The 126,003-nt window shown below is 39.0% G+C and overlaps 2 protein-coding genes, 3 non-coding genes and 2 pseudogenes across 5 annotated transcripts; 2 read left to right on the plus strand and 5 right to left on the minus strand.

Moving 5' to 3' along the window:
• Window positions 1-16,339: 16,339 nt before the first annotated feature.
• Window positions 16,340-38,566, minus strand: Sptssa (serine palmitoyltransferase small subunit A). Its single transcript, XM_076848207.2, has 2 exons — window positions 38,363-38,566; window positions 16,340-18,477 (listed from the first exon to the last, which is right to left on the minus strand). The coding sequence occupies exons 1-2, from the start codon at window positions 38,472-38,474 to the stop codon at window positions 18,374-18,376; spliced, it is 216 nt and encodes a 71-aa protein (XP_076704322.1). The 5' UTR covers window positions 38,475-38,566; the 3' UTR covers window positions 16,340-18,373.
• Window positions 38,567-53,317: 14,751 nt separating this feature from the next.
• Window positions 53,318-53,636, minus strand: LOC143393767 (cAMP-regulated phosphoprotein 19 pseudogene; annotated as a pseudogene).
• Window positions 53,637-74,261: 20,625 nt separating this feature from the next.
• Window positions 74,262-96,920, minus strand: Eapp (E2F associated phosphoprotein). Its single transcript, XM_076848210.2, has 6 exons — window positions 96,773-96,920; window positions 91,296-91,477; window positions 90,110-90,205; window positions 88,131-88,248; window positions 84,627-84,737; window positions 74,262-75,451 (listed from the first exon to the last, which is right to left on the minus strand). Exons 1-6 carry the CDS (start codon window positions 96,844-96,846, stop codon window positions 75,175-75,177), a joined length of 858 nt encoding a protein of 285 aa, XP_076704325.1. The 5' UTR covers window positions 96,847-96,920; the 3' UTR covers window positions 74,262-75,174.
• Window positions 96,921-98,780: 1,860 nt separating this feature from the next.
• On the minus strand, window positions 98,781-100,504 carry LOC143394625 (torsin-1A pseudogene; annotated as a pseudogene).
• Window positions 100,505-104,966: 4,462 nt separating this feature from the next.
• On the plus strand, window positions 104,967-105,130 carry LOC143396050 (U1 spliceosomal RNA). Its single transcript, XR_013090940.2, has one exon. It is a non-coding gene; the product is annotated as a U1 spliceosomal RNA (small nuclear RNA).
• Window positions 105,131-118,452: 13,322 nt separating this feature from the next.
• Window positions 118,453-118,616, minus strand: LOC143396026 (U1 spliceosomal RNA). Its single transcript, XR_013090921.1, has one exon. It is a non-coding gene; the product is annotated as a U1 spliceosomal RNA (small nuclear RNA).
• A 4,776-nt stretch (window positions 118,617-123,392) lies between these two features.
• Window positions 123,393-123,556, plus strand: LOC143396038 (U1 spliceosomal RNA). Its single transcript, XR_013090929.1, has one exon. It is a non-coding gene; the product is annotated as a U1 spliceosomal RNA (small nuclear RNA).
• The last annotated feature ends 2,447 nt before the right edge of the window (window positions 123,557-126,003 follow it).

The following is a 126,003-nucleotide window of genomic DNA, read 5'->3' on the forward strand; positions in this document are numbered from 1 at the left end:
ATAGAAATAAGATGCATTGCAGAGGGTAGGAAGGATAGTTTCATATTATTTACTACATCACTACCCTAAATCTGAGTAGAGAAATGTGGACAGAGATAGCTTCCATGTGGGGAAAGAGAGTAAAGTGAGCACCTGGCTTCACTGTGGATTTAACACTAAGCCCATCCCAGTGAACCCTGGTTCCAGACCAGCCCATGTGGGCCAGACTCAAGACCCTGTGGACCTAGATTCCAGGCCAGTTCCATATCAGGCTGGCCCTCATGACTCTAGGTATTGGACTGGCACCAATCAAGCAAAGGTCCAGGCTTGGTATTTGTGAATTTAGGTTCCAGGACAACTTTGGTAACAGGCCACCTCCAGTTGCTTCAGGCTAGCCCTTGTGGACCCAGAACTCAGGCTCACATAAGCATCAGACGAGCCCCTGCAAAGTAGGCTTTATGCTCAGCCCTACAGAGTCAGGCTCCAAGCCCACCTCCATGGTTGCAATCACCAGCACAGGCTCTGTAAAACCCAGCACCAGATCTATCAGCCCATTGACACAGGCACCTCGCCAGCTTACTCAAGGATTCCAGCAGCAAGTCTACCCACAAACTTCAGTAGCCCAGAATCTCTGACAATCTAACTAGAGCTGCTTCCCTCATGGTGGCTGGGAAGCAGAGCAAGAGAAAAGGTCCAGGGAAAAACTTATCCTTCAAAATTCCCCAGTGACCAACACATTCAATTTAAAAACATGATCATCAATGAAATGATGAGGTTATCATTCTCATGATTCAATCATTATCCAAAAGGATAATTATAATAATGATAACCATTATCATTATCCTCTGAACACAGCTACATTGAGGATCAAGATTTCAACACATGAAACTTTGGAACACAGTCTAAATCCAAAATATATCACCCAATCAGAAGAACAAAATGCAAAAAGAATTTAAAAAAAAAAGTGAAGAAAGCCTAAAGAATTTATAGGACGCCATCAAGTGAGCCACAATATACATTATGGTAAAGTAGAGAAAGAGAAAGCAATAAAAAATCTATTTTAAAAAATAATAACAAATCTTCCCAAATGCAGAGAAAAAAAAATCCAGATTCATGAATCCCAGGGATCCCTGAGTATATTAAGCATAAAGAGATCTTCATCTATGTGTATTTACAATTAAAGTCTCAAAAGTCAAAAACAAAGAAAACTTGGAAAACAACCAGAGAGAAGCAACTAGTCACAGGAAATCTCCATAAGACTATTGGATTTCTTAGGAAAAATCTTGCAGGCCAGAAAAGGTAGGATGATGTATTCAAAGTTCTAAAAGAAAAACACTGCGAACCAAGAATTCTACACCCAGCAAAGTTTCCCTTCATAAATAAAGGAGAAATAGAATTTTCCAGACAAACAAAAGTGGAAGGAGTTCATCACCACTATACCTGACTTTAAAAAATGCCAAAAAAGTTTTTCATAATTGAATTAAAAGGATGCTAACTAACAACACGAAAACATATGAAGTATAAATTTCACTGTTAAGGTAAAAACATAATCAAATTCACCATACTGCACTGGTGATGTGTAAATCACTTTTAACTCTAGTATAAAAGTTAAAAGACAGCCATATGTGGTGATACACACCTATAATCCTATAGACTTGAGAAGCAAAGGCAGGAAGATATCAAGTTCAAGGTTCAGCAATTTAGCAAGAACTTATCTCAAAAAATGAAAAATAAAAAAAGGGCTGGGACGTAGCTCAGTGACAGAACACCCCAGGCTCAATCCCCAGAACCACAAAATAAAAGTTTAAAGACAATAGTATAAAAAATAACTACAATTTGTTATAAAGAACATGCAACTTAAAAAGACATAAATTGTGAAATCTGTTAAGGTAGAGATTTTTATGCAAAGTTAAGTTTTTATCAACTTAAACTACTATAACTCTAAGACGCTTTATGTAAGCATTATGATAACCACAAAGAAAAAATCCTGTGGAACCTGTAGTAGATACACAAAAGAGAAAGAAAAATAAATCAAAGCATACTACTACAAAAAAAAAAAAAGAATACCAATCACAAAGGAAGACAGCAAGAGAAGAAGAAATACCAAATAGTCAGAAAACAATTATTAAAATGGCAATGGTAAGCCCTTACCTATCAATAATTACTTTCAAGGTAGGTGGATTATGTTCTCTAATCAAGATACAGATTGGCTGAATGGATTTTAAAAACAAAATCCATCTATAAACTGACTCAGTTTAGCTTTAAAGACATACACAGGCTTAAAGGAATTGAAAAAGATTCTATGAAAATAATAATCAGGCCGGTGGGTGTAGCTCATTGGTAGAGTGTTTGCCTAGCATGTGTGAGGCCCTGAGTTCAATCCCCAGGGTACTCCTGTGCACACCCACCACACACACACACACACACACACACACACACACACACACAAAGGGGATGGGGGGTGGCTATTCTTACATAAAATAGGCTTTAAGTTAAAATGTAAAAAGAAACTAAGAAGGTCATTATATAATGATAAAAGGGTCAATTCATCAAGAGGACATAATTATAAATATGATACACTCAACACTGTAATACCTAAATATACAAAACAAATATTAACAGAACTGAAGAGAAAAATAGTCAGCAATACTTTAGTAGGGGATTTCAATATTCTACTTTCAACAATGGGCAGATTATCTAAACAGAAAATCTATAGATAAACAGTGGAGTTAAACACTACAGACCAAATGAGCCATATATATATATAAATATATATATACTATATATACTCATAGAACATTCTATCCAACAGCATAAGATCTCACATTCTTCTTGAGGGGACATGGAACATTTTCCAGATGGATTATATATTAGTCCACGAAATAAATCTTAAAAATTTAAGAAGACTGAAATTACATTTCTGGTCTCTCTTTTTACCACAATGGTAAGAAACTAGAAATCAATAGCAGGAAGAAAATTCACAAATGAATGGCAATTAAGTAATACACTCCTGAACAACCAAAGGTCAAAGAAAAAAATCAAAATAAAATAAACATCAAAACAAGTGAACACAGAAACACAACATAGCAAAACTTATGGGACACAGAAAAAGCAGTTCTGAGAGAGGTTTATAGTGATAAATGCTTACGTAAAGAAAAAAGAGAGACTGCAAATAAACAACCTAATTTTACACTTCAAGGAACTATAAAAAGAACAAACTAAGCCCAAAGTCAGCACAAGGAAGGAAATGATAAAGATCAGAACAGAAAAAAATGAAATAGAAACCAGATAGACAATAGAAAAGATCAAGAAAATTCAGGGGGTTTTTTGAATGATAAAATGATAAACTCATAGCTAGAATAATAAAAAAGAAGAAAAATAAAATCAGAAATGAAAAAGGAAGTATCACAAATGATACCACAGAAATATGAAGGATCATAAACAACTATTATAAACAATGAAATGCCAAGAAATTGTTTAAATCTTGCAATATATTTTAGACATCTTTTCAAGTTATTTTCAAGTTATTAGCTTGTTTTTTTAAACACTTATATGGCATTTCATTGCATAGATGTACTATAATTTACTTGCCAATTCCTACTGGTGGGCATTTGGGAAGTTTTCCATTTTTCACTATTAAAGGCAAGGCTGTAACTCATACATTGTGATAGGAGTATAAATTAACACAGTAGAATGAATAAATAAATTGCTGTGCATATTCACAAAATGGAATATGAAACACAGCAATGAAATGAATGAATTATACCTATATATAAAAGCAGGGTTAACTATACAAACATAAGCAATAAAAGAAAGATACAAAAGAATACATAAAGCACTTTCCATTCATATAAATTTTAAAAATAAGAAAATTAAACAATGCTGTTTTATGGATACATGCACAAGTGGTAAAAAATCTAAAGGAAGAACATCATTATCAAAAACTCAAGTCAGGTGCTTGGTGCATGCCTGTAATCCTAGTGACTTAGGAAGCCAAGATAGGAGGATCCTCTTTAGCCCACAAATTTAAGACCAGCATGAGCAATATTCCAAAAGAAAAAAAAGAAAAGAAAAGAAAAAAGTCAAGATGGTGATACCTCCAGAGCCGTGCTGCCCCATATAAATATAATGTGAGTCACAAAAGTAAGCTGTATGTGTAATTTAAAATTAAATTAATTTTAAATTAAAAGTTACTAGTCACATTAAATGAAACAAAAATGAACAGGTGAAATCAATAATCTATTTTATTTAGCCTAATATACTCAAAAATTTCAATGTGTAAGCAATATAAAAATGTATTGCTGAGATGCTTTAAGGTTTTTCACACTACGTCTCCAAAATTCAGTGTGAATTTTACATTTACAGTACATCTTTTTAAAATTTTTTAAAATTTATTTATTTATTAATTTTGGTACAAGGGATTGAACTCAGGGGCACTCGACCACTGAGCCATATCCCTAGCCCTATTTTGTATTTTATTAGAGACAGGGTCTCACTGAGTTGCTTAGCGCCTCTCTAAATTGCTGAGGCTGGCTTTGAACTTGTGATCCTCCTGCCTCCTCCTCCTGAGCCACTGGGATTACAGGTGCGTGCCACCGTGCCCAGACTTTACAGCAAGTCTTAATGCAGACTAACCATACTAGAAGTGCTCAATAGCCACATGTGGCTAGTGGCTACCACACTGAACAGCCCAGTTTTAGCAGATATGAAAATGAGAAAAGAACTTACCTCTAGAAGAGAATCAGAGGGGGGGGGATGAGAGAGTAAGAGGAGGATGACAGGGGACAGAAATGATCAAAATTTGTGGTATACATGTACAAATATGCCACAATGAAACTCATTATTCTTTATAATTAATGCATTAATTTAAAAGAAGAAGTTACCTCTAGAGGAGAGAAATAGAATTATAATTGGGAAAGATAACATGCAGACTTCTGGGAAACTAGCACTGATATCTTTTGGTATGAGTGTTGGTTATATGATGATTTGCTTCCTATTTATTCATTAAACCATACATTTAAATTTTATGAACTTATTTAAATGTGTTTTGTTCACAAAAGAAAAAGTTAAAAATTTACCAAATGTATATTCTCATACATTTGTCATTATAAACTTGTGCAAAGTTTAACTGCTAGGTCAAACATTAAAACAACATAAACATTTAATAGGACCTTATTAACTACCAAGTGCTTGTACTTCTACCAACAACAATGAATGAGAATTCTTTTTTTTTTTTTTTTTGTATAAACACTGGGATTTTTAAAAATTTTTTTATTTTATTTTATTTTACTTTTTTTTCTTTTTTTTTTTTTTTTTTTTTGGTAGCAGGTACTGAACCCAGGGACACTCAACCACTGACCCACATCCCTTATTTTGTATTTTATTTAGAGACAGAGTCTCACTGAGTTGCTTAGCTGAGGCTGGCTTTGAACTCACGATCCTCCTGTCTCAGCCTCACAAGCCACTGGGATTACAGGCCACTGTGCCCAGCCAGTTTTAGATATTTTTGACAGTTATGTATAATAAGATATTTGGAGAGGTAGGTTCATTCAATGACTACTTCAAGAAATTATAAAATATTCCTTCCATTACAAATTCTCCTCTAGCTTTGGAGACATTAATGATCAGGTGAATGGTTGACCCTTCCCATGCCTCTGAAATAGATGGGGCACCTGCATTCTTAGGCTACCATTGCTCTGCGCCACAACTTCACCTCAAAGCTAGATAGTATGTGAATATCCTTCCTTTAAACATGCAAACAAAAAACAACCCTCATCCTGACTGAACAGTTTAGCCTGTGATCCTTCACCTCAGGGCTATCCTCACTGTTAGACTTTGACTTGAGTAGTGGCAGAATGCAAAAATTTCAAAGCCAAAGAGGACCCTGATTCCTCAGAATGCAAATTTTTATAATCCAATCTTTCTCCACAAATGTGTCATAGTCCAGTTTCCTTTTATCAGAAAATTTTCCATGTTTAAAATTTATGTTTGGTGCTACCCTAATTAAACTGTCTTCAGAGATGGATTTTCAGTCACACAAGAAAAAAGGTTGTATTACTCTATCATCACAAAATGTTCCTTTATTTGCCAGATTCTTTCCCTTTCCTTCTCTCCTCTCCTCTTCTTCTTCTCCTTCTTTCCTTCCTTCCTTTTCTTTTATTTCCTAATATTTCTTTGCTTAGTTCTGACCTCTCTTCTTTCTCTTCAGTTTGAACCCATAGCTTGAGTATCCAGAGTCTCCACAACCAAGACGCCCCAGGACCATTAGAAGGTAGATAGCAGAAGAGCAAGGGACCCCAGAGACACATTAAGACCTTAACTGTAGAAAGACTTATCCAGAGCATTAGCAAACAGATCTGCGGAAGTATAACAGCCATGGCGGTGTGGCCCCTCTGTGGCCACGGACCTCAACAAGGACAATAAGGTGACGAAGAGCATGAGCAAGTCAAGGCACAGCTGCAACCACGGGCACCTTACCAAGCACACCACATTCACATAGGACATGACCCTAAGAGTTGTGTGGCTTTGTTCTGTATGAATAGTAAACTGTGGAGCTGGTCAAGTTCTCCAAAGATTAAACAGTTCTGTAAGTTCATCAAGAAAAGTGGGATTCAACAAATGATGCTGGGAAAACTGGAAATCCATATGCAACAAAATGAAATTAAACCCCTATTTCTCACCATGCACAAAACTCAACTCAAAATGGATCAAGGACCTAGGAATAAAACCAGAGATCCTGTGTCTAATAGAAGAAAAAGTAGGCCCTAATCTCCATCGTGTGGGATTAGGTCCAAACATCCTTAATAAGGCTTCTATAGTGTAAGAATTAAAATCAAGAATCAATAAATGGGATGGATTCAAACTAAAAAGTTTCTTCTCAGCAAAAGAAACAATCTGTGAGGTGAATAGAGAGCCTACATCTTGGGAGCAAATCTTTACCCCTCACACATCAGATAGAGCACTAATCTCTAGGGTATATAAAGAACTCAAAAAGCTAAGCACCAAAATAACCCAATCAACAAATGGGCCAAGGACCTGAACAGACACTTCTCAAAAGAGGATATACAATCAATCAACAAATAAATGAAAAAATGTTCATTATCACTAGTAATCAGAGAAATGCAATTCAAAACTACTGTAAGATTTCATCTCACTCCAGTCAGAATGGCAGCTATTACGCATACAATCAACAATAAGTATTGGCAAGGATGTTGCGGGGAAGGTATACTCATACACTGCTGGTGGGACTGCAAATTGGTGCAGCCAATGTGGAAAGTAGTATGGACATTTGTTGGAAAATTGGGAATGGAACCACCATTTTACCCAGCTATCCCTCTCCTCAGTCTTAAAAACAGCATACTACAAGGACACAGCCATATCAATGTTTATAGCAGCACAATTCACAATAAACTGTGGAACCAACTTAGATGCCCTTCAATAGATGAATGGATAAAAAAAAATGTGGCATATATACACAATGGAATATTACTCAGCAATAAAAGAATAAAATCATGGTATTTGCAGGTAAATGGAGGGAGTTAGAGAAGATAGTGCTAAGTGAAGTTAACCAATCTCAAAAATCCAAAAGCCAAATGTTTTATGATATAAGGAGACTGACGATTCATAGTGGGGTAGGGAGGGAGAGCATGGGAAGAATAGACAAACTCTAGATAGGGCAGAAGGGTGGGAGGTAAAGGGAGGAGACAGGGGGTTAGCAAGGATGGTGGAATGTGATGAACATCATTATCAAAGTACATGTATGAAGACACGAATTGGTGTCAACATACTTTGTATACAACCAGAGATGTGAAAAATTGTGTTCTATTTATGTAATATAAATTGTAATGTATTCCAATGTCATATGTAAATTTAAAAATTAATTTAAAAAAAAGTGGGAGCCGGGCGCAATGGTGCACACCTGTAATCCCAGTGACTTGGCAGAAGGCAGGCTAAATCAAGAAGATTGCAAGTTTGAGATCAGCCTCAGTAACTTAGTAAGACCTGTCTCAAAATAAAAAGTAAAAAGGACTGGGGATGTAGCTCAGTGGCAAAGTAAACCTAGGTTCAATCCCCAGTACCAAGAAAGAAAAGAGTGTGATACACATCCATGCCAACAAGAAGAGAGAGGAACTGAGTAATGTCCTAACTGCCAAGGAGGACTAAGTCCCCTTTTTCCTCTGTACATAATAAAACCTTTACAGAAAAAAATAGGGGGAAGGGAGGAAACTGGTACTTTAGAACTACATACCCCTCAGTGTGATTAACTAGTGAGGAATTCCCGGCCTCATAGTAGATCTCCTGATCAGAACATCAAGGATGATCATCCTTGTCAGGAACCACTATTTCCAGACTAATAGCCCTAAGCATAAATATGCAACCCCAACCCACCCAACCATATTTTATTAATATATGAACTTGAAAAATCTCTGTAAGGATCCTTTATCTGTAAAACAGAAATAACACCTACCAAATGAGGCTACTTTCTGCGCGTAAAGCACTTGCATATAATAGTTCTCAACAACCTAGTTATTATAATTTTAATTTGCATTTGTTATTTGTTCTTTTTAGGTATACATGACAGTAGAGTATATTTTGACATATTATAAATACATGGAGTATAACTTATTCTAATTAGGATCCCATTCGTGTGGTTGTACATGATGTGGAGTTACACTGGTTGCATATATTCATATATGAACATAGGAAGTTATATCCAATTCATTCTAGTGTCTTTTCTATTCCCATTCCCCCTCCCTTCCCTCAGTCCCCTTTGTCTAATTCAATGATCTTCTATTCTTCCTTCCTCCTGTTATTGTGAATCTGAATATTAGAGAGAACATTTGGCCTTCAGCTTTTTCAAACGTGGCACTCTCTGGTTACCAGTGAAACTAAATATATATTTAGCTTTCAATAGATTTACTGGATATTTTCTATCTCTTCTTTTGTGACTTATCTGTAGCCCATTTGATAGCATACCCAATCTTGACTTGAAGTCAGTTGTCAGCAAAACCTTTCCTGAACTGATGTGAAGCTATTTTAAATTTTATTTACCCCATTTAGAATGAACATTCATATATTTGAATAAATATATAAACTAAAAACGTATTTGATTAACCGCATGCTGCCCTGAGCCTCACTGGGAATGTTTAGCACGTACCATCAGCACATCAAAAACTGAAATCATTTTCTCTTATGTCAAACCTATTCATCTATTTATATTAATTCTTATTGTTTGGAATCACTAGCCACTCAACTAAGAATCTGGTCAGCAATCATGATTTTAATCTCTCCTATATCCTTGCTCTTAATTTTATCCATTTCTCATTTCCATTGCAACAAACTTAGTTTAAGCCCTTGTGATGGCTAATTTTATGTCAACAAGACTGGGCCACAGGCTGTCCAGATATTGTGTCAAACACTATTCTAGGTGCTTCTGGGTGAAACTAATATTTAAATTGGTAGACTGAGTAAAAGCAGATTGCCCTCTCTAATGTGGTTGGGCCTCACCTGAAATCAACAGAAGTGAACAAAATAGTGACATTCCCCAAATAAGAGAGAATTTCCTACTGATGGCCTTTAAACTTGAATGTAAACATCAGTCCTTCTTGTCTGATGACTTTCAAACTGATACATTGACTTTTCCAAATTCTATAAAGATTTCTAGCCTTTAGACTCGAAATGGGACATTGGCTCTGCAGATTTTAGAATTGCCTTCCTCCAGAGTCATATGAGTTAATTTCACATAGTAAATCTCTTTATGTATATGTGTGTATACATGTACATGCATATATGTGTGTGTGTGTGTATACATATCTCCTTTTGGCTATTTCTCTAAAGGATCTTGACTAATACACCTATCATTCATTGCCTAAATTATTCTAACCGCTTCCTAAACAATTTTCCTAAGAGAGCCTTTATTCCCTCCAATCCATCTTTCACATTGCAACCAGGGAGATCTTTCTAAAATGCAAATCTGAGGCAGGTATGGTGATATACACCTGTAATCCCAACTACTGCAGAGGCTGAAACAGAAAGACTGCAAGTTCAAGGCCAGACTGAACAATTTAGCAAGTCCCTATCTCAAAATATAATTTTTTTTCAAAAGGTTGGAGATGTAACTCAGTGGTAGAGCATACCTGAATGAAATTCCCAGTAATAAAAAAATAAAATAAAATGCAAATCCAGTATCACTCCCTCACTTAAAACTCTTCAAAGAGTCCCTATTACTCTTAGGATGAAGTCTATACTCCTTAATGTAGCCTACAAAATCTTTATAATCTACAACCTACTTGTTACATGATCTCCCCTATCATTGATCCTTTTGCCCCAGTACCTGGATTACTGAATGTTACCATTTACCAATTTGTTTAAGCCCAGAAACCTGGACTCTCCCCTTCCCTTCCTCCTCTTTATCTAATTAGTCATCATATCCTACCCTCAGTACCACCACTTGGTCCCAGTCACAATCTTTTCTCATCTGGACTGCTAAACTAGCCTGAGGCAGAAGCAAAACATGACCCTCATGAATAGCTTGATCAACATGCTCAATTTTGTACTATAAAATGTTTTATGTATAAGAACATCTGATATACTCTTGAAGCCCCTACTGAATTTTTAATAATTGATAATTGTAGAAGTTATAGAATTTCCCACTAAACTAGAGGAAAACACAGGATTGAGGCATTTTTATACACCCAAAGATTTTGAAAACTATCAAAGTAATAAGGCAAAAAAATAATAATGCTTTAAATAAACCTTGGTACTATTTTATTCAAGGTAAATGCAATAAAGAACTGGGAAGAATCTGAGATTTTTATCCTGTTTACAAAGTAACAGCCTACTGACTGTTGCTGGATGCTGGCAAAAGACATAAGAGTCTAGGATCAGAGATAAAAGTTGTTATTGTCTTCAGCAACAGCAGTAACTGGAATAAAATACTAATATTTTCTTTTTGTAGTCCTTCAATCTCTAACTCCCACAGGGTTGCACAAAGAGGACCTAGATGACATCTACGCATACAATGAGTTACATTATAAGAAAGACCCCCACCAAGCTTAGAAAACCTAATTATAATGGGACAGTAAGCATGCCTACACTTTGTTCCAAAAATAGACACTACATCTTCCAAGATTCCAAACACACCTATTCCTTGCCCTGGAAGGAAACACTATCTCTTTCTGCTAATGATGTTCCCTATGCAAACATCCTTAAAGAAACAGTCTGGAACATAGAAAATCAGTGCCCATTGCTCACAAGAAATATGTGGAATATGAGAGGGCTACAGAGAACTGTCTCCCAACACCATGGACAATCTCCCAACAAGATCCACAAAATTGTGTGATTTCTACTACTTTATAGTTTGTACAGTCTTTACTTTTGGAAAAATTTTCCCATGATATGCCACTCCCATCAGCCACTCTAATTAATCTGACCAAATCAATTTGTCTCACACAACATTTAATTAAGGTTACCACCAATAGAACTCTGTATAGCAAGATAAGGCCAAACTGCAAAGTCCTGGACCCAACCAGTTTAACAATCCCACACACCATTGGGGTCTACTTAGAAGGCCAAGTAGCTTTCCCTTTAAAGTTCTATATTGACCTTTTCATTTGGCCTGAGTCATTAATCCAGGCATAGCAAGATATATCAGATACTGCACAGATGTCACCTGAGGAGGAAGTCTAAGGCAATTCTTTCATCCATAACAACCCTGTTTAGTAAGCTGAAGCTGACCTTAATTCCTTCCAAGGCCAAGGTAGTGTAACTTATAACTACAGCTAAATTTTACTACTCTTCCTAATTGGATAACTTCTGTTATAAGAATAACTGCCCCTGAAAGTGTACATAAATCATGCATCCATTATCATTCTGGGAGATCCCTCCAGCAACTAAGAATTGCCTCACTTTGGAAAAAAAAAAAATCTCTAGGGTTATCTGAAGGTCACATGATCCATTTCCTTAAAGATTTGAAGATCTTATGTTTGCTCTTAAGGGTGTTGTCAGGAGAGACAGATTAACTCTTGGCTTCCACCCAGGAAATAAAGTCCTAAGGACACACAAGGTGCCCCTAGAAAGAAAACATTGTTTATAATGCTCAGCCTTCCCAAGTAGGACATACTCATTCAGAGAGCAGAGGTAGACAGCTCCTTCAACGTGGACTCTAGGCAAGCTGATGAGCCTTAGAACCCCTAGTTCAGTTTGAAAAATTGAAATCTAATCCCTGTTTTTGAAGGGATTGCCTCAGGGTTGTCTGTCCAAACTATTCTATTTGTCTTTGCCATCAGGTAGGGGGTACTGATCACCCCATAGAATGACTAAGCAATGGCTATGGGAATGGAGGTGTGGAAGACATCTGGTAGTATTAACCAGTATTTTGCATGGAAGATATGGAAGCTGGGTTATCCATTGCTTTTTCTGATAGAGTCTTGCTAAGGTGAAAAGAAATGACAATCAAGATCATGGATGGAACCATTCAGAAAGAAAGGCAGATTCAGCAGTTTCACCATTTAAGGTATTTGCAACATTTTAGGAGAGTACTCAGGCGTATTCCTTCCTGAAGAAGAATCCAGGTGTCACACTGAAAGACAAAAGATTGTTAGAGATCCTTCCTTCCAACTCCTGGTGTCTCAGGTGTTCTCACCCCAGATGCTGGGTTTGCTTTCCATCCCACGAAACCAGTTTGCCTCATTTCAGTATCTATAAATCACCTTTTCCAAAGCATCTCTGTTCACACTTAGACCTTTAATCCCAGAGTCCAATGTAAAAAGGATAAGCCATTTTTATAAAACTTAGAGATTCATTATGCTACCCACTTTGGCCTGCATGAACAACTCAGCAGTTCACAAAGCAGTGTACTTACCAAGTAGTGACTGGCCTCGTGATATTGGGTCATACAAACCCAACAAGATTCCAAATGGTTGAACCAGAATTTGAGTGTGAAATTCCTAGGTCTCTTTTGACTAGATTTCCAATCCACTGGTCTGAGGATGCCCTTAGTGAATTGAAAAGCATCATACCCAGGAATGGTCAGGAAGAAATCCCAAATTTTAAAATAGCAATAGATCATCCTGATCATTAACCATGAAATGGCTAAGCACAACCACATTCCATAATCAGATGAGGGATCCACAATCAGAAATCTATTTGATTTCAGGAGTGGTAGCACACACATATAATCCCAACAACTCAGGAGGCTGAGGCAGGAGGGTTGCCAAGTTCCAGCCCAGCCTAGAAAATGTAACAAAAACCTACTTCAAAATAAAATATAAAAAGGGCTAGGGATGTAGCTCAGTGGTAGAGTGCCCTAGGTTCAATTCCCAGGGAAAGAAAGAAGGGAAATTTTTATTTTTCAGTTCTAGGGCTGTGGGAAGCCATTCTCACATGTGATTGGGCACCTCCCTGATTGGGTGTGAGGCGTTTTGGCTAAACTGTGTCGGAACTAATCCCCACCTTCTCTAGGTGGGGGAGCCCTTCCGTGTGGGGGTGTGACTGACCATTGACCCTGAGACCAATCACTGACCCTGACCTTGGAATTCTGTCCCCCTGGACCTTCATTGGATGGAATTTTCCCCTGAATTTCTTGTTTCCCAATAAAAGGCCACTCCCTGGCGTGCTCTCTCTCTCCTGCTAGTCCTGAGTAAGCCTCACTGCCCCACCGGGTGGCTGGAGGCAGGAGCCAGAGGGGAGGGCCGTCTCAGACCTGGTCAAAGAAAAAGGTAAATTGAGTTTGTGTGTTTATTTTGATCTCACTAGTTAACTTCTGTGCTACGAACCTCTTGTATGAAGCCAGCGTGCTGGTCGCGCGGCGGAATTGGGCCACTTAAGGACTACAATAATATGACTAGGATCTACTGCAGTCTGGAACAGCAATATTGTAACCTGAAAAAAGGGTCACCTGAAAAAGTGTCAACAGCAGTGATGCACAAGGAATGCAACTGAGAGGTCAAAGGACTGATATATCAGCGAGCACAGTGTAGGGAAATGGAGGTGATGGCTCTCTATGTGACACACACAACCACCGCCATCCTCCTACACACTCCACACACATGGCAACACTTTCACAGGTCTGGTGCACAGGTAGCCTCTGAATCACAAACTAGGTCCTTTGTGCCATACCTACAATGGTGGACAGGTTGCCGTGTCCAGTAGGATGATGGATCTAGGCAGTAATGATGGCTAGTATAGCTTATCAGCAGCTAGTACCAGAGAATTGATCCTTACTATGGGGGGGCACCTACGTGAGTAACAAACAGTTTAATTAATGTATTATGTAATATTCTTATCTCATTTTGGGACCCAAAAGAAGGGCATATTTAACCTACCAGTCTGAAACCAAATCCTAGGCCATTGGCTATAGCCCAGTAGTCAGAAAAATATAACAAACTTTTGCAAAAAGGTATATAGGCCAGGACTGTGAGAACAGTTTCAAGTTTTGCATAGTGAACAGAACAATGCCCACATTTGATTCTGCTGACATAGCTCTAAGGCTGAGCAGTGGCTACAGCTCAGTGGACAACATCAGGGTTGAGCTTCTGAACTAACAGTAAACTAGTCCCAGGCATTTATGGTAAACTTTATGAATTGAAGTCCCCATTGAACCAGCAATTTTGCCTCAGGCAGCTGAATAAGCAACGAAATATCCCCAGCAGAACAGTGGCCACTTTTTCATGTAAAACTGAGAAGTTGCTAGAACCAGATCAGCTACATTCTTGAATATGACATTTCCATTTGACAATGACTTTCTTTGGCCCTTGCTCACCTTGTCTTGAGTCCAGTTGACTCACTTAAAAAATGGGACTATCATGCCAGAGTGACAAAACCTCCATGCATCAGTTTGGAGAAGAGCCCGGAGGCATGCTAATAGATGTTTTTCAAAAGGGGGATATTTCAAAGACATATAAGATGGACAAGGAGTCAAAATCTTCAAAGGGTGCCTCCAGATAAAGGATGCTTCTTTTTTACCAGCAAAATGGTAAAGTCATAGTCAAAAACTTGTAGCTCAAAGGAATTGTTCTAGTTGTTAGAACCCAAAGGTACAAACATTTCTCTATGTACATAGAGAATTATAAGGATCATCTCTGGCACGTACAATCATTCAAAATATAAGCATGTAAAACAAATACCAATTATGCATTCATGTAAAAGCTATAGTACACTAAGGCCTCAAGCAACAAGGTCACACTAATTTCCCTTTGCTACTGCAACTGTTGCTCAAATCCAATCAATTGAATGAAGATGCCCCATCATCCCACAGGGAAAGCTAGTGCCTTGTATAGCTATATCCAATAGAGCCATAAGTTTTAATTTCTTCCCTTAGCAAAAATTCTCCAACACACTTGAGCAGGTATGCATTGGGTCTCATTTGTAACCATCTTTCTCCTTCATGAAGCTCAGGTTAGGGTAGAAGGCAAGAGATATTGGGAGGACAGAGAAAAAGAGCATCTCTTTTTAATGAAACTTAAGTTTCAAGTTCAATTTCCGTTTCAAATTGCCACTCATTCATGGCTTACCTGAATTAGCTTCCAAGGTTTTCAGAACACCCAAGGTCTTTGCTGAATAGTATGGTCCTCCCTGCAGACACTATTTACTTCAACTTTCAGGATTCTTTGGCTGAGCAGCCATAGACACACTTCCCTAAGTCAAAGACAATAGAGCCTATTGTCCCACTGTGATAAGATCCCTTCTACCAGAGCAGCCACCACGGCACCATTTAGGAAGCTTGTTTCCTTCCTTCTCACTACAACAAGCAGACTATTGGGGGATTCTTTTTCTCCTAACCCACCCAATACTTGGATAAAAGCATTTAGCACTGAATCCTAAGAGTAGTCTCCTCTCCAAATCTCATTTGTTATTCTTCCTCTTCCAGATGACCATATCTTTCCATATCCCATCCTCACCACCAAAACCAACAATTGTGGAGGGTCAGAAATTTTACTCTACTCCCAAGCTAACAAGTTAGCCTGACAAGTTTTGTATATGCTGGCAGAAAATGTGAGATTCCAAGGTCAAAGACAAAGGACTTTATTAATCAGAGCAATAGCCAAAGTATTAAAATTTTCTTATTTTTGGTTCCCAAGCCCCAATTCCCAAGGGGCAATATAACCTGCATAAGCAGAAGGTTGCATTACAGGAAAAGAATTCTGAGTACAGGGAACCTAAATCTTTTTAAATGCCCTTTCCTCCAGGAAGAGAAATCCTCTATCTTACAAGGATCTAAGCAAACCTGCCCTTTGCTCTGGAGGGAGACACCATCTGTATCCATCTTCTTCATCTTTATCCTTGAAAAAACACCTGAATTAAGGTAGTCAGTACCTCTTCTTACAAGATATTCAGAAAGACAAGCAGGCCATGAAGAGAATTATCTAATAAATACTTTATTTTAAACAAAGAAAGTGGAAATTATCTCCCCATTTTTTTATTTACCAACCAACAAACTAGCCATTTGAGAATATACTTCCCTGATCACCTTTCAATGGACTTTCTTCTATTTCTGTCGAAACTTTCTCAGGATTTCATGTAAGACTAAACTGATCTTCCACATATCTCACAGGCAAAAAAAAAAAAACTCAATCATCAGCTATGCAACAGAAATTTAATGGATTTCAGCAGAGTGAGGACAAATTAAAAAGTTCTGAGGACCAGGTAGAGAATCCAGTACCCACCTAAACTAATGATGCTTACTTTATCCTGTCTTCGACACACCAAGAGATATTAGGTATCCACTTATCAGTAGTTCCTTTTTTTTTTTTTTTAATAAGTTGTTGATTAACCTTTATTTATTTATTTATTTATATGTGATGCTGAGAATTGAACCCAGTGCCTCACACATGCCAGGCAATTGCTCCCCGACTGAGCTACAACCCTAGCCTTATCAGTAGTTCTTTTGGGGGGACAATAGAGGAATGGCAAATTTGAACATTAATTCAACAAATCCCAAGTTAAATCTTCAAATTCATTATTTGACCTGAAAGAGTATGAATACAGCTCATAAAACTTTAACCAATTTTAACTACTTCAAAACTAAATAGTAACATATAATCCATATTGGTTTATATTATATTATCCAATCTAATTGGGATGATACAGATGAGCTCTTAAAAAAAAAAATTCAAGTGTTGCATATGTTTTGAGGCCTCTGGATTGGAAAGCACTTCAAAATTCTAGCCTTTAAAATCTAGGGCCAACAATACCTGCAGTCTTTAAAATTAGCAAAACGTATGCTATCTTAAAATATATAATCTAACTTATACTCACTTGCTTCTCTGATCCTCCACAGCAATCAACTCAGAAATACAACTACTGGATCAATATTAAACCATGGAAAAAAGACATGCCACTACATTAGCTGATTTTTCTTCTCTTTGAATTTAATGAGCTTACATCAAAAAATTAGGTAGTCATTTTACATTTAAGGAATAAAAATCTTAAAAAAGTGAAAGAATTTTAACCAAATTTACACTTCTTTTTGCTGCTATAGTTTTTAACAATTCATCTCATCACATCTTATTGCAATGTGCAAATGCATTTGCAGCACCCATTACAATCATGAAAACTAAATTCAAGGAAGTACATATACTGTTAATAGTGGCCCTTGGAGGAAACTGATTTACCTTCTATTAAAAACTCTACAGTATATACAAGCATTACATAATAATGCTACTTAACCATCTGTTGTCAAGAATCATCACCAAAGTTTTCTAGAAATAAGTCTACATAATGAATAAATATCTAAAAGGTAAAGTGTTCCTTATTTTAATTTTAACAAGATCTTTTACTTTTCATTGCTAAGAAACACTTGAATAGTTTTAAAGCAAAAGCTGTAAAGAGTCTAGATAGCTAAACTGTACTCCTGAGTTCAAGCTTACAGAAGTCTTTTGTAAGTAGTTCTTCAATAAAATATCCTCCCTCCCACACCCCTGGCCCCAAATCGTGTATTGTTTCTTACAAAACTTTGGTCAAGAGTAAAAATATATCCAGGCAGATGTATATGCCATACAATAGCAAGAACAGTAGAGCCCAACTAATGACTTTGGGTTTTAAAAATAGAAGGCAATTAAAATGTACTCAAAGTTACATTAAGAAAAGCTTTCACAGGATAATATTGAAACAGTCACAAAGGTTAAGAAAATACTGATATCAAAGTACAAATGACTACAATGTTAAAATAGACAAAAACTACTATACAAGAGCCTCTTTTAAAATTAAAAATAAAGAACACAACACATGAGTCAGGATGATTTTCCTGTTCTACTCATGGATCTTAGTCTCTGTATTTATAAGGTTGGTTATGTTGACATCTGGTAGAGTTTCTTATGACATCTGATGAAGTCTCATTCCAACTTCATAGGGTGGATCTTCCCCAAGGAACCTCTAGATCCTGGTTACATCGTGGTCATTGTACAATCTCAAAGTAGTGTAAAATCGCCATGATGTGCTGGGGCATGAAGACGTATCCAGTGTACAGTGCCATCCCCACAACGGAAACCAGCATGGAATCTGAGTTTTAGTTAAGGAAACTTATTATTTTTCTTAGTTTATTTAAAACAAAATCACACAACTTCTTCAATAACCATTTCATGTTGAAATAATCATTCACTTAGTACTTCTCATTTCTATGCCAGCCTCAGCAACTTAGTGAGACCCCACCTGGTAGTAAAGTGTCCTTGGGTTCAATGCCAAGACAGAGGAAGAGAAAAGAAGAAGAGAGAAGAAAGGGAAGGTAAGAAGGAAGAAGAAAGAAGATGACAGATAACATGACTGAAAGTACTGACAATGGAGTTAGAAAAAGCTACAAGTCAATTATATACTTAGCGACATAACAAAGTGATAGCACCAGTTACCATCAATCACTTATTATTATCACTATTAAACACTGTTATTACTATTGCTATTATCTGCAACAGCTTCAAACAAAAAAATCACGTTGGGGGCTGGGGAGATTGCCTGGCACGTGTGAGGTACTGGATTTGATCCTTAGCACCACATAAAAATAAAATAAAATAAAAGCATGCTGTTCATCTACAATCACAAAAAAAAAAAAATTAAAGTCATCTTGGTAACCTATACAATAACCATTATTCATTTTGTTTCTGCTCATTTCGGAAGGAACTAAAAAGTAGCAAGTCAACAAGGGTCCCCTCTCCAGAGCCACACAAAATATTGCTAACAAAAATCATGTAAAATCTGGGCTGGGGTTGTACCTAAAGTGGTAAAGTGCTTGCTTTGCACACATGAGGCCCTGGGTTCGATCCTCAGCATCACATAAAAATAAAGATACTGTGTGTTCATCTACAACTAAAAAAAGTTATAATAAATAAATAAATAAGATTTTGTGTAAAAACAAATCATGTAAAACCTAAGGGCTTTTGACTTTTCAAAGTCAAGAAGGAATGCTAAAAGAAATAACTGCTTCTGAACTATGGCCCTGTTTCATTAATTCACTCATTCATACTCATTTATTCTCTCTCCTTTTTTCCCTCCCTCCCTCCCTCCCTCCCTCATAAGCCTTTCAGTTCTACATACTAGTATTCTATAATAACTTACATTTTTATAAGAAGATAGGGTTTAAATAAACAATGTGCTTACTACTAGCTAATATTTGTATAACAGTTTCATTGACAAATATTCTTCACATAACATTATCGTGCTTAACTCTATGGCTTTCCTATGAAATGTTTATTATGGTTATTACTCACCAGAGGTTGAGAAAACAGAGTGGCTTATCTCAAGGCATGCAGAAAAGTGTGTTTAGAGGTCAAACCAAGATTCAAACACTAAATTCTTCATCTCATTCAGAAAACACGCCAAGTCCATAATCAAAATTTATACTTTAATTTGTCCTAATCCAGTTCTTCATTAACTACTCCTTCTATTTACCACCTTAAAACAAACATACAAAAAATTATACACTTGCTGCTTCCCTATCATTATCACATATTTAGCTGGACAACCATTTGAGTCCTGCCCTTCCAGGCTGTGGACATCGCTCTAAGATTACCAGTGACCTACTGTCAAATCCAGTGGCTTTCTGAATTAACACTAGGCACTTCTCTAGGTCTCTCTTCCCCTCTCTATCACCATTTTTCCTGTGTCACTGGCTCTTTTCTCCTGACTGTCCCTTACGTTATAAGATTGGAGTGAAGTTTGTACCTTTTTTCCATACACTGCACCCTCCTCCTTGAACACAATCATGCTTTTGTTTTTGTTTGGGGGTGGGGCAGGGGTTTGCTCATGGTACCAAGAAATGAACCCCGTGGCCCTCTGCCACTGAACTATATCTCCAGCCCTTTTAATTTTTTGTTTTGAGATAGAATCTCACCAAGGTACCAAGGCTGGCCTCACACTCGAGATCCTCCTATCTCAGCAACCCAAGTAGCTGGATTATAGGCATGCAGTTAATCATGCCTAACCCTATTGCATCTTTGGGGATAAGCCCTAATTGGTCTTTTTATTTTTTTAATTTTTTTTTAGTTATAGATGGACACAATATCTTTCTTTCTTTCTTCTTTCTTTCTCTCTCTCTCTCTCTTTCTTTCTTTCTTTCTTAATTTAATGCAGTACTGAGGATCGAACCCAGTACCTCACATGTGCAAGGCAAGTGCTCTATTCCTGAGCCACAACCCCAGCCCCCTGATTGATCTTAACCAATTAGAATATCCCCTTCTCTTGACAGCAATAGCTTCCTCAAAACTTATTAGCTCAAAGCTTAGGACTTCTGCCAGGAATTCAGGAACCAGCTGCTCTCTCCCCCTCTAGAATATGCAGTTTGCAAATGGAATCCTGGAATCAATGGAATCACCTTTCCTTCATAAGGAAAGAAGACTCAGAACATTAGATTTTTCTTTGTTACATAGAACTGAAAGCATTCTAAATTATAAAAATGGGGCTTCCAGGGTTTTGCCTTGAGCCCTGTACTCCCTTACAACTAAAACCACCACCTTAGTGTTGTTGACCTGATCCCATCTTCCACACAACTGGCAGACATTTCCTACTTAACTTACAGAACATTTCCACCATATGACATTCCACAGGACACCTTAAGTTGAAGACAGCCAAAACTAAACTCATTAACTCCAAAACTACCAGTTCCTATGAGTTCTATTTTTTCAGTTCATATAACTATTTACCTACTCATTTGCTCAGAGGCATCTTTGACTTCTTCTCCCATATTTAAATTGTCTAAGACCTCATTTCTTCTGTAACCCCTATGAGTAACTCTTATATCTTATCTCCCCTCCCCCAATCAATGACAACTGATTGAGACATTTATCATTCCTTACTTAGATCACGTAAAAGTTCCCACCAGGAGTGGTGGTACATGGAGGCTGAGGCAGGAGGATCACAAGTTCAAGGCCAGCATTAGCAACTTAGTGAAGGCCTAGCAACTCAGGGAGACCCTCTCTCAAAGAATAAAAAGGACTGGCGCTTCCAAATCTCAATCCCCAGGACAAAAAAAAAATTCTCCCATTTTTGGCTTCTTGCCCCTCTTTACTAAAGTGAATTTTGCAAAATTCATGAGGCTTCCCATTGCCTAGAGGATGGCACCTAGAATTCTAAAGCAAGCATTCAAGAACCTTTACAATCTAGACCCAGGTATTTATCTTATGTGGAAGTTCACAGCAATAGAAGAGACTGAGGAACTGATCTCAGAAGAAGAGGAGCAAGTAGAGTAGAATAGATCAAGGGGAATAAACTAAGCTGGGATGGGGTCTTACCGTTTCTGCAGGGCACTCAAGAGCATGCACTGTGCTACTAAGTTGGCATGGCCTCAAGTGAGGGGCCTGAACTTTTGGATCCCTTTTCTATGAATGGGGTAAGGAAACTACAGAATGGGGTAAGGAAAATCCACTTAAGCAAGAATGGGGTAACTACAGAATGGGGTAAGGAAAATCCACTTAAGCAAGAAAGCTGACTTAGCAGAAGACAATGCTTGAGAAGAGTCAGCAATAAGACATGAGCAGACAACTTCACAGGAGCTGGGGGATAGGTACATCAGCTGGTAAAGGGGGATCAGGCCAATCACATCTACCATGCTGCTTTTCTTTTTTTTTTCTTTTGGAACCACAGATTGAATCACTGAGTCATCCCCAGTCCTTTTTTTTTTTTTTTTTTTAATTTTGAGATACACATCCTACACATAGCCAAGTTATATGAATCTCAATGCATTTTCTTTTTTGTTTTGGTGCTAGGGAGTGAACCCAGGAGTGCTTTACCACTGAGCTACAACTTTTTTTTTTTTTTAATTTTTATTTTGAGACAAGGTCTTGCTAAGTTTCTTAGGGCTCACTAAGTTGCTAAAGTTGATCTCAAATTTGCAATCCTCCTTCCACAGTGTCCCAAGCCACTAGGATCAAAGGCATGTGCCACCACACCTGGCCTCAGTATATTTTCATACTCCTCTGACTTTGCTTACAATCTAATCATAATGAATAACAGTAGTGGCAACAGCTAGACATTCCATGAATGTCTAACATGTGTTAAGCACTTCATTCAATTCAAGTAACAATGTAAGTAATGAAGCCAGTTCCAAAAAAATCAGTTAGATTCCAAATATCTGTGCTCTTAATAACTAAACTATACTATCTTCCTACTTCTGAAAAGTCCTAATCCTCTTAGGTAAACCCAGTAATTCTTAGAACTCAGCTAACTCCTGTTGTGAGGCCTTCCCAACCACTCAAAATTTTTCCATCCTTACCTCAACCTCCTGGCAGAACTAATTACTTCCTTATGTTTACATAGCTCTTTATTCATGAAAAACAGCACTTATCACCCCTCATGACCTATTTGCAAGTATATTTATCTCACCTAAATTAGCAGTTCTTTGAACACAGAAACATATTATTTTTGTATCTAAAGTAACACATGCTTAATAAATATTTTATGAATAAGAAATTTCTCAAGAAATATTTCTCAAGAATATTTCTCAAGAAATATTCACTGGATCCTATATTCACTATTATAAATTACATGGATTATACATTCTACATAATCCATACATTTTTGGTGGGGATGGGTACTAGGGATTGAACTCAGGGACCCTCGACCACTGAGCCACATCCCCAGCCCTATTTTGTATTTTATTCAGAGACAGGGTCTCAATGAATGGCTTAGTGCCTTGCAGTTGTTGAGGCTGGCTTTGAACTCACAATCCTCCTGCCTCAGTCTTCCAAGCCACTGGGATTATAGGCATGCACCACCATGCCCAGCCCATAATCCATATATTTTTATGGCTGGCAAACTTGATAATGACTACAAAAAATAAAACAAATCAGTGTCTAGGCAATACTGTATTTAAGAATACTTAGGGGGGATAGGGCTGTGGCTCAGTGGCACAGCACTTGCCTAGCATATGTAAGACACTGGGTTCAATCCTTAGCACCACATAAAAAAATAAACAAATAAAATAAAGACATGCTGTCCATCTACAACTACAGAAAAGAAGTTTTTAAAAATATACTTTTAATGGGGCTGGGGATGTGGCTCAAGCGGTAGCGTGCTCGCCTGGCATGCGTGCGGCCCGGGTTCGATCCTCAGCACCACATACAAAGATGTTGTGTCCGCCGAAAACTAAAAAATAAATATTAAAAAATTTAAAAAAAAAATATATATATATACTTTTAAGATTTTTAAAGACTTTTATGTAAGTATTTAAATATATACACTGAGCAAATGAAAATAATATAGTAATAAGCCTCAGGTCATAGGCTCGAATTCAACAGAATGATGGACTGATTACTATAAGACAGACACTTGAATAGTTAAACTACATAACTTTTTTGGCACTACCATTCTTCACTTTAGTTTGGAGAATATATCCACTAAAGAACATGCATAAATTAACTAAATAGAGATTACTCCACTATAACATAAGAATCTGAAATTTAAACTCAATTTTGTGAACACTAAATTATCAGGCTTTTAAATTTTTTATATGCATATAAACATCATTGTTTTTTTCTAAACAAAACAAGAACTTATCAGAACTTGAAAAGATTTTTATCTAAGATACTAGAGTTCAAGATTGTATAGGGCGGGCTGGGGATGTGGCTCAAGTGGTAGCGCGCTCGCCTGGCATGTGTGCGGCCCGGGTTCGATCCTCAGCACCACATACAAACAAAGATGTTGTGTCCGCTGAAAACTAAAAAATAAATATTGAAAAATACTCTCTCTCTTTTAAAAAAAAAGATTGTATATGGCATTATGTTGTGAAGCATGAACATGGAGCAAAAGTTATAAGAAATAAATGGTAAATTGAGGAGAGTGGTTACTTGGTGAGGTGAACAGGGAGAGAGAGAAGCAACTGAAAAGGGAGATACAGGCAACTTCAAATATATAGTAATATATGTTTTTCTTTAGCTAGTTAGTACACATTCATTATATTATGTTTATCAGTTTTTTTGTTTGTTTTGTTGTTGTTGTTTTCCTTTGTTGTGCTGGTTTCCTTAATAAGAACTAAGGAAAAATGAAAAAGTACGAGGTACTAGTCTGAAAACTGTTGTGTGTGAAGTATCCTCTTCCTTTACAAAATTTAGGGTAGATACATTTGGACCTAGTTTATTACTGCAAAATAAACAGAAAATCTTCACTCTTGGGAACAAAACAAAGAACTATCAATTTTGGATAAGGCAAAGAGAAGTTATTGAAAGTCACCTGAATCTGAATCCAAATACCAACTCATATCCTGCTAAAATAAGTAAATAAATAAATAAAACAAAAACTTAACCTAAACCTTTATCCAGAGAAATGAATGCTCATCCTGTGTCCCCTCAAGAGTATTTCTATAAGCTGGATGCAGCAGCACATGTCTATAATCTCACTGACTCTGGAAGTTGAAACAGGAGAATCAAAAGTTTGAGGCCAGCCTCAGGAACTTAGCAAGACCCTAAGCAACTTAGTGAGAACCTGTCCCCAAAAAACAAAGGCTGGGGATATGGCAAAGCACCTGTAGGTTCAATCCAAGTGCCAAAAAAATAAACTTAAAAAAATATAGAGAGAGATAGATAGATAGATAGAGAGAGAGAGAGAGAGAAGCACAGAGAGTTGGTAATGTAGTTCAGTTCAGACATAATTCTCAGTACCCCCCAAAAAAATTTTTATAGTCTGACCCCATTTATCTTGATTATTCCAGAATCATAATAATCTAAGTCTACAAAAAGAAGTTTTCTACAAGTTAAACTCAAAATTATTCTAAAGAATTATCCTAAAACTCTCCTCCATAACTTAAAATACTTAAAATTGACTCAACACATATAGCAACACACACTAGGTGAACAAGTAAACAAGGAAGGGAACAGTGAGGAATTTCTACAAGCCTTAAAAATCACCTTGCAAAAAAATGAAAAAGAAAGCACTTCAGATAAGTAACTTTCTTTTTTTTTTAATATTTTTGTTAGTTGTACATGGACACAATCCCTTTATTTTATTTATTTATTTATATGTGGTGCTGAGAATCGAACTCAGTGCCCCATTCATGCTAGGCAAGCACTCCACCACTGAGCCCCAGCCCCAGCCCAGAGATAAGTAACTTACTACAAATTCAATTTAAGCAATCTTAGTCATGTAGTTGAAACAGCTCCAATACACTGGGTTGAATATTCCCTAGGCTTATGCTTGGCACCATTTAAAGTGGTAGTTTCTATTGACACTCTTAGACAATGGTTTTATTGTGACATTTGTAAGATTGGGGAAAATGTGACCTTCATCTCCTTAGAAGTATTCTTACAGAGATAAAGATACACCATTTATAGTTCACTGGTTATAATTTGCTCCCTGGAACTTAAGTGGATTTCTCAGTCCATCTCATTCTATAACCTCCCTCTCAAAGTTTTAAGTATTCTCAACACTCTGTGAAGTACAAGAAATGAATACCAAGAACAACATGGCACTGGAGGACACCTAGATTTGAATCATGATCTGTTCATCCATGCAAATACCAAAAACTCTGGGTCACCAGTCTCCTATCTAAAAAAAAAAGTAGACATACTTTACCTATCTCTCAGGGTTGGTGTGAAAATTTGGAATTGGATCTATTGACAATGTAACCCTTCCTAAAACTGCTCTCCCAGGGTTTCAGCATTACCATCATGACTCAGACCTCTGCTGGGGAATTGAACAGGGTTACACTGTTACTATTTTGTTATTGGTTTATAATTTAATCGTGGGATGTCAAATTTTCTCAGGGCCTAAATGTCTTTATATAATGAAGTCCCTTCCTTTACAGGCATTTCAGAATCCCACGTGTCTGGAGAAGACATTTGGGTAGCACCTCTCAATCATCCCTAAAGGAATCTTCCTATTCATTCTAGACATTCACAAAGACAAAATGTAAAAATCAAACAGTGTTATATAAGACACACAGTAAAATGTAATACACAAAGAAATAATTTATTTACCAAATTCTGTTCTTTATATAAATTACAGTAGCTACATATAATTTAGTCAGATTTATTTTCAGGAGGGGGCTCTAAGATTCAAGCAATAGAGAATAACAGTACGATCTAGAATATAACAAAAAAAATTCTTAAAAACTAAAAAAAAATGGATTGTTCTAGTGTGGTTATGACCCGTCTCCAGTGCTGAGTTGTAAGTGTTTGAGAGCAAGAGAGAGCCTGTGCTTCCAGCTGTGCTGCATTATTTGATAAAGTAGATGCTTCATAAATCACTTCACAACTAAACAGATAATGTGCCAGGGTATGTGCAGACACTGAAGATAAATGTTTGTTCAAGGGCTGAATGAACAATCAGAGGTTATTTACAACCTGAACATAACATAAATATTTTATGAGGTGACTGGTTATAGAAACAAATAGATGTGAAACCATATAATTGTATGTTGTTTGCCATTTCTTTAAGAGAGATCCCCAACTACTAATAAACTAATAAGTTATCCAGCTGGATAAGAAAAAATAAGGCTTTGTTGTTGTTTTGCCCATAAAAGAGCTGTCCTCAGCTCTTGTCCCAGCAACTTCAAATGAGAAAAAAAAAAAAAAAAAAAAAAATCCTGTAACAAAGAAAGGAAATGCTTTAAAAAGTTAAGCTTAGTACAACAGAAGTAAGATCACAGCAACTAATATTTCCTGTCCCAAACAGTAACTCCAAACTTGATTTTAGTATTTCATAAGATTTTGGAAAATTTAAAGTAGTTTCTCATTGGGAAAAGGATAGGGGCTGTTCCAATGGTAGAAGTTATACTTCTTCACTACTGTAAAAAAAAATTCAGTGCTTTAAGTCTCTGATTGAATTGGTCACCTAGAAAAGCTAAAATGACATTAAAAGTAATTTGGTATTAGTCAACTTCCCTTTGTAAAATCAAATCTAAGAATGCTATTTATCCTTAGAAATACTCAACAATTTTTATAAATATGATTCATCTTAAAGAATCACTTCTTTATTGCAGCAGGGGAGCAGAACTGGGATTGAACTCAAGGGGCACTTTACCACGGAGCTACCTTCGAAGTCCTTTTTATTTTCAAGGTCTGGCTAAGTTGGCCAGGCTAGACTACAATTTGTGATCCTCTAGCTCAGCCTCCTAGGTCTCTGGACTTAGAGGTGTGTACCACCGTACCTCACAAGGAACCAATTTAATGGGGGGGAAAAAGAACAGCAGTTAACAAAGTATTATCAGAGGCAGTTTACTCTAAAGCAAATGATGCCCTAGCTGGGCCAGTGACCCACGCTTGTAATCTCAGCAACTCAGGACAAGGAAGATGGAAAGTCAGGGCCAGTCTGGGAACTTTAGGAAGACCCTGCCCAAAATAAAAATAAAAAGAATTGGGGATGTAGTTTCTCATTAGTAGAGAACTCCTTGGTTCAATTCCCGATACTTCAAAAAACAACAAAAAAGTGAAAGCTATTGCTGGCTACTGAATGAAGCTCCAAACAGGAAATCTTTATTACTATAATTCTTTTCCTTGACTTAAAGAAAAAATGAGATCACCCCCAACAGAAACATTAACAAAGTTATTTTTCTCAAATATATTGCCTATCTCTTGACTTTTCTATTTGCCTTATATTAAAGCAAATGGAATATACTGACCCTGTTACAGTCCTGTGAATGTTAACCAATCTGCTATTCTTAAATCATATTAAAGGATGTCACTTTAGCAAGCCCATTCTCTGGACTTTCTGTAGTGTGTTGACTGTACAAGCCTAAGTAAGGATATTATTTTTAGTAATCACAACTTGATGACAAACTTTAAAAAAAACTATGCAAACAAAAAAAGCATGCTGCTGAAATGAGCAATGATCATGAACTGAAATTTTCATTCTGAATTGAAATCCCGGAAATAGTTTATAGCTCCGATTCCAGTGACACCAAGGTTACAATGGATGTATAATTTTATTGATTATTTCTACCACCTTCATGAAGACTTGAAGTCCCAGTGTCAAGAGGAGAAAAAAATCCCAGTCTGCACTGAAATACAATCTGTTCTGCTGCAGTATCTGATTCTGGAACATCATTAGCTCACTTATAACTGGTATGGTATAGGAACTATACTGTTTCACATGGAATTTTGTATCATCTAGGGAAGCCAGATTAATGGGAAAAGATTTATAACATTCAGCAGGAAACACCTCTCAGCTCAGTTGCTATCCAGGCAGAAGTCTTTTTAATTCTGTTTTAGAAAATTAGAAATTAGCATTTCACCTGGGTCCCTCTCCAGAGAGGTACATACCTCCAGGCCAGCACAGCTCTGTTAATGGCTGGTGGCACTGCCTCCTGTGTAGTCACAGTGGCAGCCCACACTATGCATTACATCAGCATCTACCATCAACATTTCCAATCAACTTGGTCCAATGCATTTTTAATGTCCCCTAGGGCAGCTTTCAGCCACACTGAGCTGCCTGCCTGGGTTATCTATGTTTCCCCCAAGATGCCAATTATTGTTTCTGTTATTGCTTGGTTACCAAGTTGCACAGATTTTCAGTGGTCTACCTCAATATTGTTTTCCCATAAGCCCTATTATTTTGGAATTTTCCAGAAACACATATAACTCATTCATGATGACCAAAATTCTTGTTTCAGTAAAACTTCTACTTCTCATAATGACTGATCATAAATATTATCTTTCTATCATTCTATAACCATGTTTAAGCATTCCTATATGTGAATGTATACACTCTACCAAGTAGATCTTCTGGAACAGAGTTTTAATTATTAAATTTAAGAATTCTGAGTCTGTTCTTTAAAATATATATCAAAAGAATCTGTCTTATCTATCTCCTAAGTGCCATAATGTTACAACACTCAAAGTCTAGAGTCTATAAATATTTTAAAAGATTACATAGGATTTCTAAAGTGAAGTAGTAGAGGTAGAATATGGGTATGTGTTCAGTCCCTACCACCATTAATCACCAGGACCTTCCCTGCCTGTCCTGGTATAGACCTTGCTAAGCATGGTTTTCATTATTTCTCACCTTTGCTGAAAATTACTAAAGAAAAAGTTATAATATTCTACAGAATACAGTTAAGGGATAGTCTAACCTTCTCTCTTGTCCAGCCAAATATAAAAGCACTATGAAATGAGTTAGAGCAGGTGTCTTTAAATTAAAGCTCCAGAGTCATGGAGTTGACAACATGAGATGTTATGGTAGTTTGAGAATCTACTCAGTGCTCCCACTATCCTCTCCTAAAGCAGATCTGAGAACTGCTGTGGCACTGCTAGTTCTCCTACCCAACCCCCCTTATAATTGTACTTTTCCCACTTTATGTCCTGAATCTCACAATGGAACATTTTCCTGGGGTATAAAATAACCTCTGGGACACCACACAGAGGGATAATAACTAACTTGGATTGCACTTTGTTTCATTCAGATAACAAGTTTCTGGCATAGCACCAAGCCTCATCTTTTTAACACCAAGCTTTGTCTACATATCCATCTAGAAATTTGTGAGACATGTGGCATTCATAAATGTATTTTAAAAATGTACATTTTGTTAAAACTTGAAGCCATATTTTTTTTCCTCATACAGGTCATAAAATATATATATATATATTCAGCATGTAACCAATTGGCAAAGCCAGTCCTCGTTGTAAAGTCAAATAGGCAAACACAACCTTAATTTCTATCAGAGAAAGTTCAAGCCAAGATTCACTTGTCAACTTAAACACCCAAGGCAATGCACAGTCGACGCTTTTTTGTTCTTTGAGGAGGTTTTTTTAAAAAAAAAAAAAAAGTCTGAAGACCACTGGGGCTGGAAGATTGAGAACATTAATTTATCATTTACAATTATTCCTGCCTCTGCTTCCCCCACTCAGTTCACAGAAAGCTGCATTTGTTTCTACAAAGGGAAGGTCCAAAGGCACAGGCAGAAAAAAAATGGAAGAAAGAGTAAAGATCTCTGGGGGTGGGGGGTGGGGGAATCTTTTTCTTTTCAAGTTTGAAGGTAATATAAAATGTTCGGATTATTTTAAAGTTATTCTGAAATCACATTTTGATTAAAAGTATCTTGATAAAAGTCTAAAAGTCATTAAGTTTACTAAGAATATTTTTTTCTAGAAGGAACTTTCTATGATACTGAGAATTCAGCCTAATTATCACACACTGATTTTTACTGGAACTCTATTAAAGTCTCAGATAATTCCATATATATGTTTTCTTCAAAATAGGAGTTCATTAAGAGAGAAGTTCTAGCAAAAGTCTCTGGTGAATTGAGGTTTTAATAATTCCCGTTATTGACTAGCTCAAGGGAAGCTTTGATACAGACAGAAACATCATATTGTGACTGAAAAGTGCCCACTAGCCGAATGTGGGGTTGTCTTCATCAGTTTTGTTTGCTGAGTCTATTTACAAATAGCGTATAAACAGAAAATAGGCAGAGATACTAATTTAATTGTAGGAAATTATGCCAATCATTATCAGTACTTCCAATGATAGCACAGCAAAATGTATTCCTCAAACATCTCTTTTTTGGCTTATAAAAACTGATTTCACCAAACCACATACACCAAAACATCTATTAAGTATATATTTTACAGCTGGGTGCAATGGCACAAGCCTGTAATCCCAGTAGCTCGGGAGGCTGAGGCAGGAGGAACATGAATTCAAAGCCAGTCTCAGCAACTTAGCGAGGCCCTAAGCAACCTAATGAGACCCAGTCTCTAAATAAAATATAAAAAGGTTGGGATATGGCTCAGTGGTTAAGTGCTCCTGGGTTCAATTCCTGGAACCAAAAAAATAAAAATTAAAAAAGAAAATATTTTCCATGTATTCACAAAGTGTCTCAGGAGAGATGCACAAAAAAACTGGTATCATTAGCCAACCCGGGGTGGCTCAGACTGAGGCAGAAAAAAGACTGTCACCAGCTACCTCTTCAATCTGCAGTTGGCTGAATCCATGGTTATAGGACCCACAGATACAAAGGGCCAACTGTATTTGTTAAATTGATGAATGGCCCAAACTACTTTTTCAACCTTATTTCCCATCTATTCTGCCTTAAAGAATGCATGCTCCAGCTACGCAGACTGAAGTTCTTGCTATCCCAAAGCACCTCTACAGCCCAGTCTGCACCTTCTTCCCTATCTACAAAACACACACACACACACACACACACACACACACACACACACACCCCTCTCACTGCAAGTTCTCTGTGCACTCCCAGTGCATCATGCTCTTCCTGCCCTGCATCACAAAGCACCTGTTGCCCAGGTCCCTTAGCCAACAACACAGAAGGTCCATCTAAGAACGCATATCTAAGAACATGTATCTTCCTGGAAACATACCACAATCTCTGGACAGTACACCAAAAAATGAAGGGGGAAAAACTGTCTATTGGTTATATTTTTTTCCCACTTAAGATGAAAACAGCTTTGAGTCTCATAGAAAAAGAATTACAATCATCCCTCCCTAAATGTAGGGAACTGGTTCCAATACAAAATGGGACACTATATCCATATAATCTACACAAATTCTCCAGCATACTTTAAATCTTCTCCAGATTAAGTACCTGAATGCATACATTAGTCTTCCACCTCATCAAGACCCAATTCTCAGAAGTTTCTCTTGTCTCCTTCTTGCCAAATCTCTTACAGATTAACTGCACACTAAAGTCAATTAGAAATGCATAAAGTCCTCCCTCCCCAAACACTCCCTAGTCCCAAGTTACAGGTCACACCTGGGAAGGGCAAATGTCCACAAATGGCAACAACAAAACCAGACAAATGCCACTTTAAAACACAGAAAGTTTGATCACTGATTCCTTTTTTGGATTTATGCCGCAATCCGGCTGCAGCAAAATAGTGGGGGGGGGGGGGGGTGGCAGTGACGAACAACTTGTGTACATTGATACAGCAGGAGTGGGAGCCCTTTATTGTAGGACAGGAAGGGTATTTATACATTCCACACAGCTTATCTTAATTAACATAAACTAGATATAGCAGTCAACCAATAAGGAATATCCACACTTAATGGCCCGCTGGCATTACTTCACAAACCTCTCCCTCTGGCAAAATGCCAGGCGCCATCCCGACTTGTTTACAGACTCTAACAGATCTACATATAATGAACAAGAAGTACACAGCCTACCCTCCAGAAGAGGCTACTTTTGAAACACTGAACAACAGAGGTACCCACCTGTCTGGTACCCACATATCTTCCCTTGAAAAATCATATAAAAGATTCTCCCTAAGGACAAGGGGTAATAGGATCATTGGAAGGCAAGAGCCAACTATCTTTCAAAACACTGATTATTGCTGATAAAGTTCTTTCCTTCTCCCTCTTGACTCTATTAGGTGGCACCTAACAGGACCTTGTTCAGTTATATTCATACACACACACACACACACACACACACCTCTTCACCAGGCTCCAGCCACATTATTCTTGCTATTCCTGAAACAGGCCAGACTTGCTCATGCCTTGGGGCATTTGCACTAACTGTGCCCTCTACCTGGAATGCTTCAGCATTCCTCTGAAATTCTCTCCTTGATTAAATATTTCCAAATGTCCCTTCCTAACCATTCTAGCTAAAATTAAAAAACACTCCCTCTTCCTTACTTCCCATCACTTTTTGATCTATTTTTATCCATAATAATTACAACAAACAACTAACAGACTTATTTACCTTTTTAGAAGCAGTAGAAGAAAATACGTTTTATTCACAATTATAGTCCCAGGATTGAGAATAGCATCTAGCAAAGAGAAGGCACATAATACTTGTAGAATACAAAATCCAGCAAACATACCTATTTTATTAATGAAAAACAGAGCAATGCAAATTTTGTTAACAGCTTTGATACATCAAAGAAGTTTTTCTAATCCATAGTAGTTTCTAGGGTTTTTTAAATTTGAATTCTGAGAACCGAATTCTGTTAATCAGCCAAGTTCCAAAGAGACTCTAAAAGTGGTTCAAAATCAGGTCTCTTGGTGATAGAGTATTTGCCTAGCATGCTCAATGTTCTGGGTTCAATCCTCAGGACTGGGGGATAGGGGTGGGGAGGGGATCAGGTCTCTTCCCCACCCCCAGATACTTTTGCAATTACTTTAAAACGACAAACCAATAATATAAATAAATGTTTTTCAGGCAAGTGCAGTGGCTCAGACCTACAATCCCAGTTACTCAGGAGGCTCAGCCAGGAGAACTAAAAGTTCAAGATCAGTCCAGACATTTTAGTGAGACCCTGTTTCAAAATAAAAGTTTAAAAAGGAATGGGGACTGAGGGCTGGGGTTGTGGCTCAGTGGTAGAGTGCTCGTCTAGCATGTGCAAGGCGCTGGGTTCGATCCTCAGCACCACATAAAAATAAATAAATAAAATAAAAGTACTGTGTCCAACTACACCTAAAAATAAGATAAAAAAAAAGAAAAGAATGGGGACTGCAGCTCAGTGGTAGAGCACTTATCTAGTGTATGGTTTAGATATTAGGTGTCCCCAAAAAGTTCATGTGTGAAACAATATAAGGTTTAGAGGTCATATGATTGGGTTATGAGAGCCTTAACATAATCAGTGAATTAATCCCCAGATAGCAATCAACTGAGTGGTAATAGAAGGCAAGGGTGTGGCTGGAGGAGGTGGGTCCCTGGGGGCGTACCTTTAGGGTTTATACTTTGTGATGGTAAAGAGAGCTCTCTCTGCTTCTTGGTGGCCATGTCCAGACTTGCTGTTTCCACCACACCCTTCTGCTATAATGTTCTGCCTACCTCAAGCCCAAAGGAATAGAGCTAGCTATCAATGAAATCAGACCTCTGAAACTGTGATCCCCAAAATAAACATTTCCTCTTTTAAATTTTCTTGTCAAGTCTTTTTAGTAACAGCTCCAAAAAAGCTAACTAATAAAACACCTAGCATGCTTGAGGCCCTGGGTTCAATTCCTAGCACAAAATAAATAACAAATGATTTTCAAGCAAATACTCAACATTGTGATTTTTTTTTTTTTTTTTTTTTTTTTTAATCTTTTGAAGAAACAAGGACTGCCTTTCAGGGGGAATCTAGTTCTCAACAATAAACCAAAAAGAAGCTGACCATGTTTTGCTTAAAATAAATAGAAATACAAAATGTCACAGAAGGGCAGGGGCTGTGTAGCTCAGTGGTGCGCTTGCATTGCATAAATAAGCCCTGAGTTTAATCACCAGCACCACAAAAAGAAAGAAAAGAAAAAACAAGCCATGAAAACAAATAGTAGCAGAGAAATGACAAATAGAACCCAGTAATAAATTACAGATTAATGTGACTTTATTTTTTACAAGGTTAAAATAACATACTTAAGATTGAAATTATATTGACAAGCGATTTTTAATTTGTCCATCTCTCTCTCAACAGGCATGGTTACAATGTTATTCCTTCCATGAGGCTCTACATGGGGGTATGTGGAGGAGGCTTCTATTCTTACCATTTAGAAAAAGTTGTCTTTGTTACAAAACCTGGTCTTTTCCCTTCCCTTCTTTGGCTGCCAGGAAGGAAGGGAGGCTTGAAACATTTAAAAGTTTCAAAGTTAAAAATTTTCCCTCCTGAAAGATCAGTAGCTCTGGAACTGTGGTAGGACTCCTACACTAGTCACTGCTATATGTAAAAGTGGCTGTGTGTTTGTTTGATTGAAGCCAGGAGAGCTTTACCACCAAGCCAAGTTCCCAGATCTTTTCTTTTTTTAATTTTGAAACAAGGTCTAGCTAAGTTGCCTCAGCCAACCTTGAACTTGCCTCAACCTCCCTATTAGAGGCACTGGAATTTTTTTTTATTGATATCTTCTGTCTTAATGCAGGAGTCATGGCCCGCTTCTTCATAAAATAAACTATTGCACATTAAAAAGTTAAAATATTTTTGACAAGCCAAAAGTTTATTAACTTTTCATTTTAAATGTAGTATCAGAAGACGGAAAATAAAAATTTAGGATACAGTCCCTATCATGGAAGGATTTTTAAAATTCACTTACAAATCTTATTGTTTTAAGAACTATTTACAGTGTGTCTGACTTGACACAATAGATACATTTCTAAAAACATATTTTTAGGGCTGGGGGTGCAACACAATAGTAGAGGGCTTGCCTAATATATGTGAGGTCCTAGATTTGAGCCTCAGCTACACAATAAATAAATATTACATTTTGAAGTTGTTGTTTTTTTCTTTTTTTAACATTTAAACTTTTTTAAAAAATATTTTTTTACTTGTAGTTGGACAGAATACCTTTATTTTATTTATTTATTTTTATGTAGTGCTAGGGATCAAACCCAGCACCTCAACGAGCTTGGTGAGTGCTCTACCTCTGAGCTACAACCCCAGCCCCTAAACTTTTTTATCACAATTTTATAAATAAATTCAAACACATTTGATTGGGGTTGACTTTCAAATTATAACAGCTTTTAATTAACTTCTAACTCTTTGATTTAGGAAAAAACAGAGATATAAATCGTTTCTAAACATCCAACCAGATGTTCCATGATGCCTCTAGAAAGTATGCAGAAATAATTATAGTAGACTATCAGTTTTACCTAAAATAGCAACTTCATATTATTAAAGGAGTTATAGAGTTAAAATGTAAACAAATACATATAACTTCTTTAAGAAATTAGTTTCCATTGTCCAGGATTTCTAACTCACAGACCAACCTTCTGAGAGATAGAAGCAAATTTCTCCTACATTAAATTTTAGGTTTACAGTAGTCATGATCATGTTCCATATAATTTTTTGTTTTGTTTTTGGTGCTGGGAATTAAACCCAAGGCCTCACACATGCTAAGCATAGACTCTGTTACTGATCTACACCCCAGTCCCCAAAATAAATTTTTTTAAAGTTATAGAAAATATGTCTTTTTCCAAAACCATGTAACTGGCCCCAAAATAGTTCTTACTAATTATTAGTGAACTTATGTAATTCAAACCACTTCACAGTTACGTCTTCGGATAAGTGGGGAAACAATCCAGCTTTCTCATTCTGTTCCTTCCTCTGAGCTACAATGAGGATTCAATCTCAAATTGCTGTTCCAAGCTACAAAACAATGAAATACCCCACTAAAATAACTCTAGAAGTTGACATGGAATACAATAAATACAACAGCTGACAGTAATTTAAGATTGGCTTATATCAAAGGATTGCATTTCTACACTAAGTTAACTTCAATAATATGATCTTTGAAATAAATGTTTTGAACCTTAGCTTTAAAATCCTAACATTTTACAGTACTAGATGCCAGCTGACTACAGTTCTACTTTTTAAAAAAATTAATCATTTGACCCCATAAATCAATGAGAAGTCAATAACATCAAAGGCAAAAATCTACAGAAGCACTACATGTCCCTTCATAATTTATTTCTGCATCTCCAAAACAGCACAGGTAAGTAATAGGGACACTATTACTACTGGAACATAATCAGAAAAAAACAACACCATTGATACTGTAGCATTTATCTGTATGCCAACAAAAGATTTTACATATAAAATCTATATGAGACTCTATAACTTGGTTCTACATTCTACCTCGAATTTAAAGAATTTTTATTTATCCCAACGTAGCTTAAATTTTAAACTGTAAGATGATTTTAAGTGAGTCAAGTTACCTGCTTCTAATGAGATATTTCAATTAAATGTGCATTTGAATAAACATACACGTTACAAGCATGATCTCATAAGCCCTGACCTACAGATAGAGATCAAACCTAAAGACAGAGATCAAAAACTGCAGCTAGAAATAAATGGTGCTAGAAATCAGAGCAGATTTTATATTCAAAGTCTAAACTCAAAATATGCATCCTGTTTATGAAGTTCCAGGTTTAGAAAGAAATGTCAACAGTAATAAGTAAACAAACTGTCCTGTAAGCAACTAAAATTCTTCAAAAGTGCTGAAACAAAAGACAAATTTGACTACAATAGTATACTATTTCAATACCAAAACATTTTATAGGACTTGGAATTAAATTGCCTCAGCTAATCATTGGAATGAAAGAATGCATTTTGAAAGTTGTTCTGAAGTAAGCTACTCCAACTAAAACACAATGGAAAGGAAAGAGCCTGAATGAAATAAATATGTAACGTAAAATATTTAATTCATACTAGCCCCTGAGTTGGGAAAAAAATCAGATCTCATTATTAGTATTTACTTTGCAAGAATAATATCACCAAGGGCTGTCAGCATTTACAACTGGAGACAAAAACAGCACAGACTTCAGAGAACCTACCTTCACAACCTTGAGTTACTCACTGGGGTTGTGAAAATTAGATGAGGTAAGACACCCAAAGTGCTTAGCACGATTGCTTCGCTTAATAGTCCTTAATAAGAATCTATTTCCTATCCACCAAAACAGTTTCAAACTACAAAATCCTTTTCTAAACAAATTCCTTTTCGGGCACGACTTCTACCTAAGGTGCAGAGAAGTAATGAATACAACACTTTTAAAACTGCCATCTTGAAGACCATAAAGGTACAATAACTTAAAAACTCTTCCCAAAAATCGTATTGGAGTGCCAAAGGCACAAATTCACAACCTGGTTAAAAAGGTGGTAAACTAATTAGAATTGTTAATGGGACCACAGCCAGTTAAATCAGGGACAATTAAAGGTCAAATGCGTCCAAGCTGAGCGCGACCAGCTCCACTTACACGGTTTCTGCCTCCCACAAGAACTGGGGACTGAATCAAGGCAGGCGCGGCCGAAGTAGAGGCGAGGACAGACCGGGTTAGACATCGCCCTCTGGGATTTCCTCCAGAAATAAAGACGATTCTACCTAGAGTCTAATGACTTCATGAGAGACCCCGGATCTCAAGAGTTCTGGCCTTTCCTTAACCGCACGAGCACCGTGCCCGACCTCCAAGCCACCACCACCCCGAGCCCGCGGCGAGGAAACGAGTCCCCAGCGGATCCAGCCTCTCCGCCCCCAACTCCAAGCCCTGGGCCCGGGAGGATGAGGCCCGCGCCCCACCCCGGCACCCGCTCCAGCGGCCCCGGCAGGATACTGAACACAGTCCGCTCCCAGGGCTCCAGCATGTAAAGCGCCGTGACTAGCAGGTACTGGTAGTAGAACCAGGACATCTGCTTCCAGGCCCGTGCCAGCGCCATCCCCGCCATACGCCTCCTGCGATGCAACCACACGTCAGTCTGTCCCGCCGGCTGCTTGCCAGCGTCCTAAAACCCAGGCCTCCAGGCCCGCCCGCTCGCCACCCGGAGCCCATTGGCCTGTCCGGCCCTGCGCGTCACCCATGGCACGCCCAGCCCTGCGCGCGCCCGAGCAGTCGCTGCGAGCCCCGCCCGGCTGGCGCCCATTGGCCAGGTTGCTATCTTCCCTCCCTCACCCACCAGTCTCCCCCCAGACCGCGCCCCCGCGAGCCGAAAAACGGTCTACGCGACCGCACCCGGTACACGCAACGCGCCGCGCTACGCCCCGCGTCCCGCCCCTCCTAGGCCTGGGCCTGCCCTGGCCTTGAATCCGGCTGCGGGAACTAGCGGAGCCCAGCCCTGTGGTGGTCGGTCCCTATAGACCCTCCCAGAAGCGCTTATGAGAGGAAAGAATTTGTGGAATACTTTTTATGCCTCAGACTTCTTTCTGGACAGCAGGATTACAGGGCTGAAGGGAATGCATTCAGTTCCTTACCTTGTGCAATTTACAATCTAGTTCTAGCAAAGAAAACAGGCATTCACAGGAATGCAAGCAAAGCAGTGATCTGTGCAAAGGAGGAGAATAAGGAGATCAGAGAGAGAATAAGAGATCAATGTCAAGGAGGTCTGGAAAGGCGTCTCTCTAGAAGAGATGCATAGATCACCTCCTCCTACTTCCTCCACCCATGCACCGGCATGAAGACACACTCACGTAGGCCAACATACCCATATACTGCTTAACCTAAAAACAATCATAAAAATTTTTCTGACCACCTCTTTAGTGACTATTGGGACGGACAGTGTATGTAGGTCAAGATCAAGAAAAGTACGCTGATCTAGTGGGTTCTGCAATTGATAGGCAGTTTGAGATCAGTACATGTGTAGTAATATCTCCTAGAGATACACTCTTAAATGTCCTGATTTTCTTACTGGCAAATGGACTGGGAACGTTCCATTCTCCATCAGGAATGCCATGCACTGTTAGCATGCAAACTGACACAATAAATGGACTGCTGTTTAAACGTTGAGAGTTTCTAGGTTCAATGGCCAACTGCTTAAACTTTAAAACTTTCATGATTGATAACGCTTTATTCACTTAGAAATATCAGGTGCTGTTTATGAACTAAATGTTAGGAATAACAAGGCAGATAGACTGAGATCTGCCTTCATTAAGTACCCAGTCTACTAGGGAAGAGAGACAAATTAACCAGCTACAGTAAAGGGTTTTTTGTTGTCTGAATAGCCTAGAGAACATCAGACTGGGATTGTAAAAGATTTCTGGGAAATAGTGCTTGAACTGAGCATTGAAGGTAAGTAGAAGAATGAATGAGGTGAGAGAGAAAAGGGTGCCATATTCCAAGTTCAGGTATGTGGCACATCTGTATGAAAGTCTAATTTTTGTTGGACAGGGCTGAGGCAACCACTGATTGCAGTCCAGTAAGAAAGCCAGGACCTTCACTCAAGTTTCTCAGTTTGTCTTTCAAATACATGTTAATAAGAAGTAATCTGTGCCTGAGCAAAGTTCAGCCCTGAGTGATTGAGTGATGCAGATTTTGGAAACAACCTAAGTCTATGCAGACCACCCAACCTCCAGCCTTCTTCCCAGAGAGGAAAAGGGTATAGGAAAGCATGCTAGCCCAATGCTCTGGCCTCTGAAAAGTGGAGCCTTCGGTAAAAGCTAGTGGCACAATTAGTTCTGGGTTTGTGTGTAGAAAAAACAGAATGCAAACTATCATACCTTTAAAAGAAACACACACCTACAGAGCTACATAACTGTATTCATAAATTAAGTCAGTGCCTAACTCACATCTAATAAATATAACTTAATTCAAGCAGCATTTATTAAGTACCTGGTTGCTATATATTTTTGCATTTGAGTGAAGCAAATAATTCTTATTTGGGTAAAACAAACACTAGTATTTACCAAATTTTGTATGTTTTTTATACCAGAAGAAACAATTGTTAAATATCTAGCACTTTGTTCCACAACAGTTTCAGGGCTTCTCAAACCCTCCTGTTCTGCCTCTCTTCTCCTGTACCAATACTCTGAGATCCTCCAAAGAGTCTTTATGAGCCTTCCCTCATTCACAAATATCAGGACCCTATACTTAGCATCTTGCATTTCCTTCTAGCCTCTGGAGTTATCTCTAATCTATAAGGCTACTTCCTCCCTTAGACAGTGGATATCACCTTCTGTTACAAGTCCTAAAAAGTCTCCCCTCCCTCCACCTCCACTTTCCACACTCTCCAAACACTCTCAGCCAATCTTCTGTCCCCATTCAACTTCCTCCTGCAATCCCTTCCCCACCCCATTTGCTGATCAAATCCTTTTGGGAATTAGAAAAAAATTACCAAGCTATTGTCCTCTTACTGTTAAGTACTTAACAGCTGTGGTGATACCTATAGCCACTCCTCTTTCCAGGTATCTTGACACAGTCCCAGTCACCCCTCCAAAACATACAAACTCTTGAGTGTTCTCTCAACCCTGCACTGAAATCATTTACTCAAATTTACCAAAATGTCCTTCAAGCCAAATTCAATAAAGTTGTTTTGTTGTTGTTTTTGTGGTGCTAGGGACCAAATCCAGAGCCTCACACATGCTAGGAAAGTGTTCTACCCATGAGCCATACCCCCAGCCTCCCATGAAGTTTTAGTCATTGTTCTTAGCTGTGCATGGTGGGACACACCTGTAGTCCCAGCTACTTCAGAGGCTGAGGCAAGAGGATGACTTTTTTTTTTTTTTTTTAATGTTTTTATTTATTTATTTATTTATTCATTTATTTTAGTTTTTGGCGGACACAACATCTTTGTTTGTATGTGGTGCTGAGGATCGAACCCGGGCCGCACACATGCCAGGCGAGCGCGCTACCGCTTGAGCCACATCCCCAGCCCCGCAAGAGGATGACTTGAGCCCAGGAGTTCAAGGTCATTCCGGGCAACACAATGAGACCCTGTCTCAAAAAGTTCTTTTATTTTATAAAAAAAAAAAAAATTGTTCTTCTTACTCAACCTGTTTATAGCATTTGACACCAAGAGTTTTCATCTTCTAAAAATTCTCTCAGTCTTGATTTTTGCCACACTGTACTATCCAACTTTCTCCTCCTTTGATTCCTCTGATAAAGCCTATTTTCTTCCCCATTCCTAAAGATCTGTTGGCCCCTCTGTCTCTCCCATTTATGCCTGCTTCTCGGTTTGTTCTTCCTTCCCTTTGGAACCCAAACATCACTTCAGGCATTTATTCTGACTACTGCAGAAAATATTTATATATAGATATGTGTGTGTGTGTATTTTATATATATGTTTAAAGGTGAGCCTACACCATATATATCATAATGTGGTGTAGGCTCACCTTTAAAGATGAATATGAAAACCACACACACACACACACACACTGATGATAAAGGTATCTTTAAACACATTACAATTGCCTAGTCCTTTCCAGTTTACAAAGTGTTTTCATCATCTCATTTCCTCATAAAAAGCAAGTACAACCTTGATTTAATAATTAGGGACACTGGAGTTGAAATAATCAAGACCATCTGTGCATGATGGCGCACAATTATAATTCCAGAGGCACAGGAGGCTGAGGCAGGAGGATCACAGGTTCAAAGCTAGCCTCAGCAATTTAGCGAGGCTGTAAGCAACCTATTGGGACCCTGTCTTAAAATTAAAAATAAAAAGTGGGTGGGGATATGGCTCAGTGGTTAAGCGTTCCTGGGTTCAATCCCTGATAGGAAGAAAAGAAGAAAGAAAGGAAGGATTGATTAAGACCAAACTAATCTTGCACCCAAAATCAGTTTCCAGACAGAAATCTTATACCAGTTTTAATTCCCTTCTCTCCCCCTGCCATCTTCCCTCTTATTTCTGTTTCTAACTGACCAAGTCATTCTTTCAAGTGTCTCAGGTTTGCCTTGTTAGGATCTGCCATTTTATACTACCCACACAACCTCATTCTTACCTAGTTAACAAGCTGGCTATTGTTACCCAAACTTGGCTTACCAGCTACCACTGGCTATTCCTGTTTATTAACCATAGATCTCTTTGTACTTTTAGTTAAAAAAAAAAAAAAAAAAAAAAACTCTCATACTGCACTTCTAGTTTATAAGAAAAGAATAACACATTTTGTCTCCTGAAAGCTTTCACTTAATTTTTTAAATTATTTTTTAGTTGTAGTTAGTTACAATACCTTTATTTTATTTTTATTTTTATGTGGTGCTGAGGATCAAACCCAGGGTCTCGAACATAAGAGATAAGCACTCTACCGCTGAGCCACAACCCCAGCCCTCACTTAAATTCTTTTCAACTCAAATGACCCGATTATTACACAACCCATTCACTTACTACTCATTACCCTGTGCCCCAAATATGGCGGCTGTGCCAGTGCCAAGTCACAGAAAGAACAATGTGACATGTCCTCTGTCCTCAGAGTCTGTGTGATCTGAAAAGAAATGTGCCTACATGTCTCACAGAAAGGCATAATTAAGTTTAAAATCACATCAAGTGCCAACCTTTGCCAGGTGCTGTAGGAATGGTAGAATAGGTCACACATAGTCAGCCCTTGATGTTAGGGTGGAAAAAATATGAGATTCCTCTCACTTACTCGGTTTTCATGAAATTCCTAGACTGGCAGTCAGAATATCCTCTGGGTTCTAGGTCTGAGCCCCTTTAGGGGATGGGCAGGGTACTGACAACAGAGCTGTTCTAGGGTAATGAAGGGACTATATAAGGTAAAGAAGGTGACACACAGAGGAACTCTGGGGCTAGAGACAAGACTAGAGGGGTGAGAGTTGAGTAAAAAGAATGCTAATCCTATAGCTTGGTATAGGAAGAAAAGGATCAAGCAAGGTTAGTAAATATAACTAAAAACTAAAAAAAAAAACCTCAAAATACATTATGCAGTGTCTCAAAACACAGTAAATGCTTGATGAAACTTGTTGAACTTTTTATTAGAGAAAATACTGACAGGCACAAAAAAAAATGAGACTAAGCACTCATAATAGAACTGCTATCAAAATTTTTATACCTATTTTAATCAAATAGACTCCCACTGTGGAATAAGAACAGAGTTCAGTAAATATACGGGCCTCAAAATGGGACAGAATCAAAATTGAAGTTTCCCTCACAGAGTTATGTGTAAAGGTAAATCCATTGAATACAGATAACATGACAAGACGTTTAATTCAAAGTAAAGTTGCTACAAGAAAGTTTATTAACCACTACATTCATTCATACTACATTTAGTAAATCATTATCAAATCTCTGCCATATGGTAGACCCTGAGATATGATTTCTTATACAGATAGTCCCAATTTATGATGCTTCAATTTAGGATTATTTTACTTTACAATGATATTCAGTAGATAACCATACTTCAAATTTTGAATTTTGATCTTTTCCCTGGCTAACAATAGGCCATCCTGTGCTACTTTCTCACAAGGCTGGACAGTGACAGCAAGCTGCATGTCCCATTCAGTCATATGATCAAGAGGGTAAACAACCAGTATGCTATAGTATACTTTGTTGCCAGTAATTTGGGTCTTTTTTTCAAATATTTTTTTAGATGTAGTTGGATACATTACCTTTATTTTATTTATTTATTTTTATGTGGTGCTGAGGATCGAACCCAGCGCCTCGGATGTGCTAGGGAGCACTCAGGTAAAATAAAATAAAATGATTCTAAAAGTTTTATCAAATAGGTTTTGGATTGCAATTTTTGATCTGGACATAATTTAATCCAATTAAGATTCTGAAAGCTCTTATCCCAAATTTAAGGTAGAGGTTGTTTCCAACTATTTGTTTAAATTGCACATATGCTCATTAAAGCAAATTAGTATTTTCTGTTACTGATGATAAAAGGCTGAGCTTCCTACTACTAAATTTCAATCCCATCTAGATTGTTTGTCACACAGGCCTCGGACTCAGGAGCAGCTGCCCAATATCATTATATCATATTATATATTAATCTCATTATAATTTTATAAGTTATATGTACAATAAAAGATGGATTAGGGCTGGGGTTGCAGCTTAGTGGTTCAGAGCTTGCCTAGCATGTGTGAGGCACTGGGTTCAATCCTCAGTACCACATAAAAATAAATAAATAAAACAAAGGTATTATGTTCATCTACAACTAAAAAATATATTTTTAAAAAACTGGATTATCTGACATCACTCTAATTCATCCTAATTTTATAAATTATGTATACAACAAAGACCAGATTATCTGTTATTGTCCTAACAAGTTCTTGGAATCAGTATCTTTGATAACATCCCAAAATAACTCTTTGTGCTGACTACCAATATTTAAATTCAACCAGTGTCAATATATTTTGAAGATGTCTGAATTGTCTCAAAGTCTTTAGATAAGCCAAGCAAGCCAAGAAAAAAATAAAGCTTTCTCTAAACTTTTAACAACAAAAGTGATCTACTTCTTTGTAATAATAGCAGCAGCTCTGTGCCAACAATATGGATCAACACTTGATTTTTTTTCCCTCACATTTTGGGTAATGCCTTATCTCTGCTCCCTAAGCCCCTTCCTAACTATCCAAGCATTCCTTTATCTATGCCTAGCCTGTTCTTGGTGCCTATTTTCTCTGTTCCTCCAGGCCTTCTAGGGGTAGTAATCCTAGCCCTGAGCCTCAGCCCATCCTGTTTGCATTTCAGACCTCCCTGACCCACACCTATTTCTGGTGCCAGGTGCCAGAAAGGAGGTTCTGCCCCTGGTCTGGGCACCATCATCTAGCCTCCTGATGGTAGGTTCTATGTTTCACCCTTCTCAGGCAGATGGAACACCATTTACTACTCTTTCTAATTTTCTACACTCAAAAAATAAATTTATGCTGTGACCGAAGGTACAATGACAATTCAAAGATAGGCATGTGGGGTCTCCTCATAAGAATGCACAGTCCAGCAGGGCGCAGTGCTGCATGCCTATAATCCCAGCACTCAGGAAGCTGAGACAGGAGGATGGTGAGTTCAAAGCCAGCCTCAGCAATGCAGTGGTGAGGTACTAAGCAACTCAGTGAGACCTTGTCTCTGAATAAAATACAAAACAGGGCTGGAGATGTGGGTCAGTGGCTGAGTGCCCCTGAGTTCAATCTCCAGTACCAAAAAAAAAAAAGGTCTAATGGGAAAAACAGTTCAGAAGAGGTGGTGAATTTTGCTGCCTGAAAGATGAAGTTACCAGGACAGCCTGGTAGAAAAAGTGACATTTGACCCGAATCTCGAAAGGTATATGTCTTTTCAACCTGGAAATAGAAAGCAAGGGATGATGTGGAGACATTCCAGAGGAAACTGTAATGAGCCAGAGGCATCAAAGACACAGAGGCCCCAATGTCTTTAGAATAGTAAGCACAGTGGCTCAGTTGAAGATTGAGTTTTCACTAGATTTTTCCAATTATGAAATATTTTCCTAGTTCCAAATTAAAGAAGAAAACATTTTGAATAACACAGAACTTAGGCATGCTGTCTTGCAAATACATACCAGCAACGAAATTTATCCTTTGAAAGTAGGTCCTTTTTTGTAAATATCCCAAAGTCAATTAAAGAGTAATTTCATGATGCATGTAGCTTACCAAACTGTTTCATGCTGTATGGAATCAGTAAAACAGATGAAGCAATGAAGCCAACCACTTTACCCCATAAAACGACTCTAAAGACCATTTTAAAAGTTAATTAGCCTGGCGCGGTGGCACATGCCTGAAATCCCAGTGCCTGGGAGGCTCAGACAAAAGGATTGCAAGTTCAAAGCCAGCCTCAGCAATGGCGAGACACTAAGCAATTCAGTGAGACCCTCTCTCTAAATAAAATAAAAAATAGGGCTGGGTACGTGGCTCAGTGGCTAAGTGCCCCTGAGTTTAATCCCCCCAGCCCCCCAAAAAGTTAATCACCCCTGGGCATTGTTACAAATGCCTGTAATCCCAGTGGCTCAGAAGGCTGAGGCAGAAGGATCAAAAGTAAACTTAGCAAGGCCCTAAGCAACTTAATGAGACCCTGTCTCAAAATAAAAACTAAAAAGGACTGGGATGTGGCCCAGTGGTTAAGCACCTCTGGGTTCAATCCCTAGTATAGAAAGTAAAAAAAGAGAGAAAGTTAATCACCAAGCCAGAAATGTAGGAATTATCTTATATTCTCCCCTAAACCCCTACCCTTACCCTACGTTAATGACCAAGATGTATAATCATTTTCCTAATCATTGAATGACACCATTGTCCTTTCCACCTTCCTCCTTTCTTTCCCGGTCCATATCAGAGGTTGATCATGGGTTCTTGCTTGTACAAACCACAGGTGCAGATGATTAAGCACATTCTTTGATTGGTTGAGAGTGGGAGAAACTAGATTGTGATTTTCTATTTGATGGAAAATATTCAATGATCATGCTCTTGCAGACCATGTGGAACTCTGGGCTCCTGCTAGGGTTTGGATCTGGAATACCTCCCCATATACACTCAAAAAAAGGCCCACATGTTAAAGACTTGGTCCCCAGCCTGTGGCACTGTGGAGAGGTGGTGGAACACTTAGTAGGCAGGGTCTAGTGAGAGGAAGTTAAGTCATTCAGGGTGTGCCTTTGGATGAGTTATTTGGATCCTGACCTCTTTCTGTCTCTTTGCTTCCTGGCCTCCATGAGGTGGGCAGCTTTCTTCATCACACATTTCCACCAAGAGGTACTGCCTTGCCACAGGCTCAAAGTAATGGGGTCAATCGATCATAAACTGAAAACTCCAAAATTATAAACCATAAACCTTTCTTCCTTTTAAGTTGATTATCTCAGGTATTTGATCAGTGAAACAGAAAACTAACATAGCTACATTATGCCATGTATATATGCAGTGTGTATGTCAGCTTTCCATTGTTGAACCAAAATACCTGACATTAACAACTTAAAAAGATGAAAGGTTTGTTTTTGCTTACAATTTCAATTCATGTTTGGACCAGGTGCTCTGGTGTCTATGGTAAGGCAGACAATGGCAACAGGAATTTCTGGCAGAGGAGGTTGTTCACCTCATGTTGGCCAGGAAGCAAAGAATGAGTTCACTTTGATGACAATCTCCCTTAAGCTATAGATCTGTAAATGGATTACTCTATTCGTGAGGTCAGAGCCCTCATTATTCAATCACTTCTCAAAGGTCTCACCTCTAAGTATTGTTGCATTGGTGCTGTGCCCCTCCCCTGACTCAGGCAATGGCAAGGCCCTACTGAGGTGGATGGCGCAAGGCGTCCATCCTCTGGAGGAGCACAGTATGTTTCTGGGAATGGGCTGATTTGTTTTTGTATTCCTTTAATAAGTATAGTTGTGACTTCTCGTATGACCATTAAGTATGAAGGAAAAAACATGACTTTCCCAATTAATGCAACTACTTCTAAAGAATAGATCTGTTTGCTCTAAATGCAATGATTCAGCTGTGGAGCGTAAATTGTTAATGTCTAATGAAAAACTCCCTGTATTCCTGTCAAGGAAGTTTTTGAGAAATTAAATTAAAATCTAGAGAAGAAGAATTAATGATAAGAAGACAGATTAGTGCTTAGTACTGGGCAACTTGTTCTTGTTCCTGTACACAATGGTTTGTGCTCTTACTCTTGTTTGATTAAAATTAATAACAAGTCAACCACTTGCCATAACCATGGCACCGGTTCCAGTCAGTAAGTCAAGAAAGAATAGTCAAGGTATAGGCCAATAGTTTGGGACATTTGTAACTATTATTAAAAGTTAACTAAGCAGAAACAGCTCAAAGCAAAACTCGAACTGAAAGTACAAATGCTTGCTTATGCATAAGCCAAGATACATTCTTCTATTTTAATTGTAGCTAAGTAATATTTTGTTTCTTTGAATAATGATTCCTGTTTTGTAACCACAAAGTACTGTGAGCCTGCCAAAATGAAAAGTATATACGATCAACTTCACAAGTAAAGATTGGGATCAACACCTTCACTTTGGTGTCTGTGTTGTTTCTCCACCCCCCTTTCTCTGACTCCTCACCATCCGTTAGTCTCCTGAGACCCCCTGTTGGAGCTGGTCTCCGACACACTGGGACTAAGTCTTCAACATGTGAGATTTTAGGGGACATTTAAGACCCAAACCATGACACATAATGTCACATAGTTTAATCACATTTTTGAACACTATAAAAGTTATTCGACTCCCTCTACAAATTGAGGGGGAGGGGCTTCACTCTCAGGCATCTACCCATGTTGAACAGATGAGCTGCGTTAGCCACTTCCCTTATCTTCCTATCTTGTCCCCTAACCCATTCTTCCTCATTGTTATTGAAGAGAATCCTCCAAGAATCTTACCACAATTTATCAGGACACATCTCATCAGGACAGGACAGGTTCTTTGTGGGAGAACAACCTTACATTTGACTGGGTCACACTCCCCAGCCAGGTGCTGAGACGCTCAGTTGCAGAAATGTGGCAGAACTTTTCCCACCCTTCTTGGGTGCGAGGGTCGGTGTCTCGTGCATGGGTGTGTCTTGCTACAGCCCCATGGGTGAAGCTATGCTCACCTGTTTCTTTGTAATATAACCCCTTGCCCAGTTTAGGATAGAATCTTCCATGGAAGTGCCTTGTGTGTGTCTCCTTCTCTTACTGTGCCCTTGGGTGTGGCCTACCCAGGTGTCAGTCAACCTACTGACAGTGGACATCATGAAGATAGACTCAGCCCCCTGAAACCTGACCCCTTGCCTCATTTAAATAATTTCTCCTCAATAAAAGGGGTCAGCGCGTGCTCTCTCTCTTTTTGCGGACCCTTAAGATCAGAGGAGCCGTCACAGCAACCCCAAAGAAAAAGGTATTTGTGTCTCTTGTGTGGTTATTTCATGCAGCCCAGTTAGCCCAGTTTAACTGGAGTGACCCCTGAGCCTTTTAGTCTCGAGAACAGAAACCTGGCAGTTCTTCATGATTGTACTCTGGCCTCTCTTCCCCATATACACTGAACTATTACTACTCTTTGTGAAACGTACTTTCCCATTCCCCTGTGCCTAAATAGAAGAACTATTATTCCTTCTGCTGCTCCTCCTGATGAATCCCAGCTCATCTTTCAAGAATCGCCCAACTGTCTCTTCATGCTTCCTTCAATTCCCCAAACAAGGACACAGGTCCTAGTTCACCCCTCCCTATAGCACCTATTCCCTGAGTTTGTCACTGTCTGGTTGGAGGTTGAGCCTACCACTCAGCAAGTTCCTGGAAGACAAGCTATACACCTTTCCTTTCTATGTTCCCAGCATTGCCTGAAACAAAATAGATCCTCAATAAATATTTGTTAGATGAATAAATAATGAAGAGTTCCAAGAATGTTTTAGCAAGAATTGTATCAGAAAAATAAGCAGTTTCCCAAAGTCACTGTTATCAAGAATAAAACTAATTTTTCTGATAGCACCTACCATGTTTTGCTCACAGTAAACACACAAGAAAAGTCAAGAAGCTAAAAACAGCCAAGCCTGGTAGTGTATGCCTATATTCCCAGCAACTCAGGAGGCTGAGACAAGAGGAATACAAGTTCAAGAGCAGCCTCAGCAACTTAGCAAGGTTCTAAACAACTTAGCAAGATTCTGTTTCAAAGTAAAAAATAAAAAGGGATGGGGATATGGCTAAGTGATTAAGCACCATTGGGTTAAGTCTCCTGTACCAAAAAAGAAAAAGGCTGAAAACATAAACTATTCTGTTATGCATATTTTTTAAAAATAGTATTATACTTACATTGGGTATGATGAAGAAAACTCATGTTTTAAAAATAAAATTATTTCGGGCTGGGACTGTGGCTCAGCGGTAGAGCACTTGCCTAGCACATGTGAGGCCCTGGGTTCGATCCTCAGCACCACATAAAAATAAATAAGTAAAGGTGTTGTGTCCAACTACAACTAAAAATAAATAAATATTTAATAAATAAATAAAATTATTTCAGTGACATCATCCCCTGATTTTAAAAAGATGTAAAATGAGTTAACTTAAATAAGAGTCATAAGTAATTAAGCCAGAAATTGTCACCTTCATCTTCGAGTTCTAACTTGGGATAAAGATAGAAATCAGAAAGTAGGAAAATTAAGAAGACTAGCAAGGAATTGGTGGTGGTAGGGGAGGGTTGTTGTTGTTATTTTGTTTCATTTTGTTTTGTGTTAGGAGGCATTAAATCCAGGGCTTTGCATATGCTAAGCAAGCACTCTACCACTAAACTACATCCCCAGCTCTTTTAAAAAATTTTTTAGACAGGCCCTTGCTAAATTGCACAGGTTGACCTCAAATTTGTAATCCATCTGCTTCGGCCTCACGAGTTGCTGGGATTACAGGTTTTTATCACCTCACATAGCAAGGGAGTGGTTTTCTTTTAAGAAAGTGTCTGATTTGCCGTTATTCAAGTAGTTGGTGGGATATTCATTAAACCAACAAACTAAAATATTCATATCTGCCTTCTAGGTAGGATTTTTCCTTTATCCTGTTCGGATCAGCTCAGCTCAGAGTTCATTTAGTTAAATTTATCAATGTGCTGGGCACACTGTACTAGGTAAGACTTGTTCTACCCCTGACGAAATGTGGGAGAGAAGGGTCATTTGGGGGGCCATCAGGGCACAGGTAGGAAGCACCCAGCCCAGAAAAGAGCTCCACCCATTCTCCAGGGAGATCATTTTGTCACTTTATTTCATCAGCAGGCTGTCCTTGTCTTTCATGGTTATTACTTCACAGAACATGCAATTTTCATAAATCAATGCTCCAAAACAACCCTTTTAAAAACAGAATTTAGGGCTAGGGATATAGCTCAGTTGGTAGAGGATATAGCTCAGTTGGTAGAGTGTTTGCCTTGCATGCACAAGGCCCTGGGTTCAATCCCTGGAACCAAAAAAAAAAAAATTGAATTCTCTGCATTCAACCAGAGAATCCTCCCATCTCTTAAACATGATTTCTTCATTCCCAATTCAGAACTTTTACACCTTTTACTCCCAGAAATCGTCTCCCTCAGGCAACTCAACTCACTCTTTTTTTTTTTTTTTTTTTTTTGAAACTGGGGATTGAACTCAGGGACACTCAACCTCTGAGCCACATCCCCAGCCTTATTTTGTATTTTATTTAGAGACAGGGTCACTGAGTTGCTTAGCACTTCACTGTTGTTGAGGCTGGCTTTGAATTCTCAATCCTACTGACTCAGCCTCCAGAGCCACTGGGATTACTCACTCAATTTTAAATCAGCAGTTCTCATCAGGAGTGATTCTGCACCCAGGGAATATTTGGCAATATCTAGAGGCATTCCCTCCCTGCCCCTGTGCTGGGGATTGAACCCAGGGCTTTGTATTTGCCAGACAAGTGTTCTAACACTGAGCTACATCCTGGCCCCTAAAGACATTTTTGATTGTCAGAACAGATGGTTGCTAGAAGCAACTCATGAGTAGAAACCAGGAATGCTGTTAAATACCATATCATGCACAGGACAGCCCCACACAAAAAATTATCTGGCCCAAAAATGTCTGTAGTAACCAGATTGAGAAACACTACTTTACACTGAGCTCATATTTATCTATTTGGATTAGAAAACATTCCCAAATTAACCATACCCAACTTGAGCATGCCTTTGCTTTCATTACCCAAGTGTACAGAGTACTCTAAATTAACTTGCATGTTAAGGTCATAGAGTCTGAGGATCAGATAGGATTTTAAAAGTCTAATTACTGCTGGGCTTGGTGATGCATGCCTATAATTCCAGTAGCTTGGGAGGCTGAGGCAGGAGGATGGAAAGTTCAAAGCCAACCTCAGTAACTTAGTGAGGCCCTAGGCAACATGGCCCTGTCTCAAAAATAAAAAATAAAAAGGGCTGGAGATGTGGCTCAGCATTTAAGTAACCCTAAGCTCCTGGTATCAAAAAAAATAAAAAATAAAAAAATAAGTCTAACCACCTCTCTATCAGCACTGCTTCATAATAACTGTTACAAGTGAAAATGTTGTCTTTCCTCAACTAGGTTACAAATAATTCCATTAAATACTTTTTATAATATTTCCATTATAATCCTCTTAAATGTATTCCACAAACATTTATTGAGTATCTACTGTGAACCAAGAATTTGAGGATACCATTAAAAAGAGGCACTAACCCTGTTCTTGTGGCTCTTATGAGGGATGGATTTTTTTTTATTGTTTGTGCAAAAATGACCCAAAGTGAATTCAACAGTCAATGCACAGGCATACTTCATTTGCATCTTCAACAACAAAAGGTATCCAGCACTACAGAACTAAATAGGAATACTAGCTTCAATGGCAGCAGTTAAGCACTGAAGTCCTGTAAGTTACACCACAATGGGCAAATATTGCCAAGTAAAATTCTAATGTTAAAGCTGAAACAGGTTCAAGGCCATTCAAGTTCAAGCATAGTTATACAAATCTTTTGGAGTTTTTCTATGTGTGTTTGCATTATGTGACCTTTTTTCCAACTTGAGGTCTTAAACTCCTGTTTTGGAAAATCCAAATGGAAAATTTGACAGAAGAAATCAATGCAAAGGTTACATTAAATAAGAGTAACACACAAAGCTACAATCAAGATGAAGCAAGAGAAGTCAAAACATTACAAATTGTAACACTAGGACTTAGGAAATATATACAAATATTTTCAAGTAGATTACTTCTTATGTTGCTGTAACATGTCCTTTTCCTAGTGCACTGTTAGAACTAATCATCACCTCTACACATGTATATTCCCTTAAAATAGCAATACACACTATTGCTACCTGCAAAGCCATCAGTCTCAAATGACTTAGTGAAGAAAAAGAAACAAAAAGAAAATAAATAACATAGTAAGGAGAAATTGAGGGAATTAGTAAATTTATGCAGGTCAGCTCTTTAAATCAGCCAGCCAGCTTGCTAACAAGGGATGGTTTCCATTAAGGAAGGTCCTGTAGAGTGAGAATGTGGTCACCAGTCACCTCTGTCTTATCCAGGGCTGCCGGAGGAAGTTGCTTGTTCTTCATCTTTGCTTTTGCCATGTTGTAATCCCAAGAATTAAAATATTTTTACCCTTTCTGCAATCATTTCCTTAAAAAAAGATCAGCCGCCAGGCTTTTGGCTCAGATGAGAAAACCTTGCTTTTAATTTTGCTTATTCAGCTTTCTCTAGACTAGTCGCTTTATCTTCCATTTCCTTCTGCTCCTATGCTGAGGCCGCCTGGGGACTTCCATGGACATAGCTCTCCCTGTAACTAGCCCCAATCCTCTGTCTCTGTAACCAACTTAAAAAAAAATAATAAAAAATAAATAAAAATCACATAATTTCTGTTGTGTATGCTCCAACAGGAAGGATATAGTTTGCCTAATAACAAGGGTGCCTCAGATCTAATCTAGGACATCAGACAAGGCTTTCCTGAAACTGGGACATTAAGCACATATTAAGCATTCAGTCAATATTTATTGAATAAATAAAGGTAAAATCTGATCGAAGTAAAGTATGCAGAGGCAGGAGGAAGACAGCAGGAGCCATATGGCCATAATGTGCTTGAGGTGCCTGTGATCCAAGTACACATCTGGATCCCACACCGGGATCCTGGAACCAAGACCAAGAAACTCCAGCTTCGACATGTAAGTTAGGAAGAAGAAGAGGAGCCAACAAGAGACGGGCGTTGAGAGGCCAGAGACTTTAAGGCAGACAGCAGGAAAGAGGCTATCAAGAAGGAAGCTTTTCAAGAAGCAAGGCCAGCTAGCTTGCCAGAGTAACCGAGACCTCTTCTCTCACTGCCCACATTTTGGAGTTGGGGAGTGAGCAGCCTGGACAGATACAGGCATTCCATATTGTGAATGAGCTTGTACTTTTGCATTTTGACCCCCAACCCCACCCCTCGCTGGGGATCTAACCCAGGGCCTTATCCATGCTAGGTAAACATCCTACCACTGAGCTACATCCCCAAGTCTCTGCTTTTTTCTCGAAACACTTAATAAGTTTTATTGAAAATGATAAAATACAAAAATACCAGATTCTCATTTTCAAGTAAAAATGGCAGTATCTTCCAAAATTTTCCTAGTATTGCATCAAAAAAATAAAACCAAGTTCTATATCCAAAATAACAAAGGAACGCACTGGTAAATTTTTCTCATGGTTCTAAGCCCTACCTTAATTAACGTTTTTTAAATAACATAAAATTTTTCTTCCTGGTAAACTTTTCTACTTCAAAGTTAACCACATTGACTTAAGCCATCAATCAGATTTTTGTGGTTGTTTTAATTTATAATCTTCATATTTATCAGACTTTAAAAGGTAAACTCAACCTACTTTTAGATCCCGTTTCAGTTGTCACAGTATACCAATTCAGTGTGTCAATAAAGAGTTTGGAGTTAGTATCTCAGTGGCTTAATAAACAATAGATGCATCTGGCAACATACAATTCTATCTTGATTATCTATGCCAATTAGAGGTAAATATAACATGAATAAAATTAATGAAATCTAATGCCCCAAGTTTAGCATGTTTTTCTAACCAAATATTTAATTTTAAAAAATTACTAAATATCACAAATCTTATAGTAATCTTATTCTTGGTTTTCTTTCATTCCAGTTTGTTGGAAGCCGTTCTCACATGTGATTGGGCACCTCCCTGATTGGGTGTGAGGCATTCGGGCCAGCTGTGTCAGAACTTATCCCCACCCTCTCTAGGTTCGAGAGCCCATCCATGTGGGGGTGTGACTGACCATTGACCCTGAGACCAATCACTGACCTTGATCTTGTAATGCTGTCCCCCTCGACCTTCATTGGATGAAATTTTCCCCTGAATTTCTTGTTCCCCAATAAAAGCCCACTCTCTGGTGTGTTCTTCCTCCCTCCTGCTAGTCTCCAGTGTAAACCTCGCTACCCTACCAGGTGGCTCCACGCAGGAGCCAGGAAGGGCTGTCTCTGAACTGGGCAAGAAAAAGGTAAATTGAGTTATGTGTCTTTATTTTGACCTCACTAGTTAACTTCTATGCTTAGGACCTCTAGTATGAAGCTAGTGTGCTGGTCGCTCGACAGACCAGTTCATAAGGGGAGAAGCTGCTATAAACCATCTAGAGTGTAGATAAAGAATAAGATGCCCTGACAACCCAAAAATTTATATATCAATTCCTCTATAATGTTAACTGTAGCTACCTCTTATTGTTTAAATGAGACCTACCAAGAGTAATTGAATTTCTGATTCTTTTAGAATGAGCATCATTGAGTATTTAGCCAACACAAGAACCGTGAGATGAAGACACTGCCTTGCTCTCAGGGGGCTTGGCGTCTACCAGTGAGACAATAGCTCAAAGGCTGAATGCAGAAAATCTGAGCCACAAACAAAATGGTGAAAGCACAGAGGAGGGAGGAAGCCACTGCAGCTTGTGTGCAGTGGCTTGTCAATGTGACAAAATACTGAGAAAAATCAACTTAAAGGAGGAAAGATTTATTTGGCTCATGTTTTTGCAGGTTTCAGTCCATGACCAGCTGACTGCATTGCTCTGGGCCTGAGGTAAGGTAGAACATCCTGGTAGAGCCCAGGGTAGGGCAAAGCTACTCACCTCCTGGAAGCAGAGAGAGAGAGAAAGGAAGGGTCTAGGGACAAAATATACCTTTCCAGAGAATACCCCCCCCCCCCGAGTGACGTACTTCCTTCAACCAGGCCCCACCTCCCATAGTTTCTGCCACCTTCCAATAGTCCACTCAATTATGAACCCATCAATGGATTAATCTATCCATGAAATCAGAGCTTTCATGATCCAATCACTTCCCTAAAGGCCCACCTCTGAATATTGATGTATAAGGGGCAAGCCTTCAACACACGAACTTTTGAGGGACATTGCAGATTCCAATCTAACATGTGGCAACTGGGGGAAGGAAGTGGATCTGGGAAGGTTTTAGGGAAGATGAACAGAGGTAAGGGAAGAGCATTCAAGATAAAGGAAGAGCATGAGCAGGGTCTTTCAGTTACCTACCAGCCTTAAGTAAGACTTGTGGTTAATTAAGCTGAAAAGTGCAGGCACGTGAAACAAATGTAGGAAGAGTGGATAGGAAAGTCTGTTGGATTCAAAACATGGAGGGTCTTGCAGATCTTGAGTATGGGTTAAATGTATTCAAGTTTATGAGAACTAAAGTATCAGAACTGATTTTGTGAGTTAGAAATAAAAGCAATGTAAATCATAGGCCAAGGATAAAAGAGACTGGAGATAGAGAAGAGTCCACTAGGAAGTTATTAAAATGATCCAGTTCAGGGCTATGGTTGTAGCTCAGTGGTAGAGCACTTGCCTAGCATGTATGAGGCACTGGGTTTGATTCTCATCACCACATATAAATAAATAAAATAAAGGTCCATCAACAACTAAAAAAAAAAAAAAAAAATGATCCAGTTCAGAAGTGCCCAATGTGTTCCAGGGAACATTGAAACTCCTCAAAAGAAAAAGACCAGTGGCCAGGCATGGAGACACACGCCTGTAATCCCAGTGGCTTGGGAGGCTAAGGCAGGAGGATCATGACTTCAAAGCCAGCCTCAGCAACAGTGAGGCACTAAGCAACTCAGGGTGATCCTGTCTCTAATAAAATGCAAAATTGGGCTTCGGATGTGACTTAGTGGTTGAGTGCCCCTGAGTTCAATCCCTAGTACTTGGAGAGCTATAATGCAAATTAGCACATAAACTTTCTTTTGGAACCTGATTTGACCCAATGTGTCCCAACTTATTAGACCAAAGCATCACTGTGGTTGCTGTTGTTGTTGTAAAATATCTATTAATACTGACCAGGACACTAAGGTTAAATGGGATATAATCTACGAAATGAGGTTCTGGTAATAGATGATGAAATTCTAAACTAGGACATAGATATAGCAATCAGATCTATATTTGGTATTATAAATCTTGGAATGTTTTCTGCATGATAATTTCCTCTATTCAGCCATTTCTTTTTATTGTCTATACGTAGGAAAAGCCAAAGATGAGAATTTGGGGGGGGGGCGGGGGGTGGACGACTTCTACAATCCTCAACCACAGTAAAATTGGCCAATCAACAAACTCTATACAGACACACAAACTTCCCATCAGCTTTAGTGTCTCATCCCTCAATCTGAATGAATAGTCAAGGATTACTAGACATATGTGGCAATTTTCCAACATCAAAGACAGACACCAGATCAATGAATGCAACATCATATGTCAACTTTGAACACAGATCTCAGGTCATGAAAAAATAACATTCATAGATTAAGAAAAGAATATTATAAATGTAACAATCAGAAGGAAAAAAAGATAAACACATAGTGAATAAACAAGATAGCCCAAATAAAAACCAATATAAATAAATATGCTAAAAGAGACAGGAGCAGTGGTGTACACCTATAATCACAGTGATTTAGGAGGCTGAGACAAGAGGATTGCATGTTCGAGGCCAGCCTCAGTACCTTAGCAAGACCCTTAGCAACTTAGTGAAAAATAAAAATAAAAATTGCTCAGTGATAAACCACCCCTGGTTTCAACCCCCAGTGCCCAGTATATATATACACTAGAAGATTCAAGTAAGGATCATTTAACATAAACAACAAATGATAAAAAAAAAAAGTAGATAATACCTTATCCTAGGTGAAATAAACACATGAAAAAAAGTTATCCTTTGATTTTTCTTAGGAAAAAATAAGAAAACGAGAAGATCCTATACTAACATAGGATATCCTAAAAGAAAAAAGAGCCTAATGAGAAGAGAATTATAAGAAAATCAAACACTTCTACAAGAGAAGATCCAAGTTAAACAGGTCAACTGAATGACCCATTCTATGGATTTAAAAAATGTAAAAACAGCTAATCATGACAGAACATGCCTGTAATCTCAGTGGCTTGAGAGGATAGGGCAGGAGGATTGCAAATTCAAAGGTAGCCTCAGCAACTTAGCGAGAACCTGTCTCTAAATAAAATATTAAAAAAGGCTGGGGATGTGGCTCAGTGGTTAAGCACCCTGGGTTCAATCCCGAGTACACACACAAAAAAAGTGAAATCACATAATTGTGAAATTTCAAACATCAAGGGAAAAAGAGAAATAAAGTGGTATGCAGTTCCTGTCTTAGGTTAGGTATTACCAGAAGCACACCTTGAGTCTAGGATATGAGTACAAGTCTAGGATATGATCCAAAAGAAATATTAATAGAGAAATGGTAAGTAAGACATGGGGAAAAAAAAAAGAAGCTTTAATGTACAAGGTGCTGCTGTGGGCAACTAAGGCTAAGTCCCACGGGACTCTGGGAAACTATGGAAAACACACCTCAGAGTTGTCCCACCCAAAGAAGACTAACCACTAAGTTCTTTCCTCATTTTTTGAGGGCTACTATGAAGGCATCAAAACATCAAACTCCTAGGACTAAAGAAAGGCCTACATGGAGCTTTGTGAGCACTTCAAGTAAGAATCTTTCACACATAAGGAATGAGTCTTGCGAAGAAGCTATAGACAGGGAAATAAGGGCATCTACTTTTGTCACATACAAAGAAATCAAAATGGTATCAGATTTCTGATAGCATCCTCAGATGATAGAATACAAGGAGCAATGCCTTTAAAATGCTTAATGATATGGCCAACAAAAGCAAAGATAGATAAATGGGATAATATCAAACTAAGAAGCTTCTTCCCAGCAAAGAAAACAATCAACTGAATGGGAGAAAAATAGCAGTAAACTATTTGTACAAAAGGAGATTGATATCCAAAATATATAAGGAACTAAAAAAAACTCTAGAGCAAAATCATCATCATCACCATCATCCAATTAAAATGGGCAAGTGATTTGAATACACATTTTCTAAAAGAAGATATACAAATATCTAACAAATATATAAAAAATGCTCAATATCACTAATTATCAGGAAAATACAAATCAAACCCCATTGAGATATCATCTCACTCTAGTTAGAAGAGCTATAATCAGTAAGCCAAAGCAAAAAATAGATGTTGGCAAGGTTGTGGAGAAACAGGAACTCTTACCCTGTTGGTGGAAATGTAAATTATAACAGTCATTACAGAAAACAGTATGGAAGCTCCACAAAAAAACTAAAATAGAGCTACCATATGATTTAACTATACCATTTCTGGGTATATATCCTAAGGAAATGAAGTCAGTATATTAAAATGCACTCCTAGGTTTACTGCAGCACTACTCACAAAAGCCAAGATATGGATTCAACCAATAAGAACATCAACAGATAAATGTACACACACACACACACACACACAGTGGAATATTATTCAGCCATAAAAAGAAATGAAATATTTTTATTAGCAGCAAAATGAATGAAACTGAAGGATGTTAAGTGAAACAATCTAGAATAGAAAGACAAATAACACATGTTCTCATATGTGGAAGCTGAAATTTTTTATTTCCAAAAAGTTGAAAGTAAAAGCTGGGCATGGTAGCTCATGTCTATAATCTCAGGAGGGGAGGCTAAGGCAGGATAATCATGAATTTGAGGCTAGTATATACAACCTAGTGAGACTCTTATCTCAAAATTTAAAAATAAAATATAAAATCTGAGGATATAGCTCCATGGCAGAGTGCTTGCATGTGTTGGGCTCTGGGTTTGATCTCCAGAAACCACAAGGGGAAAAAAATAGAGAGAAAAATAGTGATCACTAGGAAAGAGGAGAGGGTTTGACAAAGATCCATTAATGGGATCCAAAATACGTAGGAGGAGTAAGTTGTGTTCTACAGCACTTTAGAGTGACTATGGTTTATAACAATTGTTTGTCTACTTTATAAAGAACTAGAAGAAAGGGCTTCAAAGGCTCAAAGATTCTCTGTCATGTTCCTTGCGACTTAAACACTCAGGGTCACTCCAAGGGAACTGGGCCACATGAAGTAACCACACAAAAGACAGAAATACCTTTTTCTTTGGGAGTGCTGTCACAGCTTCTCTGACTTTAAGGATCTTCAGAAAGAGAGAGGTAGAGCGCTTGTGCTGGTCCCTTTTATTGAGGAGAAGCTATTCAAATGAGGCAAGGGGTCAGATTTCAAGGGGCTGAGTCTAGCTTCATGATGTCTGCTGTCAGCAGGTTGACACCTGGGTAGGCCACACCCAAGGGCAGATAAGAGAAGGGGACACACAAAAGGTGTTTCCATGGAACATTCTACCCCAAACAGGGCAAGGGGTGATATCACAAAGGAACAGGTGAGTGTAACTCCACCCATGGGGCTGCAGGAAAGCGCGCCTATGCATGAAGACACATTTGGTTGAATTTTTACTACTCTCAAGATGGGGGATACCGTCTTCAGCTACTTAAAAGCGTCCAGATCACGGGGAGCAACCGACAGTGCCTCAACCCATCAGGAGAGGAAAACGCTGGTCGCATGACATGACGGGCTCCCACACAAAACAGTGATAAATATTTAAGAAGATGGAAGTGTTAATTATACTGATTTGATCGTCATACATTATATACATGTACTGAATTACCACATTGACCTCATAAATTTGCATAATTAAAAATAACAAATGGCCAATCTGAACAACCTTGTAAGACTCTGTCTCAAAAATAAAGAGGACTTGGGGTGTTGCTCAGTGGTAGAGTGCCCCGGGGTCCACCTGACAGTATCCCCCCCAAAAAATACAAATAAATAATAAAATTTAAAATTTTTTAAATTGATTTTAAAATAAATAAATAGGGCCTGGAGATGTGGCTCAAGCGGTAGCGCACTCGCCTGGCATGCGTGCAGCCCGGGTTTGATCCTCAGCACCACATACAAAGATGTTGTGTCCGCCAAAAACTAAAAAATAAATATTAAAATTCTCTCTCTCTCAAAATAAATAAATAAATAAATAACAGCAGAATGCATTACAATTCTTACATTACAATTACAGAATGCATTACAATTCTTATATATGCATTACACATATATACCACAATTCTTCATATCTCTGTTTGTATATAAAGTATGTTGACACCCAATTCGTGTCTTCATTCATGTACTTTGGATAATGATGTCTATCACATTCCACCATCCTTGCTAATCTCCTGCCCCCTCCCTTTCCCTCCCACCCCTCTGCCCTATCTAGAATTCATCTATTCCTCCCATGTTCCCCCTCCCTACCTCATTATGAGTCAGCCTCCTTATATCAGAGAAAACATTCAGCATTTTGGGGGGGGGGGGGATTGGCTAACTTTACTTAGCATTATCTTCTCCAAGGCTATCCATTTACCTGCAAATGCCATGATTTTATTCTCTTTTACTGCTGAGTAATATTCCATTGTGTACATATGCCACATTTTTTTTATCCATTCATCCACTGGGTTGGCTCCACAGTTTAGGTATTGTGAATTGTGCTGCTATAAACATTGATGTGGCTGTGTCCCTGTAGTATGCTGTTTTTAACTCATTTGGATATAGTCTGAGGAGAGGGATAGCTGGGTCAAATGGTGGTTCCATTCCCAAATCCCAATTCTCTCTCACCCATCAACTTTTTAAAATTGTCTGGTAACATTTTATTTATTTGTTTATTTTTACTTTGGGGTTGTAGATAGATAGCATTTATTTATTTATTTATTTTTTAATGTGGTGCTGGGGATTGAACCAGGGCTTTTTGCATTCGAGGCAAACACTCTACCAACTGAGCTATATCACCAATCCTTTCACCCATCAATTTTAACCTACCAAACTATCAATTAAATTTGATGAAAGAATAAAGTCAGTTTTTCATGGAAGGTATTAGAGGATATACTACAGCAAAAGAAAAAGAGGGCTTAAGTCAAAAATAAATAAGACAAGGAATTCAGAACATAAGATTCAACATAGGAGTGAGGGCAAGAGAATTCCCCATATTATATTAAGAGGGAAGTCCTAAATGACAAGTATACAGCAGAGTTAGAGACTAGAAGTAAGTTGAGCATTTCTGGAGGGGTCTTTTCCAGGAAGGAAAACATAGAAGGGATCATGATTTGATAGAAAGATTCATTGAGAGGCAATTGGTATATGTGAATAAACATAGTAGATGCTCAAGAAAATTAAGCTAATGAGAACAAATGTAATTTTTAACTCAAAGAAAAACAAAATGTACAGGAAAGGAATTGTAACCATTTTAACATGCTTAGTTAGCCATCCTAATCACTTAATATGGATTAAAAAAAAAATCCTGTGCTGAATTCATATTGAGATAAGGTGAACTGTAAGAGCGATTCTTGTTGACCATAATAGAAAGTAAACATTATTTTCAAAAACTGATTAATCAAGAATCCATAATATAAACATGTTATTTAGTTAGAGAAAGTGAATACCAAACTACATTGTAAATAGATGCCTTTGAGCACAGAAGGGAATGCTGGTTTTGTTGCTTTTTAGTACTGTTTTATTTTTCAAAGTGTTTATATATTAACTTGATAAAAATTATATGATTTAAAAATTTAAGATAAAGTTGTAGTAAAGGGCAAAGTTCTTTTGGTTTTTGTTGTTGTTTTGTATGTGTGTGTTTTGTTTTTGGTTTGGTTTCTATTAGTAGGAATTAAACCACTGAGCCACATAAGTGTTTAATTTTTTTATTTATTATTGGTTTTTTTAGTTGTTGATGGATTTTTTTTTCTTTAATTTTTTTTAATACTTATTTTTTAGCTTTTGGCAGACACAACATCTTTTTTTTTAAAAGAGAGAGTGAGAGAGGAGAGAGAGAGAGAGAGAGAATTTTTAATATTTATTTATTTATTTTTTTAGTTATCGGCGGATACAACATCTTTGTTTGTATGTGGTTCTGAGGATGGAACCCAGGCCGCACGCATGCCAGGCGAGTGCACTACCACTTAAGCCACATCCCCAGCCCCGATGGATCTTTATTTTATTTTTTTTATATGCAGTACTAAGAATTAAACCCCGTGCCTCACATATGCTAGGCAAGCACTTTATCACTAAGCTATAACTCCAGCCCCTCATTTTTTTTAATTTAGAGACCTGGTCTCACTAAGTTGTTTAGGGCCTCGCAAAGTTGTTTTGTTGGTTGATTGGTTGGTTGGGTGGTTTTCTGCATTACCTAAACATGAACATCATTCTTTCATTCACAACACATTGGTGAAGGGTGTGTGGAAGGTTCTCTGGGAAACTCCAGTTTAAAGCCACAAGATGTATTTCAATCTTCCCTAGAAAGTGTTTACCACCTTCATGGTTGTATAGAGGAAAGCTGCCTTATGTATGTTATGGTTCCATTAGGGATGCAATGAGTTAAGCAGTAACCTCTACATTTGAGCTAATAAAATAATTGTGAACTATAAGATAAATACTGTAAAGCTAAAGGTACTTTATAAAGCAGCTTATTAAAGTAAGAGAGAAAGGAGACTCTCTAGCCCTAGGGCCTAAAGCCCTGCAAAAAGCCAGCAGTTCTTCACAGGTATGGAAATCCTGGGGAAGGCACATCCGTCTAGCAATTTTAAAACCCAGAAACAACTAAGAGACTTAGGAAAAGCCACACAGATTGAAAGTGAGTCTCTAAAATGACTCTTGTTGGCCATTCCTACATCAACACAATTACATACCAATAGAGGTAATCTCAGCGGCTAAGAATTCATTTAAATATGAGACTGCTTCTTTTAGACTCTGTGAGTGCCAAAATTGAGAAATCCATGATTAATGTTTACTGTTTTGCATTCTATTTACGGATGCCCCAGGAGAACATCACACTTTCCCACTGCAGCTACTACAGAGAGTTGCTTCTAAGGGCGGGGCGGGAGATTCTGTGAGAAGTTCAAAGCAAGGCCTAAGGCTCTGCGTGAACATACAAGTTGGCGGATGTTGACACGTATGTACATGACTTGCCCTGTTGTTCTTCCTGATCCAGCAAAAAACGGGAGTCTAAAGCGCTTACAAGCCTTGGGATTTTGAGCATGTGCAGGCCAGACAACAGGAGGTGCTCACTGACTTCAACTTTGATCTAGAGAAAAAGTTTCAGATTGGTAAAAATTAGAGGGTGAGTAACCCCAGTGACTCATCTATGAGTTCATTCAATATTGTGTGCCAGGACAAAGAGAGTCTTTCAAAGGCTCAGTTTTCAGGGAAGCTCACAGCCCAGATACATAAACAGGTGGTTTCCATTATTACTACATACAATGCCATTACCACTGCAGAGGCAAGAAGCTGGGTAATATGGGCATGGTTTAAAAAAGTAAAAATCTGCCTCCTCATTGTCCAGGCTTGGAAAACTGACACAAATAAAGGTAGCTACAAAATAAACAAAAAGGTGACTCCCCCAGTAAAACATTACAGCTATGAAGTATCAACACAATCCCCTTCTTAGAACACTGTTTGTATTGACTGAAAACCTTTGTTCTCTAAAATCATAGATTATCAGAATCTTTGCTGTTTGAAATTTTATCAGTAGGACTGAAGCATTTCACTCTTGCCTGAAGTCACTTTGATTCAGAAGTAGCCTTAATTTACAACCCAGTGCAAAGCTTTGGATAGAGGTCTGTGGACATAGCACTCCATATCTAAACATCCTAAGGCCACTTTGCAATTCATACTTGACCTTGCCCTTTTTATAGGAGCCTAGTTTTGCTTTCAGGTTGTCAAAACATTGCTTCAATTTAATTGTATTTGTATCCGTCCAGCAAATTCTACATTGACTCTATCCTTTGATACTCTTGTGTACATTCTCTTACAATGTGTTGATAAGCCTACCTTTGCCAGATTACGGGTCTGGGACATCTAGATGGGCTAGGACATTTAATAAATGTCTGAGGTGATAGATGTGTCACTGACCCTGATCTGATCCTTACACATTATATACATGTACTGAAATATCACATTGTACCACTGTAAATACGTATAATTGCCATGTGTCAGTTTAAAACAAAAATATATTTTAAATATAAAATATGTAGAAAGTTTATATTCAGAGAAAAAAAAATTCTAAAAGAAGAGTATGGTCAAAGAGAGTTTACAGCCCGGCGCAGCAGCGCATACCCGTAATCCCAGTGCCCTGGGAGGCTGAGGCAGGAGGATCGTGAGTTCAAAACCAGCCTCAGCAATTTAGCCCTTAGCCACTCAGTGAGACCCTGTCTCTAAATAAAATACAAAAAAAGGCTGGGGATGTGGCTCAGTGGTTGAGTGCCCTGAGTTCAACCCCCAGTACCAAAAAACAAACAAACAAAAGAAAGAAAGAGTTTTCAATTTCACAAGGATGAATTCCTGGCCAATTCATACTAATCCTATAAGACTCAGTCCATAAATTACCTCTCCTTTAGAGCTGGCCATAATCCTGCCTTCCTCTTCTAAACTCTGGTGGCAGATGCCACCATAATATTATGATTATAGGATTACCTGTGTCTCCATTTGTCTTAGCTTTTTGGGAGCACAGCCTGACATTGATCTATAAATTCCTGGCACCTGGCCCATGGAAGGGACTTAATGTTTACAAGATGAGCCAACAAGAGAAGCAGAGACTGGGAGCAAGAAAACCCATTGCCAGGGCTGGGGATGTGGCTCAAGCGGTAACGCGCTTGCCTGGCATGTACGCAGCGCTGGGTTCGATCCTCAGCACCACATACAAATAAAGATGTTGTGTCCGCCAAAAACTAAATAAATATTTAAAAATTCTCTCTCTTAAAAAAAAAAAAAAAACATTTCGAGGAGGTTGTAATGGTCCACAAGTAATGAAAATGACCTGGCCCCAGTGAGACTAGCTGGGAAAACTAGACGGGTAATGGATGTTTGAATGGTGAAAGAAAAAAGACTTGATAACGAAGTGAAAGAAGTAAAGAAAGTAAAAGAAAAATTTAAAAATTTAAACACTGAAACCTAGCCAGGTGTGGTGGCACATGCCTAAAATCCCAGCAGCTCAGGAGGCTGAGACAGGGGGATCCCAAGTTCAAAACTAGCCTCAGCAACTTAGCAAGGCCCTATAGTGAGACCCTGTCTCAAAAAATAAAAAGGACTTGGGCTGGGGTTGTACATCAGCAGTAAAGTACTCACCTAGCTCCTGAGAGGCCCTGGATTCTATCCTCAGCACCACATATAAATAAATAAAATAAAGGTATTATGTCTAACTACAACTAGAAAATAAATATTTTGGGCTGGGGTTGTGGCAGAAGTGGTAGTGCGCTCACCTAGCATGCGTGAGGCACTGGGTTCGATTCTCAGCACCACATAAAAATGAAATAAAGATATTGTGTCCACCTAAAACTAAAAATAAACATTTTTAAATAAATAAATATTTTAAAAATAAGAAATAAAAAAGGCTGGGGATGTAGCTCAGTGGTTAAGCACCCCTGAGTTAAATCCCCAGCACCAAAAAACAAAAACAATCATTTCTAACAATCAACAGCTTTCCTTCAGTTTTAACTTGTTAGAAAATATAATGGATGAAAGATGCCATTTGCAACAGCAAACCAAATATCTAGGGATAAACTGTGAAAATGTGTGACGTACGTGTGTGTGTGTGTGTGTGTGTGTGTGTGTGTGTGTGTATGCATACATTCATGTGTGTTACTGGGGACTGTACCATTCCTGAGGTATTCTACTACTGAGCTACATCTCTAGTCCTATCTATCTATCTATCTATCTATTTATTTAGAGATAGGGTCACACTAAGTTGTTCACGTTAGACTTGAACTTTTGATCCTCCTGCCTCCGCCTCCCAAATTACTGGGATAACAGGTTTATTCCACCACACCCGCCCCCAAAGACCACATTTTAGAAACCCCTGCTCTGAAATATTGTTAGATTGTTTGTGGACCTGAGAAGAAGACAAAGGAAGCTCTTGACTGTTTCTTTTTTGCAAAGAAGTACTGGGAGAGAAGCAGGAGGAAACAGGGTCTAAACAGAGGGGTCAGAGGCCTGACAGGAGCTACGCAACAGAATTCTTTCCTTGCAAATACTCCACCCTAAACCTTAGTGAAGTTACTAAGTTCAGAATATGTTTAGTTTAAGTAAAGGCTTATCTGTGTATGTGTGTGCATAACACCAAACCAACAAGACCAACCAAAAAGTGTAGGGCACTAATGTGAGGAATCCACTGAACAAGGGAAAGATATCTAAATGCCCAAAATAGAATCTGGGAAAAATTTACTAAAATCTCCAAGGGCAGAGATTTTTCAAGTGAATGTTTCAAACTCCTGATGCTTTGGCAGGGCATTCTTGTAATCCCAGTCACTCAGGAGGCTGAGATAGGAGGATCACATGTTCAAGGCTAGACTTAGCAAATTAGTCAGACCCTGTCTCGAAATAGAAAATAAAAAGGATGGGCTGGGGATGTGGCTCAAGCGGTAGTGCTCTCGCCTGGCATGCGTGCGGCCTGGGTTCGATCTTCAGCACCACATACAAACAAAGCTGTTGTGTCCGCCGAAAATTAAAAAATAAATATTAAAAAGAAAAAATTAAAAAAAAAATTTATTAAAAAAAGAAAAGAAAAAGGACTGGGATATATCTCAGTGGTGAAGTGCCCCTGGGTTAAATTCCTAGTACCTAAAAATAAATAAAATTTTTTTTTTAATTAATTAAATACCTGGAGTCATTTGATCTATTTCTTTTTTTTATTATTTTTTTAGTTGTTGATGGACCTTTATTTTATTAATTTATTTATATATAGTTCTAAGAATCGAACCCAGTGCCTCACACATGCTTGGCAAGTGCTCGACCACTGAGCCATAACTCCAGCCCCCTTGATCTATTTCTTGACCCCTTACATATTAGGCTAAAATAAAAGGCTACTAAGGACTATTTGTGTACCACTGAAATGAAGAATGTCTTCATTACATTTCAACATATTTTTCAATGGTCTAATTACATGGTTTCAAATGAACTTTCAACATAGCACAAATGGAAGGCTCCTCTTACAGTGAATAAACATTGGCATATCACATTCACATGGTAGGGGATAATTCACTGTTTTAGATAAGGTTTACAAGAGTCATTACACCTTTCCATTCAGATAAACTGGAAGGTTGGTGTGGTAACCAGGTTCCAAGATGGCCCCAGTGATCCTTGCTTCCTGGTATTTAAGCACTTATGTAACATCTTCCCTCTCTGAATTGTTATTGGACTCTTAGTATAAATCAAATAAGGCAAAAGTGACAATGTCTTGCTTCCAAAGTTGTCATAAAAGATAAAAGATACTGCACTTTACAGTTTGGTCTGTGGTCCCTTACTCCAGGTGAATCAGCAGTAAAGACACTCGAGCCATCTTGTCAGTGATCCACAGGACAAGGAACCAAAGCTTCCTGCAAATAACCAACATCAAATTGGGGAGCCACCTTGGGAGCAGATCCTCCAGCCTCAGCCTGAATCTTAACGTCAACCTTTTAAGAGACCTCAAGTTAGAACTTCCAACCAAGTCACTCCCCAAAGTCCTGATTCCATGAACCTCAAAACAATATATGATGTTATTTTAGTTCCCTAAGTTTGGGGGTAATGTGTTATGCAGAAAAATATGCAAAGATAAGAGATCCATTAAAAGGGCAAGATAATAAAAGCAAACAAAAAAACCCAGGAGAGTTCAGTGGTGCACACCTGTAATCCAGAGATTTGGGAGGTTAAAGTGGGAAGATCACAAGCGCAAAAACAGCCTCAGTAATTTAGTGAGACCTGTCTCGAAAAATAAAAAGGGCTGGGAATGTAGCCCAGTGATAAAGCACCCCTTGGTGTTCAATCCAGAGTACTTCCCCCACCCCAAATAAAAGAAAGAGATGCAAGGGTGGCATCTAAAAATTATAAAATTTCATTGAGAAACAGAGAACTATTGTTTTCATTGATAGGAAGACACAACATTGTAAAGATATTGATCTCTCCAAAATGACTAAATTAAATTTAGATTAAATTTCAATAAAAACTTTGACATAGTTTTATAGAACTTGATAAATTATTTTAAATGTATCGGCATGGCTTACCATAAAACTAAAGTAAGTAATACTATATAATATTGGTATAAAAACAAATAGAAGACAGATGCAGTGGTACATATCTATAATCTATTATTAGGAAGGCTGAGGCAGGAGTTGCAGTTTAAGACCAGCCAGGACAACTTAGAAAGAACCTTTCTCAAAATAAAAAATAAAAAGGACCTGACATGTAGCTCATTGCACAAGGCCCTGGATTCATATCCCTGGTACCAAAAAATAAAAATATAAAAAGAATAATAAACAATTAATGGAACAGAATAGAGAGCCCAGAGCCAGAAATAGATCCAGGCATATTGGAAATTTCATAAGGCAAAGATAACATCATAGAATCACTGGGAAGAAATGGACTTTTCAACAAAGATAAAGCATGCTTAGTCCCTATGAAAAAATATATCAGAGATGAATTAAACAAATAGAAATGTAATTTTTTAAACTTTCCAAAAAAATATAGAATATCTTTTTGATCTAAGAATAATGAACAAGATACAAAATGTGTTAACCATATAGTCAACCAAAGTTGACTATCTTAACAACAAAGTTGACTATCTTAACAGAAAAAACTTCTATTTGTTGAAAGAAACCACAAGGAAGGTGAAATGACAAACCACAAAATGAGAGGAGGTTATTTGTAACTCATATTTCTATACAGAAAGTGAGTTGGGGGATTGTTTCCAACATATGAATTCACATGCTACTACATGTGAATACAACAGCGCCAGGGTCCCCCAGCTTTTTCAGAGCACAGGAAAATGTCTGAAATCTGAGCAGGTGAGGAACTGGTTCTAAATAAGAAAATAAAACTATAAAATTAAAATGTTTGAATTTTTATATATTTTTATGCTTCATAAATTTTTAATTTTTTTTAGTTGTAGTTAGACACAATAGCTTTATTTTATTTATTTTTATGTGGTGCTGATGATCGAACTCAGCATCTCTCACGTGCTAGGCGAGCATTGTATCCATGAGCCACAACCCCAGCCCTGAAATTTTTAATATTTTAATTGATACAAATTATATAATATACATGTGCATATATGGGGTAACTTCCTTAATATTTAAATTTAAAACATAAACAAATTTCATTATATTTGAAAACAATTTTTTTTTTGCATTTTTCAATTTTTCCAGTGTCTGCCTGATTGCTAAGGAATCATAAAAATCAAATAAGTCAATCATAGTCAAATGTCAATATTGACAATATTCAAAATTGGATATGGGTGTGTATAGTTTAGATCTGGAGTGTCCCCCAAAGGCTCATGTGTTGGAGGCTTGGTCTATAATACAGCAATGTTCAGGGACTTTTGGCCTCTCTTTCTGCTTCCTAGCTGCCATGAGGTGAGCAGCTTTGTTCTGTCACACCCGTCCACCATGATGGTCTGCCTCACCACATGTCCAGAGACAATGTAGCCAACTGATTTTAGACTGAAACTGTGAACCAAAATAAATCTTTCTGCCTTTTTTTGGCTCAGATATTTTGTCACAGCTATGGAAAGCTATCAAGAATATCCTAATATTTCATGACACATAGTAAGGTCTCTCTTTTCCGATTTCCATTCTATAACTACCTGTCTCCTTCTATTCCAAATCACTAAGGGTGATTGAGAGAGTGTGGGCCAATGGCTCTAGCAAGGAAGAATCACAGAGTAATAGGGGTAAAGTTTCAAGGGGTTCAGAGGAAGAGGAATAGAGAAAAGAATATACAGTCTAAGTTTTATATACATGGAAACACATACCATATAAGCACAAATTCATTTTGGACTCACTGAAGCTTAAGTGACAGATTTAGTAAGTGACATTAATAATGTCTGTTAGTTTTTCTTTGCTGCAAACAACATACCTGACAACTACTTAAAAGAAGAAAACAGTTCATCCTATCTCACGATCTCAGAGGTTCATTCCATGGTGTGCCAAATACACTGCTCTGGGCCTAACATGAGGCAGAACATAATGATAGAGGGGCCTTGTATAAGAAAGCTTCTCCCCTCATGACAAATAGGAAGCAAAAAGGTTGGGGAAGGGGCACAAGGAAGACAAACCTTTCCAGGGCATACTCCCAGTGACCTACCTTCTCTAGTTGCACCCCAGTTTGCCTACACCACCCATTACATTCAAACCAGGATGAATTGATCAGGTTACAGTTTTAATAATCTATCTAATAACCATTTCACCTCTGAATATTCCTGAATTAACACAGGAGCTTTTGAGGGACACCTCAAATCCAAACTGTAACTGTGCATATTCCACAGTTAGAGGGGAAGCATCTAAGAGTTAAGAGCAGATCCTGGGTGACAACCAACAAGAAAATAGTAACTTCAGTCCTATAACCATAAGGATGGGCATTCTGCCAACAACTTGAAGATGGTGGAAGCAGATTCTTCTCCAATTGAATCTCCAGGTAAGAATGTAACAACAATGGGCTGGGGTTGTGGCTCAGCGGTAGAGTGCTTGCCTAGCTCACCTAGGCCCTGGGTTCGATCCTCAGCACCACATAAAAATAAGTAAATAAAATAAATGTATCAAAAAAAAAAAAAAGAATGTGACAACTGCGGGGCTGGAGCTGGGACTCAGCAGTAGCACACTTGCCTGGCATGTGTGAGGCACTGGGTTCAATTCTCAGCACTGCATATAAATAAAAAAAATAAAAGTCTATTAACTTAAAAAAATACATTCATACACATACATATATCTATCTATATCTATAGATATAGATATAAATATATAGATATGTATTTAAAGAATGTAACAACTGGATTAGAGCCTGTGAGACCCTGAGTAGAAGACACTGCTAAAGTGTGCCCTGACTCTTGACTCAAAGAGTATAAGAGAATGTGCATTGCTCAATGCTTCTACATCTGTGGTCATCTGTTACACATCATGAAATTAAACAGCAAGACAAGCTGATCATGAAAAAGAACAATTAGCTTCAGTGGGATCAGCAAACTATAACTCCCGATCCATGTGTTTATTTAAACCTCATACAAGTATTACATAATTTATGCTTCATTTTTAAAAGGGATTGAGGCAGAGCAAGGCCAAAGGTTTGTAGTTCTCTTTGTGGTTTATGCTGAAAAACATTACAACTGTTGAATAATCTGAGATAATTGCTTATAGATAGCATCCTAAGAACACAAAAGGAAAAGAAATTATGTTCAGAGTTATGCTGTAAAATTGAGGTAGAAAACTTTTGCAGCCCTTTGTACATCAAGCCAAAACACTGTTGGACACCAGTTTCCTTAGGTGATAATTCAAGAAATTTTTTAAAAATTTAAAGGAACATAGGAATAATTGTGAATAGTTTTATAATAAATATACTATTGCATCATTTTCAATTTTCTCCTTATAACATCTCCATGATTGCTTTGGGAAATTTATAATTATCTTCTTAAATTTATAACAAACTAGCTTGAACCAATAATATCAACTAAGTTTAAATAATATACAAAACACTACTCCTCTACAGCTCTCTCCTCCGTTATTATAACAAATTACATCTGTGTATCTTTGTGCTTTCCTGCTTCTTATTGTAGTCACATTCTCAGAGGAGGGGCACAATAACTTACCTGTCTTTCTAATGTCTACTCCAGGTGTTTTTTTATGTTTCAGACCACTGAGAACCTTTCACAAGAATCCCCGATGGAGGTGCGTGGGAAGGTGGTGGTGAGATCTGGGAAGAATGCAAGGTTTGACAGTGACACTGTAGGTCTTGCATAGCTACAATATGGCAGCACAAGATATGTTATCCTGTAACATATCACCTGGCAGTAAGTTGAAACATATTAAACTCACATACACACACACACAGTTTCTAATCAGATATCAGCATACTATAAGTCATCAAATGTTATTAAGGTACTGGAAATGTCCTAAAAACTAGTTTGTGTAAGTCCACTGTGACCAAAATACCTGATAAGAACAAGAGAGACAAAGAGAGTGAAGGTGGGGAAAAGATAATAGTCCCAAGGCACATTCCCAGTGACCTACTTCCTCCGTATACACCCTGTCTGCCTACAGTTAACACCCAGTAGCCCTAATTATTAATCCATCAAATGGGTTAATTCACTAATGAGATTATAGCTCTCCTAATCTAAACATTTCACCTCTGAACATTCCTGTATTGCCTAACACATGAGCTTTTCTGGGGACATCTCATAACCAAACCAACTGTATATAAAGTGAAGAGAGTGGTGCTGGGGATTAAACCTAGGGCTTTGTACATTCTGAGCATGCTCTACCACTGAACTACATCCCCACCCACAAAACTCATTCTTTATTATCTTCCCGCCTCCACCTCCTTCATATAAACATCATTTAATCACTGGTTCCAACTCTTTCCATATAGCTTATAGAAAGCCCAGAAAGCAAGTAGTTGAGGATATTTTCCCTTGTGGAATATGCAGAGATCCCTTTTAAACCTTGTTGAGCTCTGATCCATGTGGGGAATCAGTGGTCTAGCTCAGCTTTCATTTTTTTTTCCAGTGCTGGGAATTGACATGGCTTCATGCATAGTGGGTAAAGCATTCTATCATTGAACTGTATACCCAGTCCCCAGTGTTTTTTTCATTTCACAGATGAGAAAACTGCACTTGCCTAGTATGCTTGAGGACCTGGATTCAATCTCCAACATTCACCACAACTCCCCAAAAATCACATGAGATGAGAAAACTGTTTCTCACAAAAATAGACTTGCCCAAGATTAATGTTACAGAGCCCGTTTAAATACATTTCCCGTCTTGTTTTCCTTTGTATCACATTTGCTCTATTAGAAACTATCTAATGTTTTTGGACAGTCTAAATCACTCCCTCTTTAAAAAGAGTAAAGTGCACATATGCAACTTCCCCTCAAACTGCCACTAATGATTTTTATATTATTAATACTAAAAGAACATACTTTGGTTACTGCCAACAGAAGGAAAAAATGATAGGCACAAGAGGTAACAACAGGATTTTAAGTCAGAGAGGGAAATTGCTCTTCCTCAAGCATGAATTTTTATTTAAAAATGTACAATCATTACAGTTAGAACAATACCAACTCCATGGAATTGTAACAGTTGCTAAACACTGTCACTCCACAGTGGGGAGGGGGCAAGAATAATGATATTCCTTAGCAAAAACAATGCAGACAGAAGTCTGGGAAATAGTTTCTAATGTAATCATATCAAGGTTATGAATGTAGATTGTTGTGCAGATGTTGTTTTTCAGTTTGGCAATGTGCATAGGTGGTAGTGGAAGGTAGTTAGATCACTAGGGTTACTGCCCTGGGAAGGGATTAATATAGTTCTCCAAGGACCTCAGTTAGCCTTAGAGTAAGCCTAACCTCTGAATCCCTCTCTGGTTTCCTGTATCACCATCTGATCTTTCCCTCTCAAATATGATTTGCCCATGATACCATCCTGCCGTTGACCATGATATGACCCAGCAGGGGAGGGGGAGCCCCTCACAGAGGCCAAAAAGATGGGAACAGCCATCTGCCTTTAGCCTCCAAAACTCTAAGCTTAATAAACTTCTTTTGTTCATAAAGAACTTGACCTCAGGTATTTTGTTATAGAAAGAGAAAAATGGATTAAGATACTCAGAAACAAAGATTAGTTATAACTCCAGAACATTTTAATTCTAAAGAGCCTTAATAAACAAAAACCCTAGTTTCCAAATGTCCATCAAAAAGGGAATGAATAATCAGTTCCGTCAGTATTCATAAGAAAACTAAAGGAAAAAAAAAAGAGGTGAGGAGATAAAGTTTGATAACCATTCTTCATAAGATAAAATACTGCTTCCTCAAATAACTCAACATCAATTAATGATATGAATAGACAAAAGGAAAATAACTGTACATATTTGCCTTAAATACAGTATTGGGTAATGCATGCTAGCTGAGCTGTTTAGGAATGGCTTGCTAAAACATTGAAAAAATGAAAGACTTCATCCTTGTCATAGACTGCCACTTCTGTGGAACATTCTGTACACATGACTGGGTGATAGATTTCTTCCACTTCTGTCTCTGCCTGTTCTGCAGAATCTTCATGGTTAGACTTCATCTTCTTATAGCCCCGCCTCTTCTTCCTGTTCTCTGAGTTTTTATATCTTAGAACCTCCTCTTTGTTGACAGAACAATTCATCACGAACATTGCTCTATATTGAGTTTTGTAGGATTCATGCCTAAAAGGAAAATGAAATGGAGAATATGAATTTATTTTCTAAATTAACAGTTATTCTTTTAGATAAAATTGAGAAAACCAAAAACGACTAAAATAAACATGGAAACAAAACAACAAATTTAAGGAAATCTAAAAGTTGTTTTAAAAATAGAAAGAAACTTTTTTAAAAATTTTGTAGTTGTAGATGGGCAGAATGCCTTTATTTTATCTGTTCATTTTTATGTGGTACTAAGGATTGAACCTAGTGCCTCACATGTGCTAGGCAAGCGCTCCGCCAACTGAGCCACAACCCCAACCCCAGAAGGAAACTTTTTAATGGACACTAGTATAAAATAATGAGGTTATTCAATCCCTGGTACAAAAAAAAATGTTATATTTGTAATAGATATGCCAATTACCCTTATCTGATCATTACACATTATAAATATGTATTGAAATGTCATACTATACCTCATAAATATGTATAATTACTTTGTAGCAATTAGAAGTCTATTTTTTTTAGGTTGGATACAATATTCTTAATTTACTTATTTATTTTTATGTGGTACTGAGGCTTGAACCCAGGGCCTTGCACGTGCTAGGCAAGCACTCTACCACTGAGCTACAACCCAGCCCCTAGAAGTCTATTTAAAAAAAAAAAAGAAATCTATATCTTATTTATTTATTTAGGTACTGAGGATTGAACTCAGGGGTGCTTTGCCACAAAAAAATCCCATAGATACTGCAATATTTAATTGTATCAAGCCTAAAATAAAATGTGGAAGAAACTGAAATGTAAATTGGATAGTAGATACCTTCATACCCAGATTCAAGGTAGCTATACTTTGGCTAAAATCACAAACTCTCAGCCCTCTGTCTTCTTTATTTAGGTAATGGGTTTTGAACGCAGGGCCTCATGCATGCTAGGCAAGCTCTCTGTTCCCCAGACCTTTCTGGTTTTTATTTGGAGGATAGGGACTCGCCAAGTTGCCCAGGATGGCCCTGAACTCACAATCCTCTTGGCCTCAGGCTCCCAAATCACTGGGATTACAGATATGCACCAACATGCCCAGCTTCTATTACTTTAAAAGTAACTTTTATCCCGGGGAGGGGGGTGGTGGTGGGAGTTTTTTGAATTGTTCTTTAAACTTTTCATCTTCATACACAATATTTTTCCTTCTCAAATTGCTATTCTATTTTCCCCTTGAAAGCCATGCAACAGAAATACCTATCTGGCTAAAAACAGGGGTCTCATTAATTCTAAATGTACTCTTCACCTTCTCCAGTACCACAACCGCCAGGAATTAAGAACATACAAATTGGCTGGTGAAGTGGCACACATCTGTAATCCCAGCAGCTCAGGAGGCTGAAGCAGGAAGATACCAAGTTCAAAGCCAGCCACAGCTACTTAGTGAGTTGCCTAAGCAACTCAGGGAGACCCTATCTCTAAATAAAATACAAAAAAGGGCTGGGGATATGCCTCAATAGTTAAGTGCCCCTGGGTTCAATCCCTGGTACAAAAAAAAAAAAGAACATACAAATTGGTGCTTCTCTGGTGTCATGACTTGGATATGAGGCATTCCCCAAAAGCTCCTGTGTTTAACATAGGAAATGTTCAGAGGTGAAATTAGATTATAAGAGCTATATTCTAATCAGCTCATCCTAGTTTGAATGAACTAACTAGGTGGTAACTGTAGGTAGGTAAGGTGTGCTTGGAGAAGGTGAGTCACTGGGGTTGTGGTCTGGAAGCGTGGTCTCAGGGTTGTGGTCTTCCCTGAGACCCCTTCCCTGCTGCCCTGTTCTGAGCAGCTTCCTCTGCCACACCCTTCAGCCATGATGTTCTGTCTTACCCGGGGCTCAGAACAATGGGCTTGGCATACTACGGACTGAACCTCTGACACCATGAGCCAAACTAAACTTATACACCTCTAGTTGTTCTTGTTCATATTTTGGTCATGGTGACAAAAGTTGATTAACAAACCTGGTAAAACAATCTTTCAAAAGTATGTTCAATGATAAAGAGTTCTAGTTAATTGTACATATGTGAGGAGGTACTTGGATCACTGTTCTGTCTCACATCTGTAAGAATTTCGTATCACGTGCTCAGTGTTTTTCCCTTTCTCTAGATTTCTTGCATATCAGAACAAATAATTTCTCTGAACTGAGTTCTTGTTTTGTTGTGTTTTTGTGTGTATGTGGTTTTTTTGTTGTTGCTGTTGTTTAAAAAAAAACAAACAAACAGGATCTCACTATGTGGCCCAAGCTGGCCTTGAACTCATGGGCTCAAGCAATAAATTGAGACCACAGACACACACTACCACATCCAGGTGTTCTTGACTCTATCTATCTACAAATTATATAATACACACCCTCACACTCAGGCTCTAAGTAGCCACACTTTAGCTAAAACCAGAAACTCTCAGCCCTTTGTCTTGTATTATTTGAAGTTTAAGTTACATGAGGACTCTGAGAAGTATCCATCCAATAAAAAAAAAGCTTCATGGTAGAGCACTTGCCTAATGTGTTGGGCACTGGTTTCAAGAGAGAGAGAGAAACAAAGAAAGAGAAAAAAAAAAAAAAACTATCACTTTTTGGGGGGGGGAAACAATAACAACAAAAAAATCCCTTTTACTCTACTAGATTGGTTGTTGGGTTTTTTTGTTTGTTTTGTTTTTTAAAGAGAGAGTGGAGAGAGGGAGAGAGAGAGAGAGAGAGAGAGAGAGAGAGAGAGAGAATTTTTTAACATTTATTTTTTAGTTTTTCGGCAGGCACAACATCTTTGTTTATACGTGGTGCTGAGGATCAAACCCGGGCCGCACGCATGCCAGGCGAGCGCGCTACCGCTTAAGCCACATCCCCAGCCCCTGGTTGTTGGGGTTTTTGTTTGTTTGTTTGTGTTTGTTGGTTTTGTTTTTTGTTACCAGGGATTGAAGCCAGGGGTGCTTATATTGAGCTATATATCCTAATGACTTTATTTTTTATTTTGAGACAAGGTCTTGCTAAGTTGCTTAGGGCCTCACTAGCCAAGGCTGCCTCAGCCTCACAAATCATTGAGATTACAGGTGTATACCACCATGCCCAGCTCTTGTTGGTTTTTGTTGTTGTTGTTTTGTTTGTTTGTTTGTTTGGTCTGTTTTGCTTATTTAGTTAGTTAGTTGTTGATAGACCTTTATTTTTCTATTTATATGTGGTGCTGAGAATCTAACCCAGTGCCTCGCACATGCTAGGCAAGTGTGCTACCGCTGAGCCACAGCTCCAGCCCCTTGTTCTGCTTTCTTTGTTTTTGTGGTACTAGGGATTGAACCCAGGGGCACTCCAACACTTACTATATCCCCAGCCCATTTTAAATTTTATTTTGAGACAGGTTCTCACTGAGTTGCACAGGCTGGCTTCAAATTTGCAATCCTGCCCAGCCTCCCCCATCTACTCCACTGTATCAGAACCCTACATTAATATGGAATAACAACTTTACCAAGACCAATTTCTACTCTGAGATCATAAAGTAACTTAAGTATAGGAACTCTTTGCTATGGCTAAATTGGTTACATACAAAGATATTTTCTTCATTTTATAATCTAGGTGTTAACTTACATGCTAAAAAGTTTGAGTTCATAAATAGAGTATAAAAACTGTATCTAGGGATGCAATGTTGGTTCAACATATGGAAATCAATAAATTTAATTAATCGCATCCACAGACTTATAAACAAGAATCATATGATCATCTAACAGAAAAAGCATTTAACAAAATATAGGACCCCTTCATATTCAAAACACTAGAAAAACTAGAGATAGTAGGAAGATACCTCAACACCATAAAAGCTATATGTGTTTAACCCAAGGCCAACATAATTCTAAATGAAGAAAAACTAAAAGCATTCCCTCTAAAAACTGGAATAACACAAAGATGTGTTCTTTCACCACTTCTATTCAACATTGTCCTTAAAATTCTAGCCACAGCAATTAGACACGAAAAAGAAATTAAAAGGATATGAATAGGAAAAGAAGAACTCAAACTATCACTATAAGCTGATGACATGATTCTTAGTTAAAAGATACAAAAAATTCCACCAGAAAACTTCTAGAACTAATAAATGAATTCAGCAAAGTAGCAGGATATAAAATCAACACCCATTAAATCAAATGCATTCCTATGTATCAGTGATGAATCTACTGAAAGAGAAAGTAGGAAAATAACCTCATTCACAATAACCTCAAAAAAAAAAAAAAAAAAAAAAACCTTGGAAATCAATCAAACAAAAGAGGTGAAAGACCTCTACATTTAAAACTACATGGGGCTGGGATTGTGGCTCAGAGGTAGAGAATTTGCCTTTCATGTGTGAAGCACTGAGTTCACACATATAAATAAAGAATAAAATAAAGGTTCATCAACATCTAAAAAGTATATTAAAAAAAAAACTACAGAACACTAAAGAAAGAAATTGAAGAAGACCTTAGAAGATAGAAAGACTCCCTTTCCATGCTCCTAGACAAGAAGAATTAATATAGTAAAAATGGCCATACTACCAAAAGCATTATACAGATTTAATACAATTCCTATTAAAATCCCAATGACATTCTTCATAGAACTAGAAAAGGCAAACATGAAATTCATTTGGAAAAATGAGACCCAGAATAGCCAAAGCAATCCTTAGCAAGAAGAGTGAAGCAGGTGGCATCACAATACCAGAACTTAAACTATACTACAGAGCAACAGTAACAAAAACAGCATGTTATTGGCACCAAGACAAGACACATAGACCAATGGTACAAAATAGAAGAAACAGAAATAAACCCACATAAATACACTTATCATACTAGACAAAAGTGCCAAAAACATTCACTGGTGAAAAGATAGCCTATTCAACAAATGGTCCTGGGAAAATTGGAAAGTCACATGTAACAAAATGAAATTAAATCCCTCTCACCCTGCCCAAACTTCAACTCAAAGTGGATCACAGACCTAGGAACTAGAACAAAGACCCAGTGCCTAATAGAACAAAAAGTAGGCCCAAATCGTCATCATGTCAGCCTAGGATCTGACTTCCTTAACAAGACTCCTAAAGCACAAGAAGTAAAACCAACAGTCAATAAATGGGATGGATTCAAACTAAAAGCTTCTTCTCAGCAAAGGAAACAATCAATAACATGAAGAGAGTGCCTACAGAATGGGAGAAAATCTTTACCACATGTACCTCAGATAGAGCATTAATCTTCAGAATATATAAAGAACTCAAAAAACACCACCAAAAAAACCAAATAACCCAATCAATAAATGGGCTAAGGAACTGAAGTGAAGACACTTACTGAAGAAACACAACCTATCAACAAATATGTGCAAAAATGTTCAACATCTTTAGCAATTGGAAAAATGCAAATCAAAACTACTCCAAGATTTTATCTCACTCTAGTTAGAATGGCAATTATCAAGAATACAAGCAAGAAGCCAGGTGCGGCAGCACATGCCTGAAATACTAGCACCTTGGGAGGCTGAGGCAGGAGGATTTTGAGTTTAAAACCAGCCTCAGTAACTTATTGAAGCCCCAAGCAACTCAGTGAGACCCTGTCTCTAAAATACAAAATAGGGCTGGCGTTGTGGCTCAGTGGTCAAGCACCTGAGTTCAATCCCCAGTACCACCCCCGACAAAAAAAAAAAAAAAAAGAGTACAAGCAATAATAAGTGTTGGTGAGGATGTGGGGGGGGGGGAGGTACACTCATACATTGCCGATGGGACTGCAAATTGGTGTAAGCACTATGGAAAACAGTATGGAGACACCTCAGAAAAAACTTAGACCCAGCTATCCACTCCTCAGTTTATACCCAAAAAACTTAAAATAAGCATTCTACAGTGACACTGCCATATCAATGTTTACAGCAGCTCAATTCACAATAGCTAAACTATGGAACCAACCTAGGTGTCCTTCAACAGATGAATGGATAAAGAAAATGTAGTATATATACACAATAGAATATTATTCAGCCTTAAAGAAGAGTGGAATTAAGGCATCTGCCGATAAATGAATGGAGCTGGAGAATATCTTGCTAAGCGAAATAAGCCGATCCCCAAAAACCAAAGGCTGAATGTTTTATCTGATAGGTGGATGCTAATTCACAATAGGTTACAGGATGGGGAGGCAGTGCTAGGGAAAAATAGAGTTAATTTAGATTAGGTAGAGGGGAGTGAAGAAGGGGGTTTGAGAGGGAAAGAAGGATAGTAGAATGAATCAGACATTATTACCTTACATAAAAATATAACTATATAACCAGTGGGATTCTATATCATGTTCAACCAGAAAAATGAGAAATTATACTCCATCTATGTAGATGTATCAAAGTGCATTCTACTGTCATGTATAACTAATTAGAATAAATTTCTAAAAATCAAATTATAATACTTAAAAAAATTAACTGTTGCAGAGAGAATCAGAAACCTTAAACTAGCTAATAAAAATAAACTAGACCAGCCAGGCGAAGTGGCTCATGCCTGTAATTCCAGTGGCTGGAAGCTGAGACAGGAGGATCGCGTGTTCAAAGCCAGTCTCAGCAATTTAAGGAGGCCCTAACAAACTCAGTGAGACCCTATTTCTAAAAAAAATACAAAATAGGGGTAGGGATGTGGCTCAGTGGTTGACTGTCCCCGAGTTTAATATCAAAAATAATAAAATATAAATAAATAAATAAACAAACTAGAAAAGCAGGGCGTGGTGGTGCATACCTGTAATCTCAGCTACTCTGGAGGCTGAGGCAGTGGAATCACAAGTTCAAGGCCAGCCTCAATAACTAAGCAAGGACCTAAGCAAATTAGTAAGACCCTGTCTCCAAGTAAAAAATACAAAGGGAATGGGATACAGTTTACTGGCAAAGCACCCCTGGTACCCAGTACCAAAAGAAAAAAGAAGTCATCTAAATTGGAAAAAAAGAGGTAAAAATAAATTACCTCAATTATCTCTGTTCAAGGACAGTGTGAACTTTTATGTTGAAAACCCTAAAGCTGGGGCTGTCGTTGTGGCTCAGTGGTAGAGCACTCGCCTAGCACCAGCAAGGACCTGGGTTCAATCCTCAGCACCACATAAAAACAAATAAATAAAATCAAGGTATTGTGTCCAACTACAACTAAAAAATAAAGAAAACCCTAAAGCTTACACATCTCACATACACACACATACACTCTCACACACAAAAAAACCTGTTAGAGCTAATAAAAATTAAGCAAAGCTTCAGAAAATGTCACACATAAAAATAATTTTCTAGGGGCTGGGGCTGTAGCTCAGTGATAGAGCGCCTGTCTTGCACATGTGAGGCACTGGGTTCGATCCTCAGCACCACATAAAAATAAATAAAGATATTGTGTCCACCTACAATTAAAAATATATATATATTTTTAAAAATAATAATTTTCTATACATTAATAGTGAATAGTCTGAGAAACAAAGTAGAACAGAGGTTACCAGGGGCTGATGGGACTGGAGAATTATTATGTAATGGGTGCAGAGTTCCTGGGATGATTAAAAGTCCTGGAAATGGATGACAGTGTTGGCTGCATCAGACTATGATAGCATTAATGCCACTGAATTGTATTCTTAAAAACAGTTAAAATTGTAAATTTTATATATAATTTACCACAATAAAAAAGTGTATTTTAGAGATGTGACATAATAATAAATATATATTTGTGCTCTGCTTCCAGTTCCTAACACAGAGCTCCTAAAACACTTGCAATTTCCTGAGTGATAACAGCACCTTTTGTTATTACTATAACTTTTGATCTTGGGTCTGTCTCTGACATAAGAGCTTCCAAGATTGTTAGAATCTGTGGAATAATAACAGTATATTTTATATGCTAATGATATATGGAGGCTTGTCTTGCATCTAAAAAAAAAAAAAACAAAAAACAGAAAAACCAAGCATGATTGATTGGAGAAGGGTTGGAACTTTTAGCTCCATACCCACCCAATCCTACCTCCAGGGAAGGGAAAAGAGCCAGAGATTGAATTAATCATTAATGGCCAATGATTTTGCCAATGGTGTCTATATAATGGAACATACCTATGCAATTAAACCCATAAAAGTAAAGGGTTCCAAAATCTTTCAGCCTGGTGAACACATCCATGTCCTAGGAGGGTATTACATCCCAAACCCCACAGACCTCCTGGAGTCAAGACCCTTCTGGACCTCACCCCTATATGCCTCTACATCTAGCTGTTTTGTTTGTATTCTTTATAATAAAGGAACCCCTAATTTATATTCAACTTGAATAGAAATGGAGGTAACTTGAGGACCTACTACTTGATTACTGGCATCTAAAAAAGTCTCTAGTCTTGTGAGAATGAACTTAACCTGTGGGGTTGATGCTAACTCCAGGTAGTGAGTCAGAATTAAATTAAATTGTAGGACACACAGCGTACAGAAAATTGGAGAACTGCTTTGTGTGACAGGGGGAAAATCCCACATTTGTGAGTAGAGAAGCAATTTTTTCCTTTAAAAGATTATGTCATTCTACACCATATATGCAATTTCACTGAATCCTATTATTACTGAGAAATGTTTTATTTAAAAGGCTACTTCTAGCTGGGTGTGGTGGTGTATCCCAGCGGCTCAGGAGGCTGAGACAGGAGGATCGCAAGTTCAAAGCCAGCCTCAACAAAAGTAAGGTGCTAAGCAATTCAGCAAGACCCTGTCTCTAAATAAAATACAAAATAGGGCTGGGGATGTGGCTCAGTGGTCAAATAACCCTGAGTACCAAAACAAAAACAAAAACAGAAACAAGGAGCTTAGCAACTCAGTGAGACCCTAGCTCCAAATAAAATATGAAATAGGGCTGGGGATGTGACTCAGTGGTCAAGTTCAATCCCCAGTACCCAAAAAAAAAAAAAAACAATAAAAAGCTACTCTGGGCTATACATGTTGCACAAGGGTGGAGTACTTGCCTAACATGTATAGGCCCTGGGTTTATTTCCCAGTGTCACAAAAAAATAATAATAATAATAATTAATTAATTAATTAATTTTAAAAAGCTACTTTTTACACAACTATGCATAGTCAAAATTATCTGTAAAGAGATCAGTCACGTAACACAAATGATATGGGTACAGAACCATAACAGAATTCCTGAGTATCAAAAGTCTATTTGTGATTTGAACAAAGGACTACCAATTTTTTTTTTTCCCTGTGTGTGTGCTTAACCATTCATCCATTACCTTTGGCAATCAAGGCACAGTGTCGTCATGCAAGCTGGGCAATTCAAAACAGCATCACTATTTGGAACAGGCTGTTGATGATGTGGCCTCTGTAACCCAAAACCATGATAACTGGAATGCAAAAAGAAATTAAGAAAAAACACATTAAAGTCTTGCTTCTAATGCAAGTCTCCAATTAAAGGAACCATTAAGCCAGGTGTGGCAGCCCACACCTATAATCCAAGCTAATGGAGGGGCTAAGGCAGGAGAATCGAAAGTTTAAGGCCAAGCTGGGCAATTCAATGAGTCCCTGTCTCAAAATAAAATTTAAAAAGGGCTGGGGATGTAACACAGTGGTAGAGCACCCCTGGGTTCAATCTCTATACTACCAAAAAAAAAATAAAATTCCATCTTACATCATTGACAAATTTTGTTACCAGACTAAAGAGCTACACTGTTAAGTTCCTTGACCATCTCAATATTATTTACACCACTTAAGGGCTGGGGCTAAAGTACAGTGGCAGAGCATTTGCCTAGCACATGTGAGGCACTGGATCCAATCCTTAGTACTACATAAAAATAAACAAAATAAAGGCATTCTGTCCATCTACAACTACAAAAAAGTTTTAAAAGTTATTTAAAAATATATTACTTATAGCATTTAAAATGTTCACCCCATGGCTATGAGTAATCAAAAAATATTCATTAAATAAACACAGGGGGCAAAGGAAAAAGTGATGTATAAATGGAACAAGAAGAGAAAAACTGGACAAGGCTCAAGAGCAAAAGCTAAAGATGGTATACAAAGATCCCCCACCAATAGAAATCTCTCCAAACTTAAAAAATATAGATATCTGGACCCCACCAGAGATGAAACAAATCATCCTAGGTGTTAATCATGTAGCTCAGGAGTAGAACACATGCCTAACATGTGACAGGCACATCCTCAGCATTACATAAAAAAAACCACCTCAAATAAGATTCAAAGGTCTGCATTTCAATCTCTCCTGGTGATTCTGAAACACAACAGGTTGGCAAAGCACTAGATAATGATGGTAAGTTGCCTACCTTTTAGTTCTATGACAAATCAGCCTTTACATCAAAATAAAATTTGTAAAACACTGTATATTACTAGTGGAAATGCAAAATGCTTCAGTCATTGTGGAAAACAGTGGTTGGCCCTCAAAAAGTTAAATACAGCCAGGCACGGTGGCACATGCCTATAATTCCAGCAGCTTGGGAGGCTGAGACAGGAAGATCACAAATTCAAAGCCATCCTTGGCAAAAAGCAAGGTACTAAGCAACTCAGTGAGACCCTGTCTCTAAAAAAATATAAAATAGGGCTGGGGATGTGCTCAGTGGTCAAATGTCCCTGAATTCAATCCCCAGTACTACCCCCCACCCCCCCAAAAAAAAAGGTTAAATACAAGGCTTGGGGTACAGCTCAGTGGTAGGGTACTTGCCTAGCACATGTGAGGTCCTAGGTTTGATCCCTAGTACCATACAAAAGTTAAATATAGAATTACCATATGATGTAACAGTTCCATTCCTGGGCATGTAACCAAAAGAAATGAAAGTATAGACGTAATAGATAACTGTACACCAATATTCGCAGCAACACTATTCCCAATAGTCAGAAGGAGAAACAATACAAATGTTTCTCAATGAATGAATGGATAAACAAACTGATCTATGTATATACATACCAGGAAATATTATTCAGCCATAAAAAGGAAAGAAGTAGTAATATATGCTACAATGTAGATGAACCTCAAAAACATGATCCGTCAATTTCAGGTTATGTGAATTTTTTTTTTTTTTTTAAACAGAGAGAGAGAGAGAGAGAATTTTTTTTTTTAAATATTTGGTTTTTTTTAGTTTTCGGCGGACACAATATCTTTGTTTGTATGTGGTGCTGAGGATCGAACCCAGACCGCATGCATGCCAGGCAAGCGCACTACTGCTTGAGCCACATCCCCAGCCCTTGGTTATGTGAATTTAAAAAAATCTAATTTGTGAATGGAACAAATCAGGTGCTAAACAATATCTTCTCTTCATTCACAAATACAAAAAGTCACATACTGTAGAATATTCCATTAGCTGAAATATCAAAAATGGTAAATCCACTGAGATAGAACACAGATCTGGAACACAATATGTGTTCCCATATTCCCAGGGGATATGGGAAGAGAGAGAAAAACTATTTAATGATACAGGATTTTCCTTTTGAGATGATAAAAATTATAAAAATGGTTTGAAACTAGACAGAGGTAGTGATACACACCACTGTGAATATAATAAACATCACTAGATTGTTTACTTTAAAATGGACACTTTTGCCAGATACAGTGGTGCATGCCTGTAATCCCTATTATTTGGGAAGCTGAGGCAGGAGGCTTCCAAGTTTTGAGGCCGGCCTCAGCAACTTAATGAGAGCCTATCTCAAAAAAATAAAAAGGGCTAGGGATGTAACTCAATACATTTCTGGGTTCAATCCCAAGTAATGAAAAAAAATGCTATATCCATGTATGAATACACCACAATAAATCCCACATACAATAATAATTCAATAATTAAAATAATAATAGTAATCATAGAAGGGAGATGAATAGAATAGAACAAGCAAATCAGAAAAAGGGAAGAGAGAAAGGAAAGAGAAAGTACTAGGGAATGAGACTGATCAAATTATGTTAATACATGTACAAATATGGCATAAGGAATCCCACTATTATGTATAATCATAATGCACCAACAAAAATATATAAATAAATAAATAAAACGGTCAATTTCAGGTTATGTGAATTTTAAAAAACCTAATTTGTGAATGGAACAAATGAGGTGCTAAACAATATCTTCTCTTCATCCACATAAACTCTTTTTTTTTTTTTTTTTTTAGTTGTAGTTGTCAATACCTTTAATTTTTCATTTATTTTTTTATGTGTTGCTGAGGATTGAACCCAGGGTCTCGTACACGCTAGGTGAGTGCTCTACCCTGAGCCACAACCCCAGCCCCACATAAACTCTTAATCTCAATGTAATTTAAAATTGTGTCTATCTTCGGGTTGTGGTGGCGCACACCTGTAACCCCAGCAGCTTGGGAGGCTGAGACAGGAGAATTGCGAGTTCAAAGCCAGCCTAAGTAACTCTAGGCACTAAGCAAGTCAGTGAGACCCTGTCTCTAAATAAAATAAAAAATAGGGCTGGGAATGTGGCTCAGTGGTCGAGTACCCCCGATTTCAATCCCTGGTACCAAGAAAAAATTATGTCTATCTGAAAACAATCAGTTTTGTTTCTTGAAGGGAGAGACTGACTACAGCAGGTTGAACTCAACAGTAGTTTTTAAAAATGAATTGTTTAAAAAAATTTGCTGGTTATTTTCAAAATAAATTTGCAGGGTTTTTTCCTTCAAACCTCTTTGTTGATATGTGTATATAAACATAAACATATATAAAATACAAGTGTAGTAAAAATCATTTTTCAACCATTTTTTCCTAAAGAGTCTAAATATTAAATTTAAATTCTTACCCCCTTCTCTGTGCATCAACCCAGGCCTGGTCTCTGTTATCTTTTTCAGGATCATATAGTAATTCATCATTTGTTGGAATCCTGTGTCGTTTCTTCTTTTTCTTCTTGGTCACCTGTGCTAATGTTTTTAAAAGTTAAGGATATAGCTAAGTATCGTTGGTAAAGTTCACACTTCTTTAACATAAAATAAAGAATCTCCTGTTTACCAAGCTACATATTTATTTTAATTATCCTTAAAAAGAAAAAAATTTTTTTTTCTTTTTTCGGTGGGGAGGTAACTGAGGATTGAACCCAGGTGGGCTCTACAACTGAGCTACATGCTCAGCCCTTCTTGTTTTTTTTTTGTTTGTTTGTTTGTTTGTTTGTTTGTTTTTTAAGACAGGATCTCACCAAGTTATCAAGGCCAGCCTGGGCAACTTAGTGAGACCCTGTCTGAAAATAAAAAGGCCTAGGGATATAGTGCATCAGTAGAGCAACCTGTATTAAATCCCTAATATCAGAAAAAAATAATTGGAATACAGAGCTGGGAGCATAGCTCAATAATAGAATGCTTGCCTAGTATGCTCAGGGCCCTGGATTTGATCCCCAGAACAAGGAAGGAAAAAGAAAAGGAAAAGAAGAAAGAAAGAAGCTAGGCATAGTAGCACATGCCTGTAATCCCAGCTGCTCTGGAGCTGAGGCAGGAGGATCACAAGTTCAAGGCCAGTCTGGGAAACTTAAATTAGACCCTGTCTCAAACTAAAAAATAAATATGACTGGGGATGTGGCTCAGTGGTAAAGCAGTCCTGGGTTCAATCCCCAGAACTGCAAAACAATTAAAAAAGAAAGAAAAAAGGGCTGGAGTTGTGGCTCAGTGGTAGAATGCTCGCTTAGCACGTGCAAGGACCTGGGTTCTATCCTCAGCACCACATAAAAATAAATAAAATAAAGGTATTGTGTCCAACTACAACTAAAAAATAAATATTTTTTTAAAAGAAGAAAGAAAAAACCCACAGCTATGTACATATATTAGACTTCTGTTTGTTCTGTTTTGTAGCACTAGGGATTGAACCCAGGTGTGTTCTAAAACTGAGCTACATTCCCAGCCCTTTTTTAATTTTATTTTAAGATGGGGTCTCTAGGTTGTCTAAGCTAGCCTGGACCTTGTGAACCTTCTGCCTCAGTCTCCCAAGTGATGAAATTATAGGCATGTGACACCATATCTAGCACATACATTACTTTTTAAATTTATTCTAGCACCCCAATATTTTAAGTAATGACATAAAAGTATAAAACGTCCTTTTAAAAATAAATTTGTTATTTTGTATATTCCAGTGTAATTCCTTATGTAATTAGCTTTTCCAACTAAATATAATTAATTTTTCCAAGTTAGGAAAATTCTTCAGGAAAGTAAAAATTCAGAAAAAAATGCAGGTGTGAAAACAAATGTTGAGCCGGGCAAGTGGCACAAGCCTGTAATCCCAGAAGCTCTGGAGGCTAAGGCAGGAGGATCTCAAGTTCAAAGCCAGTCTCAGCAAAAGCAAGGCACTAGCAACTCAGTGAGACCTTGTCTCTAAATAAAACACACACAAAGAAAGGGCTGGGGATGTGGCTCAGTGGTTAAGTACCCCTGGGTTCAATCCTCAATACCAAAAAAAAAAAAAAAAAAAAGGTATAAAGAAAACAAATGTTGCTAGTCTGAAGGACCTAGAAGGAGTCTGGGGAAAGATCCCTGAGCCCTGAGCCCTGAGCAGGGGGAAGTCCTGAGTCAGGACACATTCTCCCCTTCCCTAGCACACCCATGCAGTGCTACTGATAATGCCATTTACTCATAAGTCTTTGTTCCCAGCTTTTATTACTAATCAATCCTGTTTTTATTTTCACATCAACCACCTGAAATTTCTTAAAAAATAAAACTCAAAGAAAAATCCTAATATCAACTAGTAGGTAAACCTTTTTCATAAAATATTACTGCTAAGGCTAATAGATATGTTATTTACCTGATTTGTCTTCATCCTCAGAATCTGAATCAAAATATATATCATCGTAATACTTCGCCGGAGCTATTCCAACTTTATTATTTCCTGAAGAAGACCCTATGAAAACCAGAAATGAAGTTTATAGACTAATCATACATAATTCATAAGAAAAAACCTCCATGTCTTCTTCCATTACTACAAAGTAATATCAACTTATTCACAATCTCATTTGGATGGTTAAATATTTTCACATAGTGACATACTTTATTTTATGCCCTATGCAATTACAGAAAACTGCCCCCCCACCTTAATTTTAGTGTTCTAAATCTTTTTTCCTTCCCAAAAATCTAATTAATTTTTTAAGGGGCTGGGGCTGGGGTTCAGCAGTAGCACACTTGCCTGGCATGTGTGAGGCACTGGGTTCAATTCTCAGCACCACATATAAATAAATAAATTAAATAAAGGTCTATCAATAACTAAAAAAAAATTTTTATTATTTATTATTATTTTTTTTAAAGGCCATCTTTTCAGGTTGCCCATATACAAATCTCTATCTTTCAGACAGGGAGTGCACTGTGAAGAACAGGGAATGAGTATCTTGTTTTAAGGGAGCTTAATGGAAAGAAAAGCCCTAAGGAAAGGCAAAGGAATGAGGAAGACACACTTTTCCTCTCTTCAACTGTACTCAGTTCCATACTATTACCTATACTTATATCATCACATGCCTGTCTCCCTCATTCTTCCTCTAATTAACTCTTGCTTTAGTTGTGTTAAATCATTAAATCTGCCATCAGTGACATCTAATGTCCAAAATACCTATAAGACTCATGTGTCTTTTTTTTTTATCCTTGAGTAAAAACTGCAAAAGGACATTATCCAAATAAATAATGCTAAATAGTGTCTTTTCAACAACGCATGACATTTTCCCATAGTTATCAAAGAAAACTCTGGTTCAGTTGCCAAATATAATTCCTTCACCAATTAGTATTTACTGTGCACCTATAGAAAGTTCTGGAGACACAGAGCATGAGTAAGCTTCCTGTCCTATGGAGCTTATAAAAATAGGTATAAAAACCGAATCAAAAGCATATCTGTTCCAGGGCTGGGGTTGTGGCTCAGCAGTAGAGCGCTTGCCTAGCACGCGCGAGGCCCTGGGTTTGATTCTCAGCACCACATGTAAATACATAAATAAATAAATAAAGTGTACCTGTTCCTAGAGAAGATAATTTGTCCCCCATTGTTTTTATGGTAGAATTCAATTCAGCTTCCATTTCTTTTTCAAATTCATCTTCACTAGATGACTCACTTTCTCCAGTAAGACATTCTCTGATGAGTTTTCGTTTTTGGTCTGGAGTTCCATGTAAAAGCACATCCACTTCATCTTCAGAGCTAAATACATATACATATACATATATAAATATTAAAAAATTAAAATCACTCAAAATTCATTCTCATCATCTCACTGTTTAATTATTTTAACTTTACAAGATTACATTTGATATTATATACAGCAAATCTCACTTGGTAAATCAATTGTCTTGCTTATTTCCATTTATTTATCTATCTACCTACCTATCTATGTACTTAGTTATTTTCAAATGGAGTCTATGTGCCCAGCATGACCTCAAACTTATGGGCTCAAGTGATCCTTCTGCCTCAGCCTCTCAAGTAGCTGGGAGTACGGTGTGTGCCAACAGAGTGCTTGACTCCAAATTTTTAAAAGTCTATATAACATTTCCTCTTATAGATGCCATACATTTATTTCTAAATTCTTTGTTATTAAATGTTACAATGAACATTTCTGTGTAGGTAACTTCTTTAGGATAAATGTCTAGAACTAGATACAAACATCATTCTGACTTATTGTATTATCACATTACTTTCAAAAATCATTGTACCAATTCATAATTCCATCAAAAATAAAAAGTTTACTTCACAGAACTGGCAGCTTTTTAAGTTCTGAATACTTAAATAGGACATATACGGGTGCCGGGGTTGTGGTCAGTAGTATAGTGCTTGCCTAGCACATGTGGGGCACTAGGTTCAATCCTCAGCACCACATATAAATAAATAAATAAATGGTATTGGGTCCATCTACAACTAAAAAAATTTTTTTAAAGCTATGAAATGTTGACAAAGAAAATTAAATGCCTGTAAATTTTTCAATGTAATTTGTAGTACATAAATAATATTCAATTACTCACAGACTAGTGAACAGATACAGAATATTCCTGATTTGACTTTTCTGTTCTCTGTTATAGAATAGTGCTTTTGCTGGGCATGATGGCATACACCTACAATCATAGCTGCTCAAGAGGCTGAGGCAGGAGGATGGAGAAAGTTCAAGGCCAGCCTCAATAATTTGCAAGATTCTAACTGAAAATAAAAGGGGTTCAGAGTGTAGCTCAGTAATAAGCACCCCGGATTCAATCCCCAGTACTGGAAAGAAAAACCAAAAGTAAATCAGAAAAATGCAATTCACACCAATTTCAATAAAGACTGAGGCTTTAGCCATTACCACTATTTTCACTCAGGTCCTTTTAGCCCTGCTTGTACTACTATAAATTAAGGATCTCTAAGCCTCCAAACTCATCATTTTCACTCCACCCTTAATCCTATTGCCAGACTATTTTTCCTAAAGAACTCTCATCTCACCACTACCCAACTCAGGAGCCTTCCATGGTCAATCCTCTGAGCATACCATTAAAAATACCCTTCAATCCCAGAGGCTCAGAAGGCTGAAGCAGAGGATTGTGAGTTCAAAACCAGTCTCAGCAAAAGCAAGGTGCTAAGCCACTCAGTGAGACCCTGTGTCTAAATAAAATACAAAATAGGGCTGGGGATGTGTCTCAGTGATCCAGTGCCTCTGAGTTCAAGCCCCAATACCAAAAAAAAAAAAAAAACTGGCTCCAACTAATCTTATCATCTTTACCTTCCAGTCTTTCTTTTTTCAAAGAGAGAGAGAGAGACAGAGAGAGAGAGAGAAATTTTTTAATATTTATTTTTCAGTTTTCAGCGGACACAACATCTTTTATTTTTATTTTATGTGGTGCTGAGGATCGAACCCAGCACCCTGCGCGTGCCAGGCGAGCCACATCCCCAGCCCACCACTCCTGCCCTCTATCTAGCTACCTTGGTCTTAAACAAGGGGCAATTTTCCCTCCCAGGGCATATTTAACATGACTAGAGAAATTTTTTTATCATCACCACTGGGCACAGGGAGAAAAGGCTACTTGCACACAGTGGCTACAGGCCAGGGATGCTGTTAAATACCCTATAACCCACAAGATATCCCCTCAAGTGCATCACAGTGGCACATGCCTGTAATCCCAGAGGTGCAGGAGGATCATGAGTTCAAAGCCAGCCTCACAAAATTGAGGCACTGAATAATATTATTTAGAGACCCTATCTCTAAATAAAATACAAAATAGGGCTGGGGATGTGGCTCAGTAGTCACATGCCCCTGAGTTCAATCCCTAGTACCAAAAACAAAACAAAACAAAAAAAAAAAGATACCCCCCAACCAAAAAGAATTATCTGACCCAATATGCCATCCAGTGCTGTCAAGTTTGAGAAACTCTGATCCTATAATCCAGTGTTTCAAAAGTATGAAATGTAAATTATTTTAAGTAGTAGCACGATGATCAGCCCAATAAGTTAACACTGAATTCACTGCTGAAGGGAATATGAAATAGTACAGCTTGGCAGTTTCATATAAAACAAAACATACAACTATTACACAACCCAACCTTTGTAACTCCTAGGCATTTACCCCCCCAAAAAATGAAAACTTAAGTTCACCCAAAAACTTATACATGAATATTTATAACAGCTTTATTCTCAACAGCCAAAACTAGAAACTACTCAAATGTCATTCAATGAGTAAACTGTGGAATACTACTTAGCCATTTAAAAAAAAAAAAGGAATGAACTAGTGATATATGCAACAACCTGGATGAATCTCTAGAGAATTATGCTGAGTGAAAAAGAGCCAAGCCCAGAAGGTTACACAGTGTATGGTCCCATTCACACAGCATTCCTAAAATGACAAAATTATAGAAATGGAGAAAAAAATTAGTGGTTGCCAGGAGTTAGGTAGGGCATGGAAGTGAGAAGGAAGTGGGCATAACAGTTAAAGAGCAGCAAGAGGGATCCATGTGGTGATAAAATGTTCTGTATTTTGACTGTCATGGTCCATCTCCTAGCACTATAGTTTTCTAATATGTGAAATGTATACGGGATATCTATACTATGTCTTACAACTGCTTGTGAATCCATAATAACTTCAAAATAAAAAGTTTTTAAAAAATTGAATCAGAAGACAAGAGCATTCCTCTTTTTGCCAATTTTCTCCATTCCTTGTAGTTATTTCAAGACAGTCATAGTCTTTAGCACTGCTGGAAGAGGCAAAACAAGCTCTGCATATTCTTGCTGAGTTTGCCAAGAATGCCAGGTTCTGACCACTCTTCACTCAGGCCATTTCTCAGCATTGTGTTTGCAGCAAGCAACCCTGAGGAATGAGATAATGTTTCCTTCCAGCAGAGAGAGTAGGTTTATTTATTGTCAGCTTTGAAAGAGGTGATTCTCTTAAGTATCCTTTAATCACCATACAAACTCACAGAATATGCAGATTCATTTAGCACTATCCCTTCTTGGAACCCCTGTAAGATGGAGAAGTAAGAGCAACCAACATGACATGATGCTTGCTATGCTACTTGTAGTCTTTTCTCTGACCCAGAAGTCTCATATCTTCTGCCAGCTTCCATCAAACAGCAACAGGCTTTGGTATTTGTAAAAATAAATCCTAACAGAGACTTCTCAACCATCTAACACCAATATCTCCTTTTTCTTTCCTTTTTTTTTTGGGGGGGGGTGGTGGTGGTGGTAACTAGGGATTGAACCCAGAGGCATTGTACTTCTGAGCTACATCACCATTCTTTTTTATTTTGAGACAGGATCTCACTAAATTGCTGAGTATAGCCTCAAACTTTCAATCCTCCTGCCTCAACCTCCAGAGCAGTCATCACCCCAACACCAATCTCTTTTTAAAATAACATTGAGGTCAGAGCCTTCAGCAAGCAATGCTGTCTAATAACATTATTTTCTTTTCACAATACTTATAATTATCTTACCGGTGACAACTGTCATAGGATTATAAAGCTTCCTTAAAGAAATTTAATTTCAACTGGGCACAGTGGTGCACACCTGTAATCCCAGCTGCTTGGGAGACTGAGGCAGAAGGACTTAAAAGTCCCAGGTCAGCATCAGCAATTTAGGGAGAACCTCTCTAAAAATAAAATTCAAAAAGGTCTGGGGGTATGTGGGGGGGGTGTGGCTCAGTGGTAGAGAACCCCTAGGTTCAATCCACAATGGGGCAGGGTACAAAAAAATTTAACTATAAAAATGTAATTGACTGGGCTGGGATTGTGGCTCAGAGGTAGGGCGCTTGCCTAGCATGTGTGAGGCACTGGGTTAGATCCTCAGCACCACATAAAGTAAAATAAAGACATTGTGTCCACCTATATATAAAAAATAAACATTAAAAAAGTAGTTGACCTTAAGAAAAATATTAAGTCAATAACAACACAGGTGTACATGGAGATGATAACAGAATAACTCAAAACCAGAAACACTGCTATATTCCAATCAAACTGAATTACTAAGTAATGTAGCTCCTTTCACAGACAATACCTATTAACTGAAACTCTTTTTCACAGGGAATCTTAGTATCCATTCTCACTCTTCACCACAGAAATCCTTTCAGCAGTGTGGTCTTCCATGTCTACAACTGTTCCCCAGAACAATGAGGAAACATTGTGAACGAATAAAGTGCTTCACAGAAAGCTTCATCAGGCAGAATTAATTTTTTAAAGTTTATGAATATGACCCACTGACAGCTAAAGAAATAGCTAAAAGATTTTCACAGGAAAATCTTTTGACAATATAACTACAAGTTTCTTTCAAGTAGGATAAATCCTCTCTTCTGGAAATTCCCATGGAACTTCATCTGTGTCTATTTCGGTCCATCATTTTCTAAAATGCTCTTCCAAAATATATACATCATCTTACTAACCCTATATAATGTAAGCCTTTGAAAACCAAGGCTTTTAGTAATTTACCTCTGTAGCCCACAACAAACATACAGTAGTAAAATTGCCTGCTCAATATTCCCTTATTTCTGTTTCACAGGTCAGTCTTTTAGATGGACACTTAAGAGATTAGGGCTGTAGCTCAGCGGTAGAGGACTTAACCAGGCATGTGTGATCCGGCTCTGGGTGATCAAAAAGGCACTTCACATTAAGTCCTGTAACCATCACAATACACTTACGATATATCTCCATACTTATTATATTTCCTTTTTTATAGGTGTAAAACCGAGGAAAAGTGACTTGCCTTGGGTCACATTGCTAGCAAAATGTAAAGGCAGAATTCAATCTCACGGTCTTTATAGATTTACGCTTGGCCCCCAGTGACTCTGGAAGAGCCCTCTTCCTGGCGCCTCCCAAGGCTGCGCGACCCCACCAGGAGCCCCCGTTGGCCTCCCACAACCGTAGTGGGGTGCTAGGGGCCCCAAGCCTCTGAGCCGACAGTCGGCACAAGCCAGGGAGGCGCAGCAAATGGAGGCGCTCAAAGGGTGAGCCTCAGCCCGAAATCTTAGGGGACTATGGTGGGTCGGGAGCCCACCTGCTCAAAGCTGGCTCCTCGTCGCTAGGCTCTTCAACCGCGTAGGGGTCGTAGTCATCCTGCAGCCGGTTCATGGCGGCCTAAAGGTGCCTACACCGTCCACTGCCTGTCAGCAGCGTCTCTGTTTACTCCGCGGGTACCTCCCTAAAGCGTCCCCAACTCCACTTCCGCCCGCACTTCCGGCCCTCTCTGCGCTCCAGCGCAGTTGGTCCCAGTGGGGTGTGGGGCAGGGGTTCCGGGAGATGCGGTGTGGGGTCATCTCAAGCCCCTTCGCAGCTTCTTCTTAGGTGAAAATAATAAACAGTACCTTCATGAGTGGCAGTCTCTGAGATGGATCCTCTACAGTCAGTGTCTTACTTGACTTACGAAGCAGAAATCTAGACGGTATTCCAACTCCTGGAGCACCCGAGTCCCTCCCACCTCCTTACTTACACCGCCTGGCTTTCTGCTTCTCCACATCATCGCATCCCCATTTTGATTTCTGCCCCAACTGTCTTAACAAAAGCCCTCTCTTCTTGGTCTCAGTTCCAATTCTTGTTTAGCCCTCAATCGATTCCACTCCCATGTCATATAAAACTGTCTACATAAAGTAGATTTGTTTTTGTTTGTTTGTTTGTTTTTTGTAAACCTATTTTGGTATAGTGGTGTGGGCCATGATCCCTTATAGTGAACAGAAGGGGGATCACCCCTTTCCCGCCTCTAAAATACTCTCCTATGAGTCACAGTGGTATGAAGGAGAGATCTGTAGGAGAACTTGTTTTTTTCTCCTTTTCTAGGAATCAGCCCTCCTCAGGGACATACCCTTATGTGCATTTTCGTTATTCTCCACGAAAGTTGGGCCAATTAGTTTCAGATTCCCATAAATTTGTAACTAAGAGATTCTAAGGAATTGGCAGTGGTCCTAGAACCTGTACACTCTGAAGATGAGACTGCCATTTTGGACCAGCTTTTTGAGATTTTATGTGTTGTTGATGGGCAAAGAGAAACTAGCACATAGAGCAGAGAAACAGAAGATATAAGGTTAGGTAGAAAGGAGGTATGTAGGACAAAACAAAAGTGGTCATGATTTAAAGTCCTGATCTAAAATTCTACACTCACATGGATTAAAATCCAGATTTAAAGGTTACTTTCACATACTTGATTACAAATGGCACTATTAAATCAATTATTAGACTTTATCTGCAAGTCCATAAATAACTTCTTTCCTGACATGGACCTAAAAGAAAAGCAGGTCAGAGAATGCCTTTGCCCAACTTAGGATCTGATTATCTATGTCATACTCCAAATCAAACCCTCAACACTACATCACTGTAGTACTATTTACAAAACAGTACAATAAAACCCCTAGTGGGGAAATGATTAGGGATTTTTTTAAAAACAAAGAAGAAAATTATCCCTAGTGTTGGAGTATGGGATTGTGTGGGTTCTTTGTCTAGTGAATTTGAAGAATAAAATCCACAGACACAAGGGTGAGAGAAAAGTAATACAAAGAGTAATACAAAGAAAGAAATCAGAACTCCTACAGGGGAAGATATCTGTTGTCTAGGGGTTTATATGAGTCTACAGGGTTAAGGAAATTAGCCCCTTACCCAATCCTGGATAAGGCATTCAGTGTCCATGAACTCCTGACTCACTTACTGAGCTTTTTTTTTTTTTTTTTAAGTTTTTGTTAAAAAACATCTTAAATAAAGTTATCACATTTTCAGTAAAACTTGTCTTTCCTTGAAACATAAAATTATTATTATTATTTTTTTTTAAATCATGAGCTCTGGAATGGGTGAACTGGGAGATGTTACTTCCTCCTCTGAAGGCTTGAAATCTTCCTCTCCATGTCCAGGGCCTGTAAGGTGTGGTGGTGTGGTCTCCCAGGAATGGGAACAAGACCCAGGAGAATTCCTGATACATCCAACAGGAAACATTAGTTGGAAATATCCATTTGATTTCTCTTCCCAAGAAAGGAGCTGGTCAAACTGAGCATTGAGTTTCTCTCAAAGCAATGACTTGGGCATCAGTCATCAAGATAATAATCCAACTTGGTGAACACTGTCTTGTAGTGTTAAACCATGACACAAAGAAAAGACCACTGACTCCAATTTTAAATCAAATTCAAGCAAATTTGTAATTCTGGCCAGGATTGTCTCTCCTGAAAACCCGTGGCTAGAGATCAGTACCCCAACTCTCTAGGAAGAGAAGCATGGAAGCAGCAGCAGCAGCAGGCCAGCACAGCCAGGCCTAGCTTCAAATCCAGACCCCTGCTGAGCCTACCAGCCTGTGCCTCAAAAAGTTGCAAAAAGTTGCAACACAAAAAGTTCCAAAAGGGGGGGGGTGTCTTGAGAATTTACAGATAACAGGATTTTGACAAGCATAATACAAAGACAGATAGTAGGTTAATGGTCTAGATGGTTCAACATTTCAAGTTAGAGAGTAAATTTAGATCCCAACACCAGAATTTATGAGGCTCCTATACCCTTATGTACAGTAGGGAGCAGAGTAATCTCTGCCAAAATTGCAAGTTGGTGATTATCATAAATTATTTGTCTCAAAGCCTTCATGTTTTTTGTTTTGTTTTGTTTTGTGTTGTGTGTGTGTGTGTGTGTGTGTGTGTGTGTGTAGAGGGTTGTTATCTGGTCAAGAAAAGCTAGGCATGGGTGAGTTTGAGGCATGAGCAGGTATTCCAAGCAAGTTTAGAAATTGCAGTAATTTATAATAAAACAGAAATTAACTTTTGTGACCATCTTAAAATGGTATTAGGCTGGGTTCATCAGTAGCCCTTGTCAGCGAACTCTCTTCCTTGGGGAAAAAATGTCATCTCTTCAGTCATTCTCTGTTTATAATGTCCTCATCAATCTCATAACCCTGGGTCTGCATCTCAACCCTGATGCACATTTTCAGATGTTTGTATTCCAGGAGGAGGAAGAGGACAAAATAATCAATTAGGTTTTGGTCAATTAAACTGCTGTGCCAGAAGCCACTGTTCCATTTACTGAAGACTACCATGGACTAGGCATGCTCCATATCCTTGAGTTTGAGTTCTTCCCTCTTTTCCAGAAGTGCAAAGCCACACCTGTGATCCTTTCTGCTCCAGCATTGCTCACCTGAGGAATAGGAAGATGGCTTTCTGGTAGGAGACCTCATCCACCATGTGGTAATAGTCCAGAATAGGCTTGATGGCATCTATGAGGCCAGAGTGCATCTTGTCCATCTCATCGAAGATGAAGATGAACCTCACACAGGAGTTCTCATTGCCTTGAATCCACACTGTAACTGATCCTTACACAGGGTGATATTTGAGGCATGAAGGAAATGCAATGTGGCCACAAACAGGTGAACATAGTCACTGTTCAGACTGCCCTCGTAAATATTCTCCAAGATGATCTTGCTGACAAAATTCTTGCCCATGCCTGTCCACCCATGCAGGGAGGGCATGAGAGGTTTCTTGGGCCTCAGGTTGCTTAGGAAACAAACACAGTGTTTAAGATGACTTTCTGCACAAGATGCTATCCAAAAAGCTTGTTATCCAGATCCTTCTGCAGTGCCTCCAGGCTGAGGCTCCACTTTTGGCCTTAGCGCTAGGTGAAAAGGCAGTAGAGGCACCAGTGAGCATGCCGGCCAGGGCCAGACCCAGGCTGATGGTTCCAGTGCCCATACACCCATGGAAGCAGCAGCAGCAGCAGCAGCAGCAGCAGCAGCAGGGACAGCACAGCCAGGCCTAGCTTCAAAATCCAGACCCATGCTGTGCCTGCGCTAGCCTGTGCCTCAATTTGACCCAGACCTAAATTCCTTGTTGTGCCAATGTCAAGGAAAATCACAGCCTGAGTTGAGATCCAACTTCCTTTTGGAGGACCTCCCATGACCCTCTACCCAGTAACAAAACAATGAGACTTCCTCACCCTCTTGTCTAAAATTTTAGCCCTCATGCTGAGTGTGGTGCCACCAACCAGCAATTCCAAAAATTCAGGAGGCTGAGGCTGGATAATCACAAGTTCAAAGCCAGCCAGCCTGGGCAACTTAGCAAGACTCTATCTCAAAATTAAGTGGGCCAGAGGCATTGCTCAGTGGTAGAAGGCCTCTAGGTTCAATCCCAATACCAAAAATAAAATAAAATAAAAACAAAAACATTAAATTAAATTAAAAGCACCCTGGTTTCAATACCCAGCACCAATAAGTAAATACATAAATAAACAATTTAAGCCTTTAACTGCAATCTAACTCATCTTCTCTATTCCTTAGTCTATTTCTATTCACTTCTATTTCATATTGTTTGTTGGCTTACTGTTTGTCTCTATTCCATTTCTCTATTGCTACCAAAAAAAAAATTCAAAATATGAAGGCTTTAAGACTAATAATTTATGATAATCACCAACTTGCAATTTTGGCAGATTACTCTGCTCCCCAATGTACAGACTGCCAGCTGAGGACTGAAACTCTGGACCTGCATTTTTCTCCACAAAGCCTTGGGTTTTCTTACAACATGCAGCCTCAGAGCAGTCAGCCTTCTTACTTGGCAGTTCAAATCTGCAAGATGGATCCCAGGTGGAAGCTGTTCTCACCCTCTGACCTAGCCTCAGAAGTTCCTGGGTATCACTTCTGTCACATTCTGTTGGTCAAGGCTAGCCCAAATTCAAGAAGACTCCACCTCTCAATGGGAGGAGTAGTAAAGATATAAAAATGTTCCCTTTACTGGCTAAAGATGACTTGTGGATGACTCACCATCTAAATACAAAATGAAGGTTGAGCAAATTAAAAAGAATTTTTCAGGTAGCATGGATTGACTATAAAGCATAACAATAGGGCTGGGGATATAGCTAAGTTGGCAGAGTGCTTGCCTTGGATGCACAAGGCCCTGAGTTCAATTCCCCCCAGCACCACCAAAAATAAATAAATAAATAAATAAAAATAAAACAACAATACATTTAAAATCTTTCAAGAGTGTGTTTTTCTGCTGTTGTTTGTATGGTCCTGGGGTTTGAACCCAGGACCTCATACATGCTAGGAAAGCAGTCTACCACTGAGCTACTTCCCTCATCCTCAAATGCTTTTTTTTTTTTTTTTTTTTTAGATACCATGAATTTATTACTTCAAAAATATAGAACATGTTCAGCTCTCTGCCCTCTTCCTCTCTGCTCTCTTCTTTCTCTCCTCTCTTTGCTCTACCTCTCTTTTTCTTCCTCTTTGGGCAGACCCCAGTAAAATCTCTTGGTTGAATCTCTGTCTGGGGTAAGTCACTTGCCTTTCATTGGTGCCCGGACTAGGATGGGACTCCCCTGCTTTGAAGCAGGACTCCCATCCCGCCAGAGATCACCACGTGAGAGGAGACTAACCAGCGCCCATTTTCTCCTTCGCCTCCTTCAAATCCAGCCTACAAATCGGTATCTTTGGTGTTTTCAGGCTCATGCAGCACACCTGGCTCATGGAGTTTGTGGAGGCCCTCCGACAGGACAGCTGGCTGATTCCCTCCATTTGCAGGGACAAGGGTTGGATAGAGACTATCCATGACCTGTGGCTTCCAGGAACTTTCATCGATTTCAGCCGCAAGGAAATTCACATCTTCAGTGCCCTGGCCTTCACAGCTATGCTTCTCTTGTCCCCGCACCCTGAGCAGCCTCCCTTCCTTCACACTCCAGCAGGAAATAGATGATCTTGTGGATCTTGTCGCCCTGCTCCCAACATAAAACAAAAAGGGAGGAATGTTGAGTGTGTAGGTGACACTCCTCGCTGAAGTTAAGTTTCCATCTTGCAAGAACATCTTGGAATCCCTTACCCCTCCCGCTCCTCTCCAAGAATGCCAAGCCAAAGAGCACCAAATTCAAAAGTTCTCTCAACCAATCCCCGTGGGACACCCTCCACATAGCCTATGCAACCCTTCTTAAGCCGAAGCTTGCAAGCTCACGGTCTCTGCCCTCTTCCCCTCTGCTCTCTGACCTCTCTTCTCTCTGCTCTTTGCCTCTCCTTTTCTTCCTCTTCCGGCAGCCCCCTAATGAAATCTCTTGGTTGAAAAAAATGTATAGAGAATAGTTCAATCTTTAAATAAGTTGTATGAAAGAAGAATATTCATGTCAAGAATATTCATATGTCAAGAATAAAATTAAACATTTAAATCCCAAAATAGAAGTTTCAGTACAGCGGTGGAGAAATCAGAAGTCAATGACACCTCTTAGACAAAATGGAAATGAAAATCAGATTCTAGGTAGCATTCCCAAAATTGGTGTGGCATATTCTTCAGACTTTTCCCTTCAAACTGTAGAGGTAACTGTTTCTTCCTTGCCTGACTTTTGAATAGACACTTTAAAAGCTAAAGCCTAAAACCCTGGTCTTCAGGTTGACAGGATGAAGATATAGGAGCTCGGAGAAGAGGGAAGTCTGTGTCCTCATGACACCACTGGGAGACCGAACCAGCCCTAGGACTGCCTCCCTCTGAACTCCATGTGTGAAAGAATCCCGACAGCAGAAACTATAATGTTTAACAAAACAAAATCAAAGCATATGTAGAAAACTTTAGACTTCTATATCAACTTAGACATTATATATACAAAACAACACAAAAATTTACCTCCCACACACTCATTGCTAAGGAAGCTACAGAAGGATGTGATCTACCCAAATGAGATGACAACCCAAAATGCAAAGGATAAGACACAATAGCAAATAGGGCCCTGATGCAAGAAAGCCAAGAGAAGTTCAGAAGACCATCACCAAAGGCCAGTTCCCAGAAAATGGTGCCGCAGACTTACTTAAATCCATTTTTTCCATGAACAAGTTTTGGGCTTTTCAATTTCATTCTCCAATTTCTGTTGCACAGATGGTCTCCAATTCATGGGCTCATGTGATCCTCCCTCCTCAGCCTCCAAGGTGACTGGGACTAAAGGCATGCACCTGGACACTGTACATGTCGATGTAGCTTTCTGTAATAAAATCATTAGCTTCTCAGCAAACTTGATGAGCAATGGTTCCAGCTGAAAGATGTCGCCAACTTGTTCTCACATTTCCAGAATGCTACAAAAAAGAAACATAATGTCTTGAAGGTTATTTCTTTTAAATCTTTCTTCTCCCTATGTTGAAGTTTTCCAATCCATCGCCCTTCCACTCTTCAGGGGGCCTGCTGTTCGAGCATCTTCTTCACCTTAGGAGTCCGGGTCTCAGGTGTGACTTCTGAGGCCACCCGATCCTAAACAGGACCCTTCTATGCTGCCAGACCTGGGAGCCAGGACCAGCAGCCCCACTGCCAGGACACAACCTCCGTGCTTGTCCGCCTCGGACCTAGGCTAGACTCTCTCAAGTGGTTTTGTTAATGTTATTCATTTTTTTGGTCCTGGGAATTGAACCAGGGAGTGCTCTACCACTGAACTACATCCCCGGTCCTTTTTATTTTTTATTTTGAGACAGAATTTCACTAAATTATTGAGACTGGCCTTGACCTTGCTATACTCCTGGCTTAGGCGGCCTTCTGAGTGGTTGGGATTCCAGGCAAGTGCTACTGCGCTGGGCTTCTCAAATGTTTTAAAATGCTGTTTAGTACAGTGTGCTCAGCTACTGCACGATTTGCATAGTGAAAGAAGTTTGTATTTTATCCTGGTTTATTTTTTCAAGGTTAAACTCTTGGTTTTATCTCTTTCTTTGAGGTTTTACTGGGTTTAGTTGCTATGTCTGTTCAAGTTATTTATGATAGACCAATTAAGAAAGATGCCACCGCAAAACGACTTCTTGTTAAGTTGGATGGGGAAATCTTAGTACTCAATGTTTAAGTGAGGGCTGTCCGGCAGGCGAAAACTGAACGGACTGCAATTTCCTTTTTTGCTGAAAAGGAAGGTGAGACCTAGACTCGAGCAAGTACCAGCCACAGTAGTGGGTCCCTCAGGGACTGCGCTGTGTGCAGCAAAGAGAAAGACGCTGCTCTACCCGTGCTGCCTTAGTAGGCGGGGTGTCAGGGAGGGGAAGACAGGAATTCCGAATACGTCACCACAAAGGCGTGGTGTATGTAGATGACATATTCGCAGAGGCTGCTGGTCCCGCTCATCCAGGACATCTACATCCTATAGGGCCTTGTCTAAATTATATTTGGGTTGTTTTCCGAGAACCGGGTATAACTGCAAGCAGATCTAAGACTATAAGGGTGCGAAGACTTCATGAGATAGTTGACCGTGACTTTAAAGTGGGGCGGATTCAAGGCTGTAGGTCGAGAAGCTGAGACCAACTCATACTTACCTGGCAGGGGAGATACCATGATCACGAAGGTGGTTTTCCCAGGGCGAGGCTTATCCATTGCACTCCGGATGTGCTGACCCCTGCGATTTCCCCAAATGCGGGAAACTCGACTGCATAATTTGTGGTAGTGGGGGACTGCGTTCGCGCTCTCCCCTGTTTTTACTGGTTAAACAAAAGACTTGTTTCAATATTAAGGTTCCTTAGTGCTTTAAACGCGCAGCTACACCGCTTGGTATTACTTGTAGGGTGAAGTTTTTGGCTCTATTTGTACTAGTTCTTTCTTGCAGAGCAAGTGTCTGGTTTTTGAAATCGGGTGTCTGTCTTCTAGATTATAGTCTAAATTATGCCCCGGTACTTCCCAGATCTAAAACGTGAAGATATGGCCTAACTGCAGATAAGTCAGCGATTGGAAATTTGTTTAGGCATTGTAGGCAGAAACACGAAAAGGAAAACCCACTCGAATATGCAGCTGGCCACCTGTGTGTGTGGGTGTGGGTGTATGAGAGGTGGAAGTTTTTCTGCTCTGCTGTTTCAAATGAAGAAGCATATACCCAACTGCTATTTCACCTTAATAGCTAGTCAATGACCTGAAATAAAATATTGTTTTCAATAGTTGGTTCTATCGTTTAGAGATATTTAGGCTCTCTCAGGAGCATGTCATCCAGAATTGAGAAATATGCCATTGGTCTCTCGCCTAATCCTAAAACTTTTAAAATTACCGGTGCTGGGAATTGAATTCCATGGAGGTCTCAAATCACGCTAAACAATATACAGCCCAGCCCTAATCCCAGTTTTTGAGTTAAGATTCCATGGGCAGCTGGTTTTGTTACTATGAAAAATTCAAAATTTGGCATCACCAAAATTGAAGAAGTTGATTTTAAATTTTCAAAAGCCTTCTCAGATTCTAGGTTCCAAACCTGAGGATCTGGAAATTTGCTAAAATCTTGTCAGTTTTTTTCATGCTCTGCAAAAGCCAAGACCCACTATCTATAATACCTTATTAGTTCCAAAATTTTTGAAGTTGATTTCAGTCCCCTCCCCCATTACCAGAAGGGTGTTGGAGCATGAGGTTCACCACTGAGCTAAACCTCTAGCCTGTTTGTTTTATAGTAGTCACTTTTATCTGTAGATTTAACACTTTATGGCCTTGAACTGACAACACATCTCTAAACATTTTACTTCAAATTAGCAATATTGCAATGTACACAAAGGTCTATTTGCCTCCAAACAAGAAATTGTGCCAAAGCCAAAGTATCAGATTTACATTGCTCTCAGATACTATCAGCTCCTCTACACGTTGAATATAGCCATCTGTGGTGGGGGAAAAAAAATGATTTTCCTATGAATAACGGGGGAAAAGTAAGAATCCTGAAATCTTTTGCCATAAATACAAATTTTTGCCATAAGTGAAGGTAGACAAGAATTTAGATTCAGCCACTAAAGGAAAAGAAAAACAAAACGGGTCTACTATAGACAAAAATCTTGCAGACAACAATTAAATTCAGAGTTCAGAATAATTTCAGTCTTAGGAACTACAGTAATTTAATAACATATTTAGTTCTCTAAGATCCTATGTAAATCAATATAGTGGTCAACATCTTTATAAGTGGATTTGGAATGCCCTCCCCCCCAAGGCTATTGTGTTAAGGCTTGGTCACCAATGCAACAATGTTCAAAGGTAGGGCTTTTGGGAAGTGACTGGATCATAAGGATGCTGACCTCATTTGTGGATTAATCATTTGATGGCATTATTGAGAAGTGATGGAAACTATAGGAGGTGAGGCTTAGTTGAAGGAGTGGGCCCTTGGTGACATGCCCTTGAGGACTATATCTTGTTGCTGGTTTTCCTGGCTTCCCTAGCTTTTCTTTCTCTCCCCTGCCCCACCCCCTTGTCTCCTTCCTTCTTAGTCCTTATGACCTCAGCATCTCTCCTCCACCATTCCCTTCCACCATGGTCATCTCACCTCAGGCCCAGAACAATGGGGCTAGCCAAGCATGGAATGAGACCTCCGAAATTGAACCAAAATAAACCAGTCTTCCTCTAAGTTATTTTCCCTAGGTATTCAGTCACAGTGGCAAAAAGATGATTTAACACTTTTAAATTATCTATTTAAAATTATCTATTTTTCTAATTATTTTATAATCAGTTTTAGTCTTTCAGATTCAATTTTCAACAAAAGATTAGAGTTTTACACCTGCTATGGCTTATTCTTTTGGTAACTTGTTAATTATATCTCTCTAAATAATATTATTTTTCTCTAAAGTCAAATACTATTTACCTTTTTTCTTTAAGAAAGCATAAAGTTCTGGGTGCCTCTTTCTCTAGGAGGCATATAAACATGTGTCCCCAAACAGTGCAGGTAGGTAATGTATTATTTGCTAAAGAAATTGTCCCTCATCCTCTTTCAGGAGCTGATTTGAGGTAGAGAGATAAAGAGTGCTGGAGGATCAGAGAGATTAGGGACAGCAGAGAAGAGGAAAGGGATCCTGTGAAAGAGACATTGTGTAGTTCTCACATTTCCTCTTCAACTTTTCTCAATTGTGCCTCTGTTTATTCCAGATCATTTTTAACTTTAATCTTAAGAGTGATACTCATCCTATATCAGGAATCCACTTGTTCAGCCCATCTAAAAATCCCTACAAATACATTATCCACATCAAAGGAACTCAGACCACTGTAGGACTGGATTCTCATGTTTGCCCAAACATGAGAGATATATTACCCATTTAAGAGAGACTTTCTGACATTTATAGCCTCCTATATTTTCTCCTTTCAAAGCTGATAATGATCCTGATGGGGATTTTAGAGCAAATATCATTTGTGCTTACTCAATAACATCTCAATTTTAGAGAAAGTGGTTCCTCTGTTAGTATTCCAAATGAGGGGAGAAATGTAAGTGCTACTTTTCAATTCTTCAGGGTCTCTTATTTGTTTTGTGTGTCCACAAGATTATTAGCTGACCCACTCAAATCAGGAACTGCTAGAACCATTCCATTCTGGTCACCACAATATTGGGGGGGATGAATTTTCCTATGTACTTAAAAAGCACTAAACCAAACTGTGAAGGATATCACAGGCAAGCCCTGGCTGCCATAACTATCCAACAGACTGGGAGGCTTAAACAATAAATTTATTTTCTCCCAGTTCTGGAAGCTGGAAATCCAAGATTAAGGTACTGATAAGTTTGATTTCTCCTGGTGCCGCAGTCTCTGGCTGGGCACAAATCACGAGTCTCCACACAGCTTGTAGATTCAAACAGCAATTCTTTATTCCCAAACTCACACCGGCCGTCTACAAACACGTTCTGGGGAAATCCACTTCTCCCAAATCCACTCTCTGCCCAAATCTACTCCACATGGGCTTTTTTCTGTCTCCCAAAATATACTGTCTGACCCTAAGCACTCAAGAGGAACTCAGCAGCAGGATACGCCCTATTCTAAAGGGGGAACACCCTAATCTCCTATTATGCTAAACTGCCCTATTCTAAAGGGGGAACACCCTAAACACGGATCCTGCCCTGGTCCTTGAGCAAGGTCACCTTTCAGAAGTCCTTCCACTAGACAGCATGGGAGTAAGCTGGCAAGGAATTTGTCATACCTACTTGGCTGATGGCTCCCAGCATCTCCCCCCTTCTGATTAATTAAACAACAAGTAATGTGGCTTAAGGACCGTGCTTGGTAGGTTGTCCAGTTCAACATATGGCTCTTACCCGTCATTGGAAAACTGACCTTTAGGCGTCAGCCTCCTGTCTTAGGTTGATACCACTGCAACTGGATCATACCCGTCATTGACTACCGGTCCAGCATACAGCCATACTTGTGGATAGGTCTATGCACCAGTGGGGGGGTGAGGTTCTTTGCCTCACCTCTGTTGGCCCCCAAATTTGGCCTTGGTGCCAGTGGGGGAGTGAGGTTAATGTGGCTTAAGGACCGTGCCTGGTAGGTTGTCCAATTCAACATATGGTTCTTACCCGTCATCGGAAAACTGACCTTTAGGCAACTGACCTTTAGGCGTCAGCCTCCTGTCTTAGGTTGATACCACTGCAATTGGATCATACCCATCACTGACTACCGGTCCAGCATATAGCCATTGGCCCCCAAATTTTAGACCATCACTAGCAGAAGGGAGGAGGATACAGAAATGCCACGACACCAAGCCAATTGACAGTTCCTTTGGAAAAATTGCATCATTGGTGACACCTTCAGCAAAGATATGCCAGCATTACCACAATTTGCTGCACTAAACATAGTTACATAGTCTAGGCAAGTTCTGTAAGCAGTTCAAAGTGGAGGAATCTATCAATGTGTCCGTCTCCTCCCAAAGTCCGTTGCCTCCCAAAGTAAGTTGACTCCTTGATTGAGCATACTTATTGAGTTATATTCATTGGGATGAAGATAGGAATTCTGGCAATGATGCTAAAAAGACATTATCCTGAAAAGAATTATTAAATATAATGAAAAGGAAAGGTGAAAGTAAACAAACAGATCTGTTAACCTACTTAAAAAACAATCCTTAACAGCTGTTTACCTGGGGCTGGGGATGTGGCTCAAGTGGTAGCGCGCTTGCCTGGCATGCGTGCGGCCCGGGTTCGATCCTCAGCACCACATACAAACAAAGATGTTGTATCCGCCGATAACTAAAAAAAAAATAAATATTAAAAATTCTCTCTCTCTCTCTCTCTCTCTCTCTCTCTCTCTCTTTCTCTCTCTCTCTCCTCTCTCACTCTCTCTTTAAAAAAAAAAAAGTAAAACAAAACAAAACAAAACAAAACAAAACAAAAAAAACAGCTGTTTACCTGATTTAAATTAGTAAACAAGCAGATCTATTAACCACCTTTAAAAACAATCCTTAACAGCTGTTTACCTAATTTAAATTAAGCCATTTAAATCACGTGAATAATTAAAAAAATAATTCGGATCCATTTTCTCATGAGCGCTCCTCATATATAAAATACGCACACACAGACATACAACACAAAACACAAATGTGCAAACAAACGTACAACACATAAGATAATAATAAAGGCCTTGTAGCTTTACCTAGGTGAAATCTCCATTGCAATGTTTAAAAACTCCACAGTCAAAAAAATAAAACTGATCAGAAAAACATTAACCTAGGTTTGTATGAGCTCAAAAAATAAAAATAGAACCTTATGATGTGGAAAAATGCAATAATAAAATAGATATTGAAAAAAACATCCTGGTTAATCACAGTCACAGATGTAAGAATGGCCAAGCTGGAGTTCTGGATATCAGCTGTTATGGATTTGAGTCAAATCATCTTCTTTTCGATCTGTAGAAATCGTTTTAGTTAGTCTTTCTGGAATCCAAATCGGCTGCTGTTCTCCCTGTGGAAACACACAGACAGAGCCCCGACTCCAGACGATTACTGGGTCAGGACCTTTCCATTGTCCTGTTAGAATATCTTTCCAAAGAACTTTAGGCTTATGCACATTTTTTGGATACATATGCCTTTCCGCAGCACTAAGTCCTGATGAATCCAAATTTAAAAAGTTTAGAGTAAAAAGCGTTATTTTAAGTTTATCTTTGGGGGATATATATCCCTTTCCAATTCCCTCTTTTTGCTTTAATAAGTACGTTTTAATAGTTTGATGAGCTCTTTCAACTATGCCTTGTCCCTGTGGATTGTATGGGATTCCTGTTATATGAGTAATACCAAATGATGAGCAAAATTGTTTAAAAGAGGTAGAGGTATAGCCAGGACCGTTATCAGTTTTTAACTGTTTAGGAACGCCCACAGTGGCAAAATTTTGTAAGCAATGAGCTATAACATCTTTAGTTTTTTCTCCGGCATGAAGGGAGCCCATCAAAAATTCAGAAGAGGTATCAACTGTAACATGTAAATATTTTAATTTTCCAAATTCTGGCAAGTGTGTGACGTCCATCTGCCAAATATGGTTAGGTATCAGTCCTCTAGGATTGACTCCAAGATTAACTTGTGGTAAAAAGGTCACACAATTTTGACATTGTTTTATTATATGTCTGGCTTGTTCCTTAGTTATTTTAAAACGCTTTTGTAAAGTATTAGCATTAACATGGAATTTTTTATGAAAATTCGTAGCTTCTTCTAGTGTAGAGAAAATATGTATGTCATGTGTAGTTTTATCTGCTAAATCATTGCCCAAACTAAGGGCTCCAGGCAATCCTGTATGTGCTCTAATATGTCCTATAAAGAATAGATCTTTTCTGTCCCAGATTAGACTTTGTATAGTGGAAAACAAAGAGAAAACAGTAGAAGAAGGGGAAATCCTACCAGCATCTTCAAGAGATACTACAGCATTAACTACATACTGACTATCAGAAAATAAATTAAATACAGAATCTTTAAACATTAAAAAGGCTTGTAATACTGCATTAAGCTCTACCTTTTGAGCTGATTGTTTGGGTACTAAAAATGTAAAAGTTTGATCAGGGGTAACTACTGCTGCTGTACCATTATTTGACCCATCAGTGAATATATTTGGAGCATTCATGATAGGGGTTTTTCTTGTCATTTTTGGAAAAACTACAGGATGCTTAGACCAAAAAGACAACAAAGGATTAGATGGTGAGTGATTATCAAATGAAACATTAGATTTGCACATGATTATTGCCCAAGTATTTAACTCATTAGCTAACTCATCAATTTGATCCATAGTGTATGGAGTAATAATTTTATTGGGAGAAATTCCAAACACTCCCTTTGCTGCTTTTATTCCTTTGAGTATTAATTGTCCTACAGCCTCAGGATACCTAGTAAGAAGAGTGTTAGGAGAATAAGATAAATGTATCCACAATAATGGACCTTCTTGCCAAAATACTCTTGTAGGAATATTTTTTGTTGGTAGTACAATAAATAATAAAGGCAAACTTATATCAATTCTATCCAAATGTATATTTTCCATATATGTTTCAATAATTTTCAATGCCTTTCTTGCTTCAGGTGTTAACATGCGGGGTGAGTTTGGATCTGATGGACCTTTTAGAATATCAAATAAAGGTCCCAACTCTCCTGTTGGTATGCCTAGATAAGGCCTTATCCAATTTATGTCTCCCAATAACTTTTGAAAGTCATTAAGTGATTTGAGTTGATCTACTCGTATTTGAATTTTTGGTGGACGGACCATGGTTGAGGATAATAGAACTCCTAAATAATTAATTGGAAAATTTAATTGTACTTTATCTATTGCTATCTCTAGATTATAATTTTTTAATAAGTTTGTAAGTGTGGCATAACATTCCAGCAATATGTTTTTATCTTTATGTGCCAATAATACATCATCCATATAGTGAAATATTTGTAGTTCAGGATTTTGATTTCTAAGTGGCTGGATTGCTTTATTAACATATATTTGACACATAGTTGGACTGTTAGCCATCCCTTGAGGGAGTACTTTCCATTCATATCTCTGATCAGGACCTTCATGATTTAATGCAGGGATAGTAAATGCAAAACGTGGACTATCCTCGGGATGAATTGGAATTGAAAAAAAACAATCTTTAATATCTATGGCTAAAACATGCCAGGTTTTTGGCAAAGCAGACAATTGAGGAATCCCTGATTGAGCAGGTCCCATAATAACCATTTCATTATTAATGGCTCTTAAATCTTGCAATAATCTCCATTTACCAGATTTCTTTTTAATGACAAAAATGGGAGTATTATGGGGAGATATGGAAGGTTGTATATGTCCTTCCGCTAATTGTTGTTTGACCAGATCATGGGCTACTTGTATCTTTTCTTTAGTCAGGGGCCACTGAGGAACCCACACTGGTCTTTCTGATTTCCAAATAATTTTTATTGTCTCAGTGGCCCTTTCTGAAAATCCAACCCATGTCTGTCTGTTCCTTGATCTATTTGAATTGGTGCTGCTATACCTTGTCCTTGTTTTCCTAATCTTTTTTCTTTCCTAAAACCTTGTCTAGCCCTAGTAGTGGGCGCATTAGGATTGATGTTATTTGTTAACATCAAACCTAATTGATCTAGGACATCTCGTCCCCATAAATTTATAGGAAGATGATCCAATACATAGGGCTGTATAGTTCCCTCACATCCTTCAGGATCCTTCCAATCTAATATCATTGCACTTCTATGGGGATTAGTAGCCAATCCTAGGCCTCGAAGCGTTTGAGTGGCTTGTTGTAATGGCCAATGTTTTGGCCATTCCTTACTAGATATGATGCTAAGGTCTGCACCTGTGTCCAGTAGCCCATTAAAGTCGTGTCCTTGAATATTTAGTTTTAACATTGGGCGAGAATCTAAATTTAAAGACAACATAGCCCAATCTACACCTGTGGAGTCTAATTCCCTGGAACCTCTTTTTACACTATGACTAGGAAATTTATTATGTAGGCTGGGTATTATTAACAACTGTGCTATTCTATCTCCAGGTGAAATTACTGATATACCTCTTGGAGAACTAGCTATAATTTTTATTTCACCTACATAATCGGGATCAATTACCCCAGGACTTATCATAAGTCCTTTTAATGTAGATGAACTACGTCCCAATAATAAGCCTACTGTCCCTTGGGGAAGAGGTCCTTTTATTCCTGTGGGAATGATTTGAACTCCCATCTCTGGAGTTAGTACTGCTCTGGCAGAGGCGCAGATGTCCAACCCTGCGCTCCCTCGGGTTTGTCTGATGAGGGATTTAATGGACAATGTGTCCTGGGCACTACTCTGATGGTGTTGCTGGGTTCCTCCACTGCCCCGTATATTTGTGGTTGTGGGCCCCGGAGCATTGGGCCCGGCTGTCCGTTTTCTGGCAATGGAGCCTGATGCCTTTCTCCACGATATCGTGGGTAAATACCTGGTCCTTGTCCGTTTTTTGATAAGGGAGTACCCTCTATGGTAGTTTGAGAACGGCATTCATTAGCCCAATGTCTCCCTCTACGGCATCTTGGGCAAATACCCGGTATTCTATTTCTTTGATACCTAGTTTTGTTAAATCCTCCTCCTATGGGGCAACTCCTTTTAAAATATCCTGTTTGTTCACAATCATAGCATGTTTTTGGCCTGGCATCTAAAGCCTGTTGTACTGCAGCTGCCAAGACTTGCCCTTGTTCATTAATATCTCTACATAATTTAATATATGTGTTTAAATCTTCATGTCTCCATGGTCTAATAACCTCTCTGCAGCAACGATTTGCTTGGTCATAAGCCAGTTGTTTTATCAATGGCATTGCTTGTTCCGTATCCCCAAATATTTTGGCAGCCGTTTGAATTAGCCTATCTACAAAGTCAGCGTAAGGTTCATTAGCTCTCTGTATTACCTTAGATAGCTGACCTTGTAAATCTCCATGTCCTTGTAAAGTCTTCCATGCCCTAACTGCGTCTGCAGCAATTTGTGCATATATAGCAGGATCATATTCAATTTGTTGCTGCTGACCCTCATAAGGTCCTTTCCCTAGTAACATTTCTAGGTTTCTTTGAGGGTAACCGGCTGCTGCATTTCGCCTAGCTGTCTCTGCGCAAAATTCCTCATTGGCAACCTTCCATAACAAATATTGTCCTCCATTTAGCACAGATTTACACATGCTAGCCCAATCTGCTGGCGTCATGTCCAAGTTAGTAATGGACTCGACCATGCTCACCGTGAAGGGAGCTTGGGGACCATAGGTTGTTACAGCCTCCTTTAACTGCTTCACTGTTTTAAAATCTAAAGCACGGTGAATTCGCTGCCCTCCTGCCTGCTCAAGTACAGGGCATGCTAATCTTCGAGGTCCTGTCTCAGGATCCCAATTATCAACTACGGGGTTTGAGGGCCACTCAGCTGTCTCTATCAGTGGGGCTGTTGGTTGAATTAAACCCTCTTGTGATAAAACGGAGTTAGTAACAGCCTCCTGTTGTGGCCTTTTTCCTAACAACCCCTTTTCCTTTAAATTTTCTTCCTCTGTCTGACTAGCTCGAGAGACCTTCTCTTTTGCTTGATCTAAAATGTCTTTCTCCATGTTCTGAACCTCTAACAATTTACTTAACATCTTTTCAGTTTGTTTTAATCTACTATAAAGATAACACAACCCAATAAGATAACACAAAACAAAACTGAAATTGAATGAAGCAAAAACGGAATAAAAAATCGTTGTATCAATTTTCTCTTCCTCAGGGCCGACAAACTTCAAGCCTTTAGTCAACCATTTTTTCCAGTTTGCCTGAGAAATTTCTAGGGATAGGCAGCTTGAAAGAAAAACAAAATAAATCAAAAGGAGAACACATTGTTTTTTGAAATGGTCACCCATTCTCTCGCCTTCCCTCAGGGGCGAGCAATTTCACTTACCTCCAAGTTTCAGACGTTCCGCGTACGAGCCACCAGATGCCGCAGTCTCTGGCTGGGCACAAATCACGAGTCTCCACACAGCTTGTAGATTCAAACAGCAATTCTTTATTCCCAAACTCACACCGGCCGTCTACAAACACGTTCTGGGGAAATCCACTTCTCCCAAATCCACTCTCTGCCCAAATCTACTCCACATGGGCTTCTTTCTGTCTCCCAAAATATACTGTCTGACCCTAAGCACTCAAGAGGAACTCAGCAGCAGGATACGCCCTATTCTAAAGGGGGAACACCCTAATCTCCTATTATGCTAAACTGCCCTATTCTAAAGGGGGAACACCCTAAACACGGATCCTGCCCTGGTCCTTGAGCAAGGTCACCTTTCAGAAGTCCTTCCACTAGACAGCATGGGAGTAAGCTGGCAAGGAATTTGTCATACCTACTTGGCTGATGGCTCCCAGCATCCTGGTGCCTCTCTTCTTGGCTTTCAGATGGACACTTATGGGGAGGCTGCCAGTGCCTTGCAGGTGGTCCTTCTTCCTGCCCGGGAGGGTATAAGCCACAGAAGAAAATAAGTCAGAAATAATTAGTGAAGAACAAAAGACACAGAGTCCAAAAACTAGTTTTAAAGCAGAAACTCTGATAGATCCAACCCACACAGGAGCTGGGGCTGAACAATTTTAAAAAATGGCTCTTGTGGTTTTATTTAAGAGGGAACATCAAAGGCAGGAATAAAGGTTTCAGGGGTGAAGTCTTGTTTCATCTTGTAATCAGCAGGTTGATTGGCATCTTGGCAGGTCACACCCATCTCTAAGAGGCTGTGTGACTATAGAGCAGATCACCCCATCTTTGGTGCTGTGTAGGACCAGGCAGAGCTGAATAGAAATTCACATGTATTTGGGCCATCTTACCCTGTGAGACTGCCACAGGAAGTTCCCAAATACCAGATGTTCCTATTCACTAGGTTGCAAAGCTGATGTAGTCCATACACAGCTCACTATGGCTCTCGACCGACTCTCATTTCCTCAAAGGCCTTTTTTCCATGTGAGCACAACATCCCTGGTATCTGAACTTATTTTCTTCCTTCCTTCTCTCTCCTTTTCCATTTCTTTTTTGGAGGCAAAAATATTGTTGATTATGTACCCTGTCCTCTAACTCTCAATTCTGCCCCAGCCTCCCCAAGTAGCTTCAACTGTGTGTACCACTACCTTTGCCTCTTTTCTCATGAAGATACCAGTCAGAACCCAGGTGCAGTGGCCTGTGCCTGTAGTCCCAGCTACTTGGGAGGCTGACACAGGAGGACCATTTAAACCCAGGAGTTCAAGACCAACCGGCGCAACAATATAGTAAAACCCTGTTTCAAAAGGGGGAAATAATGCCTTTATCAAAAAAGAAAAAATTTTAAAACTCACATCTTCATGACAAGTAGGTAGTTGCAACTGAGAGCCAGCAGTTTAGTTTAATGCCTAGGGATATAGGGCAACATTGCCTTCTTTGATATCCACATCTCAAAGAAGGAGGTTTTATTTTATGTATGTATATGTATGTATATTTGGTACTGGGGATTGAACTCAGGAACTCTATACCATTAAGCTGTATCCCATCCCTTTTTATTTTGAAATGGGGTCTCATCAAGTTGATGAGATTGGTCTGGAGCCTGTGTTCCTCCTGCTTCAGCCTCCAGAGTTGCTGGGATTACATGTATGTACCACTGCAAAAGGCAGAGAGAGCTTTAATGCCCTCAAAAAAAGTTTTTAGGTTGTAAAACTGTCAAGAGGCTTATTTAGCTGGGTTTTTTGGTTTGCTTCTTTGTTTTGCTTGCTGCTCCGTAGGAATCCTGCCAGGCAATTGTTGTACACTAAGTCCATGCCCAGCTTTTATTTAGCTGTTAAAATTTAACACCTCAGAGGAAAGAAAGTAACAAATTATTGGGGCAGATGAAGTATCTCAGTGGTAGAGCTAGTGCTTAGTATGTATAGACCCTGGGTTCAATAACCAGCACCCAAAAAGATAAATTATCAGACTGAAATTTAAAGGCCCCTCAAAAAATTTAAGAGTAATTTCTTCATGCTGAGAGGAAAACAGAAGCACTACAATTCAACCCCCTCTGACAGGCGCCAAGAAAACTCAGAACAGGGATTGTCCGTTCCCCAAGCCAATGTAGCACAAGCTAATTAAATCTACATCTATATTTCCTGCCTTTGGTCTCACTTTGCAGCCATTTATCCATTAAAAGCTTTGCTCACCATCACATTCTGGGCATGGCACGTTTGAAACTGTTTCTTCTAAATTTCTTGAAAGCTGGCTACTCATTTGATACTGAATATATCTGTAGTAGCAAGTTAGCCTCTTTCCCCAGATTTGTGCGCCACCTCTTATTGATCACAACTTTTCTAAAGAGAAGGGAAATTCTTTTTTTTTCTGAAAGGATTTAGGAAGGGTGTTCCCACCATTCATAATTATCTCATTTCTTTCTGGAAACATGTTGAAAGGCAGAAAGATTCTCTCCTTCCGGCTTTCGTGGAAGGCGTTCCCCAGTCCACCGAAGAAAAGACAAGTCCTGTATTCTTTCGCTGATCGCCAGAGGAAGTGGGATGACGCTGCCAAGCAGCCCAGCGCCCGCCTGCTTCTGGGAAAGCAAGGACTTCACCCTGGACGGGGGCAGCAGCTCCTATGAACTCGACCTCCCGGGAGGACTAAGCTACAGAGCCGGTTACCCTAAATCCTAGCAGCGTCTGTTCACTGCTTAGATGACCACGGCTGCCTTCATTTACTCGCCCTTGGGCACCGAAGATTGAACCTCAGGGGTACCCAGCCCTACTTCGCATTTTACTTGGATACAGGGTCTCGCTGAGTTGCTTAGCGCCTCCCCATATTGCTGAGGCAACCTTTGAACTCGCGAGCCTCCTGTCTCAGCCTCCCAAGGCACTGGGATTACACACGGGGGTCCTACGGCCTGTTTCAGGACTAAGGTTTTAACGCCCTCGACAAGTCGCTGCCACCAGAAGGCGCACGTGGGGGGGAAAAGAACACGGCCGCATCCCTACACTGAAGAGCAACTTAACAAACCCGAACTTCGAACCGCCAGCGGGCACTACATGAAACGAAAAGAGCTGAGAAAAGAAAACAAAAACAAGAAAGCACCGCCACCACTACAAACAAATGCCAAAGGAGAAGTCTACTTTTGAGACCAAGCATAACCAGGGGAGAGCGCGAACGCAGTCCCCCACTACCACAAATTATGCAGTCGAGTTTCCCACATTTGGGGAAATCGCAGGGGTCAGCACATCCGGAGTGCAATGGATAAGCCTCGCCCTGGGAAAACCACCTTCGTGATCATGGTATCTCCCCTGCCAGGTAAGTATGAGTTGCTAGCCCACCCTCGACCCACACCCTGGCGCCAGCCTCACTCTGCACTCACGGTCATCTCACCCACGCGGCCTCACCACCTTCCCGCCCTCATATGGCCCCCTCTATGTTCTCGCCGCTCGGAAAAAAGTCATCACGGACAATGCGGATAGTGCCACCCGGGACGTGGGGGCCCAGGAGGAGCGGGACCAGCAGCCTCAGCGTGCCTGCTCATCTACATGCGCCACGCCCTTATGCTGACGTCCGCGGAACTCCGGTCTAATCCCCTTGCCGACGTCCCGCCTACCAAAGGGGGAAGAGAAGAGTGCTGGTGTGTGTGTGTGTGTGTGTGTGTGTGTGTGTGTGTGTGGTGCGGACTTTGTGTGTGTGTGTGTGTGTGTGTGTGTGTGGTGCGGACTTATGTGTGTGTGTGTGTGTGTGTGTGTGTGTGTGTGTGTGGTGCGGACTTAATTTTTTCCTCTCCCGTACAGGATTTTGTTTTGTTGTTTTGTTTTGTTTGGGTGGCACCTGGGATTTAATCGAGGTGCTTTTTGCCGCCGAGCTACATTCGCAGACCTTTATTTTGTCTTTGTTTTATTTTATTTTGTGGGAGGGTTACTGGGGATTGAATTCTGGCACTCAACCACTGAGCCACATACACCCCCAATCCTTTTGTGGGTTGGTTTTTTTTTGTTGTTGTTGTTGTTGTTGTTTTGTTTTTTGTATTTCATTTAGAGCCAGGGTCTCACTGAGTTGCGGAGTTGCTCTGGCGCCTTGCTCTTGCTGAGACTGGCTTTGAACTCAAGATCACTTGTCCAGTGAGTGGGCGCTTTCCTTGACATGTTATTCAAGTTTTCTTTCACTGCTACAGTTTAGGTAGCTATATAGTCCCCAAGAAAAAAGTAATTAATGGGGATTAAAACAATGTCATGTTGGTGACAAAACTCTGATACTAGTGTTTAACTTTTTTCCTCCCTAAGGTTTTTTTTGTTTGTTTGTTTGTTTGTTTTTTAACCAGGGATCTCAGGGGCACTGGACCACTGAGCCACATCCCCAGCCCTATTTTGTATTTTGTTTAGAGACAGGGTCTCACTGAGTTGCTTAGCGCCTTCTGTTGCTGAGGCTGGCTTTGAAATGGCGATCTTCTGTCTCAGCCTCCAAACCAATGGGATCACAGGCATTCAGTACCATGCCTAGCTCCCCCAGGTTTTTAAAATAACTTTTATTTTTTAAAAGTTAATATGTGCATTACAGGAAAAATAAAAACACAAGCAAAGAATAAAGTTATCCAGTCACAAGGAGCTTAGTTGGGCGTGTCTCTCCAGGTCTTGCGTATACAAACACAATATCCCATTTTGTGTGCATCGTGTCTTCCCACACATCATGAATATTCACCAATACAAAAATCCCAAAGCTCCATGAGTATTTTTGATAACAAGAATACTACACGGACTCAATCTGTTATCCTTTCTTGAGGACAAAAATTTCACTGAAGACAGAAATGGCAACAGGCCTCTAGATAGATAAATTGGCAGAGTTACAACTAAAATAATGCATTCCCTTAATGCTCAATTTAAAATGAGTCAAAGCAACAGAATATACCAAGCTTATTTCATTACCACAGTTCCACTACTAATATATTAGCAAGAATACATGTTCCCAGTGAATTAAGTATTCCTAAAATTCAGCCAGAAGGTGCATACACATTCACATCAAAATGCAAATCATTCAGCACTTGTCCTATCTTTCCCTGTGTGCTTCCCTGTGCCACTCTGCTACCAGCCTAATGAACAAGTTCCTATACGCACTGCCCAGAGATTAAAGCAATTCCTGTACAAAATTCATCTTTTCTATTAATTATAACAAAAAGATATTTACAAATTGGCTAATTCACTAGCTCTACTTTTTGTAATTCACTGTCACCTCAGAACATCTAGGAAGCTTAGATATTGTGAAATAAAGGATGCACTTTGTGCACAATAAACACAAGTACTTTACCAAAAATGCACATATAGATCTATGATTATAATCTAAACCTCTCTTCCAGATATAGAGATGCTAGCAAAAAGCACTCCCCCTCACCCTTCCTCTTCTCCCTTTTCAACATTACAGTGACTAAATTCAGGACTACCCCTAGCTTCAAGAGGTAGATTAACAAGGGTCATTCCCAGAAGACAGTTCTTCCTAAAAACTATCAAAAGGATATTTATATAGGGATTACTTTTTTACTTCTAACAGACTTTGGGCATTAGGACTTGTCTTTTAATGCCCAGCAATATTAACTAAAATGCACATATAACAATGGCTAGACAATCTTATCTAATCTAAGGGGCACAGATTGTTTCTGTATACATATTCTCTCCTTTTCCCACCTACCACCCAGTGAACCTTCAACATACTCTCCAAGACATCAAGTTCAACATTCCATTCCCCTAAATGGCAATCATTCCTATGCAGTAACAAAAAAATACTTAAGGGGCATTACTTTTACACTCTTCTTTTACCATGTACTGTGCACTTTTAAACATCTAGAAATATTAGATGTTTCCAACAAGGACTTAAGTTTCCAACTATACAAACAGTAGCACTGAATAACTGCAACACTTACTTAACAAAGGCTACACTTTGAAGAAAAACCCCCTTTTTTTCAAAAGCTAGAATTTGAAAGTGTCTTCCAAACACTTCCCTAGAACTCTTCCCCTTCTAGTCTCCTATCAACCCAGGGGCCAGGTATATTCATCTGTAATGCTTAGAGATGACTTTAACAATTTCATTTCCTAAGTGATTATAAGAACAGTCTTTCCTATGAATTTAACACAAAGTGAACTCAATGTGTTAGTTTATGAACTCTACTTTTATCATACACTGGCAAACATCTAGATAGACTAGATGTAAATTAGAACTCATTTGTCATTTGTATACACTATTTACACAGCATAGAAAAACAAACTCACAGATATAAGAGACAATGGTCAATTTTGCTTCACAGAAACTACATTGGTAGAAAGCCCTTTAATTTTCTTTTCCTTCTTCCTTTTTGAACCACCACAGATATAATAGGTACTGCTCAGAGAAATGTTTTGATCATTCCATTTCTAAAAGACAGTTATTTCATTATGAATTTTAACAAAAATATAACTACAAAATGTTTTATTTATTCCCTCTACTTTTAACATACTTTGTGCACTTGAAATCATCTAGAAGGACTAGATGTTTCAAATCAAAACTTAAGTTTGTAGTATTCAACTTTTTATCTTTGCCTCTGACTTTTCCTGAAGGAGAGACTAAACTGGTCCGTTTACTGCAACCATAGTATGCCCAACAGGTAGGGGGGAGAGGCGGGAGGTCCTGAATTCACAGACTGCTTGCACCCGGCCCTACCCCATCTGCCCCATCCCAAGAGCCCCGAGAGTCCTGTGCATTTGGAGAGGAGAGGTGTCGAAGGGTATCTTACAAATCAAGTGGCTAGAAACGCCACACTTCCTTGGTAGGGAATTAGACTACTCTTTCAGGCCACCCCCAATCTCTAGATTTCTCTCCTGCCCTGTTTTGTTCTACAGCACTAACCAGCCACAGACTCACAGTACTTAAATCATTTTGTTTATATCTGGGGAGGAGGTGCTTTAACCTCCACTTATTTCTAGAACTAAGTTCCTTTGTGGCGACTGGGAGCGGTGACGCCCATAAGTAATCCCAGCAACTCTGGAGGCTGGGAGGAGGATGCAAGTTCCAGGCTACAGCAACTTAAAGAGGCCCTCAGCAATTTGGTGAGATTCTATCTCAAAATAAAAACGAAGTAAAACAAAATAAAGGGTTGGGAGGCAGTTCAGCGGCAAGGGGGGGGGAGTTAAACACTAGTATCAGAGTTTTGTCACCAACATGACATTGTTTTAATCCCCATAAATTACTTTTTTCTTGGGGACTATATAGCTACCTAAACTGTAGCAGTGAAAGAAAACTTGAATAACATGTCAAGGAAAGCGCCCACTCACTGGACAAGTGATCTTGAGTTCAAAGCCAGTCTCAGCAAGAGCAAGGCGCCAGAGCAACTCCGCAACTCAGTGAGACCCTGGCTCTAAATGAAATACAAAAAACAAAACAACAACAACAACAACAACAAAAAAAAACCAACCCACAAAAGGATTGGGGGTGTATGTGGCTCAGTGGTTGAGTGCCAGAATTCAATCCCCAGTAACCCTCCCACAAAATAAAATAAAACAAAGACAAAATAAAGGTCTGCGAATGTAGCTCGGCGGCAAAAAGCACCTCGATTAAATCCCAGGTGCCACCCAAACAAAACAAAACAACAAAACAAAATCCTGTACGGGAGAGGAAAAAATTAAGTCCGCACCACACACACACACACACACACACACACACACACACACATAAGTCCGCACCACACACACACACACACACACACACACACAAAGTCCGCACCACACACACACACACACACACACACACACACACACACACCAGCACTCTTCTCTTCCCCCTTTGGTAGGCGGGACGTCGGCAAGGGGATTAGACCGGAGTTCCGCGGACGTCAGCATAAGGGCGTGGCGCATGTAGATGAGCAGGCACGCTGAGGCTGCTGGTCCCGCTCCTCCTGGGCCCCCACGTCCCGGGTGGCACTATCCGCATTGTCCGTGATGACTTTTTTCCGAGCGGCGAGAACATAGAGGGGGCCATATGAGGGCGGGAAGGTGGTGAGGCCGCGTGGGTGAGATGACCGTGAGTGCAGAGTGAGGCTGGCGCCAGGGTGTGGGTCGAGGGTGGGCTAGCAACTCATACTTACCTGGCAGGGGAGATACCATGATCACGAAGGTGGTTTTCCCAGGGCGAGGCTTATCCATTGCACTCCGGATGTGCTGACCCCTGCGATTTCCCCAAATGTGGGAAACTCGACTGCATAATTTGTGGTAGTGGGGGACTGCGTTCGCGCTCTCCCCTGGTTATGCTTGGTCTCAAAAGTAGACTTCTCCTTTGGCATTTGTTTGTAGTGGTGGCGGTGCTTTCTTGTTTTTGTTTTCTTTTCTCAGCTCTTTTCGTTTCATGTAGTGCCCGCTGGCGGTTCGAAGTTCGGGTTTGTTAAGTTGCTCTTCAGTGTAGGGATGCGGCCGTGTTCTTTTCCCCCCCACGTGCGCCTTCTGGTGGCAGCGACTTGTCGAGGGCGTTAAAACCTTAGTCCTGAAACAGGCCGTAGGACCCCCGTGTGTAATCCCAGTGCCTTGGGAGGCTGAGACAGGAGGCTCGCGAGTTCAAAGGTTGCCTCAGCAATATGGGGAGGCGCTAAGCAACTCAGCGAGACCCTGTATCCAAGTAAAATGCGAAGTAGGGCTGGGTACCCCTGAGGTTCAATCTTCGGTGCCCAAGGGCGAGTAAATGAAGGCAGCCGTGGTCATCTAAGCAGTGAACAGACGCTGCTAGGATTTAGGGTAACCGGCTCTGTAGCTTAGTCCTCCCGGGAGGTCGAGTTCATAGGAGCTGCTGCCCCCGTCCAGGGTGAAGTCCTTGCTTTCCCAGAAGCAGGCGGGCGCTGGGCTGCTTGGCAGCGTCATCCCACTTCCTCTGGCGATCAGCGAAAGAATACAGGACTTGTCTTTTCTTCGGTGGACTGGGGAACGCCTTCCACGAAAGCCGGAAGGAGAGAATCTTTCTGCCTTTGAGCAGGATGGCTGGGGCAACATTTACATGGGACTTTCTTCTGTTTTTACCTTCCCAATTCCTTTTATCTAATCTATGGGTAACCATTTCTTAATCATATTCCTGTTCATCCTTGTCTAAATGGCACTTTCTAATGCATCTATTGTGTAGGTGGCTTCCGTCTACTTCTATTTATCTCCGAGTTATGTATTTTTTAAAAATTTTTTAGTTGGACACAATACCTTTGTTTTTATGTGGTGCGGGGGATTGAACCCAGTGCTTCACGCATGCTAGGCAAGCGCTCGCCACTGAGCCATAACCCTGGCCCCATCTGAGTTATGTCTTTTTTATTGTCGGTGGCAAGTTGACTGGACTCAGGTTCTGATGAATCTTGCAAGAGTATCCAGTGGATTGGCTATCCCTCCCATCCCCCCTCCCCCCCGTTACTTTCTTTGTCTCTCTTCCTTACCTCCCTTTCTTCCTTTCCAAGGTTTCACCAAGTTGGCCAAACTGGCCTTGAATTTAGGATCCTTGTCTCACCCTTCAGAGTCACAGGATTACAGCTGGGCACCACAGTGAGGCTTCTGTAGGGAATTAAAAAGACCAAGCCTCTTTGCCAGCAAAGTCTTTCCTCCCGCCCAGATTTTGGCTTAAAGGTGTACTTGGTACCCTCAAGTTAATCTTGCCACAGAGTTTACACCTGACATGGCAGAGCAGCCTTGGGGAGTGGTGAATAATCTGAACAGCTGCAACAGTCCTAAACTGCTCTCCTTGACTTTCTGGGTGAGAGAATTTCTGCCTAAACTTCTTGTTTTAAATACCTGTAAGTCGAGGTTATATTCTTGTCAGCCTCCAATTTTTACACTGCAGGTCATTTTAAGGGGAAAGGATGGGTGTGGGTGGGTGGGGAGAGACATGTTCCCTTTTCTATCCAGAAACAACCTAAGGTAAGAAAGATTCAAGTGAGATTTCACTCCCTTATTTAAAATCCCCAATCCTTCCCTGTTCCCCAGTAATTTTGTTGTTTTGTGGTACTGGGGAAATCCCAGAGGGTCTGCCACTGAGCTGCATCCCCAGCCTTTTTAGGTTAATTTTCTCTAAATTGCTGAGGCTAGCCTCAAACTTGTGATCCTCCTGCCTTAGCCTCCCAAGTAGCTTGGATTACAAGAGTGCCAGTTTACAGCAGTTTTTCTTTTTAAAGCAACTACTTATTCTCCTCCTGATTCATTCCACATTTTAGAAAGATCAGTTTGAGCTCAACATCTATAACTATTTACTATAAGACATTAGGAATATCATACAAAATTCTCTAAACTAAGTACAGACATCTCACTCAGGCTTTTACCCTCACTGGTCAAACGAACCAATCCAGTATCTTCTGTAACTTCAGTTCCAGCCTCCTACACCTGCACTGCATAAACTTTTCTTCCTAAACTCCCAGGTTCCACCCTATAGTTGATTCATCAAGCTTCTCCCATTGCTTAGACTTCTCTTCCTGCTGCCCCTTAAGAACACATAATCATCACCTGAGAGGCCCTATAACTCCCACAAAGTGCTTCTTGGCTCCCAAAGAACCATCTTAGAATAGTAACTGTGTACAGTAATTGTCCTCGCAGCACCTTCTCTCTATGTAGCCTTGTCTTCTCACTTCATTTTTGTATCTTTTAGGTACAGGACTGTCACTAAATGTTAAAATGAATGCTTCAACTCAACTGGAACATACTCCATTTTACATCCTCCTCAAAGAACCCAGGT

This window comes from Callospermophilus lateralis, chromosome 3 (assembly GCF_048772815.1).
Source record: "Callospermophilus lateralis isolate mCalLat2 chromosome 3, mCalLat2.hap1, whole genome shotgun sequence".
In the NCBI taxonomy this organism is placed as follows: domain Eukaryota; kingdom Metazoa; phylum Chordata; class Mammalia; order Rodentia; family Sciuridae; genus Callospermophilus; species Callospermophilus lateralis.

What these genes read in the sequence shown, in the direction of transcription:
- Sptssa (XM_076848207.2), bottom strand. Translation starts at nt 38,474, where the DNA reads ATGGCGGGGATGGCGCTGGCACGGGCCTGGAAGCAGATGTCCTGGTTC. An exon ending in CTGGGAGCGGACTGTGTTCA is followed by an intron (nt 18,478 to 38,362) that starts GTATCCTGCCGG and finishes ACTAAAACTCAG; the next exon opens with ATTCCATGCTGGTTTCCGTT.
- Eapp (XM_076848210.2), bottom strand. Translation starts at nt 96,846, where the DNA reads ATGAACCGGCTGCAGGATGACTACGACCCCTACGCGGTTGAAGAGCCT. An exon ending in GAGGAGCCAGCTTTGAGCAG is followed by an intron (nt 91,478 to 96,772) that starts GTGGGCTCCCGA and finishes ATATGTATTTAG; the next exon opens with CTCTGAAGATGAAGTGGATG. An exon ending in ATTATCTTCTCTAGGAACAG is followed by an intron (nt 90,206 to 91,295) that starts GTACACTTTATT and finishes TGGTTTTCATAG; the next exon opens with GGTCTTCTTCAGGAAATAAT.